The sequence below is a fragment of the Sus scrofa genome, chromosome 2 (assembly GCF_000003025.6).
Source record: "Sus scrofa isolate TJ Tabasco breed Duroc chromosome 2, Sscrofa11.1, whole genome shotgun sequence".
Taxonomy (NCBI): Eukaryota; Metazoa; Chordata; class Mammalia; order Artiodactyla; family Suidae; genus Sus; species Sus scrofa.
In genome coordinates, this window is record NC_010444.4 from 51,204,508 (window position 1) to 51,305,932 (window position 101,425).

The window sequence follows — 101,425 nt, forward strand, 5'->3', positions numbered from 1 at the left end:
GAGAGCCACTGCTTGAAGCCAAGAACTGCCTGGGGCTTCCTCCTGCTCATATTCATCCTCAGGACAGGGGCAAGAACTGACCCTGGACCCCCAACCTTCCATCCATTGCAGGGCATAGCTCAGGTGTGCAAGACTTGGCAGGAGTTAGCTGTCTCTAAATGTATGGTCAGCCAAATCCTATCACTACATTCATCCTGGTACCATGCTCAAAACCTTGGGATGGGGATGGGGTTGCCCTGTTTTCAGGAGCCCCCCACCTACTTTTCCAGGCAAGACAGGGAGTTCCCCCAGGACAAGCAAGGCATCCTGCTGGTAAGAGCCTCACATTGTCCCTCCATGGCTATTGCCTAGATCCACCCTCATGGTATGCAAGATATGTGGAGCTGCATGGGCCTCTTAAAACTGAGGTTGTAGGAGCCAGGGGAAGAAGGGATGGCTTTCTCAAGGCCCTACCTTCACCTCTTCAAGCCAGGATCAGGATCCTTGCTCCTCTCTTCCATGCCCCTGACCCAACTACTACCACCATCTCAGCCCTGCCTGATATCTAGCCAGACCCACAGGGAGGGAGAAAGCTGAGGAGGTGGGGGAGGTTGAGGGATAGACGGGGACAGGTCGGGGGATGGGAGGAGATTGTGCTGGAGGTGAGGACAGGAGGTTTAGCCCCCACCCTCTCAAAGGTCAGGCCCAGCACAGCCACTCTGCAAGGGCCATTTGCTGGAATGGAGGGGGCTGGGGGTAAACAAGATCCTCATAACTGGGAGGGCTATGCCTACTGGGAGCAGAGGGAGGGAAGCCCAATTCAGCTGGCTCCATGGCTAGATATCAGGGCCATACGGTGTCCTTGAGAACAAAGGAAGGAAGGGCCACCCTCTGCAGCAGAGACACAGCTGGCTGGATAGGGGACCAGGACAGAGTTGTGCAGACACAGCATGGGGCTGTGATAGAGTATGGGGAGCTGCCTGGTAGATGCAGTGGGAACTCATCAAGGGAGGGAGGTAGAAGAGAGGAAGCATAATGATGGGAGGCTATGGCTTCATCCCTCAAGAGAAGACCTGGAAGAACACCTCCCGGCCACACTGGTCTTTACTCAAGGCTGCAAGCCATTGAAGATACAGCCAGATGAGGCCCAGCAAGACTAAGGGACTGGAGACAGACCCAGGTCTCTGAACTCCCAAGGCCTCTACCTTCACACCCTCAGCTTCCCAGGCTGGCACACCAACATCCTGCCCCAAGCCTATGGCCTTATTGGCTTGGGGCTTACTGTTTCCCTACCAGGCCCACTTCAGGCCAGGTCACCCACTGTTTAGGGGCTGTAGCTGACCACCAGGGATTCTCAACTTAGGTCCCAAGGGGTCAGCTGGGGCCAGATGGGCTTCAAACAGACACCCTATAAAGAGAGAGCCAGTGATTAATCCCATAGGACAGTGTTTGAGGCTAGAATACAGATGGCCAATCTCACCAACAGTATGAGTCACCAGCAGAAAGGACCCCAAGCCCACACAGCCCACTAGGCAATAGAGCCAGATTAGATGCTCCACAGAGGGGTCAGGCCCTAGAGATGGGGGGTGACAGGTGCCTTCATCAAGCAGTCTATGGGACACATCCACAGTGAACAGACAGCACAAAAGGCTCAATGTTAGGATCTGGGCAGAAGTTCTGGTATGAGCTTTCCACGAGGAGGCACCAGGCCCCCCCATTCCCCATCGCCCTGACTCCAGAACAGAGAGAGGCAGAACTCCTCCAGAAGAAGCCCATCGGCCAATGGTAAATGGCCCTGGTAAATGGGTGAAAGGAGCTAGCAAGAGCCTGTGTGAATAAGGAAGAAAAACCTCTACTCTCTGCTGGTCAGAAGCAAGCCCAGTCCCTCTAGGAGCCTCAGTTTCCCTCCAGTGCAAGAGGAATCGGGATAAGGGGGCTCACTGGGGCCTCTGTTCCTGCCTTTTGCTGATGTGAAATGTTCCATCTGGAGCATCTCTGGAGCCCAGCTGGCCCCCCCTCACCTGCCAAGATCGTCATGTCCCCATGAACCCTGGCCCAGCCCCCCAGCCCCTCTGCCCTTTACCCTCAACTTAGAGGGAGAGCAGAGCACAGGGTAGTCTGCCTGGGCCTCAGAAGCCACCTCTCCAGGGAGTTTACAGCCCCTCCCGCCAGCCCTGAAGAAGGAGGAAATGGGCCTGGTAGGCCTGTTCACAGGTAGTTGAGACAGGAGAGGAATAACCATATTAAAGGCCCGGAGGTAGTGGGGCCTCACCCCACCAGGGCCCCCCTTGGCCCAGCCCCCTGCAAATCTCACACTCCTGGGGCAGCAGCTTTGAAGTGCTGGAGGGGGTGTGGTCAGCCCCCTCCTCCTGGGGCCCCCACTGGCCCTCCCCCCTTTCTCAGATACTTCCACTTTCTAGGTACTGGGCCTTCAGTTTCCACCCTTCAGGGATGCTCTGAACCACCCCATCCCCCAACCTCTGTTCTGGGCCAGAATCTTCAGAGCTGGGACCCCCAAAGCAACAGGTGCAGAACCAGCTCTAGGTCACCAGGCCTGGTAGAGACGGCTAAGCACTCCCAGCAAGGTTTCCTGGTCCTGCACAGTGATGGACTGGGTGGGCTTCAAGTCTCCACTAGCCAGGACTTTGCCCTATTCTGGGGGTCTGGTCTGATGGACATAACATAGCTTATCCTGGGGTCTGGCCTGATGGCCTGGGGTGGTCCCACTCCCTCAGCTCTCCCCTTTAGGGGCCCCCTCCCCCATAGGTCCCTGGTCCTTCCCAAGCCACTTGGCCCTCTTGCCTGCCACTCATTTCCCTGTTGGAACCCTGTGTCCATTCATGAAACCCTCTGGTCAGGACACCCAAGGACAGGGCATCCTGGAAGTCAGCAGCTTCCCCTCCAGGAGCCCCTTGGCCTCATGGCTTGAGCAGGAACAGGGTAACTTACCCACCCACACTGCCCTCCAGCTCCAGTCCAGCCTCAGTCTGGACAGTGGATGACCTCCCAGGGTGATATCCAAGGCCTGGAGGAATGGGATGTGCCCCTGCCATCCACATGGATGGGAGTGCTGCCAGCCCTTCCGTTCACAGGTACTGATAGGTACACCGAGAACTACTAGATGAGGCCTCGCTCCCTTGTGTGAGTTCATGAAGGCAAGACCACCCCATTTCCTCTCTCCCTGTCCCACAATAAGGTGGGGGGGTGGGGGGAGGGAGGGCAGCTAACAAAGGACATTCCACCTGCCCCACCCCCCACCCCCTGGTGATCCTGGCCCCAGAGACTTGAGTGATGGCCCCTTTTGCTACCTTCTGAGTCATCTGGGAGGGCTTCCAAGAAGAGGTGAACACAGGGTACAGTTTCTTTGGCTCTGACGTCCTTAGTTTGGGCCCTTTAGGCATCCCATACTTCTGAGAGGTCTGTCCCTACAGATGCCAGGACAATGCAGGGTGCCCAGGGCACTGGGGAAGCCCTGGGGAGGGCCCCAGCCTTGGAGCCGCCACCGGCCTGGCCTGGCAGCTGGGACAGGAGCTAGTCAGAAGGTGCTAATTGATATTTAGATCCAGCCTGGCTCCTCAATCACGTCTTTCTCTCCCTCTCTCTCTTTTTTATTTGAGTCTCTGGAGCACACAGTAAACAGTCATTTGGCTCTCAGGGCCCTGCAAATTGGTGTTTATGGTGTAAGGACCAGGACTCGTCCACCCAAACACAGCCGGCTGGGAGGGAGGCGCTGGGCTGGTAGGGATGGCACCCCCTCTTACCCATGGAGGCCCAGCTCTGGGAGGGCCTTCCCTCGACTCTCAGGGGGAGACAGACCTGCTCCCCACAACTTGTGATGCCCGAAGCCTGGCCTGAGGCAAGAAGCCAGCTGGTTCACCCACCAGCAATGGGCCAGCACTGGCCAGAATCCTGTGGGTGAGGTGCTTGTGTGATTGGAAGTGGTCAATACTTGAGGCACTGCAGTTAATCCAGGAGGGCTTCTAGGAAGAAATGAGTTTCTGTGGCAGAGAGTACCCTCCAAAAGGAGCCCAGAAGGTTTACCAGTGCCCTCAGACTCCCCAGGGCTCTGTGTCCAACCACAGCTCCTGCTCAAGCTCCTCCAAGGCTTCTATCTCTAATGTCCTCCAAGTCCCGATTGCAGGTATCAGGACTCTCTGCAAACACCCTCCCCTCCCAACCCCAGCAGCCATCTGCAGAACCAAAGACAGGAATGTAGGGAGGCCCAGGTATTAATACCAGAGGGTGAATGGTGGAATTCCAAGACAGCAGTGGGGAGGTCTTAGGGAAGAAGGGGACTTCCCCACCTGTCTGCCCCTTGCCTGACAACTGGACTGCAGAGAGGCGGGCAGGCCCAAGCAGAACCTCCAGCAGGGCTCAACAGCACCCCCAGTCTCCTTAGCTTCTTCCGCTGCCTACAGGTTAAAAGGGTTCATTCCACCTCACCTGGCTTACCCAGCCTGTCAGCCTGCAAACTACAGAGATGCAAAGCCAGGAGCCCTGGGTAAGGCTGTTTGATGTTTAGATTTTGGAAGAAGCCCCAGGAGTTCCTATTGTGGCTCAGTGGGTTAAGAATCCAACTAGTATCCGTGAGGATGCAGGTTCAATCCCTGCCCTTGTCTAGTGGATCAAGTATCCTGCATTGCTATGAGCTGTGGTGTAGGCCACAGATGTGGCTCAGATCTAGCATTGCTGTGTCTGTGTGTAGTCAGCTGCAGCTCTAATTTGACCCCTAGCCTGGGGACTTCCTTAAGCTGCAGATATGGCCCTAAAAAAGCAGAAAAGAAAGAAAAGAAAAAATAGGTTTTTGGAAGAAGCCCCATAGATGACATGTGCTTCTTCCCCAAGTGTGCTTTTAGTTCCTAGCTCTGGGCTAGAAAATAGAAACCTCAGGAGCAAAGGACATGGGTCACACATCCCCAAGGCAGCACCCTCTTCTGCTGAAGAGTCTTCCATGGTTCCCCAGTGCCCAGAGGTTGGAGTTGGAGTGCCTCAGCCTGCACCCTCTCACATACTGGTCCTACTCTGAACTAAAGGGGGATCTCTAATCCATCGATGGGGAAACAAACCTGGGCAAGACATGACTTGCCTAAGGGCACTAGCATGTTTGTCAGGGCAGCATTAAGAAAGCTGAGACCTCACACCATATTTTCTTGTCCACCTGCAGTTCACTCTCACCTTCCTTCACCTTTGTCCCTATCCCTCCAGTCTCAGACATCCCCTGGCCTCTGTTGTAGCCTTCTCACCACCACATAACCTTTGATGATTCCTGTATCACTGTTCCCTGAGTGCCCTGGGAGGTCAGTGCCAGCTGCACCTCAGGAGCTCATGCAACACAGAGAAGAAGCTGTATATGAGTTACATGTGTATGAGGGGCCCTGGTGCCAAGCTATAGGGCCTCTGCAGGGGCCCTGACCAGTCCCAAGGACTCAGCTCTCTTCCCAGTTCCAGACTCAGCTCCTAATAGATCAACCCTCCATAGCTCTAGCCTTTGGGCAGGCCAATCTCAGTCAATCAAATTAGCACTCCCAGAATGCTTCAGAGGAATGTCCCCTTATCTGAGAGTAGATTTGGGAGTAGTTGGGACACTTGCAATGGGCCACCCCTACAATGTGTGGCCTCGCTATCATGTAGTGAAGCTGGGGAGTCCTCACGTGCATGCCCACCATGGAGCCTCACCCCAGCTCCCACATCAGTGTTTCTAGGAGGCACCATGAGGAAGTGTCCCGGGTCTCAGGATGACAACACAGCAGCTGGTTACACTGCAAACAGGGAAACTAAAGCTGAGAGAAGCAGGCCAGCTTTTTAGGGTCAATAGCATATTGAGGATAAGTGGGATCCATACACTGGGAAAGCCCACCGGGAAAGGGCTGTATCCAGTCCAGGAGGCTCCAGCTGGGCAAATGCCAGGTAGGACAGGTGATTTCTAGTATAGGATCAGGGTCAGCCTGAAGTCAGGGGTCAGCCTGGTAGTCAGAGACAGGGCTAGAGCAGGATGGAAGGTCAGCCTTACCTTTGCCTGTCTCCAGAGGGTTGATCTATGTGGATGTGCCCCATGGTGTTGGGGATGGGTGGCCTCATCTAGGCTCCTGGACATCCCTGCAGGTGCAGCATCAGCTCCTGGCCACCAACCCATGCCTGAGTGCCTCATATCTAAACTACCCACCAAGCAGAACACCCATTGGGCCATCAGGGAGCTATCCTGGCACTGCCCAGTGAACCACAGCTCTGCCACCACTTATTTGACAACTATTCCTGAGGGATATGGAGGTTGGAGAGTTCTAGCCCCCTAGATGGGGGTGGGGCTCAGACTCACAGCTGATGTGGGAAAGTTGGTGGGGCTCGCACTCAGCATCTGCCCAACTGGACTCTGAGGACAATGAGACCTCTTCTGGGAGACAGCTCACCACAGGGTAGCCTCTGCTTCCCTCTGAACAACAGGGGTATAGCTCAGCTACAGGATGGCTGTGAGGATAACAGATAGTGGGGACTCAGGTGGGGGTGCTGCAGGTAGGGACAATGCAGATGAAGAGGATGCTGCAAGTGAGAATGATGCAGGTGGAAAAGAGAGGATACAGGTGGGGAGAATACAGTTGAAGACACTTCTGGTGTGGATTCTGCAGGTGGGGAACAATACAAGAGAACAGAGTACAGGTAGAATTGCACACAGAACAGGTGGGAGATCTCAGGCTAAGAAACACTCACAGGTGGTTCAGACCCGCTCCTGCCTCTCTCTGTCACACAGCCTACCCTGCAGTGGACAAAAAGAGAGGAGTTTTTTTTCTGACGCCAGATTTAGTCCCTCTTCTGAGCTGACCTTTAACAGTGAGCTGAGTCAGTCCAGGATCACAGCTCCTGAATCTCAGTCCAGTGCTGATATATGAAGTGGGACAGGCCGCCATCCACTCTGATGTGCTCCCTCACCTAGCAGGTTCAGGAGCAGGTGTGACTACTTCCTGTTCCCCCTGTCGAGGGGCATGGGGTCCTGGAGCAGGCCCCTGGGTTGAAGGGCATGAAGACATGCTTGAGCCCTGGAATAGGACCAGGGGTCTCTCCAGGGCTCCTTCTGAAGCTCTCCAGGGACAGCTCGAACTTAGCTTGGCCCAACATGCTGGCAGGCAGCAGGACCAGCCCAGCCAATACCCAACCCAGAGAAGCCCCCGGCATGGCCAGCAATCTCCAGTTCTGGGTCTGTTCCAGTGTCAGGTGTTCTTTTCAGATTTTCCTTGCCCGGTTAATGAGGAATAATTTCTCTCCAGGACCAGAAGCAACGCTGGGCTTCCTCACACCACCCAGCTTGCCTTCTCAGGTTCCCCCAGCCCTCAGCCTGGTTCTGCTGGGACCTCTACGCCTGGACTCTGCATGTGGCCCTAATGCCCAGGCTCTGGGAAGGCAGGCAGCTCTCCGTCTGGGCTGAGGCGTGACACTCTGGTCTTCTCTCTTCCTATCTATGGCAGAACAAGACTTGCTTTGTCAGGGACTCAGCCTTCCTTGATTTGTCTATGTCTCCCTCTTTATGGCCAGGCCTGGGGAAATGAGGCTTTGAAGGTTCAGATCACAGATACTGATGTCCCTGGTTTCTCATCTGGTAGGTGTCTCACCTGGTGGGCCTCTGCCTACCTGTTAGCCTTCCTTATGGGGCACCCATCCATCTGAACACATCTGAGGAGCTGGGTGCCCTCTAGGGTGGCCCTGGCCTCTCCCTCACAGACAGTTCTAACAGGGGGTGGTAGGAGGTGGCAGCCTGCTTAGGAAGAGGATTGAGACACCTCCTAAGAAAGGGGCTCCCCAACTGGGCTTGCAAGTGGAAGGTGGAGTGCTGAAAAGGGCAGGGCCAGCCCACCATGACCTGGGAGCCAGAAGCAGCACCCAGTCCCCATGCTGGAGTCAGGACCTGGTGACCCTAGAGCCAGTTTGCCTTCACTTGGTGGGGACAGCAGCCACTTCAGATCCTCAGGCTTCCTGAGAGATTTTCACAGTCTTGGAGAGACCAGAGCAGGGAGCATGGACCCCACAGTGGAGGGCAGTCCTCTGGGGTATGAGGCAGGTTGCACGCAGCCGGCCAGGCCCTGGCAGCAGATGCTTGGACGCTGCAATGCCTTTAGCTAGGCTTTAGCTCGGCCACTCTGAAGGGCCCCAATTAAGTGGAGAATGTGATGGCAGAGTGGGGTCAGACAGAAGGATGGGTTTTAATTAAAGAACAGAGGGTTCCCAGGAAGGACAGCGGTGGCCTGTGCAGGAGCGCCCCCATCTGACCACCTTTGCCCCAGTCTTGCTCCAAAGGGTGATGCCACACCTCAGACTGCAAGAGTGAGCACTGCCTGCCCTTGGCGAAGGAGAACACTGCATGACCCCCACAGGGCCTATGACCTTGCATCCAATCTGTGTGGCCCAAGATCAGGCAGGTCCTCTCTGAGCCACTGTTCCCTGCTGGCTGCTGCCCTGCTCTCTCTCTCATCATCTGCACTAGAATAATCAACAAGCATTTAGTGAACGTCTATGGTGTGTCCATTCACAAAGGCCCTGCTGAGTGGCAGGGAATAAGCAAAAATGATGAAACAAATAAACATGTTAAAATATGTTCATGTGCAATGAGGAGAGTGGAGCGAGGGGCTGAGAGAAGCAGGGTAGACTGTTTTAGATGGGGAGGGTGCAGAGGAGCACAGGCCCTGAGAGGGAGGAGAGAGGGAGCAAACTCTCCTGGAAGGGGACAGGATCCTGGGCACAGATGAGTGGCTTGATGCCTGAGAACTAAAATGAGAGGGTGTGTGAGGCAGAAGGCTGTGGGGTATTGGGGGCTTTCAGCTTCACTCAGGGGGCAGGGGCTACATGGGGCTCCTGAGTAGGGCTACTTGCTAGGTGCCAGGAACCAGAGTGCCTGATCCCCTAGGACCTAGATCCTACTCTTCTTGTTGTCCAGGTTCCATAGTCTTGCTCAATATGATGGCAAGCAAAACATTCACGAGTCCTTAAGAGATGCTGTGAATCCTGACTCCTGCTTTGGAGGATGGTCCACACCCTGGCCTGGGCCTGGGGCCAGCTTGGGGAGGCAGTGGCAGATGGACTTATGAGTCCTGTCCCTCAGCTGCCTGTCTTTCCTCAGAGCAGTTTTGCAATAACTGCAGCTGCAGGGCTGATGTTCTCCATATCTGGCTTCCTCCAGACACAGAGCTTTGGAGCAATGAGCAATGAAATCAGGGTGAGGGGGTGTCCTCCAGTGTCAGTTGGGCTGCCTCCAGTCCTTCCCCTGGTCCTGCCAGGGGCTGCAAAAGCAGGGGGCACCCAAGAGGAGACTGGTCTGACCCCAAAAGCAAGAACCACTACAAGGTGTGGCAGCCACAGCAGCCAGCTTGGGTAGACTAGGTGGCCACTTACAAGAAGTTTACTACCCTCAGGCCGATGTGTGCAGACATCACCTGGACAGGCAGGTGAAAGGACAGAGGGATGTCCAAGGGGCCCCCATCCTTCCAGCCCCAGGAACCAGCTTGCATGAGGCCCTGGGGAGGCAGAGAAAAGTCTACAAATGTGGTAGTTAAAACAATAGGAATTTGTCCTCTCTCAGGTTTGGAGGCCAGAAGTCTGAGATCAAGGTATGGGCAAGGTGTGTTCCCTCCAGAGACTTTAGGGGAAGACTCTTCCTGCTTCTTCCAGCCCCTGGTGCCCCAGGCATTCTTTGGCTTGTGGCTGCATCACCCCAATCTCTGCCTCTGATGTCACATGTCCATCTCCCCTGTGTCTGTGTCTCAAATCTCCCTTTCTCTCTCTCTCTCTCTCTCTTTTTTTTTTTTTTTTTTTGGTTTTTAGGGCTGCAGCAGCAGCATATGTTTTCAAGGCTAGGGGTCTAATCAGAGCTACAGCTGCTGGTCTATACCACAGCCACGGCCACGGCCACACCAGATCCGAGCCTCGTCTGTGACCTACACCACAGCTCACGGCAACGCTGGATCCCTAACCCACTGAGCAAGGCCAGGGATCAAACCCACAACCTCATGGTTCCTAGTCGGATTCTTTTCCACCTCGCCACAACGGGAACTCCCTTTCTTTCTCTTCTAACGACACTTGTCATTGGACTGATCCAGAGCCATCTCATGTCAAAATCCTTAACTAATTACAACTGCAAAGGCACCATTTCCAGACAAGATCCCATTCTGAGGTTCTGGGCAGATGTGAATTTGGGGATACACAATTCAATTGCCTGCAAAGCCTAGGGGGCTAAAACCCAGGCATTGCTGCTATCTGGCTGCACCTCATGCAAGACTTCATGCTAGTACATGTCACCAACATGTCCCTAGGTCCTAGCCCCCAAGAACCAAGAGATGGCACATAAAAGAACTGTCTTTTTTTTTTTTTTTTTTTTTTTTTTTGCCGTGCCTGCAGCATGCTGAATACCTGCACAACAGCAGTGACAATGCTGTATCCTTAACCCACTGAACCACAAGGGAATACCCTTAGGATTGTCATTTTAAGTCAGTGAAGATTGCAGAACTTGTTACCAGGCCACAGAATATGGGGGGACCAACTTTTACTTTTCCAGCGTTTTTAGAACCCTGAATTTCTTAGATGTCTCCCAGCTCAGGTGGGGTCTCTCCCTCCTGCTGTCCTCTGTCTGGGGGCTGAAAAGGAGGGGAAAGGCCCCCAGAGAGGGGCATAGACACCAGCCCCTTCAAACCTGGGAGTGAGTCCTAAGAGAAGAGCTTGGTCCAGGTGCATCCTAAGGCTCCACCCCCACCTCACATTCTGTGTTTCCCCCAACCCAAGACTCATGAGAGGCCCAACCTCTCGTTCCTTCCTGATCCACCACTTTGCTGGGTGCCATGGCGCCACACCCTGGTCAGCCTGGTCCTGGTGGCCTCCTCCTGCTGGCAGCCTGGCCTCCAGCCCCTCCCCAGCCACACTGCACGGACCATCAGGGAAAGCCCCTGAGTCACTGGGACTCCTCCTGTGCCTCAAATTCCAGCCCAGACTTCTCTGTTAGCCCGGCTGCCCTGCAGCCTGCCCTTACCACATTCCCAAGTAGAATCTTTCTCCTACTCCTACTGGCCTTATCCAGAGGCTAGAGTGGGGAGACTACACAGGCACAGGGACCTCCTGAACATGCTGATGAAGCCTCTGGATCCCTTCTCAGAACAAGGTTTCACTACTACCTAGAATAAATGATGCACCGTTACAAAAGAAACAGATCCAGCTGTTAAAAGATTTAAGACTTTTCTGGCTTGTGACTTCAGGAGTAACAGTTTCTATTACCTTGACAGGGGCAATGGCTTTGCATATGTACTAAGTATGGTTAGAACTTTCCAGGCTGCAAATTTCCAGCGTGCCCTTCTGACTTTGTTTACCTGTATAAGGCCAGAAGACATGGAAATGAAGCATCACACAAGAGGAGGCATGGGATGTAGTACTGTCACATATGTCAGCCTTAGTTACCAGCCCTGGAGATGACAGGGGTGGCTGCAGGGTGACAACTTCTGTAATTTCAGTTGAGCAGGGAGCAGAAACAAGATTTCACAGTTCCTGCAACAGCTATAACAAAACATGAAAATGTCTTGAGGTTTATGTTGCTGACAAGATCATAGATCCAGCATATACTGCTCTTTGGGAATGTCACCTAACTCAAAATGGGAGGAAATGCTAAATGTCAGCCAGAGGGTCCTAAAACCAAAGATATGCTCTTTGGCACCCTTATAGGAGACCCACTAAATGGGGTCCCTATAATTGCCTTACTTGCTGTCTGCCCAGGCATGGAGTGAAGCCAAGAACCAGGCGAGAAACATTTTGCCCAGTGGAGCTGGCATTCTGGGGAGTACCACAGTGCTCAGGAGAGCTGAGGGGAGCATGCAGGAACCACCCATTCCCAGATAGTGTCCCAGGCAGAGAGAGAAAGGTCTTTGTTGGGAATGGTCCTGGCTTGTCCTGGGAATGGGAAGGAGCCCTGTAAGTTAGGCTGGGGTGAGGGGGCTATACTGGGGATACAGGGAAGGGAGGGGCCTGCATGATTGGGAAACTGAGGCAGGAACAGATCCTTACATTGCCCCTTGACTGCTGTGTGGCGCTGGGCCAGCCCATCCCCATGCCCACCACAGGCTTCCTACATGACCTAGCTGGCCCCAGACTCTAGCCCAGGCCCAGGACAAGGGGCAGAGCTGCCCAGGGGTGGGGTGGGAAAATGGGCATGAGCATGGAGGCTGTGCAGGCCTCCGCCCAGGACCCATACCATCAGAACAGCTGTAATAATTCCTGCAGCCTGTACCAGGAGGGACATACAGGAGGGTAGGCTTGGAGGCTGGGCCTAGAGAAGAAGAGATCTGAGTTGAGCATAGGGAAGTGTGTGGGCTCTCTCCACATCCTACTCCTGTCTGGACAGAAACCTGTCTCAGGGCCCCCTCTAGGCTCCGGGGGTCTATAGAGGCCAGCCCAACAGAGCGAGGATCAGGTGGGGGAGTGCGGGTAGAAATAGGGCCCCCATTCTTCACTACCATCCGAGGAAGTCTTCAAGAAGATAAAGTTTTGCAGTAGTTTCTGGATGTTGAGTGCCTTAACCAAGTAGTGAGCTCCCCATCACCGGATGAGTCCAAAATAATATTGCAGCTTGCAGATGCACTGAATCGCCAGTGTCCCCAGAGGCAAAGTGGGACAGGGGGAAGAATGACAGGCATGCTGGCAACAATCCTAGCTATGGGACCTTGGGTGGGCTTGCAACCTCTCTGACCACCAACAGTCTGGCACAAATGCTGCTCACCTCATAGGCGCCGCACACAGAAGCTGCATGAAGTACCTTCCAGGCCGGGGATCCTGGATTGGGTAAACATCCCTATGCCTCTTCCCTCCCGTCTCTGCCTTTGCTCTCCCATATCCTTCTGTCCCTCTGGCCACCTTCCCCAGAAGGCTTTCTGGTACACATCCTTGTGTCTGACCTTGTCTTGGACTCAGGAACCTTCCAGAGGGGAGGAACTTGACCCCAGACCCCAGTCAGGCTTCCATTCTTGGTCAGGCTGAAGTGAGGTCTGGTATGGGGGCTTTAAGCCTGACGCAATGGAGGCGGCTAATGCTGGCAGCCAATGCTGGCAGGCCCTCTAGGCGGCTCACATCGCCCCCTCCTGGCCAAAGCTGGGTAGACACCCTGCTCAGTTCGTCCCTAGCATATCCATTCTCAGAACCCCGGGGAAGAAGGTCCTGGAGGTACTGGCTCCCTTAGATGGGCACCAGGGGCTCATTCTCCCTAGGTAACTGCTTTGCACTTCCCAACTCCCTAACAGGTCTCCTGCCGGGGCAGGGCCCATTCCTGCAATGTGCCCACCCTGGGCCCCCATACCTCCTTTTCCCAAGGTGTGAAGCAAACCAGAACAGAATTAGGATGAAGGTAAATTCTATTAGCTGGGATCCATCTATCTTTTAAACTGTACATGTAGGAGTTCCTGTCGCAGCTCAGTGGTAACAAACCCAACTAGTATCCATGAGGACGTGGGTTCAATCCCTAGCCTCGATCAGTGGGTTAAAGATCCAGCATTGCCCTGAGCTGTGGTGTAGGTCACAGGTGCGGCTCAGATCCTGAGTTGCTGTGGCTGTGGCATAGATTGGCAGCTACAGCTCCAATTAGACCCCTAGACTGGGAACTTCCACATGCATGGGGTGCAGCCCTAAAAAAAAATAATAAACTGTATGTGTATCTTTCACTTGCTCCTTCCTGTCTATATTTTTACATTTTATTTATTTATTTATTTATTTAATTTATCTTTTTAGGGCCGCACCCGTGGCATATGGAGGTTCCCAGGCTAGGGGTCCAATCTGAGACGTAGTCACTGGCCTACACCACAGCCACAGCAACGCCAGATCTGAGTCACATCTGCGATCTACACCACAGGTTATGGCCGGATCCTTAACCCACTGAGTGAGGCCAGGAATCAAACTCATAACCTCGTGGTTCCTAGTCGGGTTCGTTTCCGTTGTGCCACGATGGGAACTCCCATTTTTTTTATTTTAAAGGAAGATCCAGAGGACAAAATAATCATTTGCAGACATCTATCTGTGGGTCAGTTTTCTGGGGGTAGACAGCCAGCACCATCGGAAGGTTCTGTGCCATTTTCCGGAGATGCAAACCCATGAGGGGCACTTTGAGCATTTTCGGTGTTTACAGCATTGGAAGGGTGAAGGTGGGGAGCAAAGACTGAGGTGCAGAACACAGGCTAGTTCTTCAGCAGGTGGTAAGGTGTGGTGGAGCCAGGAGTCTGGCTCACAGGGCCAAAGGCCCTTAGCCTCTCAGAAGAAGAGGTGACCAATGTTTGGGACAGGAGGGCTGCCACACAATACCTGAAGGCTCTTCTCTGCCAGCAGGCCCTAGCATAGGGCCCAGGTAATGGCTTTGCTCCGTGCCCTCCACAACATGCACAGTATTGGGTAAAGAGTCTCCCAATGCCTCTTGATTGGAGTACCCTTCACAGCAGCAGGAGGGTGGTGGGTGAGTGAGCTCAAGTACCACAGAGGCAAGGGGATGCCGGGGACGGTATGGGACCCGGGTTCTGTGGAAGGCTACAGTAGGGACCACAGTCAGGCTCTGAGCCTGGACAACGTGGAGAGGGGCAGCGACAGGCCTCATCTCCCTTCTGATCAGCCCAGGGAGGCTTCCTAGAGGAGGGAGCTCCCCTGTCACCTGGACCTAGCCGCAGCGGCCACCCCAGGTCTGTTCCCTGCCTAGTTTTGGCTCCCTGCTCAGCTGTGCTACTAGATGCCCTCCTTCTTCATTTGATCTTGCGTCTGCTTCCCCACGTCAGCTCCTCCCGCGAGCAGAGGGCTGCGTAGGTCACTGCGGTCACCAGGACTGAAGCTGGGGAGGAAAGCTGGCACCCGGTTGCTGCTGTCCCGGTCGCACAGGGCCCACTGGGGCCTCAGTCTCCACATCTGTGAAATGGGTATTTGTGCTCAACCCCGTGCAGACAACAGCTAAATCCGCAGAAGCACAACCTGACTCTTCTGAAGCGGGGAGGTGGGCGGTGGGAGGCGGAGGCGGAGGCGGGGGCGGGGGGGTGGTGGAAAGCAGGGTACGCGCAAGCGCAGTAGTGAGCCTGGCGATGTTCCCCTGGCCCCGCGCCTGCCTGCGGTTTGTCCCCGCCTCTGGCCGGGAGTTTGCGCGTGCGCGCCGGGCGGGAAGTGGGCGGGACCGCCCCGTTCCCCAGCGTCCCCCGCGGCAGCAGGCACTGACGTGGCTGCCGTCAGAGCCGCCATCTTGTGGGAGCGAAACCAACGCCTGCCTCTGACCAGCAGCAGCGCTGCGGCCGTCGAGGGTGAGGCTGGGCAGGGGCCGAGGCGGGGGCGAGGGCCAAGGTGAGGTCTGGCGTGAGTCTGGGCCGGGGCAGTGGGGGCCGAGGCCGGGGTTGAGGTGAGGCCGGACCGGGTTAGGGCCGAGGTGAGGCCAGGCCAGGGGTCGAGGCGGGGAGCCGAGGCCGGGCGGGGGGCCAGGGTCTAATAGAGGCCGGGGCGAGGCGAGACGGGGCGAGGCAGAGGATTGAGTCCAGATTGGGACCCGAGGCCGGGCGGGTGGGTGCGGAGCGCCGAGCCAGGGGTCGAGGCTGGGATGGGGGTCTAGTCGGGGCCGAGCCGGGTCGGAGGCCGTGTCGAGATTGGGGCGGGGGTCAGTCGTGCCGCCGGCTCACTCCTCAAGGCCCCCAGAGCAGTCAGGGCGGACGCCCGAAGTACGGCCCGCAACGCAGGCTCTCCAGGAAGCCGTGCTTCCTGCTCCGCCTGCGAGACCTCCTGCCTTAGATTCGTTAGGACCAGGAAACTGAGGCCGGCGGCCCGGGACGCGGCCAAGGTCACACGATGGCCCGGGTTTGAGCCCAGTTCCTCTTTGCTCTGGGGACGGGGCCGGTGAGGCGGGGCGGGACCCGGGTTCCTGGGCGGGTGCTCTGGGCCGGGGGTCTGAGTGCGAGCGCTTGTGGCCCCAGGAAGCCCCCAGATGTACGCGCTGGCCGTGTAGGGCCCCTTTATCCAAGCTTGGTGTGCAACCCTGGAATTGCTTACTGGGTTTCTTTGACATGGATAAGAACATTCTTCTGAGCTGGTGAATTTTTAACCTGCCTCTAGAAAGACCTGTCCGGGGTTGATGGCGGCCTCCCTAGCAGAGCGCTCTAAAGGTTTCTTGTTGCCCAGTGCAAGCGGAGGGAGTAAAATGGTAGCTTTGTTAATAAGACTTGGCAATTAATTAGAAAGTACTTAAAATATTAATCAACTAAGCACTTCTGAGCTTCTCAGAACACCAAGTTGCTTTTTTTAAAATGAATCAAGCAAAATTGCACAAGAAGTCATTGGCAGGAGATGTAGGATGTAATTGGTGTTGGAGTGGTCAGCACTAGTTCTTGTTTCAGAACAAGTGCTCAGCATTTTTTTTTTCCTGCTAGCTGTTTGCGTGGTTGCTCCTTCTTTTCTGACTGTGTGTGTGTCTAAAGGAGTATGAGATGCCATGGCGCATGCTGTGTGTGGTGTCCTTAAGGGTTTTCAGCAGCCGTCTTGAGTAGCCAAAACTGTAAGAACTTTGAATGCCTGGTGTTGCTAGCTAGGTCCAAAATTAAGAGGAATTGAATGTGTGTATGTGTATATCACAAATCTGGCCACTTTGAGTGTGCTGTCTTCTTCTCAAAGGTTTTCTCTGGTTAATGAGTGGAACATAGTGTGCCTTTTCAGTCGGAATGCTCTGTTGAAGATAAATCCATGTGGCCTGGGCATTAGAAACCTATTTCCCATGAGCGCTAACTTCTGATACAGGTATTCAAAGTTGCTACTTCAGAAAAATTTAAGATAGTTGGTTTGGATAATAGCTGACTCACACGCTGTCTGCTCATCGCTACAAGAAAGTTAGTAGAAAGCAAAAACTGGTTCTGTGCTCCTCACAGTTCTGGTTTTTAAATCATGTGGCCTAGCTATTTGCTTTGCCTCTTGCACAATGTGAAGAGGACATTCAGACCAGCTAAGCCACCTCTACCAAAGAACAGACAGGCTTCAAACTACAATAAGGTGCGTCTTGACTTTTTACTTTAGTAAAATTCAGTGTGGACTATCAGCTACTGAGGTGATCCCAGAATCAAATGGCCGTAGGAATAAACCTAACAAAGGGGAAAAACCTTCATGTAAGTTCATAAATGGTGTATTAGCTTGGTTTGAGAGAGTTGAATCAATTTTCTTCAGATTCTTCAAATTGAATGTTGCTTTGCTATGTGAATTTAAATCTGTTCTTCTTGATCATAGGTCAGGCTCACCAATCGTTTCTGCAGCCTTCCTGAGGGTTATGATCAGTTGCTGAACTGGTGTTCAGATCCAGCTAGTCTGTGCTTGCCATACCATTTATGACTGTCTCTGTGCATGTTGTCCCATACATACCCTTTGAGCTTCCAACCTTTGTAGAATTAGAATGAAGGAAATAAAATGCACATCTGTCAGAGGTGGTTGGGAAAGAAATGTGAAAGATTCTTTTCAGTTGGGATCTTAAATAGGAACTTAGCTCTTTTGCCATCCCTCTACTCCTCATTGTTGTGGATGGTGCTGGAGATATCCTCCTAGCACGATCTGAAGTGAAGTGGTCTTTTGGAAACATTTTGACCTAATAGTGGGTTGGGTGTAACCTTTCTATTGGCAAGTAAAGGGGGGCTTGGGAATGTGTGAGAATGTGTGTGTGGGGGGGGTGATTTCAGAGTAATTAAGTGTGAGCCAGGTTGAAGGGAGAGGTGCTTCATCAGGGTCTTATCCTCTTATGATTGCTATAAATAAATTCTTTAAAGTATGGTTGTACTGTATCTGTTACCGCTATACAGCTGTATTGTTATTCTGGAAGGTAGTTCAGCATTCTTGGATGTATCAGATGGCCTGATTAGCTGGAAAAAAATGTGGCAAAATTTAGTACCAAAACATCAAAGCTCCTTATTCCTAGAAGAGTCTGTTAGTCCCTCACCCAGTCCTTTCACCCCATTTTCTTCATGTGGGTGGAAAGGAATAGTGTAGCTGCATGTTGCAAGGCCTAACCTCTATATTCCTAACAAATCCATGTTTCCTTGTTTTTGCACACATTGAAGACAAGAGCTTGGCAGCCTATCATTGAAGAGTGGGATTGTCTCTGACTAAAAGGAAGAGACAGAAAAAAGCATACAAGGCAGGCACATTTTACAGACATAGTAATTGGGAGTGGTTCTGGAGGAGGCAAACATTTTTACACACCTAAGGCCACAGGGGTCACTGTTAGTACACAACATAAATGAATAGAAGCCCTTGTTGTGATCCATGTACATTTTCAGAAATTAGAAATGTATAGTACATGTTAGAAACATTAATGTTTAATCAGAATTTAGTAAGTTAAGTTCCTCAGAGGGATGCCTATAAGCCAGAAAAGTTTGCTTCCAAAGAGCAAGTCATATGTAAAATAGCTAAAAACATCTTTCAGTTTGTATTGGGCATCCCACCCACATATTACAATGCTGTATGTGGGAGCCAAACAGAAAGCTTAAACGGAAAGCTTAGTTCTAGGTCTCTGAGATCCTGGTAGTTTTTAACGTGAAGTTTTTTAAGTATCTAGTCAGTTTGACTTAGGGGAAAATGGGCAAGAAAACAATTTCAGGCTTTTGTCTAGACTCACTTGTGAAGAGTAGGAATGAAGGCAAAGTTAGATGTGCCAGCATTTTGATCACAGGATTCAGAATAAAGGGTGTCTTTAAAATACTGCCGTTGGAGTTCCTTGGTAGCCTAGTAGATAAGGGTGCAGTGTTGTCACTGCTGTGGCTCAAGTCATTGGTACAGGACAGGTCCTGTCCCTAGCTTAGGAACTTTTATATGCTGTAGGCACAGGTGCCCCCCCCCCCCCCGCCATTGCTGTTCACAGTGCATTTTCCTATCATCTGTAGATGAGCATGCAGTTGCTAACTGATTGAATTAATTATTACTTTATATTTAAAATAACTATATTTTTTTTGTTAGTTTTAGCATTTCTCTTCCATCAAAGTGATATGAGACCTTGCAAATTCCTGAGGAGATCAGTGAAAATCTATTCTTTGTCACTAGTCGCAGGTACCTGAGGGCAGGTTTAGGAAGCAGATTATGTGCACATTCCTCCTGTGGTATTGAACATTTGCTGAGATGCACATTTGCCCTGAGTAGTTAACTGTATCTCTATAACCCAGATTTCCCCCTCACTGGAATGTTAAAGGAATGTTCAGATTCCACCACACTCATGTACACTTTTAAACTAGTATGAAATTCATTGTTGACTTTAGTTTTTTTTTTTTTTTTTCTGGCAAACTAATTTTTAGGAAACGAATGTGTAAATGTGTATGATTAATCTTTTTACTTTTTAATTCTTAAGGCCCTGATAAATGTTCTTTTATGATTCTTCTCTCCGTGACAGTGAATCCCTTGTGTGCCCAAAGAGGTGGCCAGTGGAGAAAGGTAGAGATAGGAAGATGGGTGAGTTCTGGGCAGAAGAGGCTCCGCTGGCAGAGTATAAGGCAACAGGACACAGAAAAAGAAGTGGACCCTGAGTACCTATCTGGAGGCTTGGGAGAAGGTGCCATTTGAGCAGAGATATAAAGGAGTGTGGGGTCCTATAGGTCTTTGGGAGAAACAGGAAGCTTCTCCCAGGCAGGGGAGCAGTAGGTACAAAGGCCCTTAGGTGGGAGTGCACTTAGTGGTTTTGGAGACTTGCCAGGAGCAGAGGAGGAGAGAAAAGCCAATTGGTCCTTGGAGTAGTAGCTCCATGGAAAGGGTATATTGGGAATTTGTGGGAGAATCTTAGACTCTGTCAAACGAGGCGGTCCTGGTATTTAGTACATTTAGTAGCAAGAATTAATTCTTTTTATGTCTTTCATATAGGTGAAAAAAATCTGTTTATGTCTTACACGTAATTCTCTTTCTGTTCATGTACAGAGTCAACTTTGGGATTGGTGTGTGTATGGCTTTAATTTCTGGATTTTCCAGGAATAAGACTGCCTTACAAAATGAAAGGTGATTGTATTTTGTTCTTTGCAGAACCTTACCAAGAATTTTTCTCTGTTTCCAGGGAGTGGGGTGGGGGATGGATTGAGACTCCTTCAGGGACACCACAGGCCCTGAGTATCAGATGGCAGTGCATTTGTGGCAGTCTGTCACTGTTTTTCATTTCCCTGTTAAATTATTTGGGGCAGCATGGGTTTTTTGTCTGATATATATGTTGGTTCGCTTCCCTGGCCTCGCTCAGTGGGTTATGAATCTGGTGTTGGTGTGAGCTATGGTGCAGGATCCAGATGCAGCTCGGATCCTGCATTGCTGTGGCTGGTGCTATAGTTCAGATTGGACCCCAGCCTGGGAACCTCCATGTGCCATGGATGTGGTCCCCCCCCAAAAAAAAAAAAAAAGATTAAAATTAACATCCCATGGCATTTCTTATCACCACCTCTATGATCCAGAAAGGGAGCTATTTTCTGTTAGAGAAGTTCTCACAAGAACTTCTTCCTGGGCAATACCAGCTTCTTGGAGAGTGAGGCAGAGGGCATTCCAAGTGCTCTAAGTTGGTGCACCTCTCATGCTCCTATCAAGGGTTGCAAGAAGGGCAGGTCTAGCAGGGGGCTTGCTTCAGCATTTGGGGGATCTAACAGAGGCTCCCAGCTATTGCTGCACTTTAGTTTTCTGAGTCCTCCAGGAAGCCCATGTCAGAAAAAGAGATGGGGCTGGAGTTTTTAAATTTTGTTTTCAAAGTGAAAGTTCCTACAGGCAGAAATCAAGTTTTGGAGATTAGTTTAATCACTCACAAAGTCCCCTTGTGCTGAAAAACCCTGCAACTCTTGAGAAGTTTGAGGAAGAAGAACTGGGCACTGGCAGCTCATGGTTAGTCACAGTTCCCTTTTTCTTCAAGGGTGTGTGGAAAGGGATCTCAGTAACCCTGACTTCTCCAGAGCCCCACCCTGGTGCAGGGAGAGGGTCCTATGCAGGTGGCCTCTTTGAGAAGACACAAGAACAGAAACCACAGACTTCAGCACATTTGTGGTAATCACATAATTGAAGTGGAGTGATTAAAAACAAACTAATGTTATTTACTTCACAGCAGGAATCAGAATCCCGAATCACCTTTCCCTTCCTTGTTCTCACTACTAGAATTGAAACATGGGGCTCTTATTTGACAGGCGTGCATGCCCTTTCTGTCAAGGATCATGGGGGTTGAGACTTCAGTAGATGGAGTTGTGTGAATGTGTGAGTTTCTGCAGCTGAAGCTTCTAGCTGCATTGAGAGGACTGACTATAACTGCGGATCAGCCTTTGGCATTGCTTGGTTCAGAAGCCTCTATGAACTAATTTTACCATTGAGGTGAGGTGGAAGGGTAAACACTGTTGTTCCGCTTCAGTTTCACCATCTGTCAGTTGGATTCACTGAGTATTGTTGAGCTTTTTGTGCTTAGAGCTGTTCTTATCACACAGCTACTCTTATACAACTTCGGTGACTGTTAGCCCCATGGTGTGTTGAAGGTGCACTGGGAAAAATAAGGGGGAAAGACACCCACCCTCACCCCCACCCTCTGTGGAAGGTGGCATCTGAGCTTTGCTTCAGAGGTTGTATTAAGGGCTCATTGGGCATGGCATGAATCAGTGTGAGAGGAGACTGGGAGCACACCCGAGGTTGGAACATGGGCCTGAGCATCTTGTTGAGGAGTTCCAAACCAGTGATCCTCATCCACTGGATTGGATTGAAACACAATTCTAATTGACTTCCAAAGGACCACTGATGTGCAGAATTAGTAAGCAGGGAGTTCCTGTCATGGCACAACGGAAATGAATCTGACTATGAACCATGAGGTTGCAGGTTTGATCCCTGGCCTCGATCAGTGGGTTAGGGATCCAGCATTGCCATGAGCTGTGGTGTAGGTTGCAGACATGTTTCTGATCTGGCATTGCCGGCAGCTGTAGCTCCATTAGACCCCTAGCCTGGGAACCTCCACATGCCTCGCAGGTGTGGCCCTAGAAAAGACAGACAAAAAATAAAATAAAATAAAATAAAATCTAACACTAACCAGAACCCAAAAACCACTGTGAACCCTAACACAAAAACTAAGCCGTAAAAAAAAAAAAATTAGTAAGCATTTGGTGGCAGGACACTTTTCTGGGTGTCTGGGTGGTTTAGAGTTCCCCGTAGTTTCTCAAATCCTGCTATGATACCTTTCAATCTAAATTACTTTAATTTCCTTCATTTTCATCTTAATTTGTTATACATTTTAATGTTGTAAGGTCAATACATATTTGTGGTTTTGGTCTTTTGATTTTTACCCCACTCAGTAACAACTTCTTTAGACTTAACTCGTTTGGAGTCAGATAGAGGGTGTATGTGCCCTTAATGCCACATTGGAAGTGCTCATCAGGGTCCAGGGCGCTGACCATTCCACAGTAAGGGGCCCAGGCACCCACCACCAGGTCTGTAGGACCAAGCTATTCTATCACTGCTGCCCTATCCACAGCTAGTATACTCAGAGATCCTGCACAGCTGCAAGAGGCCAGAAAAAGGCCTTGTGCCCAGAGACAAATCTGAGAGAAAATACCAATGAGCAGCCAGTTTTGCCACCAAGATGAATGTACAGATCTGTGAGAGATGCTCCTGATGCAGCATCCCAGTGAGGCCTCAGCTTGTGGGTATCATCAGCCACTTGTTGGAGGCCATGTGACTTTTGGGTTCATAGGTCCTACATGGATATTGCTTTCATTTGGGCTGGCCAGTCTGGTTATATGCTCCCATCGTAGATTTCAGGGCAATGTAAGTGTGTTGGTAATGTGCTTTGAGGGCAGTTATGTTAAAAATAGTAAATAAAACCTTTAAGACTATGAATAAGGGAGAATTAGAAAACATAAGTAAATACGTTCATCAGTTAAATGCTTTGGTTTTTGTGGTTAGTGGTAAGTAGGGTTAATTGCAGTCATTTTCCACATTTGCCTTGTGGTTGGTGTGCTTGTTCCATTAGACAGTAGACAGTGGCTCTTGGGTGTTCATGTTCGTATAGACCAAGAGCTAGATTCATTAGATTCGTGAATGAACCTGATTTCTTATTGTTATTTTAAGGATTTCACCTTGAATCTTAAGCTGACAAAGAGTGATCTAAATTGAAATCGACTGGTTGGGTTGCTCCTCCTAAGAATCATACTTGACAGGAAATTTTGGGATGCAACTTGCAGGTTAAGGACCAGCCTTCAGCCTTCCATTGTTAGCATACTGGCCTCCGGGTTTCTGGCTGGCTTCTGGGTTTCTGGCACTCAGCCTCCTTCCTTGGGGGTAGGTGTGTGGGATTGCTGCAAAGAGGGCAGGTCTAATACCTAATTGATTCCTGCAAAACATCCTGAAAGTTTTGTTGTAAAAAAAAACAAAAAAAGTCTCTTACTGGAACTCACCTTTAGATGCAGACCAGAATTACACAGTTCTAGAATGTTTTTGCATGTTCTTTCGTTTATTCTTTTTCTTTGTATTGAAAGTTCAGAGTCAGGGTAAGTGAAATGGGTAAAGTTGGTCAAAAGGTGCAAACCTCTGGTCATAAGATAAATAAATCCTGGAATGTAAGGTACAGTATGGTGACTGTAGTTCACCATTTGTATTGTATATTTGAAAGTTGCTAAGAGAGTAAATCTTAAAAAATTTTTGCAGGGGAAAAAGGGGTGACTGTGTGAGGTGATGGGAGTTATTTTTGTGGTGATCTGTTCACAGTATATACACATATCAAATCATTATGTTGTACATCTGAAAATAATAGTGTGTATGTCAGTTATATTAGAATAAAACTGAAGGGAAAAAAGTTCAATCAACTTAATCACATCCTTCGAGTGTCTCAGGCGGAATATTCTTCCTTCTGAGGATGTTACTATCTTCATCACAGTCGTGTTAGGCCCGTAAGGTGTATCTATCACTAGTATTGGCACGTTTAATTTTCTTCTTAAACTAATTTTCATAAAATGGTGACAAAATGTAATGCTGTACTCAATTGCTCAATTACAGAAAAATGTCAGCTACAGAAATGAAATGTTGGACTAATAGGATAATGACTTAAGGCTGTATTTAATCTGATGTGCTCAAGTCCCAGGTTGATGTACAGAAAGCAGTTTGTAGCAGATTACAGTATGCAATATTACCTATTAAAGTGCAGGACACCCCCCCTTTAAAATTAAATCCTATACATGTCATTAATTAGGCTTCTTAGTGGTTGATAATCTAAGCACATATGTGACTGCTAGAAGAATGGATTAAATCTTTAAAGAAAATGTTTTATAATGTATATCAATTCCTCAGGAAAATATTCACTTTGTTAATTTTTCTTAAATTAGATACTAAAACTGACATTAGGAACCATAGAGCTATATACATTTTACTCTATGTACCTTACACCTCAATAAACTTGACTTTTATAAAAAGCAAAGAGAACAAAAGTTCTGATGTCACCTAACTCTTCATTTGAGTGGGGGATTCATCTCTGTGATCCCTTATTTACAGAGGGAACAGAGCAGCCCACCACGTCTAAAGCGGAGAATAGAATCCACACTCTTGTTTTTTGCCTCCATGTTTTGCTTCCCAAGCCATGCTCTAGATTAGTGATTTCTTCTTCCTAATGATTCCCAGCAGTTTGGGTCATCTTGATATCTATCGTTACAGAGATTCTGTTAAATAAACCAGCTCTAACAGTTTCACAAAATGCGACAAACTTTCCTTCTGCCTGAGGCAAGCTGCACAACTCTGAATGTAGGGTAGGGCTCTTCCTTGCTTATTCCTTAGTCCTTTGAGGCTTGTTAGGAGGTGCAGCAGATATAGGTAGAAGTTATGGGTACATTTATTTCTCTTCAACAGCTAAACCAGTCACTCCGGATTCATTTACTGGAGTGGAACGGTTGTAAACTCAAGTTTTTTCCTCCCTGCACTGGCTTTCTGAGGGAGGCCCTTTGTTGGCCTTGGCCTGTAGCCTAGTAGATCTTTGCCAACCAGTTGTGTCCTGTTTTTTGCTGTAATGTTGAAATGCCACCCTGTCATTGTTTCTGGTCCTAACAAGAAAAAGAAAAAACTGTTTTTTGGGGAGTTTTTTGTCTTTTTTAGGGCCACACCCATGGCATATGGAGGTTCCCAGGCTAGGGGTCTAATCGGAGCTACAGCTGCTGGCCTATACCACAGCCACAGCAGCTCCAGATCCTAGCCGTGTCTGCAACCTATACCACAGCTCATGGCAATGCCAGATCCCAAACCCACTGAGTGAGGCCAGGGATCGAACCTACAACCTCATGGTTCCTATTGGATTCGTTAACCACTGAGCCACAACAGGAACTCCAAAACAAAATGTTCTTTTTTTTTTTTTTTTTTTTTTTTTGGTCTTTTCTAGGGCCGCACCCACAGCATATGGAGGTTCCCAGGCTAGGGGTCTTATCCAGCCGCAGTCACCTGCCTACACCAGGGCCACAGCAGTGCCAGATCCGAGCCGTGTCTGCAACCTACACCACAGCTCATGGCAGCACTGGATCCATAACCCAGTGAGTGAGGCCAGGTATTGAACGCAACCTCATGGTTCCTAGTCAGATTCGTTAACCACTGAACCACAACGGGAACTCCGAAAAAAAAAAACTTTTCTAAAGGGACTGCATCTGCTCAGGAAAGAGACATGCTGTTGTTACTTTTACATCTTTTCACGCACAAAGGTGGGCTCAAACAAGGGCTCTTTTGAGAAAGTCAGTGTCTTCACAGCTAACAGATACTCACGATTAGTACAGTGAACTGGAAAAACAGGTTTTGACCTGAGTGGGAGGGATCCTGGTGGAGGAAAGGGTGAAATACTAAATAGGCCTAGGCTGGGTGTCCTGCAAGTTACAACCTGTGCAGAGAGGCCAGGAAACAACTCTGGTGGTCACTGTTGAACATTTTTACTGTGACAAATTCTGTGTTAGGTCAGGAGCCACCAGGGTCCCTGGACCAGGTGCGGGGCAGGTATAGATTTCCTGTATAGTGGGAGAGACCAAGTGTTATGTGTAGCATCTTAAACCCTAGAGTTCATACTCATCCCCGTCCAGGTTCAGCCACCAAATGTGTGGCCCACTCCCTCTTTGGGGCTCCAGGACTTGGACAAGTTTAAAAAACATGTGTGGAGGGCAAGGACCACGTTGGTAACCAGACTGCAGGGCCAAGACAGGCCAGGGACAGTGAGTGGGCAAACACATTGGGCTCTGAGGGAACTGCCAAGAGCATGACAGGAGGAGGAGGAGGTTCTTGGACTGCTCAGTGTCACGGCTGTGACTTGACTGTATTCTGAGACTGACGTGCATGTCGTTGGTCTGCTTTCAGGCCCATTTTCCTAGAATGTTCCAATAGTTTCACATTGGGATTGGGGAGAATACTGATAACTTTTTCATCCCATAGGCCCAGGTTTTGTGTCAATTTGTACACAAAGTATAAATAGCAGTCTTCCATCCTGCCTCCATAGCGCCTTCTCTGCCTTGTTCTAAATGAGCATACTAATACTGTTTCTCTCTGTGTCAGCTTTGGACAGTGAGGGTTGGCCCTTGAGACCACAAACAAGTTCTGGCCTTAGCTTCCCAATACCCAGCAGTGACAGTCACAGTATCATGACTGAATAAATATTGTTCACTGCTGAGTCACGTGACTGGCTTATGTTTTCTCTCAGGAAATCTTAAAATGACTTCCTTTTTTTCATTTTCATCCTTGGCTTTTTCGGTGTACCTGTCATTGGTTTTCCCCAGTTCCCCTAGAATTGCCAAACCCCACGTTTAAACCAGTATAGGTACACATTCCTCTTTTCCTAAAACAGCTCCTTCTGGCTTCAGCTTGGGCCGGTTGCTGTGCAGTCCTGCCGCTGTATCTCCCTGTTGCTTTGGTGGGGGGCTCTGCATGCCTGTGGCAACCTCTAGAAGGCTGCATATGTGATGCCTTGCACTTTTGACCCCTTGGTTCTGCTTGACACTGAATTTTGCTTTGGCTGATACAGAATTATAGGTTGAAAACACTGCTAATGTTTCTCTTGGGGGAGCAGTTTTAGGTTCACCACATAATTAAGAGAAAGGCACAGAGATTTCTGATAAACGCATAGCCTTCCTTACTATCAGCATCCCTCAGTGGAGCAGTGCATTTGTTACAGTTGATGAACCTACATTAACACATCATCCAGAGCCCACAGTTTGTTTACATTAAATTTCACTCTTGGTATTGTGCATTCTGTAGGTTTGGAAAAGTGTATTAATGACATTTCTACCGTTGCAGTATCATACAGAATAGTTTCACTGCCCTAAAAATCATTTTGTATTCTTTGTAACCCTGCAAAACCACCGAAAAGATCTTTTTACTATCTCCACCGTTTTGCCTTTTCCAGAATGTCACATAGTTGGAATCATACAGTGTATAGTATTCTTAGATTGGCTTCTTTTCACTTAATAATGCACATTTAGGCTCCTCTGTGTCTTTTCATGTCTTGATAGCTCTTTTAACTATTGAATAATATTCTGTTGTTTGCATCTACTCATCTACTGAAGGACTTTGTGGTTGCTTCCAAGTTGTGGCAATTATGAATAAAACTTTTGTAAACATCAGTGTTGCAGGTGTCTGTGAATATTAGTTTTCAGATCCATTGGGTAAATACCAAGGAGTGTGGTTGCTGAATTATATGGTTAGAGTATGTTTTGTGAAAAACCTCCACACTGTTTTCCTATTGGCTGTACTAGTTTTGCATTCCCACTAGCAATGAGGAAGAATTCCATTGTTCTGCATCCTTGCCATTGCCAGGTTGTGTTGTGGATTTTGGCCTTTGGTCATACTAATAGGTGTGCAGTAGTAGTTCATTATTTTAATTTGCATTTTCCTGGGGACTTATGATGAGCATCTTTAATATGTTTTTTGTTTGTTTGTTTGTTTGTTTTGTCTTTTTAGCTACTTCTTGGGCTGCTCCAGCGGCATATGGAGGTTCCCAGGCTAGGGGTCGAAATCAGAGCTGTAGCCACCGGCCTACGCCAGAGCCACAGCAACACAGGATCCGAGCCGCGTCTGCAACCTGCACCATAGCTCACGGCAACGCCGGATCGTTAACCCACTGAGCAAGGGCAGGGACCGAACCCGCAACCTCATGGTTCCTAGTCGGATTCGTTAACCACTGCGCCACGATGGGAACTCCCAATATCTTTGATCCATTTTAAAAAATGTTTTTCTGGCCACGCCTACAGCATGTGGAAGTTCCCAGACCAGGGATCAAACCTGAGCCATAGCAGTAACCAGAGCCACAATGGTGACAACACTAGATCCTTAACATGCTGAACCACGAGGGAACTCTCCCTTTTTAATTTAATATAAAGTTGTTATTGTTGAGTTTTAAGTGGTCTTTGTATATTTTAGATGATAGTCCTTTATCAGATGTATATCTTGGAGATAATTTCTCCTAGTCAGGTTTTGTCTCTCACAGAGAAGAATTTTATAATTTTAATGAAGTCTAGCTTATCAGTTATTTCTTTCTTGGGATCCTGTCTTTGGTGTTGTTATCTACCATGTCCAAGTTAGATGTTGGTTTAAATTGCTCCTAGTTTCCTCTTTTTAAAATTGTGTGTTTCACTTAGGCTGTGAAATCTGCCATGTCTCTGTATCCTAATGCCCTGTTATTTGTGGGCATCAGATCCCCTCATCATGTTGATACTGAGCCTGTGTGTGTGTGTGGGGGGGGGGTGTTATGGGTTTTGTTTTTATTGTTTTTTCTTTTTAAATAGTATATTTTCTGTTTTGCTTCTCTTAAGATTTCTGTCTGTTTCAGTCATTTCCATTAGGGTCTTCTTAAAGGGAGTTAGGAGCTGTTTGGGGGCCTCCAGATGCAAGAATCCATAGGTCCTTGGTTTGAGGCCTCCAGGTCTCATGAGCAGGTCCACCTGGGCACTGTGCCTCCCTGTTGACTTCACTGTATCCCTCTGCACTGTATCCCACTGCACCCCATGCCTTCTGCCTGGATAGTAGAATCAGAGCTCCTGGTTTACTTACTCCAAAAAGGTCCCACTTGGTCAGATTTAGATCTCACCAAAATTTGTTGTCTTCCCACCCTCCACACCCCCAACACTTCTCTCTGTCCTTTTGAGTCAGTCATCACTTTTCTTTATTGGTAGTGATTTTAGGAGTAAGTTGAGATAAATGTGTGAGTTCAGTTCCTTCTGTCCTCCATAATTTATCATCCTCTATGTTTAGGAAAATTGGCTGGCTGCAACAAAGGAAGTATATATTAAAGATCTTTTTTTAAGTTTTCATTTTATATATAGGTAGTATTCAAAATCGAAAAGAAAAAAGTATCAAGTGCACTGAAGCCTGCTGGAAGGGGCTCTACTGGGCACACTTAGACCCACTGGGGTGGTTGTTCTGATCCACTGAATAAACTAGAATGCATGAGTTCATGCCATATCAGTACACAAAGAAGGGAATGGTGGTTCCTTGCAGTAGAATACTAACAGCTTTGAGAATGACTAAATAGAAAATCACCGTTTTGACAGTTTTCATAGCAGTAATTCAGCCAGGAAATGTCAGAGTGCTGAAACTAGAGGGTGGAAGTTGGATGAGGAGCAGGACATGTACATAGTCACCCAGTCCTCACTGATGACTAGGCAAAAAGTATCTTACAGTGGAGACTTGGCAAACTTAAGTGGAGATCTGGCAACTCCACCTGAGCCTGTCATCAGAGGTGACATGGAACAGTGGGGATCTGGGGCACACCCCCCAGGTGGAGTACAGTGGTGCATGCCTGGTTACCCCAGCAACATCCATCCAAAGCCCAAAGACTGGGAGCTCATGGTTACTTCCAGGGATGGGGGATTAGGAATGTAGGGCAAAGCCCCTTCCTAGCCTTGACAGTGGCTTCCATCCACCAACACCCTCTCAGTGATCCACGTGCAAGTAGCTCCCTACCTGCTTGGAACAAGTTCTCTGGTTCATTTGGTTTTCTGTCAACACTCACACAGAGTTCTTTACAGTTGAAAGCTACCACAGTGTGGCTTCACTTAGATGCTAAAAATCCAGATTCCTTAGCTTTCAGCATTTGAACTTTCTCCCTTCTTGTTTGCAACTAAAACTGTTAAAGAGTGAAAGTGCTGAATGTGGAGGGGCCAGGCCTAGGCAGCCTTGGTGCCCTGGGGACATTTCAGGATGGGAGATCTCCTCTTCCCATGAGCAGCACTCTCCCACAAATGACAAATTACGGTCACTTGTGCCTTCCTGCAGATCTGGGTGTCTGGGGCTGGCTGGGCTCTGACCTTGTGTCCTAGCCAGCTTGATGGTATCCCAGTGTTTCTGCTCTACTGGGTAAGGAAAGCCTGGGAGGAACATGTTCTTGTGTGAGCATGTTGCTACACGGAATAGGCCTTCTCTCAAGGATAGCACTGACCATAGCTTTCGGCAAAGTTTCCCCTGACAGGCTCTCCAGGACCGTTGCTGTGAGTTCACCTTTGGACTGCATGCCTTCATGTGCTACCCTAGAGCCCAAGTGTTTTCACCCCCTGGTCCTACCTGCAGGATGTGCTAAGCTCTCAGCATGTTAATAAAGGTTGGCTTTTGGTCTCTGCCATGGGCCCTTCTAGCTCCTTGTGCTTTGGTCATCTTAACATGGACTGTGTTTCACTGAGACTTGGGGCAGTTGGGAGGAATGGTAGGACCTGGCAGTGGTTGTTTCTGGCTCCTTGAAGAGCTCTGTTAGATGGTGGAGAATCTAGCATTCATTTGAAAGCCACACCTCTTCATGCATGTTGGACATTACCTCCCACAGTGGCAGGTTGAAGGTCTTAAAGGTAAGTTGCCCTGTGACCTTGGGCATCATTTCCGGAGATAATGGCAGCAGCTGTTTCAAATTCCGGTCATCCTTATTCTAAGATTCCCATACTCTCCGTTCTAAGGGTAATTTGGGGGCTCAAGAAGCAGGTGGACGGGTTTGTCTTGTTTGGAAACCAGGTTATTTATCGGCTTATGCCTTGAGTTTCCAGGAGAGATAGCAGAGCCTCTGTCTGCCTGTGGGTGAGTGGGTAGGGGTGGTCTCTCAAGCTGCTCCTGTTCTGCTGACCCTGGGCAGCACAGAAAGAGACCCAGGGGCTTCTTGTTTCGACAGGTTTCTCTGGCCAGTGTTGCTCCCACCAGTCTACAGCATGGGGAATATCTTTGCAAACCTCTTCAAGGGCCTTTTTGGCAAGAAAGAAATGCGCATTCTCATGGTGGGTCTAGATGCTGCGGGAAAGACCACCATCCTGTACAAACTGAAGCTGGGTGAAATCGTGACCACCATTCCCACTATAGGTGAGGAGGCCGGGCCTCGGAGGCTAAGGGGTAGCAGTGGCTCTAGGGAGATGCTCACCTTGGGTCTTACTCCTCCAGGCTTCAACGTGGAAACCGTGGAGTACAAGAACATCAGCTTCACCGTGTGGGACGTGGGCGGCCAGGACAAGATCCGGCCACTGTGGCGCCACTACTTCCAGAACACGCAGGGTGAGGGTGGAACCCAGTTGTACCCCTCAAGGAGGGCCATGGCCTGTAGGAGAGGTCGGGGATGTCCTCGGTGCCTACACTAATGCTCACTCCTCCCTTTGCAGGTCTCATCTTTGTGGTAGATAGTAATGACAGAGAGCGTGTGAATGAGGCCCGAGAGGAGCTCATGAGGATGCTGGCAGAAGACGAGCTCAGGGACGCTGTTCTGCTTGTGTTTGCTAACAAACAGGTATGCATGACTGAGCTACCCTGTTGCTGGGTGGTGGGCACATGTCAGGTGGTTGGCCTCTCAGGTCTGAGGGTCTGATGAGGGAGTAACAGGACGGGTGGAAAGGGTTCCATGCAGTTTCCTTGACCCATGCCTATTGTGCTGCCTCTCCCACCAGGACCTTCCCAATGCCATGAATGCAGCCGAGATCACCGACAAGCTGGGCCTACACTCTCTGCGCCACAGGAACTGGTACATTCAGGCCACCTGTGCCACCAGTGGTGATGGGCTCTATGAGGGACTGGACTGGCTGTCCAATCAGCTCCGGAACCAGAAGTGAGCTGTACACCTCTCTCCTCCCCTCTCACTCCCTCTTCTACCCTTGCTTTACTCTCATGTGGCAAACGTGCCCCTGTGGTGTGAGTGCCAGAAGCTGTCTCCATGGTCAGTCACAGTGTGCTTCACCATGCTGTAAATGTGCAGACGCAGCCTGCAACTGGGTTTTTATTTAATGTAAATAGTTTTTGTTTCCAATGAGGCAGTTTCTGGTACTCCTATGCAATATTACTCAGCTTTTTTTATTGTAAAAAGAAAATCAACCCACTGTTTAGTACTGAGAAAGGATTTTAGGCACACGGGTCCTCTAGAAGTCACGTGTCAGACAGGCCCAATCCTCCTCCTCTGGGCTTTAGATCTGTGTTGAGATCCATTTTGGTGGTTGGTTTTTAACCCAAACTCAGTGCATTTTTTAAAAATAGTTACAAATACAAGATAAGGAGAACACTTGAACACACAGAAGGGAGAAATGTGCCTAGTGTAGGTTCTGCAGTAATCACCTGAGTCCAGTCCACTGGTGGTCTGTTTCCCATTGGGAACATGAAATGAAATGGAGCAGAACCAGCCATGATCCATTCTGCATGGTCACAATAGGATCCCTCTGATTGGCTCTGTCTTGGGTCATCCCACACCCCATTGCGTTTTTGCTTGTATTTGTGCTCACATGGCCGCCCAGGAGATGGACTGGAGCTGCAGCCACTGCTCCCAGACCCCTTGGAGGAACCCCAGCCTTTTCTTGAGTCAACATGGGCACCTTGGTTGGAACACTCTGGCTGGAGCGGGAGCCCTGCAGTCCCCTTGCTTGCCTGCTCCGGGCTCTCTGGGGTCTCACCAGCAGGAGCATGGGTGGTCATCCTAGAGCCCCAGCCCCTTGGAGCCCCTGTCTACATGTGCTTTCACGCCCTTAGCCTGCAGGGGTCAGATTTGCCATCGAAAATGATAACCTCTACTTTTTTCTTTTGTATTTTGATAAACACTGAAGAAGCTGGAGCTGTTAAACTTTATCTTGGGGAAAACCTCAGAACTGGTTTATTTGGTGTCGTGGAACCTCTTACTGCTTTCAATACACGATTAGTAATCAACTGTTTTGTATACTTGTTTTCAGTTTTCATTTCGACAAACAAGCACTGTAATTACAGCTATTAGAATAAAATCTCTTAACTATTTCGTGGCTCTCCCATGTTTGGGTGCTCCTGATTGACAGCCTGACTCCTAAGAGGTGGGCAGGGACAGCAGCTTGGTCTTCACCTAGGGAGGCCAGCATTGCCCTGACCTGTTCCATTCCCTTTCTGTCCACTCCTTCCCATCTTCATTTCCCTGTGGCCAGGTGTGGGTATGTCCCAGTGCCCTTGTGGTGACTTCCTCATTGCCTCATTGTTGGCAGTCCAGCCCTTGGTCCCAGTCTTTGCAATGCCAGCTTCTAAGGGACAGCAGGGTCACCACATGGGGTATGCCCAAGAGGCTAGGGCCAGGGGTGGTTTATGGAGGAGGCCCTTCACCCTTCCTAAGTGCCCCCGGCCACATTCCCATGTTGCTACTACAATGATTGTGCCTGGCTAGGTGCTTTGTGCCATAGACCCCCTCCCTCTTGACCTGGAGCCCTTCTTGGCACACTGGGTGGGGCAATTGGCAGGCCAAAGCCCAGGTGTCCTTCCCCCAGGAGGCAGGCCACCTAGATAATAGTCTGACAGGTTGAAAACCAGTTGTCCGTTCTGAAGACAGAATTCCCTCATTTCTTTTAAAATCAGAAATAAGAATCTCATAATAATGACTCCAGCCTGGGTTTTGTCTTTATTCTATTGTGTCTATAAAATGTTTTCATTTTTTTCTGTGGACAGCCTGGTTGTATGCACCTCCCAGCCAGGGGGAGGGAGCCCAGTGCCTTTGCAGCAGACACATGGAGGTAGGTAGGACAGTCAGTGGTTAGGAAGTCCCTTAGTGACCTGGGGAGACAAGCATGGCCTCAGGTACAAGTCCAAGTCCACCTCTTCATGATCTAAGTGCCCAGCTCAGGTTGCCCCTCCTAGCATGCTCACCCCTCTGCAGCTGAGCCCCTTTGACCCGTGTGGCCTCCTTCTGGCCACACATGACCCAGGGCTCTTGGTCAATATGAGACTCCGAGATGCTGACCACCAAAAGGACAGTGCCCTTCCCAGTGGGATCACAGGTAGCCTTGCTAGAACCCAAGAGATCACATCTTCACACATCACTTTTTTTTTTTTTTTTTTGTCTTTTTTTTTTTTTGCTATCTCTTTGGGCCGCTCCTGCAGCATATGGAGGTTCCCAGGCTAGGGGTCGAATCCGGAGTTGTAGCCACTGGCCTAAGCCAGAGCCACAGCAACGCGGGATCCAAACCGCATCTGCAACCTACACCACAGCTCACGGCAACGCCAGATCGTTAACCCACTGAGCAAGGGCAGGGACCGAACCCGCAACCTCATGGTTCCTAGTTGGATTTGTTAACCACTGCGCCACGACGGGAACTCCCACACATCACTTTCTATTATGACATATGATAGCAACCTTCCCTTTAGTATGAAACACTTTCCACTTAAAATAAGTTTATTTACGTACAAAGAGTGAGTCAATACAAAGAAAAATAAAAGCAGCCGTAGTAGGCCACAGTTAAGCCTCTTTCGAGGCCTGGGGTGATCCCCATAGGCTAGCCCTTCAGATCTCTGGATCTCAGTTGCTGTCCTGCCGGCGCTTCCTCTTGCAACAAGGCGAGGAGTTGGGATCATGCCTAGGGAGACCGGGGGACACCTGGCTTGAGGGCCCCTGCCTGCCCAGTACTCCCCGCCTCTTTACCCCCAGGCAGCTGCACCTACTGGATGGAAGAAGGGGACAGTGAGGAATGTGACCCCCTCCCATGCTCCTTTTCTTTCTTTCTCTTCTCTTTCTTGTGTTTTTTCTTCTTTTTCTTCTCTTTCTTGCTCTTCCTGTGGCTCTCAGGGCTGCAAGGGGACACAAAGTGCCAGTGCCTCTGGGGCTTTGGAATCTAGCCAGGGATGGGGCTGCTGCAGTAGCCACTAACCATGTGTAGCCATTTCAACCTGAAGTCACTAAGGGCAACTCCTCAGTACCACCTGTAGCCAGCAACTACCACGGTCGGGGGCACAGACCCTTACTTGCATTCCAATCGTGGCAGAAAATCTGACGATCTCATGGCCCCTTTCCAACCCTCCCACTGCGATTTTCCCCACTCCCACTCCACCCTGCACTCTTGGGGCCAAATTGTGATCCCCTCCTGTGCCACTCACACCCCTCGCTGGGCAGCTAAAGCAACGGGAAGGGGAAGTGGTTCACCACCCCACCCGCCCCAGACCCCGGAAAGTGACTCATGTCTGAACATTCTCTTGGGCCCCTGATCCCACTGAGGAGTCAGGGGGCAAGTGGAACCGCCCCAGGGCTCACAACCTCCAGCGGCTCCCCCCCAAAAAAAGGCTGGAGCTAGGAATTTTACTGTCTGGTGGAGCAAACAACATGCAGAGCGAACCGAGTTCTGTGTCCTAGTAGCACGGGTAGGGTCCACTTATCCAGCCCTTACCCTGGCTCCACCTTCTCCTCTGACCGAGGCTTCCTCTTGGCCGAAGCCAGGGAGACCCCTGGCCGACTGCTCTCCACGCGGTGGTGCTGCCAAGAAAAGCCACTCTGGGGGTGTGCGGGCCTGAGAACCATCCAGAAAGCCAGTAGGGTCCCTTCGAGGGGAGACGATTTGCCCCACGGCTTTCAACAGGAAGGGACACTCATCCCCACCCCCACCCCAACATGGGATAACCAGGATGTCGGGAGGAATTACCGTGAACACCGAAAGCCCCAGTTTAGCGGCCTCTTTGTCTTCCCGTGACAGCGCCACTCGCCCTGCAGAGCCACTGCGGGGACGCGGGTGGGGACCCCCCCCCACAGTGAGACACCCTCTCCCGACAGCGAGGACCACCCCATCCCCACCCGTAGGCCTCCCTAGAGAAGTGATGAGTTCAGACGACCCATAACGGCTTCCACCTGGGCGGCTGACAGCGCCGAACCCCGGGGAATTGCACCCTCGCGATTTCTGGGGTCCCCGAGGACCACCTCCCCAGCCCCGCACCTGGAGCTGCCCAGGCCCAGGAGCCGGTCCACTCCCTTCTCGGGGTCACTTCCTTCCCGCTTACAGACTTCGACAAAGTCCTGTGGGTGGGGGGGAGTGCAAGCGCTCACCACAGCGTGGGGTCTGCCCCCCCGCCCCATCCCGCCCCCGTCCTCCAAGAGGGCCCACCTCTCACCTCCTTGCTCAGGCCCGTGGGCTGCTTCCTTACGTTCTTGTAGCCTCTGCGGGGGCCGCGCGTGAGCTTCAGAGAGTGGCGGGCCTCTCCTCGGCCCGCGCCCCCGCCCCCGCCCAGCCCCGGTCTCCGCCCTACCCCCAACCAGGAGGTAATTCCCCCCCGCCCCCAAGCTCCCGAGGCTCACTCACAACGCTGCCATAAGCGCTTCCTGCTCCGCCTGCCTCACGGCCTCCAGCTCCTGTTCCCGGCTCAACCCCGCGCCGTGCGCCCGGCCCTTGGCGTACCAGGTGAGGTCACGGCCCTTCTGCCAGCGGCCCACCGGGGCCATCAGCGAGTTGCCTGCGGGATACCGAGCGCCGAGTCCTCGGTACGGCGCTGCAGGTTGGCGTACCTCCAGCCCGAGAGACACCCCCGCCGCCACCCTGGGTCCCGGCACCCCGCTCACCCAGGTAGTTCTCCCTCTGTTTGTCAGTCTTCACATCCTCCCAGCTAAACTGATCCTGCCCACCGCGCACTCCACCCCGGCTGGAGCCGAACATGGTGCCGGCTTCCCGCTACCCAGGCCCCACCGGCCCCCGTTTCCACCCCGCGTCGCACGCAGTGACGTCATGCGCGCTTGCACCGCCCCCGCCTGCCTCTAACGCCTGCGCACTGCTGTGGCCCTGGCCAAAGTCGGAGGCTGCGGCAGATACCGCCGCATTATTGGAAGCCACTGTCGTGGGTCACAGGTAATGAAAGGGACTAGTATCCATGAGGCCATGGGTTTGATCCTTGGACCGGATCTGTGGGTTAAGGATCCGGTGTGGCCATGAGCTGCTCGCAGAACCGGCTCGGATCTGGTGTGGGTGAGGCTGTGGCTGTGGCATAGACCCGGCAGCTGCAGCTCCTGCTAGACGCCTAGCCTGGGAACTTCCGTATGCTGTGGGTCCGGCCCTAAAAAATAAATTCGAGTCACGTTGTGTGGGTGACACCCCCGAGTCATCGTTGCTAGTGTGTGCTGTTTCTGGCCCTGTGCTGGGGAGAGGGGTAGGCACTGGGGGAGACTATGTCTGAAACTGTTTCCCTACTATAGCTTCCCTACCTTATAAACCGGGAGCCACCAAGGTCAGGTTGCACCTGCACTGGCCTGTTCTCCACCCTTGGGGATACCAGCTGTGTGGCTCCCAAAAAAGTATGGAAGCACACCTCATTGCACTCATACCTCAAAGAGCACAGAAAATGCCTCAGTCACCCTCAAGGTGTTCACTGGCAGACGATCCTCATTCAACAGTTTTGGTCTTTGCTGCTCAGTATCTATAGTAAGCTAGTTGTTGGGCAAGGGTGTTCGGTTTGTCATCACTGCAGACCAGAATAGATTCAGTCATAAGAGGTCCTAATGAGCAGAGAGGAGTGCCACTCCATTGGCCAACTCCTACTGAACTGAAACCATAAGATGAATGTACTGAGGAATTTACACGGTGCCACACATGTTATCTGTATCCCTTCAGTACTGGTCCTCTCACAAGACATGGCCCTCCTGCAGGTTGCTCAGTGAGTTCATCTGATAATGGGGGGGGGGGGTGAGGTCTTTCACCTTGCTCTCCCTCACCTGCCTCACTGCTTAAGGGCGTTCTTGAGCAAAGATGAGGAGGTCAGCAGGGCCTGGAAGTGCATAGCCACACATTGCTGGGATGGATTGGGGTGGGAGGATGTCCCTGTGCAGCCGCACAGAATGGTGAGTGGACCAGAAGGGGTCAGGAGTGGGGGAGGTTCATCTCCCACAGGCTGTTGGCTCCTACCTACTGGGTCAGGCCCAGAACACCTTCCCCACCATATACTATGACTGAACTTCAGGTATATAAGAAAGAGCCTGACAGCCAAATTCCAGTCCCCACCATCTACCATGACTGGAACTCAGGTTTATGGGAAAGAGCCTGACAGCCAAATTCCTATAATCAAACCCCAGGAGCTCCAGGCCTGGGCCAGGTCAGCTGCCTTAAAAAGGCTGGAAATTGCCCCTTCAGGTTTTACAGAAAGGCAGCAGTCAATTGGAAGGCCTAACAGATTGCAGCTGCAACGCACCCCACCATCATCCCACTACCCCGGAGTTAACAAAGGAGGATGGCCCCAACCCTTGGCCCCTTTGATGCAGAGCATGACGGTAGGGCTGTGGGAACCCTGGCGAGGGGCAAAGTAGGCCAGCTATAGGCATGGGGCCGATGTCCTTGGATCCCAGACACCCTGCTCCTCTCACCCATTCTTGGAGGTCACTGTGTTCCCCCAAGAGTCCTGCTGCCCTGAGGCTGAAGGCAGTGCTAGGACCAAGGGGGCTCTAGGACCCAGAGGGGCAGACTCAGCAGTAGCTAGGCTTACCTGCAGGAAAAGGACCACCCATGACTTTGGTAATGTTGAAGGCTCACATGCCTTTGGGCCTCATCCTAAAACCATAACGTGACCTGACTTTAAGCCCTGTAGTCAGTTCAGTTGCAGAGGGACCCTCTAGGCTGAGGCACATGAAAAGGGAAGACAAGAAGGAGACAGCTTCATGAACACATGATTTAAGAAGATTCCTCTTTCCCCTTCACAGCATCTCAGGCCAGCACCTCTTCCAGGCACCATCACTTTTTGGTCCAAAACCGCTTGTACTGTTCCACATCAAAGTCATCACTCAGCTCTGGCTCTTCTTTCTTCTCTTTGAACTTGGCCTCTCGTTTCCTGAATCGAGCTCGTCTTTCCTCTGGGGACAGGGAGTCCAGGTCCACGGGCATCTGAAGGGAAGAAGGGGTGTGTACATGGCTCAGGTGAAGGGAGCCAGGATGCGCTTCTGGGTTTCCACCTTGTTTACCACACAGTTTAGGTGTTTTATGTTCTATTGCGTTTTCTCTTACTTCAAAGCTTTCATTTTTTTTTTTTTTTAAAGAAAACCTTTTTCTGTTTGTTTTCCCAAGGCCTGATAGTTTTTCAAACACAGAGCTCACTATTGCTTTTTTTCTTTTTTGGTCTTTTTGGGGCTACATCCGCGGCGGCATATGAAGGTTCCCAGGCTAGGGGTCCAATCGGAGCCTAGCCACGGGCCTATACCACAGCCACAGCAACACCACATCCAAGTAGTGTCTGTGACCTACACCATAGCTCACAGCAAGGTCGGATCCTTAATCCACAGAGCAAGGCCAGGGATCAAACCTGCATCCTCGTGGATGCTTGCTGGGTTCATTAATCACTGAGCTGCGACAGGAAATCCCTTGCTTTTTTATCTTGGTGCATGTGGAATGAGCTCCAGGTCACCCTCCTCCCTCTCCTCAAACAATTCTGGTCCATGACTGCCCTCCCTCCCCTGTCCATCGAAGTTGAGTTCAGAACCCATGAGTCCCTGGAGGAGCAGTTTCTACAGGCTCGGTCTGCCGGGACCCACACTACAGGGACTGTGAGGGAAAGAAGCTTACTGTGAGCATCCTTCGAGGCTCCCGGTAGCGAATGTGGATGGTGGAACCATCCTGCTTGACCAGGAGCACAGGATAGAGGCGTGCGTAGGTCTGCCGGTGCAAGCGAGTGAGCAAGGCTCTGTTGCAGTCAGCCCGCCAAGAGGATGTATACAGGTGGCGGCAGCTCTCAGGGGCAGCCCCTGTCACCACACGCTGCCACAGCAGGCTGCAGAAATACATGGTCAGCGGCTAGTGCTGGGACCAGAACAACAGCAACCCTTACCAGGGCAGGACGTGATCAGACCAGCTCCACCCCACATCCAGGAAGAGACTGCAGAGGTGAGCCCATAAGGCTCTCAGATGGGACCTTGGTGGGTATCTCTGGTGAGGCCTGGTCCCATGCTAGGGGGCTGGACTATATCATCATGTGGGAAGCTGACTTCCAGGGGACTGCAAATCTGGTGCTGTAGACTGAACATCTATGTCTATCACCCCCACCTTTAACATGCTGAAGCCCAAACCCCCGGTGAGATGGTGTCAAGGGGTGGGACTCTGGATGATGATGAGGATTAGATGAGGTAATGAGGGTGGGGTCCCCACTATAGGACTGTTACCCTTATAAGAGAAAGAGAACAGAGAGCAAACTCTCTCCTTCCTATAAGGAGAGACAGCCACCTGTGAACCAAGAAGGTGGTTTCAACGGAACCCTGCTGACACCCTAATATCAGACCTCCAGCTTTCAGAACTGAGAAATAAGCTACCTGGTCTGTGGCATTCTGCTACAGACAGCCCAAGACACCTGGTCTGCTTGGCTTCTGAATGTGGTGGGCACTCAGGCCTCCTGCACACAGCAAAGCATATGCTCCAAGGTGACAGGAAAGAGCTAGGCCCTATACACGCCTTACTCTACCCAACCATGTGAGCCTACATTTGTCTCACCCACTCAGGACCTTGATACCCTGTCCCAGCCTCCCCCCTCCCCCTTAAAAAAGTCCCTTCCAGCCTGGTTTTCATGCAAACTTTAATTCAGAACTCCAGGCTTTGCCTCAGTCCATCCCACTCCCCCCACAGGTTTGAGGAAGAAAGTGTTTGAATGAGTGCCAGAACTTCCTGGAACTGTCAGGTCCTCTAGAAGTGGTCCTCTTCTCCTGGCATTTTTTCCAACACTCACAGTGGACAGGCACCCTGGATACTTTGCCACGTGCCCTCTCACAACTCTTTCACTGCATGGGCAGTCACATCAGATCCCCATTTCAATTCCAATTAGATTCCCCTGCTCTGCAGGTAGTGGTTCTAAAAACCTGATATTCACACCACTTCAGTAGCTCCCACCATGCTTTCAGGACTTCTCTCTGCACAAAGCAGCCAGCATGAGCACATAGGCCATGCTCAGCCACAGTATGGCAACCTCAGCCTTGGTTGTGGTTCCCACCACCCCCTGTACTTCTCGGCTGACACCTCAGGCTGAGAAGCCATCTCCTCCACTAGTCTGATGGCCTAGGGCAAGAACTCTATCTTATTTGCTATAAAGTCCCAGACCTTAGCTGAGTGCTCAGTAAATTTTAGCAAATGAATCAAATTCCTGCCTTCAGACATGCAAGACTAGAGAAAGGAGATGCCAGTGCCAGAAGAACCTGCAGTTAGGTGGGCATAGCCTGCTAAGCATAGTCATTCCAGAGAACTTGGGGTTGGTGAGTATTTTCCCACCATAACAGTAGTCACAGTTCCAACATGAACCTTTCCCAGCACAAGGGCCCTCCAGGAAATGTTGCAACGAGTCCCTTCCCTAAATTCATACTAACCCACAGCTTTAAGTGCCACAGCCCTCTCCCTAGATTCCACAGAAAAACTCAAAACTTGTATTTGTTCTCTCCTCTGGCAATACTTCTCATTTGGGGAAGGCCAGGGAGAGAGAGGAACAGGCAGACAGGGAGGTAGTTGTGGCGGTAAGGGACTCAGAGCCAAGCTATGCAGCAGGCTCTGATTAGGAGTGCCCACCATCATAACTGTTCCATTCTAGGTACTCGCCAGTCACTTCCACTCCTCCCTCAACCCTCAATATGTATTTGTATGTATACTTCACATAAACATACTGGTTCTGGAGGCTTTACTGAGGACAGCCTAAGGGTCTTGAGTTGGCATTCTTTGTGTGGCCCCATTATGGCAGTCCCAAGAGGCCTGGAAGTCCATGCTTACCGAAGCAGGCTGCCCTTGGCTGCCATTCCTCCTGAGAGCCCCTGCAGCAGGTGAAGCCCCAGGGTCAGTCACACGGCCAGTGGGATGACCTGCTAGGCAAGGAAATAAGAGATCTTTCTAAAAGGCATGCTTTTTCTTTTTTTTTTGTTTTTTGTTTTTTGTTGTTGTTGTTGCTATTTCTTGGGCCGCTCCCGCGGCATATGGAGGTTCCCAGGCCAGGAGTTGAATCGGAGCTGTAGCCACCAGCCTATGCCAGAGCCACAGCAACGCGGGATCCGAGCCGCGTCTGCAACCTACACCACAGCTCTGGGCAACGCCGGATCGTTAACCCAATGAGCAAGGGCAGGGACCGAACCCGCAACCTCATGGTTCCTAGTCGGATTCGTTAACCACTGCGCCACGACGGGAACTCCAAGGCATGCTTTTTCATAGAATTGATCCTTACCCAATTCCAGACAGGAACAAAAAGCAGTTTCTGACAGATATTACAAGATCAGTGCCAGTCTCTCCCAATATCCTATCAGGTTTTCAGCCTTGAAATTGGCAACAGAATCAAATGGAAGATTTCTGATCTGCAGATGACCCAGTCCTACTCCCAAAGACTCTGACTCAATCTGCAGCAGGGCCCGGGCCCATTCTGGTAGGTTGCTGAGTCGGGGAAGCCATTCTGAAGATGTAATGCAACGTAAATGGTGAAGACTAGCTTTTACCATGTTTTCCAAGGTCATTTCATTTCACAAAATCCAACGAGATAAGGATTATAAAAGGGGAGCTCAAGCTTGCTAAGCTTGGGTTTCCGCGGTGACAAACCAGTTGTTTCAAAGGCCTCACCACTGAGATCGTGGACATGAAGACCCAGAAAAGAATCCTCCCGGCCAAGATAGGCAAGCTTGCCTGGCTATACCTTGTCAGGGCAGGGCATCTGCAGGCCTCTCTCCGCCTTAAGAAGTGATTTGGCAGGCAAATGAAATGCTATAAACATCTCAAAAAATGCCCGCTCATCCTCTCGCCCTCGCGTTCCCGAGGCTCATGGCGGGGCCCAGACCCTCCCTTGGAGGAAGACATCCAAGCCCACGTGACACCGACTTGCCACTCTCACCGGCTCCGAGGCGGCCTCGAGGACCAGCGGCCTGGCTACCACTGACGAATCAGGTGCGGGACTGACCGAAGCCGGGGACACCCGCACTGCACACCAAGCTTCCAGTCCTCGTGCGGCTCCGCCGCGAAGTGACTCGCAGCGCCGACTTACGGCCTTGAGAGGCGGGGCGAGACCAGCGCCGCTCTGACTTACGGCTGGCCGAGGCGCATCCGGCGCCCCGCTGACGTATTTTGATGGAAGGCGAGGGGCGGGAGCGGCGCGGCGCTGTGACGTATGTTCCCGCAGGCGGCAGCTGCGGCCCCTGATGCTGCGGCGCCCGCTGGCCGGGCTGGCGGCTGCAGCCCTGGGCCGGGCCACCTCGGACGGTGAGTGGCGGCCCCTCACAGCGGGCAGAGGTCTGGGCGCTTGCAAGCCCCGCGAGGGTTTTCCTGGGGTGTCGGGCCCCGGGCTGGCGTTTCGCGGTCCGAATCCGCCGCGGAGAGGGGGGGAACACAGCAGCTCACGTGTGAGTCGCCCCCCCGCCCCCGCGCCTGCTGAGCGCCAGTGCCGTGGACCTTCCTCAGGGACTCATAGCTGTGCTCGTGCATTGTTATTCACCAGCCACCCGAACTGCCCTCGGCTTCCCTCAGGGTTGCAGCGCTCCATCCTAGAGCGAGCGAGCAAGGCAGGAGACACGGTCTTCAGGGAGCGCATCTTTTTATGGGGGCAGATTTACTCCTTTTAAAGGGCTTCCCTTTATTTTCAAGTTGTATTCTGTGTGTTAGAGTTGCTTTTGGTAGTTATTATTTTTATTTACACAAATTAAAAGCTGGTTCCTCTGTCAGTCCTCAAAATGTAGGAAGAAATTCTTCTGGCACGGGAAGCTCCAGACAGTTTGTAAAACCCCCGCAGCCTCAGGACTTCTTGCTGGAAGCCATTGTGCAGGATGCGGAGGGGCGGAGAGGGGAAGCAACCTGACCCCCCTCCCCAAGGTGGGCCACACAGCAGAACAGAATACCCTGGGAGATAAGGGTTTTGAAGGCCTTGAGGTGACTCTTGGTATGGCACAGTCCCCGAAGTTCCGACTCTCTCACCTGGCTTTTGGAAATGTGTGGTCTACCTTGAGTTAAAGGGGAGCAGCAGAAACAGTTGGGAAATTCTCCAGATAGTCCAGCTCTGGTGCTGTGTTCCCTTCCCACCGCATATTGCAAACCCGGGGTGGGGGTTTGGGGAGATTCTGGGTAGGCAGAACTGATTGCTTCAAGGACTCCCAGCCAGGAGGGCCCCCAAGACTGCTGCAGGTTCCTGGCCTGCCCCACTGCTGGACATTGCAGTTATGAGTACTCCATACAGGAGCAGGTTGTTGGCCTTCCTGACTCCTGGGCATGGTAGTTGGGGTTCATTTTTCCTCAGGACAAGACACCCCAAGTGTAGGTTATTGGAGCTCCCCATCTGCAATTCTTAGACATTGTCTTGGGAGCTGTGAGAGAGAGTGAGCCTCCTTCATCCAAGTGCTGGTTTGGGGAGGAGCATTGAGGTGTGCCTCACCTGTTTCAATAGGGGTCGGGGAGGTGGAAGCTGAGGTGGTGATTGGCCAATGTAGGATGGAGCCTACGGGGACAGGAGAAGGGAGGCTGTGATGTGCTTCTCATGGTCAGCCTTGCGTGAGCCCCCTGTCAGTGCCCCTTGACATCATACTTTCCCAAATGTGGGTTTTCTGGACTTTTCTGTCACTCTTAGACTTTCTATACCGTGAATACCTTCACTTTCACCCCAGGAGAGATCTAGGGTGGGTGTGGCTTCCTGTCTTATCACTGACAAGCTGAATTTCCTGCCACGTGAGCCCTACTCTGCCCTCTTGTAAGAATTGTACACACTTTCATACACCAGGCCAGCTCACCATCCGGGTTGGTGCACACCTGTGATAGATGCAGTTTGCCTGAGCTTTCTTTTAGATTCTAGGAGTACTTTGATCCAGCCTTTGATCTTCATCTAGAACTGGTAAGATCAACGGTTTCTTTGGGTAGCAGATTCTAGGAGTTTTAAGCTGCACCCAGCCTTTTTTTAAAAAAAACTCCTAGACTGTTAATCTCAACCTTTCATGTCACATTTAGCATAGCCCAAGAAACATATTCAAAGGATTTGAGGAAGAGCAGAAAGAAAGCGGGTATTATGGTGTGGTTGGGGGGTGGCGAATGACCCCCCCCAGTCCCCAAGGAGGAACAGGAAGCATAGAGGGTGAGCTCTGGGGGGGGGGGCACTGGTATAGAAACAGGGCTCTAGCTCCTGGCTGAACCTGTGTACCTGGCCTTTGTTTCCCCTGGTCCCTCTCTGACCTTGTGTGTACTAAGACTCAATTCCCCCTGGGTCCCTCTCTGATCCTGTGTGTTCCAGGTTTTGGTTTTTCCTGGACCCTGGCTGACCCTAGGTGTGCCTGGCCTGATCACCCTTCTATGAGAGTGAACCTTGCCCCACTCAGAAGGGCTTGGACTTCTTGCTCCATGGTTTATTGGACCCCTTTCTTTCTCGTGATCCTTCTGCCTTCTCGTGGGGCTGGAGCTGAGGATTTCATGTAGGACTGAATCCCAGTTCTTCTCTTTAATGGAAAGACACCCAGATGCAACTGTGTAATGCCCTGACAGGCCTTGAGTCCTTCACAGTGTGGCATCTTGCCAACACTTCTGAGGGCCAAGCTTTTCAGGGAAGGCATGATCTCACCTCAATGAGGGGAGAGGAAGCGAGGAGGAAATCAGTGGCTGCTTTGTGGCTGTCCCATTTCTAGTCAGGTTCTTGAAGGTTACGTGACTTCTTAAGGTCACTGGGCCAGGGCATGTCCCACACGCGGAGTACTTGGGGCCACGGCCAGGTTGGTTCTTCTTGTTTGTGGGGATGGGGCATGACCAGCCATCCTGACCCAGATCCCTTCATGTATCATGGCTTGTGTTTTACAAGGGGGCTGGTGGGATTTGACTTTCCTTTTTCTGTGTCCTCAGAGGGTTGCACCTATTCTCAGTTTCTCATGGAGGAGTGGGGAGGGAAGCGGGTGGTGGCTATGCCCAGCCCTTGGAACAGGGTGAGAAGGCAGGTGGAAGCAGGAAGGACAGCAGGAAATGCTTCTTGAGGCAAGCCTCCCAAGGCTGCCTGGAGAGCTCCTCCTGAATGGTCCCAGCAGAGAGCATTCCAGGATGTACAGCCTTACACCAGCGACTCCTACAGAAATTACATCCCAGATCTTTATTGCTGTCCTTGTGAATCTTTCAGTTTCTTGCTAGGAAGCTGGAGTTTGGAATTGTGTATGAGTTAAGGAATAGAAGATATAGAATATTTCTAGCTGGAGAGCTGTCCCCTAAGACATGACCCTGCTCACCTGTGCATTCTGATCAGTTCTGCCAGGTCCAACTCAGGGGTGTCTGGCTGGAACACTTGATCATGACAAAGAGGCCTAGAGCTCTGTCCTGAGCTGAGTGTTCTCCTGTCAAAGGTGGCTTTAGTGAGCACTCTATCACTGTGGTTACTGGATGGAACCCAGTACCCAGCAAATCCCCAGGTGCCTTCTGCAGGGCTAGGCCACTCCAATGTTGTGCTTGCACTTCGGGCCCTTGCACTAAGAGGGGCCAACCTCAGGGAAGGAACTCCCCTCTGTGGGGCCCACAGAGGAAGGACCTTGCATGGATGCACAAATGTGCTTGGCCAGGCCCAAGGCAGCTGGATCCCACCTAGCTCAAGGCATCACTGCCTGGCAGGTGTCCCCTCCACATGTCATCAGTAGTGTAACTTTGAGGGAGGGCAAAATAGATGGCCAGTACTGGGTAGGCCTGGGGTCTGGGCTTGAGGGGCAGGTTGGGGCTCAGGAGGACACTCTGTGAGGAGTAGGCTGGAAGGGTGTGGTGATTCTTTGGACCCAGGCAGGGAGTAAACTTTGCAACCATCAGCCAGCCCTAATGCATGCATACACACCTGCTGCTCACTGCCAGTGGTTGTTGGGAGGTCGAAGTGGAATGCAGGTTCCCGTACCCCTGCCCCCATGGTTCCTGACATGGGATAGAAAACCAGGTGGAAACAAGTTTTGAGGTAAGATGGTAATTAAGACTTGTATACAGCATGCCCCATGAGGATGTCAGGCTTTGGGACTTCCTTGTGTGGTTTTTGGTCCTGATTGAAGATATGTCTTTCCGGAGTTCCCATTGGGGCACAGCAGAAACGAATCCGATTAGGAACCATGAGGTTGTGGGTTCAATCCCCGGCTTCGCTCAGTGGGTTAAGAATCTGGCATTGTCCTGAGCTGTGGTATAGTCCGCAGACATGGCTCGGATCTGTCATTGATGTGGCCGTGGCGTAGGCTGGCAGCTGCAGCTCCGATTAGACCCCTAGCCTGGGAACCTCCGTATGCCACGGATGCGGCCTTCAAAAGATGAAAGAGAAAAAATAAAATAAAATTAAATTAAATTAAAAAATAAAATTTATTTTTTTAAAAAAAGTATGTCTTTCCTGTGTAGGTTTGCAGTGTCTCACTGTTAGAGCTTATAACTTTGACACCTGGCCATGACTGCAAGCATGGGGAACAGGGCAGGTCAAGTCCATGCAGCCTCTGGGTCTTGCTGGTAGGTTTACACTTGGGGGCTTTGTGGTGCCCACAGGAGTGTGGGAGGTGAGAGTGGGATACCTTACTTGAGTTGGGTACATGGCCATGGAGCAGAACATTTCTGAGGGGCTTCGTGGTCAGTCAGAATGAGTCCTACCCTCCCTGAAGATGGATGCCCCAAATTGGGTCTTGAAGGAGCCAGCTGCATCCAGTTAGTTGAGGGTTCATTGCTGTGAGCAAGGCCCAGGTAGGCTTTCTGGTCCGTTTCTGTGAGCATTGCCATGTGTCCACTTGGTATTGCCCCTGCCCTAGAGAACCAAATTTTTGTGGCACCAACATGCTGCAGGGTCCTGGGAAGACATAGCTGTTGAACAGCCACAACTGCCCCCACATGCAGGGTGGGGAAGGACATGTGTGCAGTAATGACTAGGCACAGTCCAGAGGCCAGGCAATGTGATGGGTGACCCCACGTGGGGGCCCCCAGTATCTCCTCTCTTCTCTTGTGTCCCTCTACCCCCACATAGCTCTCCCTCCATCCTGGTCATTCATTGTCTAGAAAATCAGGACGGACCTAGGGGAATGGGCTAGGCTGCTCATGGAATGTCCATTCTGCAAAGGAAGGGACTTTGTGAGGGGCAGCAGTGAGGCAAAGATGAGACCTCCCTGTGCACCAGGCCATAGAGGCGGGAGGGCACTGCACTTTGCTGGGCAGACAACAGCAGTGGGCTTGGAGTCAGATACACATGTGGGCAAGTGTGTGGTGGCACGTATGTCTGGGTAGGAAAGTCAGGACCAGAAAAGAACAGGGAGTCTTGTGGGACTTGCTAGATAAAAACATATACTATTAGGAAACTTGGAAGTATACTAATTAGGAGTCTTGTGGGACTTGCTAGATAAAAACATATACTACTAGTAGGAAACTTGGAAGAGGCAAAGGAGCTAGGAACTGGTCATTTAAGAGATGGCAGCATCAATGAGCTCCTCTGGGTCCCTTTCTCTTATCTCTCTTCAGCAGGGGAAAGATGTCTGTTTCCTAAATCCTTCTCCAGGGCTTTTGCATATGGTGTGATGGTCCCAGAATAGCGGTGCTTTAGCCAGATTACTCTGGTTGGCCTACATTGCAGATTAGGAAAGCAGTGCCCACCTGGGGCCCTGCTGGAGAGCTGCCCTGGGCTAGAGGACTGGGTGGCCTCAAGCAGAGTGGCCTGTCCTTCCTGGGCCTTACCGCCAGTCTTTTGGGCACCAGCTGCTCCTTGGGGACCTCCAAACCTTACCAGGTAGCCCACAAACAGAGCCCTACAGGGGTAAGCCAGCTCACCTCATGCCTTCCCAAGGTCCCCCTCTGGGGTGGTGCCTACCTCCCAGCCCCCTAGCTCAGTGCCTGCCTCCATTCCTGATTCCCATCCTCTGAGGCTCCTAGGGTGAGGAATAGCCTTTTCCCTCTGCTGAGCGGGTGGTGCTGGCTGCAGTGGGAGGGATTTAGTGCTCAGAGGGTGGGGAGCAGGCAAAGATTACCTCTCCTCCCAGCTTATCCAGAGCAGCCCCAAGCTGAGGACAGAGGCTGCACCCCACCCAGAAGGTAAGTCCTGTGTAGGGGTACTGGGGTGGTCCAGTGAGCACAGAGCAGGCTAAGCTGATGCCCCCAGAGCTCCTCCCCTGTTCCTCTCAATGTTCTCACCTGTGGCAGGTGTCTGAGCCCTGTACTGCTTTCCTACTGGCTTCATGAAATTTAGATGTCAGAGAAAGGAGTCAGAAAGCTGTAGTCCCTGGGTGATGACCCCTAACTTTTCAATAGAAGTTCCCAGAATAGGGCTTGGGTTCCACTGACCTTGACCTAGGGTACCTCTGAGGCATGGTGCCAAGGAGACCCAGGAACGGGGACCCAGACATGCCCCTCCCAGGAGCCGAAGTCCAGGCTCCCTGAGGGGTGAGGTAGGAGTGGACAGCTGAGGCCACCTGTTTGTGGTCAGTGCATGCCAGGTAGTACACCCCAAAGGGAAGCACAGCCGGGGTCTGAGCATGGCACTTGAGTGATTGCCCACAGCTCTGCCCAGTTTCTAGTGTGAATTCACTTGGGGCAGGGAGGGAGGGCACTATAGCACTGTAGAGAGCAAGGACCTACTAATATTTGCCCCCCCCCCCAAACACACAGGGATGTCAGGACCAAGACCTGTTGTCCTGAGCGGACCCTCAGGGGCTGGGAAGAGCACCCTGCTGAAGAAACTCCTTCAGGAACATAGCAGCATCTTCGGCTTCAGCGTGTCCCGTGAGGCCCCAGGGAGGTTGGGGAGGGTCTCAGGGATACTGGGGCTGGGGACCCTTGCTGGCATGCCCTGGAGCTCCCCACATAGAGAGTTGACCCCACACTGCTGACCCTGACATGGAGCCCCACCCCCACCATCTCCAGATGGGCTGAGCCAAGGCCCTGGGGATGGGACTTGTGGGGCTTCAGGTGTTCCAAGTAAGTCACAGCTTTTTGTTCCTAGACACTACAAGAGATCCGAGACCAGGAGAAGAGAACGGCAAAGGTGAGCTTGGCCAGCCAGCCTCAGAGCCCTCCCCCTATCAGAGTGATGCATGAGACTGCATGAATCCCTCCTCCAGAGTGGGTGGGCCTAATTAGGAACTAAGCATCAAGATGCGTGCTTGTGCTCAATGTCCACATGAGAGCCTGAGTTGGGGCTCTGATCCCAGCACGAGGCAGCTGAGAGGCACCTTTCCTCAGCATGTGTGCTGCCCTCCATGCTGTGTGGCCAAGTTCATAGCCATGTACCATTAGGGTTCTCCTGTCATCACAAGCATTTTCCTTAGTAGGGCTTTTGTGCCTGCCTGACTTCATAGCATGAAAGTCATCCCAGCCTCCCCTTTCAGAGCCAACAGTCTTCATTTCTCCCAACTTCCCCTGCTGATGCTGGGAGTCTCCAGTCTCCCTGTGCCAGCCTACCCTGCTGACTCCAGTGATCTCCAGTCCCTCCTCTGTTTCCTCAGACATCTCCCAGCCCAGTGGCCTGAGCTGCCTTCGTTGTAATTGAACAGACAGGATTATGAGGAAAGAAACAGGTTCTGGCTGTTCTTGGTCCCCAAGCACCCTGGTAGCCTGGCTGTGAGACTACTCAGGCAGCTCCTGCTCTTGGTCCCCAAGTGCCCTGGTAGCCTGGCTGTGAGAATACTCAGGCAGCTCCTCATCCTTTGCAGACTACTACTTTGTGACCAGGGAGGTGATGCAGCGGGACATTGCTGCTGGAGACTTCATCGAGCATGCTGAGTTCTCAGGGAACTTGTATGGGACCAGGTGGGCCATGCTTAGGGCCCTCCCTCCAGTTCTCTTAGGGAGCTAGAGTGGGTACCCCAGGAAGGGGGTCTCCCCATAACTGGGCCCCAGGTAGGGGTGTGTTCTCTTTATGGTCTATCTGGACAGTTGGGGCAAAGGACCCAGCCCCCCAGGGGTCAAAATGAGGTAGCACTCAGGGCTTTCCAGGCCACACACTCCCACCCCCCACCCCCAGCTCAGTCCTGCCTGGGTTTACCTGGCCAGGCTTCTATGGCAACGGTGAGTCATACAAGGGGCTGTTAAGTGGTGAGGACTCAGGAGACCTGGGTTTCATAGGTCTACAGGTTGCACTGTGGGCCACTTCCCTCCGACCAGTGGGACAGGCTGGGAGGATCCCTGGTACAACAGTGGCTGCCACCTAACCCCTTTCTTCAGCTACCAGCTCGGTCTTTGCAGGCTCCTCTCACCTGGCTTTCAAGCTTGGGAGTGTCTTGACACATCTGGGCCCAGGCACACCTCTGTGCACAGCTGGTCCTTGAGCCACCTGGCTAGGTGAGGCAGGGACCCTGTGCTCTGCCCCAGATGCAGATAGGAACAATATGGGCCCCGGAAGGTGTTTGGCCACTGCTGGGACACGAAATGTGGGGCAGTCCCTCCAGTTGAAGAGAAGCGCATGGTACATGGTGACCCCAGGGTGAGGGTAAAGGTGGCCAGGGGATGAGGAAGCCCCAGGGTGTGTTGCCTAGTGCTGTGGGGTCCAGGCCAGGGCGTCTTTCCCCCAGCAGGGCCCCAGCATGGAAGACTTGGGAGGGTGGTCACCATCACTAGCCCTAGGACACGATCCAGGGGAATGATGCCAGAAGCTTCTTCTGGAGACATGATTGGTGGGTGAGACTGATTGAGGTGATAGAGTGGTATGGGACCTGGGGGCAGGTGCCAGGAGGAGAGGCCCAGGGCCAGGGTCTGAAGGTGCTCCTCTGTAACACCACCATAAGACCAGCAGAGGGCCCCCGCGTGCAAGAGTTGCTTAGGGATTGCTTCCAGAAAAAGGGAGTAGATGCTAAAAAAGGGTTAGGGTGAGCACCTTTGGGCACCCCCAGTCAAGCCCAGAGCAGGGGATGGGCCATGATAGACCCACAGAGGTTCTTTAAGGCCACTGGGGCTGCTAGGGCCTGAGGAGTCCCCAACTAAGCAGCCTCCTCCCACCCCATCATCCCCCAGCAAAGCAGCTGTGCGGGCCGTGCAGGCCATGAACCGCATCTGTGTGCTGGATGTGGACCTGCAGGGTGTGCGCAACATCAAGAAGACTGACCTGCAGCCCATCTACATCTTCGTGCAGCCACCCTCACTGGATGTCCTGGTGGGGACCTAGGGAGGAGGGTGGAGGTTGGGGGCAGCCTCAGAGCCTATGACCTTCTGACCTTCACACTTCATTTCAGGAGCAGCGGTTGCGGCAGCGGAACACAGAGACAGAGGAGAGCCTGGCTAAGCGTCTGGCTGCCGCCAAGGCTGACATGGAAAGTAGTGAGTGTGGCCACCTACCACCTGGTGTCCCCTGGACCATCTTCAACCCCCAGAGTAGACCAGTCCCACCCACAAAGGGGTAGAGGAGGGCTTGAGCTGTCACCTAGGCCATGATCCCCTTGAAGGGTCCCCAAACACCCTCCCCCAGCCACATCACCAGAGCCTCCACTGACCCTACCCCCACCCTCAGGCAAGGAGCCCGGCTTGTTTGACCTGATCATCATCAACGACAGTCTGGACAAGGCCTACTGGGCCCTGAAGGAGGCGCTCTCTGAGGTGGGCTGGGGGTGGGGCTAGGGCTTCAGACCTTTGGCAATGGGGAAAGCAGGCTGGGACAGGTGATATGGTGGCCCCAGGTCCTGTGCAAGACCTGTTCCTTTACCCAGCCATTCTTCTCTCTCTGGCAGGAAATAAAGAAGGCTCAAGCAACGGGTCACTCCTGAGGAGCCCCACTGGCTAAATCCTCCCAGGAGGGGCTTAGGGTCTGGCACCCACCCCCCATGGGCCACGGTTTCCCAGCAGTGGCTCTGCTCACCTCAGCCAGAACCCAGGAATTGGGCTGCTGCCCATCTTCCCTTGCTCCCCCACCATGGTTGGAGGACCTTGTCTCTCACCCCTACCCCCATGCCCATTTCTAGGCTCCTTCCCCCACCCCACCCCTTTCCCCCAAATAAAGAACTATTGGTTTAGAGTGTCCTTGAACCCATGGATCATGGCCCTGGGAAGGTGGGGCTGCATAATACATCCCACCACCACTCTAGACCCCCACTTTTGGCAGCTGTACCCTAATTGACCAACTCTAGGAGGGCTTTGGGTAGCAGAATTCATTCCACACCTGCTGTTCTGGGTTGTCAGCCCCCAGCAAAGGCTGCTCCCAAGCTGCATGTTACTTCCCCAGGGAAGACTACAGATGATGGATGCCTTCATCTGCAGGGCTTGTGCACTGCCCACTGAGCCTGGCTGGCTCTAATGTTCGTGGAGAGGCCAACCTAGGGAGGATACCTGGGGGCCTCTTTTGGGGTTCCAGGCTCTCCAGAGTCTCAGAAGTCACCCCCAAAAGCTGTGAGTCTCAAGTAGGGCAGCTGAGGTATACTAGGGGCAGGAAGCGCTTGCTGAGCCCTGGTCCATGCCCAGGCCACACTCCTGCTGTAGAAGTGGTGAATACAGTCCTGGAGAAGGCAGGGAGCCTAGGTAGAAATAGAAAAGATGGGCTCCATCCAAAAGCCTAGAGACAATGGAGGGCAGGTGAGATGTGGGCCTGGATGCTGGACAGAGGGGTACTGGGCTGCCTCCTGATCTGCTATACAGCTCGGGAGAGGCCAATTCCCTCTCTGGGATCAGTCCAGCCCAGGGACAATCAGGGATTCAGGCCCCAAGCCTCGGAGGGAACAATAGAGCCCTTGAAGGCCCTCCCCCCGCATTGTGCTTGGTGGCGAGAGGTGGCCCTGGGTCGGGCCCTGGGCTTAGCTGGCTGAATACCCTCAGGAGAACCGGTGTCCAGCCAGACAGCAGGTGGAAGGGCTCAGAAGGACTTGTTTCCTGGCCTGGAAAAGGTAGGGTGCCACCAAGGGTAACGGTGTAGGGTGCCTTTTGGGGCTGAGCAGCACCCACCATACTCTGGGCCCAAGGTCTCAGGAGCCTGGACTCAGCTCTCTTGAAACAGCTGACCCAGGAGACAAGTGCTGGGTCTGGCTGGATAGTCCTTCATTTTGGGGGTCTCTCCTCAGGCCCACTGCCCTCTGGGTGGTGGTTCTTGTGCAACAAGACTCAAGGGTAGGAGGAGGTAGAGGTAGAAGTCTGTCCACCCCAGCCAAAAAGGCTGCTGAGGCCAGCTGATGAGCAAGGAGGGAAGTGGAGTGGGCCTGGAGCAGCTGGGACCCCTCAGGCCATGTGGGACTGGCCAGCCCCTGCCAGCGAGGCAGCTGCAGTGTATCCAGAGGTTGGGGCCTTGAGCTGTTTAGCCCTGGGGGGGAGGCTGGGGAGCCCCACCCCTTCCACATGGGCTGACAGGCTCTGGTTGGTACATTTGCCTGCTGTCTACACTGCTGGTCTGGCCTTTGTGTGGCCAGGGGCATCTTTCCTTAGATCCTTGTGGGTGCTTGCTAGGTCCTGGGTCCTGGAGGTTAGAGAGCAGAACAGACTCCTGTCCTCCAGGAGCGGCCCCCATTGCGCCACAGATGTGAGTGAGTCTGGATGGGGATTGCATGCAGCGGGGCTGGGGAGGGGGCTGGGCAGGGGGCCCAAAAAAGTGCACCACAACTGGAGGGCAGCAGTTGGTCCTTTGTTGCACTCAGCTGTTGGGGGAACAGGTGGACACAGCAGGTATGCAGGGCAGAGAAAGTGACGCTGCCACACTCAGGCAACGGCACAAGCTGCTGCAGCTTTTATCATGAGGCTTTGGGACAGCATTGGGGTGGAGGACTTAGGAGGGGTCAAGACTGTGAGCACCCTTTGGGGTCCGAGAGGCATAGCGTCCTGCCCTCTGCCAGCAATGCCTGAGGAGGTCCCAGAGGGGGCACGAAGCTGGGGAAAAGGTCTTGGTTTGGCCTCACGCCTTTACTCCTCCAAACACCAAACCCAGGGCTCTGTGGCTCAGGGCTTCTTGCTGAGGCTGTGCCACCACGATTCACTCCCTAGGCCTGGCCCCACCGCACCCTCCACCCCTGCAGGAGGGCCCTTACTTCCCAGTTTCCAGGCTGGAATGAAGCCGAGAGGGGGCCCTGTTTCTTCAACACATCCAAAGCACCAGGTGCCATGGAAAGTAGTTACCAGACTAGCCACCTTCACTTCCAGGGGCCCTGGGGGGGAGCAGGGGCCTCCCACCTCAGGTTTACACCCACCCTCCCCAGAGCTCCCAGGCAGGATCCCATTCCCTCAAACATCAGTCATTCCTCTTGTATTTGCTGAGCACTTATGTGATTGGGGGTGGGCACTGAGCATGCAGTGGGGGACCTTATCCTCCTGGATATGGAGGGAGTGTCCCAGAGGAAGGGCTTTGGAGGGGCCCAAGGCAGGAAGGAGTGTATGTGTTTGCACTTCAGTGTAAGGATGAAGTGGATGGGTCTGCAAACGTGTGTAAGTGTGTCTGTGTTTGTCCGAGTGTGGGAAGGAGTGCGTTCAGGCATGGATGAGGCTGGTTCTGAAGTGGGCAGGAGCAGGTCAAGAAGTTCTGAAAATGGGAATTTTGTTCACAGACACCTGAACTCCCTGGGACCCAATCCCACCTTGTGCAGCCTGCAGGAGGGGAAATGGGGGTAAAGGACTGGAAGGGGAACCTGGCCACTATCTGGTGTCTACACTGCGTAGGAGGCCATGGTGTACACTGGAGTTGCCTGGGGCAGATGGATGTGACAGAGGGTCCCCAAGCCCCACCAGGGTGGTGGCAAGGCAAAATGCATACCTCTCATTAGCCAGGGGGTCCAGGCAGAACACAACCGGGCATCCAGGAAGGGAGGGACATGGAAAATGACCCTATAGGACCACTGCAGAGCTGACAAGGGGGAGACCTTGTGGGCATCCTGCGGCTAGACTGTGAGGGAGGTCAAGGTCTCGGGGACACTGGAGTTGAGCACTGGGGCCTGAAGAGGGCAAGTGCTGCAGCCCCGCGCTCTGAGTAAGACTATCCCCCACAGGCCAATTTGGTTGATGGATAGGCTAGAAGCAGGAGGGAGACCTTAGCCTGGGAGCCAGGGAGGTAGGTGGGGTGAAGGAGCAAGGCTGGTTAAGCTAAGGCAATCTCCTGGAGCTGAGTTTGCCTGGGGCTACTTGTGGGTGCTCACATTTAGAGGAGGGACCACCCAGTGCCAGGCCACCTACAGGAGTCCTTGAGTCCTCAGGAAAGGGAAGAGGCTGCCTGAGATGCCTGCTTAATGAGCTAAGCACGCTAGGGCAGTGGGAGTGCAGCCCAACAGCCCCACCTCAGCTGAAGGAAGTCCACCCACCCTGAGAAGGGGCACATGGGAGGAAGCCAGGCCAGGGATGGGAAGGAAATAGCTGGGCAGGCCCTGGCCTGACCATATACACAGGAGAAGGCACTGGGCCATCTCTGGTTCTTAGCCTCAGACCATCCCCCCAGGATCTTTGTTCAGAGCCAAGGCTGAAAGGGGCTTGATGAGGGGAGAGCCCAGCTGCTCACCCCAGCACAGGTCATACTGAAGCCCACAGTGTTTGCCTACCACCCTTCGCCCAATGGGGTGATTCCTAGGACAAGTCTCAGTGAAGATGACCCTAGCCCCTGACATGGGAAGACCCCATGTGTGCCCTGCCACTACCCAGTCACCCCTCCCCCAGCCCCACACCCTTTAGTAACCGCTTCCAGGCCTGCCCCCTCCAAGACCTTGACACCCAAGGGCACCTGGGCCCTTCCCCCAAACCTCATCCTGGATCCCACTTGAATGGCCCCTACTCACACTTGCTCTAACATGTAGCTTTGGGTGAGATTCCCTTTGAACAAAGTACTCTGCAAATGCCAGGGCCTTGTTCTCTGAGAGGCCAGTGCCCCCTTATGCACATCCCCTCATCTGCTGGACCAGCCAAGGGCTAAGGCCCCCACTGGCCTTTACTTCCCACTGCCCTATCTCTGTGTTGGGGTCATTCTTGCACCCCACAGCCTCTGGACAGGTCACAAACCAAAAGTCCCTGCTCCATGCTTGAAGCCTCCAGACACAGAGCAATATGTTCCAGAGGGAACAAGAGAGGGAGAGGGAACTTGGAGTGATAGGATAGGAAGCCATTTTAAAGTTTTTATTTCACAATACCTGTGGTTTACATAAGCAATGAGATCCTGGTTTCCATAAGCACTGGAAACCATATCTAGTCACTTATGAAAGAGCATAATGGAGGATAATGTGAGAAAAAGGATGTATGTATGAATGTGTGACCGAGTCACTTCACTGTACAGTAGAAAACTGTCAGAACACTATAAACCAGCTATAATGGAAAAAATAATCATTAAAAAAAAAAAAAACAATACCTGTGGTTTACCGGGGAGAGTCGATTGCCCCACATCCAGTTCCCCTGTGGCATGCTTGTCACAATCAGTGCACTAATATTGATATGTTGCAGTTAACAAAGGCCCACTCTTCCCTCAGATTCCTCACTTTTCACCTATGTCCTTTTGCATTCCTGGATCCCCTGGAGGGACAGTGACTGTCCTCATGTCACCTTGGCCCCTCTTAGGGGTGACTCCCTCAGACTTCCCTTGTTTATGATGCCCTTGGCATTTTGAGAGTCAGGTGGTTTGTAAAAACCTTGGAACTTGTCTCAAGGTGCCTCATGATTGTCTGGAGTGAAGATTTGGGAAGAAGCCCTTTCCTCTCATCTTGGCTTGTCACTTAAGGTGGGAAACTCGGCCAGTTGACTGTTTTGTCAGGTTTCACCCCCCCACCCACCCTTTGCCATGCTTTCTGGAAGAACACTCTCCTAAAGGTCACACTGGCTACATGAATTATATAGAATTCCTTTCTCCCCCATTTAGCTAGTTATTCTATCGCTTTATCAGTAGGGACTCATATACTTTTTACCTTGGGCTATAATCTATAAAGCAATCTATAATAGTACTTTACCTACTCTATTGCCTAAATTGATCCTTCTTCAGACACAAGGAGCTCCTCTCAGCTCCTGTGTTACGTCCCTTTGACATGTCTTCGTCAGTGAGTGTGTGTGATACACGTGCATGTGTTAGCACTTCCTCTCTGGCTCCATGCGGGTTTCCTGCTGCTGCCCTTGAACCAGTTTTTCTCCCACAAGCCCAGGTCTTTTTATTGGAGAATGGGATGAAGATGTGTTTGTTGCTATGGGGCTTTTTGTTTGCCATTTAGGCCCTTTCAGCTGACAGGCAAGGGGCCGCAGCCCTGTATAAATGCATGTGTCTGTAACATTCTCTGGGAAACCATCTGTCCTACTGAGCTGAGTTCAGATGTGCATCTCCATCGTTAACTTATGACTACGTGGGATACTCCAGCCCCCTCCTCTTGCTTGCCTATAACACCTGCATAGTGAGAACCTGGGTCTGAGTGGAGGGGAGCAGAGAGGAGCGGTGGTTTGGCCTCAGAATCAATCTAGTGGAGGGACTGGATGAAGGGAGGGACCCTTATCATGGAGGGGATAGGGTGGGCATGAGGGCAGAGCAAGGCACACCTGGCAAGGAACAGAAGCCCCAGCAGGGGTGGGTTCTGCCTGTGAGGGAGCAGGATGGGGGTGCTGATACACTGGGACTTGGTGAAGTTGGCATTTTACTCCAAAGTTGGGGCTGGGGCAGTCTCAGTCTCTTCCTAAGGTGCCTGGCTGAAGTGAGGCAGGCCCAGGGAGTGGAAAGGCCCACCAGGGTGAGTTCAGGGTTTTTGCTGATGAAGTGAAGGGGGTGCTTAGCAGAGAGCCGTCCTCAGCAAGCTCACCTGAGATGGAAGTCACTTTGGAGGGGGATTTCGAGGTCTGTTCTTCTGGGGGTTGCTGTACCTGCTGGCATCCATGTGCCAGTGTGGAGGTGGCAGTTAGCACTAGAGGTCTGGATTTGGGGGATCCCCATGAATGGCACTCAGATGAGGGCCAAACCCTTGACTAACTCAAGGAGGCATGCACAAGGAGGGGATCTTAAGACCAGCTCTAGCATGGCACTGGGCAGACCCTGCCCTGGGGTGTGAGGGATGGCACTTTGCCTTGCTGGGGTGGCCTGGGTGCAGTCAGATCCCCCCCAGATGAAATGTGTGAAGAAAACAGGTTGCAAGCCCTGCACACTGTGAGCTGAGGGGGATAGCCTGAGCAGCAGGAAGGGGGAGGAGAAACCCTCCTCTCATCCTTCCCCCAGTGCCAGTGGGAGAGCTCAGGCAACCTCTGGCTGTGAGACAGAGGTTCTGGCTCTTTACACTATGGGAATCAGTAAAAACTACACTAAGTCTTTCCCACCAAGATCTAGTTGTTGTTAAGATTGCCCTTTTCCCTCCACCCATCCCACCCATTTCTCCACTGAGTCCATCTTGGAGGGGAGAGAAATGGAGGGCTGCTCTGCTGTCCCTTTTCTGGGTTCTTATGCGGTGGAACCATAGGCCTTAGCTTCCTGTGATGTGGCACTGTGGAGATCAGGGATGGGGACAGGTCCTGGAAGAGAGCTGAGGATGTAGCTGAGAATGAACAGCCAGCCAGGACATCAGGACTCTCACGCTCATCTCTCCTTGAGGCAGAGGGATATGAAAGATGGCATTGTGCCATTCTGTGTACCTGTGAATGTGTGTGCATGTGCATGAGTGCATGTGTGTGTGTACACATGTATGTAACTATGTGTCTGAGTGAATGTATGTGTGTGTGCATTTGTGAGCATTTGCACATGTGTGGCTCTGAGAGGTGTGCTGCACACAGATGCGAGGAAATAGGGTCACTTCCCCAGGAACCCTGGCTGCACCCTCTTCCTCCCCTCTCCACCCCCTACCCCCTCCCACCTCCCCCCCCCAGAAGCCCCAGCTGCATAAAGAGGGCCTGGAGCCCTCAATGCCCCTGCCATTCCATCCCACACCTGCCCATACTGCTTCCCAAGCCTGTTCCAGAAGGAGGGGCCCCAAAGCATCAGGTACTGGTGTTAGCTATGGAGGAGGGAGGATGGGCTTTGGGAGGCTTGCAGCCCCCTTCCTAGAGACACGAGGTTAAAGGGGAGTGTGTGGTCCTGCCCACAGAGCGCCTTCTAGGCACTGGCTCACTCAAGCGTAGCTTCTCCAGAAGGAGCACTGGCCTGGGTTGTAGCAAGGGGCCATGTGGCTGTCTCTGAGTGTCACAGGTGCCTTTGTGGTTGTGTATATGCCTTATGGTGTCTGTGGCCCTCACTGGACATGGTGAGGACTGGAGAGACGTCTAGGCTCATCCTACCCCTCAGTTAGGATGTGCAGAGGATACAGGAGTGCTGGGACAAGAGGGAGGAGCAACCTGGAGGGTAGCCCCTTAGCCCCTGGTACAGCAGGACCTGCAAGGGGACTGCAAAGAAGAATGGCAGTGGTCTTTTGTGAAGGCAAAGGGACCAGAGCCCCTATTGAGGGTATAGAGGAAGGGGAGGTAGAGGGACTTTCTGCTGGGAAGCCTGGAACTGAGGGGGCTGGGGGCTACAGGGGAAGGGGGCCGACAGGGCCACTGGATCTGAGGACTCATAGGGCTGAGGGTTGATGGGCCTCCAGGGAGTAGGAGGCTGGGGGCTAGGGCCACTGGGATGAGGGTCTTGGGGAACTGTGGGCTGATGGGGGACTGGAGTGTCTGAAGAGCTAGGGGGACAGGCTGGAGTCTAAGCCCCTGGTAGGGCCCCTGCCATGCTGGAAACAGGACTCCATGGGACCCTCTCCAGTGACCTAGGTGCTATAAAGTGGGAGCAGACATCTAAGCTGAGGCAGAGAAGCCTCTAGACTAAGTGGGGTAGGTCTCAGTTTCCTATGAAGGCAGCTCCAACAAATGGACTCCTTGTGGCTCTCAGGACCTGGGGTAGGGTCCCCAGGAGCTGGGGGAGGGGTGTACCTTGCACAGGGCTAGCCTGTCCTAGAGGCTGGAGGGCAGGAAGGACTGGCACACTCCAAGCCTCAGGGACCTGGGGACAGGTGTTGTGGGGGAGTCAGGGGGTGTGTTCAGCCTGAGCAAGGCAACATGTCCTCTGTCCTTGAAGGGTCTGTCTTCTGCCAGCAGAGGCTAGGGCCTCTCTCTGTCCATCATGGCAGGGTCAGGACCTGGGCTGAGGGCAGTGCACCTGGAGGGGCTGCTCTTTCCCTGGAAGGTGGTGTGTTCACCGCAGGGGTCCTGGCTCCAGCTACCTCCATCGCCCTGCCTCCCCACCAGGGATGAACCCCTCACAGCCCATGGATCCCTCCCTCCCCACCCCATGCCCAATGCCCCTTGCCCCTGGTTGAGCTCCTGCTGGTGGCCTGCAGGTCTCGCCCCCCGCCCCTATGACCAACATGAGCTGGAGCTTCCTGACGCGGCTGCTGGAAGAGATCCACAACCACTCCACGTTCGTGGGTAAGGTGTGGCTCACGGTGCTGGTGGTCTTCCGCATCGTGCTCACGGCCGTGGGCGGTGAGTCCATCTACTCTGACGAGCAGACCAAATTCACATGCAACACGCGGCAGCCCGGCTGTGACAACGTCTGCTACGATGCCTTCGCACCCTTGTCCCACGTGCGCTTCTGGGTTTTCCAGATTGTGGTCATCTCCACGCCCTCCGTCATGTACCTGGGTTATGCAGTGCACCGCCTGGCCCGCGCCTCGCAGGATGAACGCCGCCGTGCTTCTCGCCGCCGCCCAGGCCGTCACCCGCCCCGCGCACCCCTGCCGTTGCCTCCCCCACCCCACCCCGGCTGGCCGGAGCCCGCCGACCTGGGAGAAGAGGAACCCATGCTGGGCCTGGGTGAAGAGGACGAGGAGCCGGGAGTGGCTGAGGGCCTGGGCGAGGATGATGCGGCTGAAGATGCGGGTGTAGCCAAGGGCCCTGGAGGGGACACAAAGGCGGCGGGGACCCTGGGCCCTGCAGGGCAGCACGACGGGCGTCGGCGCATCCAGCGCGAGGGCCTGATGCGTGTGTACGTTGCCCAGCTGGTGGCGCGGGCCGCCTTTGAGGTGGCCTTCTTAGTGGGCCAATACCTGCTGTACGGCTTCGAGGTGCGGCCCTTCTTCCCGTGCAGCCGTCAGCCCTGCCCACACGTAGTCGACTGCTTCGTCTCGCGTCCCACGGAGAAAACGATCTTCTTGCTGGTCATGTACGTGGTCAGCTGCCTCTGCCTGTTGCTCAACCTCTGTGAGATGGCGCACCTGGGCCTAGGCAGCGCGCAGGACGCAGTGCGCAGCCGCCGTCCCCTTCCCACAGCTCCCGGGCCTGGCCCCGCGCCTCGCCAGCCTCCTTGCGCACTCCCCGCCGCACCCTCTGGCCTAGCCTGCCCGCCAGACTACAGCCTCGTGGTGCGCGCGGCTGAGCGGGCACGCGCCCACGACCAGGACCTGGCCAGCCTGGCGCTGCAGGCACTGCAAGACCGGCGCGCGCTTGGGGACCTGGACAGCCCACCTGGCCCTGGGCACCCAGTGACCGCCCAGGGGGGGCCCCCAAGGGCCGGCGCCCCTGCATCCGGGTCGGGTAGTGCCACGTCGGGAGGCACAGCTGGAGGCCAGGGCCGGTTGGGCACCAAACCCAGGGTGGGCTCAGAGAAAGGCAGTGCGAGCAGCAGCAGGGAGGGTAAGACCACAGTTTGGATCTGAGGCCCTGCCCTGTCTGCTCGTGCCCCCCCCCCCCACATCAGATCACCAAGGAGGGAGGCTCTGGAGGAAGGCTGGGGGCTGGACCCATTAAAGTGCAGAAGGCACCCTACTCTCCTCCTCAGTTGGCTGCCTCACCCAGTGGAGGGTATCAGCTGGCTCTGCATCACTGCCCCTCTCTGCCTGAATACCATCTCTGTCCAGGGTAGGATGGGGAAGGCAGGCCTAGAACCAAGAAGAGTCCCAGGCTCTGATCCATGTACCCTGATGTGTGGGTGGGAATGTGTCTGGGGCATGGTCCCCACTCCCAGAGCCACCCTGCTGGTCACCTCAGGGCAAGATGCCTGATAAGGCAGGAGCTCCACCCCCTCTTTCCCTGCAGCAGTCCCTGTGTGACTGACTGGCTAGGGAGTACCTGGCCTGGGTGTTGGGGAGTATGATGCTTGTCACCACTCCTTACCCAGCAAATGGGGCTCCTTTCCTAGCACCCACACTCCCCTTGCCCACATTCTGCTTCTTGCAGAGCTGGAGGCAATGCCAGATCTTCCTTGTGCAGAAGGGAAAACAGAGACCAGGGTAGGTAGAGGCCCCTGCACCCAGCCCTGACTTGCACCACCTCCTGCCTCACCCCCACTAGACCCCATAGCATGAGCTGCCTTGAATGACAGGTGGGCCTGCATCCTGCTTCCTGTTCCCTGCCTACACAGATCTGGGGTGAGGTCCTGGATGCGCCTGGGGTAAATGGGACTATGCCTTCCTCTGGGACATACTTGAAGTTCTGAAAGAACATTACACCCCCCTTCCCTGCTACTTGGACCAACAGGAGGTGGTCAGGGGCTGTGTCTTTGACCATGCTGGGGAAAGGGACTCTGAGGCTCCCACCACAGCCTCTCTGCCTTATAACCTCCTCTCCAATTAAGACACAGTCTCCAAAACAAAGGCAGTAAAATAAAACTAACTTTTGTTTACAACCATGTGTGCATATGTGTGAATGTGTGCACATGCATGTGTGTGCTTGTGTATATATGCGTGCATGTGGTGTATGCAAACATGTGCGGGTATGCATACATCTATGTGTGTATGTGTCCACTGCTGGGCTCTGGGAACACATGGCTCAGCTCTAGGATGGCTGGGAGAGGAAACCACTCTGAAGGGATGAGCCAGGAAGCAAGGCCCAGGTTGAGCCCCTGTAGCTCCTTGGAGACACTCGGGTGCCATTCTGTGCCAGGCAACAGGCTCAGCCTAGAGAGACGAGGCACAGCTGAGCCCACAGATGGCAAGAACAAAGAACATGGCCAAGCCTATATGCTTAGACTCCAAAGAGCTCAAAGCATAGAGGGGGCAGTTCTGTCTTAAATCCAGCATTATACAGATGCTGGCTAGAGCCTACAATGGTAGCTTTGGTAAGGAGCAGAGGTGAGCACAGTAGGGGAAAAAGCTGCTGCCAGCAAGGAGCTACCCAGTCTAGACTTCAGTGTCCCCAGCTGTTTCCCAGCCTCCCTCAGGCCCAAGGTAGACCCTGACAGCCTCTCCCAAACTGCAAACCCTCTCTCCTTGGGGCCCCAGGGCCAAGCGCCAAGGCTGAGTAAACTGCAACCCAGACTGCCTCTGCTCAGATGCCAAATGGAGGCTGAGTCCTTTTCCTTTGTAGGGTCTGACTGGCTGATCCCATGTTCCAGGCAAGTCCCACCCCTAGGCAAGCCCCAGACCAAGGTGAACCCTGCCCTCAGGTAACCCTGACCCCCACAAAGTCCTGGATATCAATGCTGGAGGTAGAGCCTCAGAGGGAAAGCCAGTTCAGATCCAGAACAGGGACTTACCACCCACCACTCCAAGAGAGGAGAGTACATGCAACTGGGAGCTCTGGATTGGGGCTGTGCTGCTGGCAGTGTCATCATGAGGAAGACTGACCACCCAGTCTGTGGTGGGAAAGAGGCTGTCCAGCCATGCCTGGCTCCCATCAGTGTGACTGAGCACAGTGAGCAAGCAGAGCTGATGGAGGACATCTGCAAGGCACCACTGTTGGCTGACACCCTTGCTGCAGCCCCTCCAGTCTCCCTGACCCAGCATGTCCCTATTGTCTTTCTCCTTCAGCCAGATGTCCTCTCAGTGGAGGCCTTGGAGTACATCAGGACAACAGGGAGACAACCAGACATCCCAGGCTGGGCATAGTGGGAAACTTTAGGATCCAGAATTGCTCTAGTGGCTGGAGAGGAAGCCACTGGTAATGAAGGCAGGTGTCCATTCCCAGAAGGGCGCAGGAGGTTGGTCTTAATCTTGAAGGTCAGTGCCACCACATTGTGGAGCCATGAGGCAGCCTTGATGGTGAAAGTCCCACAAAGTGTGGGAGGTAGGGCATCGGCCCTCAGCATCTGCCTGAGAAATAGCCTTGAAGCTAGCAGACAGAGAGACCTTGGGTAGGTTTGTGTTTGGGGAAGAACATTCTGGATTTCACTGTGACAGTGTCCACGGGAAGGCTCCTGCCAGCTGCAGAGAGAGAGTGCTTTAGGTCAAGCTCAAGGGGTCAAGACCTCATTCTCTGGACCCTTTTGAACACAGCAACATCAGGATCACACCTTCTCTAATCTGGCCTGGGCCCCTGGTATAGCTGCAGCTTGAGAGTGTCTGGTGGGTCTGGCTCAAAGATTTCCCCACTCACCGACCTGGAGGTCCATGCTGGGGTCTCTTGATGTGGTTTGGACCTCCTTATAGCATGGCAGCCCAAGAGGACCCAGGAAAGGTCAACTGACTACAATCAGCCCAGAAGTCACATCACTTCACATCACAGTCGTCAAGACCTATAGGATCCCACTTAATGAATCAGTGAAACATTTTAAGGTCATGTGGGATAGAGTCTCTACAGGCCTTAGTCTGCTACCCCCATCCCCAACATACATGTGAAGCCCTTCAGATCTTCTACCTCCCACCACAGAGGGACATGAGGTCTCAGGGCCTCTACAGCCACTGCCCCCTTCTTTTACCACAGTCCCAATACCAGTCCGTAATTCACCCCACACCATGTAGCCTGTCTAGTTTCTCTTATCTCAGTCCCCCAACTCCTAACTGGTTTAGATAAAATTTGAGGCAGTTGGGTCAAGGGATGACTCTGCCCCGGGGCTTCTGGGGAAATCTGTTTGTTGTGTATCTGAGATAAGGAAGTCAATGTGGGTCAGGCTGTGAGTCTTGTGTGCAGAAGTTTGGTCCAACACCAATCTTGATGTGGTGAATGTATGTTTTTAGATGAGATTAACATTGGAAATATATGGACTTTGATAAGGCAGACCATCCTCCCTAGTGGGGCTCGTCCTCATCGAATCAAGTGATGGCTTTAATGCCATCTTAAGAGTAAAGACTGAGGTTTCCAAAGAAGAAGCAATTCTGCCTCCAGACTGCCGTGATGATTAAAATTATCTGTCAGCTTGACTGGGCCCTGGGGTGCCTAGAGCAAGCATGATTCTGGGTGATCTGTGAGGATGATTCTAGATGAGATTCACACAGAGTTTGCACACTGAGTAAAGGAAATGGCCCTCCTCAGTGTGGGTGGGCCTCACCCAATCGGGTGAGGGCCTTAGTGGAATAAAAATGTGGAGTAAGAGAGAATTCTTCCTGCCTGACAGCTTGAGTTGGCACATTGGTCTTCTGTCCTCAGACTCAGGCTGGAACTACACCACTGGCTCTCCCAAGTCTCTAGCTTGTAAGATGGCACACTTTGGGACTTCTCAGCCTCCATGATTGAGTGAGCCAATTTCTTATAATAAATATCTTCCTCTGTGTATATTGAATTGTTTCTGTTTCTCTGGAGAATTCCAACTAATACACAGCCCATCAACCAAAGCTTGTTAAAAGAGCATCCCGGCTCTGAGGAATGTTGAAATAGAGGCTCTATACTAGAAGATATCTCAGTTAGCTTGGCCTCTGTAACAAATACCACAGACTAGGGGCTAAAACAACAGACATTTTCACAGTCCTGGAAGCTGGAAGTCTGAGACCAAAATGTCTGCACATATGGCCTCTCTCTTTTGGCATGTAGATCGCTGTCTTCTCCTGTGATATGGTCTGTGTCTTCATCTCTTATAAGGATACCAGTCCTAATGGATTAGGGCCCACCTTAGTGACCTCATTTTACCTTAATCACCTCTTTGAATACCCCATCTCCAAATACAGCCTGGTTCTGAGTTCCCTGGGCATTAGGGCTGTAAAATGTGGGAATTCTTGCGTGGCCCAAAGGGATTGGTGGCATCCCTGCAGCACCAGGATGCAGGTTCAATCCCTGGCCTTACCCAGTGGGTTAAAGGATCCAGTATTGCTGTAGCTTCGGCATAGGTCACAACTGTGGCTCAGATCTGATCCCTGGCTTGGGAACTCTATATGCCACAAGTTGGTCAAAAAAGGAAAAAAAAAATGTGAATTTGGGGGTGGTGGTGAATTGCAGCCCATGTTAGAAGATAGATGCCCAACTAAAAGCTCAGTCACCACAGGAGAAGGTGCCTCTAAGGCATAGGCCTCTTGTCTCAGGAACTTAGGGGCCTGGGTGCACCACTAGGGTCCTGTATATTTTGTGAGCTTTCAATGGTGGTAACTTAGGATTTGTGTCATGTCTTCCCAACTGATGTCACTGGCCACCCTGGACCAGGGGAGCCAAACTCTGTGTCATACATGTTACTACCTCTAACACCAATTTCTTAATGTTTTGCACCATCATAACCATGGTCTCATGCCTGAACCCCAAAACCCTAAAGGGGTGTCCATCTCCCATCTAAGATGCTCCAGTCTGTTAACTCTCAAAGGTGACACCAACCACTAAACCTGGCAGTTAATGCTCACTTAGCTACTTAAAAAACCCTGGAGGGCCATGAGAATGGAGCGCTGAACTGGGGTACAAAGCTGTCCCCCATCTTCTGTGCTCTAGGACAGGCTGGTGGGCTCAGCCCAGGCCTCCCCGCTTCACTGCCTTGTGGGGTCCTTGGGCTGTGTGGGGCCCACCTAGGTCTGTAAGGGGCAGGGCTGGGCCAGGGGAGTGACTGGAGTAGGATCAGACAAAATAGCCTTGTCTCATTCTCATCCGTTTCCACGACTGGAGCCAACTCACCGGCTGTTCAGGGATATCGTGGAAGGCTGCAGGGAGGGTGGTTGCCACAACCCTCCCAGAATGGGGAAAGCTTCCTTCTTCTGACTTTGGGAAGGGAGGAGGCCACGAGAAGAGAATAACAGGAAACAACCCCGGGCCTGGCAGCAGCTGGGAAACATGGCCTGGGACCCCCACGCCCGCTGATTTTCCAGCTCTCAGATTCCCACCCCTCCTGACAGTTCCAGAGCCCGTGGCCTCAGAGGGAAGAGACTGCACATAGGATCCACAAGCAACCTATGCCCCCAGCTGGACCTAGGCCAAGGAATGGGGTCCTCTGAGAGCATCCTGACGTCAGTCCACAGTTCCCTCCACCCAGACCTGTGAGCATGAGACGTGGTAGGGAGGGGACCTAGGAAGGAACAGTAGCCAGGTTGTGTCCACATGCGGGAGTCCTCTGTCAGACTGGCCAGGCTGGTGCAGAGATTGGGAAGGCTTCCTAGAGGAGGGAACCTGGAGCAGCGCTGGTTGGCAGACTCTTGGGATGGTGGAAGATGCTGCCTGCTCTATTCATGGAGGCAGCCACCAGCTGACTGTGGCTCTGGACATTTCAGGGTGGCCCAGGAAATAAGCAGTTAAAATTTCATTTGATTCATTTGAGTTAATTTGCACTTAAATAGCCCCAGGTGGCAGTAGTGGCCTTGCTGGACAATGGCCAAGAGGGCTGGGCTTGGCACTGGATTTGGGGAGGTTGGGTAAGGTTTAAGGTGGGCCTGCTGGCTTTTCCTGCAGGCTGTGCTGGTGGGAAGCAGGTTCCTCTGCTGGCTGATGGATGGACTGACAGGAAGTTGGAGGAATGCATCCGCCCACCCCATGTTGTCCTTGTGTGGTTTCCTCCCTGCCTTCACAGGGTTGGCAGGGAGGTGCTGGGTCACCCTCTGCACACAGGCCCAACAGAGGAAGACCTTCTCCATGAAAGGCTAGTGAAGCTGCATTCCAGGCCTGGCTGGTCAGCCTGGGGTTGGGGGAGCAGTGGAGGGGTGGAAGACCCGAGGGAACTCCACTGGGCCACTCTATGGCCCATTCATGCAATCAGCCCTGGCTTCCCAGGCCTGGCTGAGAAGTATCTGGGCCCTCACAGGATTTGGGTAGCACAGGCTTGAGGAGGGTTTGGAAGGGCAAATATGAGCTAGACAAGCAGAGGAGGGGTGAGGAGCTTGAGCAGAGGTATGGGTGGCTGGAGGACAATTGGGTAAGGCTGGACTGAGGTGCTCAGATAGGCCATTTATACAGAGATCTTCCTGGACTTGTTTCTTCAACCAGTATTACCTGTGTTTTGATGTGTGCTGGGCCCCGGGGATGGTAGAAGGTTGCTGCATAGAGACCAGAGACCCCTACTGCTGGATCTCCAGACCATAACCATGACAAATAAGCAGTGTTCACAGTGTGAAGAAGGGAGGGCTGAGGAGTCTACTCTTTTATTACATCTGTAGGTTACAAATTTCAAATAGAAAGTTGGAGAAATGCATACATAGGTGGTCAGAGAGGCTTTACTGGGGGGTGGCATCAGGGCCCAATCTTTTTTTTTTTTTTTTTTTGTCTTTTTAGGGCCTGAGGCATATGGAGTTTCCCAGGCTAGGAAACAGCAATGCCAGATCCAAGCTGTGTCTGTGACCTATATCACAGCTCACGGCAACACCGGATCCTTTAACCCACTGTGTGAGGCCAGGGATCGAAACTGCATCTTCATGGATGCTAGTCAGATTCGTTTCTGCTGAGCCATGATAGGAACTCCTGGGCCCAATCTTGAGAAGGTGGTTGGGGGTGGGTCTTCTGGGGTTGGGAACATGGGGAGGCAGGCCAGGAGATAGCAAAAAACCAACTCTAATGAGATGGGAGGAGAGTGTGGGGCTGAGTTCAGTGGGGTGGCAGGTCCAGGTGACACATGGGAATGCTAGAGGTGTGGAGGCCAACACCAGGTTGTGTGCTGGGCATGGGACAGGATGGGGTGCCAGGCACTGAAGCCATAGGGCACTGAGGAGATGTGGTCACACCTGTACATGCAGTTTGAGTTATTAGACATGAAAGGAGTGCCGAAGAGGCCATGGGGTCTGGAATTTGGGGCAAACGCATGGACTGAACATCAACTTGGAGCTGTTGGCATGTGGCTAGTATGGAAAGTTATATAGCTGGATGAAGCTGGTGAGAGTGAGGGGAGATAGAACAGGGGCCCAAGGACATCCCTGGAGCCCCACAGTATTGCCTAGCACAACCTCACCCCTTGTTGTTCTTGTGCAGCACTGTGGAGAAAGGCCTCTCTCAGCCCTAGATCTTGGACTTCTGGCCTCTGGAACTGTGAGAAATAAATGTCTGATGATTAAGCCACTCAATGTATGGGATTTGTCAAGAAGCTCAAACTAATACACTTAGGAAAATAGTTTGGAGGTTCCACAAAAAAAAAAATTAAACATAGAATCACCATATGACACAGCAATTCCACATCTGGATGTATACCTGTGGTATTATGACTTTCACCCTTATTCCTGGCACAGAGCTCCTAAAGCCATTGGAATTTCTTAAGGGATAAGAGTGATATATATATATATATATATATATATATATATTTTTTTTTTTTTTTTTTGGTTTGTTTTTTGGCTGTACCTGAGGCACATGGAAGTTCCTAGGCCAGGGATCAAATCTGAGCCTCAGATGTGACCTATGCCACAGCTTCAGCAATACTGGATCCTTAACTCACTGCACTGGGCCAGAGATTGAACCCGAGCTGCCACAGAGACAATGCCAGATCCTTAAACTGCTATGCCATAGTGGGAACTCCAATATTCTTTTTTTAAAAAAATATATTTTGTCCCGATATTCTTAGCAAGCCCTGGTCAACAAGTTTATGTTAATGAAGTGATTTTGGAAAGCCCCTAAGGATGGGAGCTAGTTGGCAGGGGAACCAACCCTGTGATTAGAGGGTTAGAACTTTCAGTCCCACCCTGACCTCAGAGGAGTGAAGTTGAATCAGTAACCAATGGCCAATGATTTAATCAATTGTGCTTCAATAATGAAGTCTCCATGAAAACCCTAAAGGACTGGATTTGGAGAGCTTCTTGGTTGTGGAACACACGGCAATTTGGGGAGAGTGGTGCCCATGGGGCATAAAGTTCCATGTCTTTTCCAACATATCTTGCCCTATGCATCTCTTCCATCTGGCTGTTCCTGAGTTATATCCTTTTTATAATAAATCAGTAATCTAGTATGTAAAATATTTCTGATTTCTGTGAACCACTCTAGAAAATTAATTGAACCCAAGGAGAGGGCTATTGGAACCTTTGCTCTATAGCTGGTTGGTCAGAAGAAAGGAAACAACCTGGACTTTGGCATCTGAAGATTGTGTGTGTGTGTGTGTGTGTGTACACACGCAGTCTTACAGGACCTGATGCTATTTCCTGGTATAAATGGTTCATAATTGAGTTAAAAATGTAAGACACTCAGCTGGTGTTGGAGAACTGTATGGTGTGGGGAACTCCCCCCCTACATTTTAGTGATCAGAAGTGTCAGAAGTGAGAGCATAGGATATACAGGTGTGTATTTTACACAATAACCAAAGGAGCTGAAAGCATAGTTGCACATCCCTGTTCATTGTAGCATTATTCACAATAGCCAAGGGTGGAAACAATACAATGTCCATCAATCGGTGAATGGATAATCCAATGTGGTATATACATAGAGTAGAATATTCAGCCTTAAGGAGGCTGACATATAATATACCACGGAGGAACCTGGAAGCCATTAGTCACAAAAAGGCAAACACTTCATGATTCCACTTCTATTAATTTCCTATAAGAGTCAGGTTCACAAAGAGTAGAATGGAGTTCCCAGGGGCTGGGGAAGGAGACAGGGATCAGCGTTTGATTAAGGTGGAGTTTCCGTTTGGAAAGATGAGAAAGTTCTGCAGGGTGGAGAAGGCTGCAAAACAGTGTGAATGCGCTTAATGCCCCTGAAATGTGCACTTAAAAATGGTTAGGATGGTAGGGTTTAGGTCATGGGCTCCCCGCTACAATAAAGCAAGCAGAAACTGCTCTAAAAACCGAGGCGCAGAGGGCCAGCCCAGGAGTGTAAGGGTGACCGACAGCCCAAGACCTCTCTCCGCCACACGCTCCGCCCACCCTCACCCGGGCCACTCTTGCAAGTGCCCCCAGCCCCGCCTCTAAGGGCGGCAGAGGCTCCAGCCCGCGCACGCCTGCGCACGCCCCGCCCCATGCCCCCCCACCCGCGTGCGCTCCACTCGTCCGCCTACAGCAGGTACTGTGGCGCCTGCCCGCGCCGCCGCACGGAGCCCCTTCCCGCCGCCTCGCTCCTCCCCAAGATGGCGGCTGCGGCGCTGCTCCGGGGCGCGGCTTCAGGGCGCAGCGGCCTAGCCTGGCACTGGAGGCTGCGCGCGGCCCCGAGGCGCCGCCTGGCTCAAGGTTCCTGCTCTCAGAGTGGTGACCCCGCGGGCGGTACGGCCTGGGCCTACTTCCTGCTGGGCGAGCGCGCCCTGGTACGCGTGCGCGGGCCGGACTCGGCGCCCTTTCTCCTGGGTCTGCTGACCAATGAGTTGCCGCTTCCGGGTCCCGCTTCGGCCGTGGCGCGCGCGGGCTACGCCCACTTTCTTAACGTCCAGGGACGCACACTCTATGACGTCATTCTCTACGGGTGAGCGCAGGGTGTGGCAGGGTGTGGCAGGGACTGCGCAGGCTCCAGTGCCGGCGTGGAGGTGGGGAGTGGGATCACCCAGAGCGGCCGGGAGAAGACTTAGGGGATGGGCTCCTATGGAGGGCTCCCAGGGTTGGGGTCTGTACGGAGGAGGGGCGGGGCACCTAGGCCCAGGATGGTCATTCAGGAGAGGATCTGCAGGGCAGGGCGTCCAGAGGAGGGACACCTGGGAGCTTTTGCAAACGGTGGGCCATAGTGGGCCCCCACAGGGGAGGTCACCTGAGGATGGGAGGGGCGCCCAGGGCAGGGTATTTGGGAACCCGCATACAGGGACAGGGCTGCCATAGGTGGGCCAGAGCCAGCACCCAGGGATGGGCCCGTGACTCACCCATGGGAAGATCTGCGTGACTTTGCATGTGGCCTCTGCTCCTGCTCAGACCCACTGCACGGAAAAGGGGTCGCGGCACCTGTAGGAAGCCGCCTTGCACCACTGGCTTCCGCTATTACTTTCTGAGTCCTCCAGCGCACATACATTTCTCTCAGAAATCTCTCTTTAGTGATATCAGTGTTTGGTGTTTTACATCAGTCTGTGCTGATGTTATCATGACTGTGCCATGATGGTCAACAGGACAAGCCAAGTCAGTGGCCTTGTCCTTTGCTGTGTAGAGCTTTCTGTTTTCACTTGCTTAGCTTTCTCAGGCTTGGTACCTCTAAAATCTCTCATGCAATTGCAGGCTGTTGATTCCCTCTGAGGCTGTCCTGGAAACTCCCATGTCTGTTCTATTTGTGGGTCCTCATCTGCATCTTCCTCAGTATACTCCTGCCTTCTGGAGGAGTATGTAGTTTAGTGGCTTGTTGAGAGATAAGATACTTCAGGTGGACCTTTGACTCCTTCACATGGTTTTACCTGATGTCTTAGCTGGGTGTAGAACTCTAGGCTGAAAATCATCTCTGAATTTTATGAAGCCCTGATCTGTCTTGCTGCTGCTGGCACTGCTTTCCATTGTGTGTGATGACTTTTTCTCTAGGAGCTCTTGAGGGCTCTTTTTCATCCTTATGTCTTGAAGTGTCATGGTCATGTGATGTATTTGGGGTCTTCTTTCATGTCCTGTTGCTGGGCACTTGGTGGACTCTGTGACTCTGGAACAGGGGTCAGTAAAGTATGACCCTTGGACAGATTCACCTTACTTGCTCCCTGTTTTCATAATGAAATTCGATTGGAATGCTGCGTGCCCATTTGTTTGTAACTGTGTGGTTACTTTTGCCTTTTAATGGCAAAAGTATAATTAATACTATAATAATTGTGGTAGAAACTGTGTGGCCTCAAACCTAAAGTATTTACTATCTGGTCCTGTACAGAAAATGTTTGTGATCCCTGTTCTGTGTCCCCTGATTCAGAGATACCATTGTCATTATCTCCTTTATGTAATTATCTTCCCAGTAGTTGCTTTAATCTCTTTTAGAAACTGCATTCTTGAGCCCCCTGTGTCAGTAATTTTCACTTGCCCCTATTCTGGTAATTTCACTTTTTAATTTATCAGTGTTGTAATGATGCTTTGGTCCCCAAATATCCTTCTTTAGGCCTCTAGTCTGTCTTTACATCTTTCTCCCTTTGCTTTTTTTTTTTTTTTTTTGCTTTTTAGGGCTGCACTTGCGGCATTTGGAGGTTCCCAGGCTACGGGTCCAATCAGAGCTACAGCTGCTGGCCACAGCCACAACTGGAACAACGCAGGATCCGAGCTGCTTCTGCGACCTACGCCACAGCTCACAGCAATGCCAGATCCTTAACCCACTGAGCGAGGACAGGGATCGAACCCGCAACCTCATGATTCCTAGTTAGATTTGTTTCTGCTGCGCCATGATGGGAACTCCTGCATTCTTGTTATAATGAATTTATATCCTCATAAGTCACTCTGCAGTGTAAAATAATATTTTTTATTTCTAGAGCTTTTTCCTCTTCCTGCTTTGCCTCTGGTCTAGAGTGTCTTTCTTGTTACTAGTTCTGTGCTTGGTGGCTCTTTCCAGATATTGTGTGTGCCCTGATTTGCCCTATATAGGAGTTTGTTAATTCCTGTTAATTTCTCTGTTAATTCCTGATAATAGGTTATCACTGTGTCACTTACCGTCTGTGTGCTGAGGAAATTGGGGAGCACTGTGATGACACTCGCTGACCCTGGTCGCTCTTCTGAGATTCCAACTCAAAGTCCTTTGTGGGGAGTGCTGCCCTAAGTAGTGGAGTGGGGTCTTCATTCCATCAGAGAGAGACAACCTGAGTTACTGGCCTCACTTCTGAACAGTTAGAAGAGGGAGAAGGTGATAACACTCCTTCAGATGGCTGTTCTCGGGCTTGAAGGCTTGATAAGCAACATTCACATTCCTTTCTCCCAGTTCTGCTCTGTGGAGTGGGGCATGGGGTGCCGAGCCCACTGGCCTTGCCCCCTGTTCCAATGCCTCTGTTTTGTCCTAACGCCTACTATTAGTTCATGAGCTGTCCTCCTTCCCCTCCTGGTTGCCACTGGCCTTTACATCTGATCTCACTGAAGTCTGCTCTCTGGGGAGAGGGCCATGCTGGCAATGGGGTACCTCGCCTGGGGCCTGGGGTCTTCCTGCTTACTCTCTGCGTGACATTTTCTCTCTCTGGAATTTTTTTTTTTTTTCTTTTTTTTCGTTTTTTGCTTTTTAGGGCTGCACCCAAGGCATATGAAGGTTCCCAGGCTAGGGTCCAATCAGAGCTATAGCTGCTGGCCTACAGCCACAGCAATTCCAGATCTGCGACCTACACCACAGCTCACGGCAATGCTGGATCCTTAGCCCACTTAGGGAGGCCAGGGATCAAACCCGAGACCTCATTGTTATTAATCAGATTTGTTTCCGCTGAACTACTACCACAACAGGAATTCTGAATTTTTTGTTTAAATTATGCTTCTAGTTTCCCATACTTGAGTTGTTCTTCCTCATTGTACCCTATTTTTCTCTCCTGGATGTAGTACCATCTCTCGGACAAAGCTATATATATACATACATATATACATATACATATGTACATACATACACACATACATACCGCAGCATGAGAAAGTTCCCAGGCCAGGGATCGAACCTGCACCACACAGCAGCTACAAGAGCCACAGTGGTGAAAACACAGGAACCTTAATCTGCTAAGCCATCAGAGAACTCCCAGCTTTTTGTTTTTAAAGTGGAGTATTTACGGAGTTCCCTGGTAGCACAGTGGTTAAGGATCCTGCATCACTTCTGTGGTTTGGATTGCTGCTGTAGCACAGGTTCAGCCCCTGGCCCAGGAACTTCTGCATGTCATGGGTGTGGCCAAAAAGGAAAAAAAAAAATGTGCAAAGTAGACTTTTTTTTTTGTCTTTTTAGGGCCGCACCCACAGCATATGGATATTTCCAGGCTAGGGATCGAATTGGAGCTATAGCTGCCAGCCCACGCCATAGCCACAGCAACTTGGGATCCGAGCTGAGTCTGCAAGCTACACCACAGCTCACAGCAGTGCAGGATCCTTAACCCACGGAGCGAGGCCTGGAATTGAACTTGGCATCCTCATGGATACTAGTCAGATTTGTTTACACTGAGCCATAACAGGAACTCCTAAAGTCAACTTTTAAGAGTAATTTTAGGTTTATAGCACAATTGAAGGGAAGGTACAGGGATTTCTTATATTCTCTGCATGTACACATTCAGTCTCCTTCCTTATCAACATCCAAAGTACTAGATTACTAACAATTGATAAGCACATTGACACCAGTGTTACCCAAAGTCCTTAGTTTTACATTATGGTTCACTCTTGGTGCTGTGCAATCTATGGGTTTGGACAAACATATAATAACGTGTATGTGCCATTATATTATCATATAGAATATTTTCATGGCCCCTAAATATCGTCTGTGCTCTACTTATTCCTCCTGACTTCACAACCACTGAAAGCGTCTTTTTGGATATGGAACTGTCTCCACAGTTTCACTTTTTTCAGAATGTCACATAGTTGGAATCATCGAGCTTTCTTTCATTTAGTAATAGGCATTTAAGTTTCCTCCATGTCTTTTCATGGCTTGATGGCTCATTTCTTTTTAGTATTGAATAATAATTTGTTGTATGTACCACAGTTTATGTATCCATTCACGTACTGAAGGACATTGTGGCTGCTTTCAGATTTTGGCAATCATGGGTAAAGCTGCTATAAACATCTGTATGCAGGTTTCTATGTGGACGTTTTCAGCTTCTTTAGGGAAATACTAGGGAGTGTCATTTTTGGATTGTACGTAAAAATGTGTGTAGTTTTATAAGAAACCACCAAACTATATTCCAAAGTAGCCGTACCATTTTGCATTCCCTCCAGCAGTGTATAAAGACTTTCTGTTGCTCCACATCCTCAGTATTCTGGATTTTGGTCATTCTAATAAGTGCATAATGGTAACTCTTTTTTTTTTTTTTTTTTTTGTCTCTTTAGGGCTGCACCCATGGTGTACAGAGGTTCCCAGGCTAGGGATCCAGTTGGAGCTGTAGCCACCAGCCTATGCCAGAGCCACAGCAATGCTGGATCTAAGCCGTGTCTGTGACCTACACCACAGCTCATGGCAACATAGGATCCTTAACCCACTGAGCAAGGCCAGGCATCAAATCCACATCCTCATGGATGCTAGTTGGGTTTGTTAACCGCTCAGCCATGACGGGAAATCCACTCATTGGTTTTTTTTTTTTTTTTTTTTTTTTTTTGTCTTTTTGCCATTTCTTGGGCCGCTCTCTCGGCATATGGAGGTTCCCAGGCTAGGGGTCGAATTGGAGCTGTAGCCACCGGCCTACGCCAGAGCCACAGCAACGCAGGATCCGAGCTGCGTCTGCGACCTACACCACAGCTCACGGCAACGCCGGATCGTTCACCCACTGAGCAAGGGTGGGAATCAAACCTGCAACCTCATGGTTCCTAGTCGGATTCGTTAACTACTGCGCCACGATGGGAACTCCCTCATTTTCTTTTTAATTTGCTTTTCCCTTATGACATATGACGTGGAGCATCTTTTCATATGCTGTTTGGGGAGGTGTCTCTTCAGGTCTTTGGCCCATTTTTAATCAGGTTGTTTGTTGAGTTTTAAGTAGTTTTGTGTATTTTGAATGATGATCCTTTGTCAGATGTGACTTTTTAAACCTTTTCTCCCAGTCTGTGGGTGGTTTGACTCCTTATCCTCTCAGATGAGGCTTTGTGTTTTAAAGGTCTTTCCTTATTCTGACCTTACCCTTTGTCTTCATGAGGAAGGCCTTGCCCAAGTGCTTTCTGCTGAGCTGTGACATGCTCACAGTTTTGGTCCTGGCCTGCTCTTTCTTTTGTGAGACACAGTTATGTTTCTTCCAGTTTCTGGGCAGTGTCTCTGGGGGCCATCCCACTGGGGGTTGCCTGGTGAGGATTTGGATGATCCACCATGCCCCCTTTTCTCTCCATGCCTGGTTCTCCATGCTGAGTTTGACTCAGCCAGTTCCTGGTCTATGTGTGCCCCAGCAGAGAGAGGGTGGGGAGTGGAACTGGTACACCTCTGCCCAGAACCTTGCTACTCCTGTGCAGACCCCACTCAGCCCCATTTAACCCACATCTCTCCTGCCTTCCTGCTGTGGCCCTGCTCTGTAGGCTCCTGGAGTGAGGTCCCTGTGGGGGTGGTGGGTATCCAGGTGGCAGCTGGCAGGTACTCTGTGGGTGTTGGGCTTCTGGAGAAGGGCACTCTGGGTGTTCTTTTTGAGGGGTTAGGTGGCTTTGACCCACCGTTTTTGGGTTTTCACACAGCCTGTGCCCTAGGCAGGAAGGTGGGTGAGGATGGATGCCTAGGCTTGCACATGCTGTATCCAGGTCCTGCCTGCCACGCCAGCTGGTGAGGCTGCAGCTGCCCCTCAACTTTCTTTCTGCTGCCATAGTTGTGCCCCTAGGAGGGGCTGTGGGGTTTAGCAAATAAAATTGCAGGATGCTCAGGTAAATCTCAGACAGGAATGACTTTTTGGGGGGTGACCTATGCAGTGTTTGGGAAATATTTACACCGAAGACATTGTTCACTGTTTATCTGAAATTCAGATTTGACTGGGCATTCTGTTTTTGTCTGGCAGCCCTACCCTGGGGCACTTTGTAATATCTGGGGATATTTGTGGTTGTCATTCAGGTGTGAATCCTTCTGGCATCTAGTGGGCTGGGCTTGAGGGTACTCTTAGCAGCCAGCAGTGCCCAGGACAGCCCCACAGAAAGTTTCTGGGCCCAAACGTTGGCCATGCTGGCCAAGAAATCTGCCTTGGGCATAGGCTCATCCTACCTCCCCACTTCTGCTAACCTGTCCCCTTTTACTTAGCTGTAGCAGGGGCAGCAGGCAGTCTGCTTTGGGGTGATGGGGAACAGGAGTGCATTGTAGCTTCGTTGGTCCTGGGGGTGGGGCTGAAGGGCACACGGCCATTTGCACAGGTAGCTCAGAAAGGGTCTGAGCCTCAAACCTGGCCCTGCCCCACCCAACCCATCTTGAACCCATGGAACATTAGTCCCATGAGTAAGATAGGGGTATCAGCCTGGGCCTCTCTACCCTGGTGGTCCCTTCACCAGCCCTGCTCGGCCTTCCCCTGGCTTGATCTCCTCCCTCTGAGGTTTGCTCTCCCCTACAAGCTCATGTTCTGCCCACCCATGCCCAATATCTCCTCTTGCCAGTATTTCATACTATGTCTGCTTCCTTTATCAGAGATTTAAAAAATAAAAATATACCTGCACACAGTTAAAAGAACCTACTAATATTAAAAGGCTTGTGATGAAAACTGACTGAGTCTTGCTTCCCTTCTCACCTGCATGGACTCATCTTCTTCACCAACAGCTCCTTTTTCTTTTTAACTTTCTATTTGGGGATAATTATAGATTTACAGGAGGCCACACACAAAAAATAAATGAACATGGAGGTCCCATGCTCCCATCACCCAGTCCCTGCAATGGCAACATCTTGCCTCTTGTAGTCCAAGGTCACAATCAGGACAGACATGGGCCGGCCACAGGGCGCACTCAGTTTATTCCAGATTCCCACATGCTCACATGCATGAAGCTCTGTAGTTTGATCATGTGCGGAACTGTGTAACCTCAAGACAGAGCTCTTCCATTACCACCAGGCTCCCTTCTACCCTTTGGGCACACCTTCTCACCCCCTCAGCCCCATAGCAACTTGCCTCCTCACTCTCCATGATTGTGTTGTTTCAGGAATATGGTACAAACAGTTTGCTCTTTTTTTTTTTTTAATTTTATTGGAATATCGGTGACTTCCAAAGTTGTGTTAATTTCAGGCATACAACAAAGTAAATCAGTTATACATATATGCATTCCTTTTCAGATTCTTTTCACATATAGGTTATTATAGATTTCCCTGTGCTATATAATAGGTTCTTGTTACCTGTCTATTTTATATATAATAAAGTGTGTATATATCAATCCCAACTCCCTCATTTATCCTCCCCACCCTGTTTCCCTTTTGGTAAACATAAGTTTGTTTTGAAATCTTTGAGTCTAGAGTCTTTTGAGATTGAGTTTCATTCACCTCAGTGCCCTTCAGATTTGTCAGTAGTTTGTTCCTTTTCCCTGCTGAGTTATTTTCCACTGAGGGAATATACCACAGTTTGTTTAAACCATTCACCCACTGAAGGACCTTTTGGTTTTATTTCTTGGCTGTTAAGAATGAAACTTACTAACATTCAGGTTTTATGAACACTTGGGGTATTTCCTGGGGTGAATGCCAAGGAATGCAATGGCTGGGTCATGTGATTGCTGCATGTTTAGTTTTATGAAGAACTGCAAACCGTTTTCCAGAACACTTGTTCCATTTACATTCCCACCAGAAGACTGAATGAACAAGCTTTTTCTCTGCATCCTTGCCCCCTTGGGTGTTTTTATTTTGGCCTTTCTGGTAGAGGTCATGGTGATTTTAATTTGCCTTTGCCTTGTTGTAAGTGACTTTGAACATCTTTCCATGTAGTTATCTGCAGTAGTACCTTTGAACTCTGGGCAGCACTTACCTTTTCCTGCCTGGGAAGGGCATTGGGGGCATAGCTGATGGGTTCTAGGAGAGTGGCCTGGGGTACCAGCTGGAAAGGGTGCCTTTCCTCTGTGTGTTGTTCATAAGGGCCCCACCATCATCTGGTCACCACACTGGAATACAGGGTCATTCCAGTGGGTGTGGGCTGCCTGGAGTGTGGTTAGGATGGTTCTGGGGTCCTGATCAGGTTGCAGGGCCTCTCTACGGGAAGTGCAAAGTGGGCATGGGCAGGGTGTGGCCCTACCAGGCATCTCGCCTGCCTCAACTGGATGCTGACCTCACAGCTCTTCCTGCCAGCCCATACCCTTCCTGAAATCCACTGTGTGCCCTGCCTTAGAACCTTTGGCTTCCCAGTGGCTTCTCAGGGCTGGAGGAAGCAAATCCTGGACCTCAGTGTGGTTGTCTGTGCCTTTCTGCCTCACTTTGAGCACCAGACACCACTGTGGCCCCAGGGCCTCAGTTCCCACCTGTCAGGCTAAGGCCTTTCCTCCACTGGCCAGACTGCTCCCTGGGTGGAAAGGAGCAGTGGCCATGAGGTCTCCAGCGAGTGCTGTGCTGTCCAGCAATACCAGGTGGTCCGGGCACTCCTGCATTTGGAAGGCACAGCTGTGCCTGACCATGGCCCTTCCCACAGTGTGTCCTGCCCACCTCCTATGTAACTCCACCTCTCTCTGCAGGCTTCCTGAGCACTCCGATGAGCAGCCTACCTTCCTCCTGGAGTGTGACAGCTCAGTGCTGGATGCGCTGCAGAGGCACCTGGTGCTGCACAGGATCCGGCGGAAAGTCACGGTGGAGCCATGCCCTGAGCTACGTGTGTGGGCTGTGCTGCCCTGTGCCCCTGAGGAGGCTGGCAGGTCTGTGCCCCTGCAGGAGAAGGCCCAGTGCACCACCATCCTCACCCGTGATCCCCGGACTGCCCGCATGGGCTGGCGGCTTCTCTCCCAGGATGAGGGCTCTGCCCTGGTGCCCGGGGGCCGACCTGGGGACCTCCAGGATTATCACCGACACCGGTACCAGCAAGGTGTGGACACAGGGATGGCCCTAGGGAAGGATCAGGGATAGGAGGGTGATGCTGGATGGGGGTGGTGGGTCAGGGTGGGATGGGAAGGGACAGGATGGGCATGACACAGAGCCTTGGGGAAACTGTGGCGGGTCTAGGCACTGGAAGAAGGGAGACTGGGGGTCTGGGGTCAGGGGTAGGTTCTTCTCCTCTAGTGAGTAGTGTTGAGGGCCAGACCAAGGTGCTCACTTGGGGACCAGAGTAGGAGGCTGGAGTGGGGACCTGGAAGGTGGGAAGGGACCAAGAAGAGGAGTCTTGGGAGGGGACTCAGAGGATTCTGGGGGGCAGATGGTGGGGCACCTACAGGCCAATACCCTCAGCCACCCTTGGTTGAGCCCCCAGCTCTGGAGGGCACCTCAGGTCTCATTAAGCCTTTCCCTACCCCTGCAGGTGTTCCCGAAGGGGTCCACGACCTGCCCCCAGGAGTGGCCCTACCTCTGGAGTCCAACCTGGCCTTCATGAATGGCATCAGCTTCACCAAGGGTTGCTACATTGGCCAGGAACTGACGGCCCGCACCCACCATACAGGTGTCATCCGAAAACGCCTCTTCCCAGTACAGCTCTCAGGCCGCCTCCCTGTGGGCAGCATTGCTCCTGGCACCTCTGTGCTCACTGAGTCCGGGCAGGCAGCTGGCAAGTATAGGGCAGGCCTGGGGGATGTGGGGCTGGCTCTGTTGCGGACTGAGAAAATCAAGGGTCCTCTCCACATCAGAACCTCTGAGAGTGGCCTGGTAGCTCTAACTGCATCTGTGCCAGACTGGTGGCCCACAGCCACCAAGTAGCCCTAGGTGTTCCTGCACTCCTGCACAGGGCCTCTGTCCATGTGCACTCTGTAAGCTGGCCTCCACTTCCCAGGGTGACCCAGTTGAACAGACACATTTTGGAGGGTCCCAAGTGTATATGGGCTTCCCAGGGCTGTAGGCATGGAGGGGCAAGCTACTGCAACCCAGGTGTCTTCAGCCCATCGTGCTTCCTATGGAGGGTTCAAAGCATGGGAGTCCCTCCACCCTGGAGGCTCTGTGGCTGAAGCATCTGGAGCCCCAGCTTCCATCAGACCCTGGATGAGATTCCAGACCATATAGGTCTGGAGGTTGTTCATCCATCAGCCAAAGAGTGGATGACTAGGATGCCTCTGGCCTGCTCACACCCCTCTGAGCCTGCTTAGGTGGGCCTGGGAAAGAGGCATCTCAGTGTCCGAGGGGCTCAAGAGGTGAGTGGGCTCTGGGAATTGTCTTACTGTGTTGGCTTGAGGGCATGTCTCAGGGTGGGAATCTTGTGGGGCCAGGTGGCGTGATGTCTGCCAGTGGAGGCACATGCACCACTCAACCCTCCTGAGTCCTCCCACGTGTACCTCTGTGTTCAAGAGCACCAGCTGGGGGAGCCCCAATACAATTTCATGCCAGGGTAGCAGATCACTTCTGGCTCTATGGTGGCATTGGCAGCCCCCACTTAATTCCTGTAGCCCTCATGAGCCTGGGGTGGAGTTAGGTGCACGACAGGACCCAGGGTGCAGAGAGGAGCCTCTGCTTGGTTTACTTGCTACTGTTTTCTGATGTAGTCATGTCTTCACATTAAGGGGATGACTCTCTTACCACCTTTAAAACCACTGACTTTTGTTTTCCCTCAGCAATGTGAATCTCCTAGTTATCGGGTGTCCCAACCCGATGCTCCAAAGTGGCTATTAAAGTGTGACCACAATCGGCCCACGTGGAACTCTTGTTTCATTTTGAGTAGAAGGTACTGGGACTTGGTTTGGGGTAGACTAGATACATTGAGATGCTCTCTCCCTCAAACACCTGAGCACACGAGGTAAGGTATTTTAGCAGAGTTCCTGGTTTGCTGGACTGACAAGAAGGGAAGAGGCTTCAGAGGTCTCTTCCAGTGGATCAGTGAGGGAGTGCTGCTGGGTCCAGAGCAGATCTAGCCTGGTGACTCTGAGCTGTGTGTTCTGCAGACCCAGGGCAACAGACAGATAGGCCTGTCCCTGTGAAGTGTCCAAGTGGTGCTCACAGAGCTGGTATGGGAGGATTGAGTGACAAAGGAGCCATCCTGGTGTCGGGGGTAGCTGCAGTATCCCCCCAAGGTCCTGTAGCCACGTATATCTAGGAGACTCCAGGAGGAGGTGGGGAGCTGCTGGGCACCTGAGGGGAAGAGGAGGCATGGAGGGACTGGAAAATTGAAGGTGATGGGGACATAAGGGGGCCATGAGCACTTGGCCAGCCTGATGAGGGGAAGCTCCCCCTCGGGTAAGGAAACAGCCAGGCAGTTCTAACCCTTTCTTGTTCCTTAAAACTGAGAGCAGGTTGTCAGGCTGGGTGGGCAGCACTGTTCTGAGGTACATCTTCTGGGGTGAACAAATTAAGAATGGAGGACATCCTCTGGGCAGGAATGGCATAGTTATAAATAAAGGACACAGGAGTCCCTGTACTAATGGTGCTGCCGGTATCTGTGCTGCAGATTAAAAACACCCAGGGTTTCTCACCGCCTGTGGACCCCCAAAGTCAAGAGCCACTCGTATCTCTGGGCAATGGTGTTTGTAGGATATCAGTCTTTTGGCACAAGCATGAGCATCTGTGCCAACATGTGACCTGATGTGGGAGCTGTAAGTAAATGAGAAAGGAGGTGGGCCATCATGTTTTAAGGGCGGGCAGCTTCTGAGTGTGTGAAATGCTGCCTTGTAGATCAGATGTCCTATAAATGTCTTCAGCATTCTTCAGGTAACAGATCTTAAAATATTTGGTTCACATCCAAGAAATACACATCCCGTGTTCTACTTTGGTGTTTTTAAAAGGAGGCTGCCATACCACAAAAGTACTTCCTTTCTTGAGCAAACCAAGTCAGTTTTCACAGAAACCCTGGTTTTTGCAGAAAGCTATTTTAGGAGGTCTAAAGCCAGCTGTCTAGTGCACATGACCCAGAGGGCATCAGTCAGTATTTAATGGTTTTTTTTTTGTTGTTGTTGTTGTTGTTGTTTTTTTTTTGGATGTGCCTACAGCATGTGGAAGTTCCCAGGCCAAGGACTGAACTTGCACCACAGGAGTGACAATGCCATGTCCTTAGCCCACTAGGCCACCAGGGAACTCCTAGTCATTTTTAATTTTTACATTTGCTTTCAATTTCATGAATACTGATTTCTGTGAGAACTGGTGCAGATGCTCGGAAAGCTCTTTGCTGGTTTTCCCATCTACTTTAGCTGTTTTGTAAGAAGTATAAAGTTCTGAAGACTAGCTGTCATAGTTTAAAAAAAAGTAGCCGTGGGTAGTAGTATTTCTAGAAGCCTGGCAAATGCAAGTGTAATAAACCTCTTTTTGGAAATCCTTGTTCAGCTTAAGTTTTACAGATGAGTTCTCAGGAATATATCTTGTTAAAAACCATAAAACTGAGAAACACTTTTATAACTCCCAAGGAAACAAGAGTCAGCAGAAAAATAGTAACCCACAAATTTCAGATATTGGGGTTACCAGACGTAGAGTATAAACTTAGCATATTTAGTTTATTTAAAGAAATAAGGCATTTAATTATTAGTAAGAAGCAAGAGACTATAAACATGATCAGGAAGATTTTTAAAAGATCAAAAGAAAAGTAGAAATAAAAATACATTTTTTAAAAAGTTTATAGGTATGAGTTCCTGTCGTGGCTCAGTGGTTAATGAATCTGACTAGCATCCATGAGGACGCAGGTTAAATCCCTGGCCTCAGTGGGTTAAGGATCTGCCATTGCCGTGAGCTGTGGTGTAGGTTGCAGACACGGCTCAGATCCCGAGTTGCTGTGGCTGTGGTGTAGGCAGCAAGCTACAGCTCCGATTCTACCCCTAGCCTGGGAACTTCCATATATCCTGGGTGTGTCCCTAAGAAGACAAAACAAACAAACAAACCAACAAACAAAAACCTTAAAAAAAGTTTATAGATATACTTTCTGAAGAACTGAGAAATGTGAAAGAGATCAAGACTAGAGAAGAGAGAAGATTTAATATAATAACATGTTGATCTAAGTGAAATTACAGGAGAGAAAAGGACATGGGGCAGAGAAAAGAAATAACGCTGTTAATTTCCCAGAATTGATGGAAGTTGTCCCTTCTTAGGCTTAGGAAGCCCAGTGGCTCTGTAGCTCTACCTTGTCTCATCCTAGTTTAAGTCCAGAACCCCAAACACAGGGAAGCTTTTTTTTTTAGGGTTGTACCTGTGGTGGAATTGGAGCTGCAGCTTCTGGCCTATGCCCCAGCCACAGCAACACTGGATCTGAGCTGCGTCTGTGACCTATACCACAGCTCACAGCAACACTGGATCCTTAACTGACTGAGTGAGGTCAGGGATTGAACCCATGTCCTCATGGATACTAGTCAGGTTCATTACTGCTGAGCCACAACGGGAACTCCAGGGAAGTTCTTAAAAGTAGGCCAAGAGAAAATCTTTTTTAATATTTGGGAGTTCCCTGATCGCCTAGTGGTTAAGGATCTGGCATTGTCACTGTGGTGGTGTAGGTTTGATCCCTGGCCTGGGAACTTCTGCATGGCATGGGTGCAGCCAAAAAAAAATTTGGTTTCTCAGAAGTAGTGGAAGCCAGAAGGAAAGTAAGTATCTTCAGTGTACTGAGAGAAAAATAACTATCAGCCTGAAATTGTATACCTAAAATTGTCATTCAAGAATGAGATGAAATAAGATATTTTCATTTGTGATATTTATTTTTTATTTTGTTTTATTTTGACCACACTTGAAGCATGCGGAAATTCTGGGGCCAGGGATTGAACCACCACCACAGCTGCAACCAGAGCCACAGTGGTTAACAACTGTGCCACCTACAGAACTCCTATATTATGATTTTTTTAGTAAAAAATATGTATTTGGTTTTGTCCCTAATCCTGGCACAGAGCTCCTAAAACTGTTGGAATTTCCTAAGTGATGAGAGTGATAGAAGTGTATTGATATTCACAGCAAGCCCCTGTCAGGCACACCAGAGTTTATGCTAATGAGATAACTTTTAACCCCTAAGTATGGGGCTGGCTGCTAGGGGAATCCACAAGGTGATTAGAGGGTTACAACTTTAAATATCATTCCCTGACCTCTGGGAAGAGGAGAGGGGCTGTATGTTGAATCTGTCACCAGAGGAAAATGATTTAATAATACCTCTATAATGAAGCCTGTATGATAGTTGAAAAAGTATGGGGTTTGGAGTATCCAGGTAGGTGAATACCTGGAGATTTGGGGAGAGTGGCAGTGAAGCCCATGTCCGTTCCCACATACATTTCCCTATGCATCTCTTCTGAGTCCTGAGTTATATCCTTTTATTGTAAACCCGTAATGTAGTAAGTAAAATATTTCTTTGAGTCCTGTGAGCAACTCTAGCAAATTAATTGAACCCAAGGAGGGTCGTGGAAACTTATCTATAGCCAGTTGGTAAGGAGCACAGAAGACAACCTGGACTTGCAATTGGTGTCTGAAGTGATGGTAGGGACAGCCTGGGGGAATGAGCCCTTAACCTGTGGGCTCTGATGCTACCCCGAGGTAGATAGTGTAAGCATTGGGTTGAACCTTGGGATACCTAGGTAGTGTTGGAGAATTGTCTTGTGTGGGGAGAGAACCTACACACCGGAATTGGGTGCAGAATTATACAGACAAACAAAAAGTTTAGAATTTAAAAATTCTAAAGGATGACTCTGGGCAGAAAGTAAGTCCCCTAGAAGAAATTCCATAAGGGAAAATATGAAATGCAAGATTGGAATGAATGGGGGGTAAATATATGGATAAATCTAAACTGCTGACTGTAAATGTGATGTTTATAATGCCTAATTGGGGAGTGAGTTTATGCTAATGTGGTGGCTCAGGCTGGGCCCCTAGATAGCCTCAGAATGGGGCCAGCCACCATGAAGACCATGTGTTGAGTATGTGAACTTTCAGTCCATCCCAACCTCCAGGGAGGGAGGGAGGGGGTCTGGAGATTGAGCTCTATAGTCTGGAACAGGGAGGATTTGATAGACTTCCAAGTTGGTGAGCAAGAGGAGGTGTTGGAAGGGTGGCGCTTGGAGAGGTTGTGGGTGCTTCATATGTCGAACCCCCATGCCTTGCTCTACATATCTCTTCCATATGGCTGTTCCTGATATATTTGGAACTCAGGTCCCGGTAATAAACTGGTAAACATGAAAAATGTTTCCTGACTTCTGTGAGTCATTCTAGCAAATTATAGGATCTGAGGAGGGAGTCATGGGAACCCCTGAATTTGTAGCCAAGTTGGACAGAAGTGTTGGTGGCCTAGGCTCCCCATGGCAAGTGGCATCTGAAGGGGGCAGTCTTGTGGGCTGAGAACCTGCAGGGTCTGACACTAACTCAGGAACTTAGTGCCAGAATTGAGTTGAGGAGTTCCCACTGTGGCACAGTGGGCTAAGGATCTGGCATTTTCTCTGAGACAATGTGGGTTCAATCCCTGGCCCTGCGCAGCTGGCTGAGGATCTGGCATTGCTGCAGCTGTGGCATGGGTTGCAACTGCACTCAGATCCCATCCCTGGCCTGGAAACTTGCACATACCGTGGGTTCAGCCAAACAAGGGGAAAAAAAAAAAAAAGAATTGAGTTGAATTGGTGGACATCTGGCTGGAGTCAGAGAATTGGAGAGTTGGTTGATGCTGGAGAAGACACCACTTATTTGATGTCAAGAGGAAAAAACCCACAGAATTCCCTCTCATTAATTAGCAAATCAAGTCAACAAAAGTCAGTAAAGGCAAGATGATAATAACAGTATCAGTAAGCTTGATGTAAAGCATCTATCAACGATTGCACTCAGTGAAGAAGAGAACACATTCCTATCAAAAACACATAGAACATCTATGAAAATTTACTTTGTTTTTGGCCATAAAGTTTCCACATCTTTCAAATAATTGGTTTCGTAGACTGATGACAATTCTATTTAAAAAGATTACAGTAATAAAAAAGATAACTAAAAATCCTTCATCACTTGGAAGAAAGTTACATCTAAATACCTTATGGGTCAAAGGAAAAAAGTCATCACAGATTATCATCTAATTAGAAATAAAATGACAGTGAAAATACAACAAAATTTGGCTATGGCTGTACATGTATTAAGGATATTCATAGTTTTAGTCACATTTGAAAAGAAAAAGAACAAAAATTAAACAGCTATAACTGATTTAAGAAGTTAGCAAAAATAACATAATAGACTCAAAGAAAGTAGAAAGAAGGAAATAAGTAAAAAACTGAAAAGCAGAGGGGCAACAAAACCAAGTATTTTGAATCAACAGGGCAATGGGAGTGGGAAGAGGACTCTGGGGGCTGCAAAGGGGGCAGGGTTTGCACTCTCCCCCTGCCCAGCCTTTCTGGAAAACCCATCTTCCCACCCAACTGCTGTGTTTCTTCTCCATGCTTCCTTTCCCAGCCAATGCTGCAGGTAATTTGATTTTCCAAAAGCTCTCATTTAAAAATATATACTTCGTCCTTCCAGGTTTATTTCTCTGTAATTGAGGTCATTCCGTGTATAATATGTCAGTTTCATATCCTATATTCCCCCCCCCCCACATTTCATGAGCACTTACCCCTCTGTCATCACCATGGGTGTTTTTTTGTGGCTTCCAGTAGTTGGATATTGCTTGGTTCACCCTGACAAACATGCAGTATGTTTTCTTTGTTCTTTTTTCTCTTTTCCAGCTATGATAATTAAATTTTTTTTTATTAAAGCGTAGTTGATTTACAGTGTTGTGGGCTATGCTAATGTTTTGATACATACCTTCCAGATAAGTCTTGTGGGATGATTTCCTCTTGACTCTTTGCCTGCATTTCAGGTTTTGTGGTTCACCATGGGCATGGGGCAGGGGTTCTGACTCCCTAGTGGGTGGCACTCAGCCAGTTGTGCTGTATTCTTTACTTGACGCTGCTTCCAGGAGTATTTATAAATGAATTTGAGAAAAATTATCAAATGGAAAAGCTGAGACTGAATGGGATGGAGACCGCATTTTGAGAGGCTGGTACTGAGAGCTTGTGCCTGGAGGCTTGTGGATGCTGACTTCCATTATGTTTAGATATGCTTTCTCCAAAATTTAGTAATGAAAAAAAAATCTAACACAGAAAGTGAGAGTTTTTCCGTAAACACCCCTTGGTCATGCACAGTTTGTGATGAGCTTCTGTGCTTTTTCCTTTGGGATATCAGTTCCCCTTCCCTTCCCCTGCACCCCAGCCTGCCTTCTTTCCCTCCCTCCCTCCTTCCTTCCTCCCTCTCTCCCTCCCTTCTTTCCTTCCTTTCGCCACACCCGAGCCATTTGGAAGTTCCAAGGCTAGGGGTCGAATTGGAGCTGTAGCCACCGGCCTATGCCATAGCACTGCAGGATCCAAGCTGCATCTGTGACCTACGCTGCAGCTCACGTCAACACCGGATCCTTAACCTAATGAGCAAGGCCAGGGAACAAACCCACATCCTCATGGGTTTGTTACCACAGAGCCACAATGGGAACCCCCCACCGCCCCCTTTTTTTTGAACCCGACCTTTCTTAATTTTGGATGCATTTCCAAGTAGGTTGGCAGACCTCCGCTGCACTCATCCCTGATGTTTTCAACAATGTTGTTTTTCTTTCTTTTTTTCCCTTCAGAGGAAAACTAAGCATACAGTGAGATGCACAAATCCTGCTGCTCATAAAACACAGCTGTAGTAGCTCTCTCTTGCCCCTTTCCAGTCAGGCCCTGCACCACAGAACCTGCTCTTAAAGCTTCATGTTAGTGCAGTCACACAGTGCTGCGCTTTCAAGGGAGGCTTTTTTTTTTTTTTTTTTTTTTTTTTTTTTTGTCTTTTTGCCATTTCTTGGGCCGCTCCCGCAGCATATGGAGGTTCCCAGACTAGGGGTCTAATCAGAGCTGTAGCTGCCAGCCTACGCCAGAGCCACAGCAACGCGGGATCCAAGCTGCGTCTGCAACCTACACCACAGCTCACGGCAATGCCGGATCGTCAACCCACTGAGCAAGGGCAGGGATTGAACCCGCAACCTCATGGTTCCTAGTCGGATTCGTTAACCACTGCGCCACGACGGGAACTCTGAGGCTTTGTTTTCAGCACATTTTTGAGCCTCCCTCACAATGTATATGTCTCTGGTATAGTCCTTTTATTGCTGGGTAGTGCTGGTTGAGTGGACAGACCACAGTTAGCTTCTCTATCTCCTATCGAGGGACCCCTAGCATGTTTGCAGTTTGGGCTGTTATGAGGAAAGCAGCAGTGAGCATACAAACAATAGCTGGACCATCTGTAAAAATAGAACTCTGACCTACAACCTTTGGCCAGAGGAAACCAACCCACCATCTCCAGTAGCCAGTTCAGGAAACCATCCTGCTGTAAGTCAGACTTACAGGCTGTCAGCCTGCTATCTCTAGGAACATTCTAGGCAGCCAAACAATAACCTCTATAATTGGCAATCAGCCCCAAACCATAGGACTTGATCAATAACTGGTGCTTCCTTATTAATCCCATTTCCAACTTGGAATCAACCAGAGGAAGCCAAATATGCTCCCTGACCAGTTCCAAAGTACACCCCACTTATAGTCAGCCTCTCCAGTTCCCCAGGCCATGGCCTCTAGGACCCCGGGGACTTCCCTTTTGGTACTGGGAAGCTCTGCCACCCCTGACTACTCCTGACTACCCCTGACTGCCTTGCCTCAGTTATCTCTGAGCAGATAGCCTTTGCCCTTTTTCTTCTCTGGCAGTCTCCATTTCCATACTCAAACAAGCCTTGTGTGAACACAGGCTTTCAGCTCATCAAATCAGTACCTGGGGGTGGGCTTGTGGGGCCACAGTGGAAAGAAGCTTGAGTATAAGGAGCTGCCTGCATTCTCCCACAGTGACTGGTCCATTTTTTACACCTACCGGCAACTAGTCCATGCCAACTTTTGGTACTATTAATCTTTCTAATTTCCATTTGGAGATTGGGTGTTTACATTCCAAATATCTTCCCCCCCCCTTTGGCTTTTGTCTTTTTAGGGCTGTACCCACGGCATATGGAAGTTCCCAGACTAGGGGTCTAATCGGAGCTATTGTCACCGGCCTACGCCAGAGTCACAGCAACGTCAGATCCAAGCCTCGTCTGTGACCTGTACTACAGCTCATGGCAATGCCAGATCCTTAACCCACTGAGCGAGGACAAGGATCAAACCCTCAACCTCATGGTTCCTATGTGGATTCTTTTCCGCTGTGGGAACTCCTGTATTTCAAATATCTTGAGCAGATGCCTGGCTGTGCTGACGGGGAGCAGAAGGAGTATTCCACTCCTCAACCACCACTCTGCACCCACTCTCTGTGATCTGGGCACCAACTCAGTATCCTTGTCTTCAACCTCTTTGCAAATCATACTGATTTTGTTTGGTCACATTAGTGTTTGTGGGAAAAATGAATTATTTCTGAATAAATTTTATGCCACAGATCTCTCAAAATTAGAAGTTTATCAGGGAAGTATTGGTAGCAGGGACACTGTTGATGAAAAATCTGGAGACTTCTGAGTTCTAGTATACATTTCATTCACTCATTCATTTCACCATTTATCCACTCACTCAACCAATTATTGAGTGCCCACCGACCTTGAAAGTAAAATACAAAGTATACTGGATTACCATAGTTCTACGGTGAAGAATGAAGCAGAGAATGGAACAGGGTGTGTGTGGAGATGGGGTGAATTGGGGGATGGGCTGTCTGTGGTGGATACCAGGTAGTTGTGTGGGGGGATGGGGCGTGTGCAGAAGTGGGGTGTATTGTGGGGACTGGGCTTGTGTGAGATTGGGGCACGTGTGGCGACTAGGTGCATGTGGGGGATAGAGCAAGGTCAGGATAATTGGAGGGATGGGGCACATGTAAGGTAAGGGTACATGCAGAGACTGGGCACACTGGGGAACAGGACAGGGTAGGGTGCATGGGGAGGATGGAGAACATTAGGCGGACTGGGCGCATGAGGGGCAGAGGTCAGGCGAGTATATGTGAGGAGTGTGTCTAGACAGGACACAGTGAGTAAAGAACTTGAGCAAAGAACATCAGAATATCCTTCAAACAAGAGAGGCTAGTGTGGCTTGGGGCAGGGTTGGGAGAGGCCACATTGGGCAGAGCCTATGAGGGGGGGCCTGGCACTGTCCTGGAGCAGAGTGGGAGTTGAGGGTGAGTCCCTGCCTGGGAGTGAGGGGTGAGGGGGTGCCAATAGAGTAGATAGAACTGGGTTTATCTTAAAGTACATGGGGCTTGGAATTGGGGGGCACTGCAGCAGCTTTCCTCATGGGGGCAGGGGACAGTTGATTGTTCAGCAGGAGTGTGTGTGGGGGTGGCCTGGAGGTCCTGAGCACAGAGGAGGTGCCCCTGAGAGGCTGCAGACCAATGCAGAGGAGCACTGGGGGACAGGGCTGCTTGCAGACACCTGGTCCAGGGCTTGAATTTGTGCAGCCTCTCCTCACTTGCCTGTGATACCCCATCACCTTATGCTGGGCTGCTTTGCTTAATGGGCATTTTCACCAAGATCATTGCAGTTGTACAATACAGAGAGGTACCAGTACCCTTTACCCTGTTCCTCCCCATGGTATCCTTTAGCGAAAATGTGCTACAGTATCACACCAGATGATTCTGATATCATCTACTGGCCTTATTCAGACCTTACCATTTTCTCTGTGCTCATTTGTGTACATGTGTTGAGTTCTGTGCAGGTTTTTTTCTTTTCTTTTTTTATGGCTGTGTGTGTGGCATATGGAATTTACCAGGCTAGGGGTTGAAATTAGAGCTGCAGCTGCCAGGCTATACCGCAGCCACAGCCACAGCCAGATCTGAGCCTCATCTGTGACTTACACTGCAGTTCGTGGCATTGGTGGATCCTTAATCCACTGAGTGAGGGCAGGGATTGAACCAGTATCTTCATGGATACTAACTGGATTTTTAACCTGCTGAGCCACTATGGGAACTCCAAAGATTTCATTGTTTTTTTTTTTTTTTTCTTTTTAGGGCCACACCTGCGGCATAAGTTCCCAGGCTAGAGGTCGAATCAGAGCTGCAGGTGCCAGCCTACACCACAGCCACAGCAGCATGGGTTCTGAACCGCATCTGCAGCCTATGCCACAGCTTGTGGCAATGCTCGATCCTTAACCTACTTAGTGAGGCCAGGGATCGAACCTGTATCCTCATGGATTCTATTTGGGTTGTTAACCTGCTGAGCCAAAAGGGGAACTCCGAGTTCTGTAATTTTATCATTTGGGGAGATTATTGTGTCTCTGCTAGTGTCAACAGAACATCTCCATTCCACAGGATCCTATTGGCCTTTTATAGCCACACCCATGTTGGCCTATCTCTATCCCCTGGCCACCACCAAGCTGTCTTACATTTCTAAAATTCTGTAATTTTACAAATGTTACATAAATGAAATCACAGTAACCTCCATATGTTGGCTTTTGCCACTCAGCTTAATGCCTGGAGATATGTCCAGGTTGCTGCTATGTCAACAGTGGATTCCCTTTTGTGGCTTAGTTCAGTTCTGTGGTATGGACTACCACAGCCTGTTCAACCATTCACCTGTTCAAGGACATTTGCATTATCTTCAATTTAGAGTGGTTACAAATAAAACTGCTATCACATTCATATACAGGTTTCATGTGAGCACAAGTTTTATTTCTCTGGGATAAATACCCAAGAGAGCAATAGCTGGACCACGTATTTGTTTCATGTTTATTTTTATAAGGAACAGCAAACTCTTCCAGAGAAGCTGTGTTATTTTACACTCCTACCAGCAACATATGAGAAATCTAGTTTCTTTACATCCTTGTCAGCATTTAGTGTTTTTACTCTTTTTAACTTTGACCATTTTGACAGGTGTACAGGGGTGTGTCATGATGATTTTACTTTGAATCTCCTTGATGGTCAATGGTGTTGAACCTCTTTTCATGTGCGTATTTGCTACCTAAATATCCTCTTTTCAAAAAAATTTTGTCATAGTTTGTTTACAATGTTCTGTCAACTTTTGCTGCACAGCAAAGTGACCCAGTTATACATTCATATACATTCTTTTGCTCACATTATCCTCCATCATGTTCCATCACAAGTGATTGGATATAGTTCCCTGTGAAGGATCTCATTGCATATCCACTCCAAATGCAATAGTTTGCATCAACTAACCCCAAAATCCCAGTCTATCCCTCCCCCTCCCCCTTGTCAACAGCAAGTCTAATCTCCATGTCCATGAGTTTGTTTCTTTTCTGTAGATAGGTTCATTTGTGTCATATATTAGATTCCAGATATAAGTGATATCATGTGGACTTTGTTTTTCTCTTTCTGACTTACTTCACTTAGTATGAGAGTCTCTAGTTTCATCCATGTTGCTGCAAATGGCATTATTTTTTCTTTTTTATGGCTGAGTAGTATTCCATGGTGTATATGTACCACATCTTCTTAATCCATTATTCCATCAATGGACATGTAAGTTATTTCCCTGTCTTGGCTATTGTGAATAATGATGAAATGAACATATGGGTGCGTGTATCTTTTTGGCTGAAAGTTTTGTCTGGATATATGCCCAAGAGTGGGATTGCTGGGTCATGTGGTAGTTCTATATTTAGTTTTATGAGAAACCTCCATACTCATTTCCGTAATGGTTGTATCAGTTTACATTCCCGCCAGTGGTATAGGAGGGTCCCTTTTTTAAAATATCCTCTCCAGCATTGTTATTTGTAGACTTACTAATGATAGCCATTCTGCCCAGTGGGAGGTGGTACCTCATTGTAGTTTTGATTACATTTCTCTAATGATTAATGATGTTGAGCATTTTTTCATATGCCTGTTGCCCATTTGTTTGTCTTCTTTAGAAAAATGTCTCTTTAGGTCTTCTGCCCATTTTTCAATTGGGTTGTTTTCTGTTAAGTATATGAATTGTTTGTATATTTTGGAGATTAAGGGCTTGTCAAATATTTTCTCCCATTCCATAGGTTGTCTTTTTTTTAATGGTTTGCAAATATTTCCTCCCATTCCATAGGTTGCAGGTATTTTTTCCCATTCCATAGGTTGCCTTTTTTTTTTTTTTATGGTTTCCTTTGCTGCACAAAAGCTTGTGAGTTTGTCTAGGTTCCATTGGTTTATTTTTGTTTCTATTTCTTTTGCTTTGGGAGTCTGATGTAAGAAAACATTTATATTGATGATGTCGGATAATGTTTTGCCTATGTTCTCTTCTAGGAGTTTTATGGTGTCTTCTCTCATTTTTAAGTCTTTAAGCATTTTGAATTTATTTTTGTGCGTGGTGTGAAAGTATGTTCTAGTTTCATTGACTTTCGTGCAGCTGTCTGGTTTTCCCAGCACAACTTGCTGAAAAGACTGTCTTTTCCCCATTTTTTATTCTTGCCTCCTTTGTCAAAGATTAATTGACCACAGGTGTCTGGGCTTTATCTGGGTTCTTTATTCTGTTCCTTTGGTCTGTATGTCTGCTTTGTACCAGTACTACACTGTCTTGCTCACTGTGTAGCTCTTTAATATTGTCTGAAGTCTGGGAGAGTTATACCTCCTGCTTGGTTTTTTCCCTCAAGATTGCTTTGGCAATTCTGGGTCTTTTATGGTTCCATATAATTTTTTGGATTGTTTGTTCTAGTTTTATGAAAAATGTCATGGGTAATTTGATGGGGATTATACTGAATCTGTAGATTGCTTTGGGTAATAAGGCCATTTTAACAATATTAATTATTCTAATTCAGGAACATGGAATATCTTTCTGTTTCTTTAATCCTTTTTAATTTCCTTGATTAATGTTTTATAGTTCTCAGCATATAAGTCTTTCATCTTCTTGGTCAGGTTTATTCTGAGGTATTTAATTTTTGGGATGTGATTTTATTTTTAAAATTAAAAAAAATTTTGGTATTTTTTGTCTTTTTAGGGCCACCCTGTGGCATATGGAGGTTCCCAGGCTAGGGGTCTAATCGGAGCTGTTGCTGCCGGCCCATGCCAGAGCCACAGCAATGCCAGATCTGAGTCGCATCTGTGACCTACACCACAGCTCACAGCAATGCCAGATCCTTAACCTATTGAGTGAGGACAGGGATTGAACCTGAAACCTCATAGTTCCTAGTTGATTCGTTTCTGCTGCACCACGACTGGAAAACCTGGGGCAAGATTTTTAAAGGTATTGTATTTTTATATTTCTTTTCTAATATTTCATTGTTAGTATACAGAAATGCCACCAAATTTCTGAATGTTAAACTTGTATCTTGCTAGTTGGCTGAATTCGTTGATCAGTTTGAGCAGTTTTTGTGTGGAGTCCTTAGGGTTTTCCCTAAGAAATGTCTATTTTTGATTGGGTTGTTTGTTTTTATGATATTGAGCTGCAGGAGGTGTTTGTATATTTTGGAGATTAATCCCTTGTCAGTCGCTTCATTTGCAAATATTTTCTCCCATTCTATGGATTGTCTTGTCACTTTGTTTATGGTTTCCTTTGCTGTGCACAAACTTATGTTTAACTAGATCCCATATGTTTATTTTTGTTTTTATTTTCATTACTATAGGAGGTAGATCTGAGGAGATTTTGCTGTGGTTTATGTAAGAGAGTGTTTTGCCTGTGTTTTCCTCTGAGAGTTTTATAGTATCTAGTCTTATATTTGGGTCTTTAATCCATTTTGAGTTTATTTTTGTGTGTGGTGTTAGAGAATGTTTTTTTTACAATGCCAGGTCTGAGGTGTGAATGCGACCTACACCACAGCTCACAGCAACACTGGATCCTTAACCCACTGAGAAATGCCAGAGATTGTACCTGCATCCTCATGGATACTGGTTATCTTCGTCACTGCTGAGCTACAATGGGAACTCATTAGAGAGTGTTCTAATTTCTTTTGCATGTAGCTGTCCAGTTTTCCCAGCACCACTTATTGAAGAGACTGTCTTTTCTCCACTGTATATTCTTACCTCCATTATGGTAGATTAGTTGATCATGGGTGTGTGGGTTTATTGCTGGGCATTCTATTCTGTTCCACTGATCTGTGTTTCTGTTTTTGTGCCAGTACCATACTGTTTTGATGACTGTAACTTTGTAGTAGAGTCTGAACTCAGGGAGTCTGATTCCTCCAGCTCCATTTTTTAGTTTCTTAGGATTGCTTTGACTTGTGCTTTATTTTATTTTATTTTATGTGGAAATTCCCAGGTCAGGGGTCAAATTGGAGCTACAGCTGCTGGCTTACACCACAGCCACAGCAATATGTGATCCAAGTCACGTCTGCAACTTACACCACAGCTCACGGCAATGCCGGATCTTTAACCCACTGAGTGAGACCAGAGATGGAATCCGCATCCTCATGGATCCTAGTCTGGTTTGTTAACCACTGAGCCATGAAGGGAACGCCCTTTATATATATATATATATATATTTTTTTTTTTTAATTTTACTTTAGGTTAAAAAAAGATATTACACAAAACATTTCATCATCTCTAGAATTACAGATTAAGCAAATGAAACAGGAATTAATGTATGTTTCAGCCCCTTTCTTGTGCTCTTACAGTCTGCTCTTCTGGACGGAACTCATGAGCTGTAGTACTTGAGGAGATTCTCATCTGCATGTTTTAGGAATTTCTTATCTGCTATCTTCACCTCCCATCCAGGTGCAAGATCAAAGAAAATCTGCCTTGGGTCCTTTTAAGTACTGAGCATTTCGAAGAGTTCATCTTTAGTGATATCAGGTAAAATAGAACCATGGTTCTTGGTGAGCTCAGGAAATTTGGCAGGATCTGACAAATACCCGTGATTCTTTGCATCAGTGTAATATGGTTCCATTGCCTTGGGGGAAAACATTCACTTTGGGATGGGTTGTCCACGGAGAAAGAATGGAATAGGTTTGCACAGAATTTCCAGGCTTCTCGGATCATAGAAGACCATTGTGACAATACCCCCATTCTTCCTGATCGCAGCAATGGCCAGCTCTGAAGCCAGCTGTACTTCAATATTATCTTTAGCCTCAAAGGTGCCAGTACCCTCCTCTACCAGCTGGATTCCATAATTGCTTTTAAATGGCTGAATGGTCACACCTCTCCCATTGGCAAGCTGGGTCGATAGGTTGTGAAGGATCAGTTCAACAAAAGTCAATAAGCTAACTGCAAACTACTGAGACTCAAAGGCTGATACTGGTGTTGGAAGCTATCTCTTTCATTAAACCCGTATGTTGGGATTCGAAGGTGAAATGGAGTCTTGCCTCCCTCAAAGCCCAATCAGGGCTGGGTTCCTCTCTGCCGGTCTCCTTTGTGGCCTCTGCCACATTTTCTACCTCTTCTCTTGACCTCTTGGTTGTCTTTCTGGTTCTCCTGAGCCTGGATTGGCTTCAGGTTGGCCGGGCTGACACAGGGCAGGGCCTTCAGCAGGTCCAGAGCCTGGGGCTCAGTGCCCTGCACTGGGCTGGTCATGGCCCCCAAGATGAGAAGCAACCAGTGCTGTTTCTTTAGATTCCTTGGGAGCTTTTTGTCCTCAGAATTACTTCAACTCCTAAAAACTTTCCCACAGACTCCGAAGAGCTTTAGTTCCTGTGTGATAAAACCATTGATATAAAAACAGAAAGTTTTAACTGCTTATTATTATTATTATTTATTTTTTTGGGGGGGGTCTTTTTTGGTCTTTTTCTAGGGCCACACCTGTGGCATATGGAGGTTCCCAGGCTAGGGGTCCAATTGGAGCTGTAGTCGCCAGCCTATGCCAGAGCCATAGCAACGTGGGATCCAAGCCATGTCTGCGACCTACACCACAGCTCACAGCAATGTAGGAGCCTTAACCCGCTGATCGAGGCCAGGGATCTAACCTGCAACCTCCTGATTCCTAGTCGGATTCGTTAACCACTGAGCCATGACAGGAACTCCTTAACAGTTTATTATTAATTCATTTAAAATAATAACACACCCATTATATGTTAATATAAGTAACATTTCGTTAATGAAAAAAACAGCATTTCTAAAGTCAACAACAAACAAAACGTAGGGACAAGAGTGGCATTTGTTAGTGTGCAAATCTCTTTAACATCCAGCTTCATGTAGGATAGCTGAGTTCTCTGCTCTGGGACAATGCCATGCCTGTGAGAGAGTACGAATAAAAGAGGCAAAAGGCATCTCAACATCAGCATGGAACATGCCCATATTGCTAGGTCTGTGGGTCTCAGGGACCCAGAGGGTGGTGGGACCACACTTTGAGAACCATGGAATTGAAACATTTCTGCCTTGATCACTTTGTTATATTTGAGCTTTTATTAAGACTTCATTGAAAGAACAACTCTGAAGACAGGTTGAAAATTGCAGGATGACAGGGTAAGCATGAACTCCAGGCTTGGCACTCACTGCTGCAATGAGGCTACTAGTGTGCTCAGCCCAGATGGGCCGCCCAGGCTTGGCCTCCTGCACAGCACCCTCTGGGGACTCTTTCTCCTGTTGTTACAGACTTTCTTTGTTCTTGTGAGCCAGGCTGCAAGCCATCCTCAACTGCTCAGAGTTAGGACACAAAACATCAATTTAGGCACCTCTGGGCCTTCCCCTCTCTTTGAGCCTACTAGCGTCTCTGGCTGACTGAGTTCTCCAGGTTTCTGCTGGCATATGTGCCTGCTGGGTCCTCTTGCTTTGTCATGCCTGGCTCTCTCTACCCGGGTTGCATAGCCTGCAAGCTCTCCTTGGTGGAGTCCAGTGTTGAGGTCAACCTCATTGGCTTTGCTTTCCTCTTTTAAAATGTATATTATTATTTTTTTAACTGCAAAGGGGGTGTGTGCCTGTTTAATACAATTTAATTGGCACAGAAGCACACAGAGTGTAAAGCCTGTGTCCTCCTTTCCACTCTCCTGAAAATCACCCCAATCAGCTGTCTGTGCTCACTTCAGACAGGTCTGTCCTCTTATAGCCATAAACATATTTATAGGTTTGTGTGCACACGTAGTGTTTTGTGTTGTGTGCTTTTCCAAGCTTAAATGGGATTGTGTCCTCCATGGTCTGCAACTCACATTTCTACATTGGGTCCATGATGGTTAATTTTATGTGTCAACTCGATTAGCCAATTAATTAGAGAGTCCAAACATTTGGCCCAACATGATTCTGGGAGTGTCTGTAAGGGTGTTTCTGGATGAGGTTAACATTGATTTGGTAGACTGTATAAAGCAAATGTCCCTTTCCGGTGTGGGTTGGCCTCGTCCAATCAGTTGAAGACCTGAATCAAACAAACAGGTATAAGAAGAAGGGACTCTTCTTATCTGACCATTTGACCTGGGAAATCTTCTGTCCTTGGACTTGGACTGGAACATTGACTCTCCTGGGTCTCCAGTTTGATGAATCAGATGCATATATATGTGCGTGTTGGTTTGTCTTTTGAGAGAACCCTAATACTGGTGTCTTCCTATGTTAAAGGATAAGGACATTTTGCATTCTTTCTGTGACTGCACCTTGCCTTCATCAGGTGGGTCCTACAATTTATTGATTCTCCTCCTGGAGATTGAGTTTGTTGCTGCCATGTACCACCTTGAAATCCTTGTATCAGTATTTTACCACATATGTGTAAGAATTCCTGAAATCACACATGTGGCAGGTATCATTTCTGAAGTTTGTTTTTGGTATACTTTTTGGTGACCTTTGTGAATTTTAATGTGGTCAAATTAACTATTTTCCTTTTAGGATTCTATTGTCTTGTGTCTTTCTTTTTTCTTTCTTTCTTTTTTTTTTTTTTTTTTTTTTTTTGGTCTTTTGTCTTTTTAGGGCTGCATCCACAGCATATGGAGTTTCAGGCTAGGGGTCGAATTGGAGCTATAACTGCTGACCTGAGCCACAGCCATAGCAACTCGGGATCCAAGCCACATCTGTGACCTACACAACAGCTCATGGCAACGTCAGATCCTTAACCCACTGAGCAAGGCCAGGGATTGAACTTCCATCTTCATGGATACTAGTCGGGTTCATAAACCCCTGAGCCATGATGGGAACTCCTGTCTTGTGTCTTGTTTAAGAAACTTTTGCATATATATGTTCTCAATTTTTTTCTGAAAGATTTTATGTTGGTTTTTTTTGGGGGGGGGGCGCACAGGGATCATGCCCATGGCATGTGCAAATTCCCAGGTCAGGAATCAAACCCATGCCACGGCAGT

At 50.4% G+C, this 101,425-nt stretch overlaps 6 protein-coding genes and 1 pseudogene across 28 annotated transcripts; 4 read left to right on the plus strand and 3 right to left on the minus strand.

Moving 5' to 3' along the window:
- ARF1 (ADP ribosylation factor 1) lies at positions 15,090-33,133 on the plus strand. 8 transcript variants are annotated; one of them, XM_021077234.1, is made up of 6 exons: positions 15,169-15,251; positions 19,870-19,947; positions 31,049-31,233; positions 31,312-31,422; positions 31,527-31,651; positions 31,809-33,133. In XM_021077234.1, the coding sequence occupies exons 2-6, from the start codon at positions 19,895-19,897 to the stop codon at positions 31,968-31,970; spliced, it is 636 nt and encodes a 211-aa protein (XP_020932893.1). In that variant the 5' UTR covers positions 15,169-15,251; positions 19,870-19,894; the 3' UTR covers positions 31,971-33,133.
- On the minus strand, positions 34,411-36,837 carry C2H1orf35 (chromosome 2 open reading frame, human C1orf35). 4 transcript variants are annotated; one of them, XM_013994579.2, is made up of 8 exons: positions 36,674-36,837; positions 36,417-36,567; positions 36,229-36,274; positions 36,054-36,133; positions 35,766-35,838; positions 35,514-35,664; positions 34,795-34,920; positions 34,411-34,709 (listed from the first exon to the last, which is right to left on the minus strand). In XM_013994579.2, the coding sequence occupies exons 1-8, from the start codon at positions 36,765-36,767 to the stop codon at positions 34,426-34,428; spliced, it is 1,005 nt and encodes a 334-aa protein (XP_013850033.1). In that variant the 5' UTR covers positions 36,768-36,837; the 3' UTR covers positions 34,411-34,425. The 4 variants fall into 4 exon arrangements, with proteins under 4 accessions (XP_013850033.1, XP_013850034.1, XP_013850035.1 ...); NM_001244890.1 differs by having other exon boundaries at positions 34,514-34,709; positions 35,514-35,599; positions 36,674-36,818; XM_013994580.2 differs by lacking the exon at positions 36,229-36,274 and having other exon boundaries at positions 35,514-35,599; positions 36,674-36,836.
- On the minus strand, positions 38,750-43,119 carry MRPL55 (mitochondrial ribosomal protein L55). 7 transcript variants are annotated; one of them, XM_005661148.1, is made up of 4 exons: positions 42,925-43,119; positions 41,826-41,917; positions 39,651-39,855; positions 38,750-38,975 (listed from the first exon to the last, which is right to left on the minus strand). In XM_005661148.1, the coding sequence occupies exons 2-4, from the start codon at positions 41,849-41,851 to the stop codon at positions 38,826-38,828; spliced, it is 381 nt and encodes a 126-aa protein (XP_005661205.1). In that variant the 5' UTR covers positions 41,852-41,917; positions 42,925-43,119; the 3' UTR covers positions 38,750-38,825.
- GUK1 (guanylate kinase 1) lies at positions 43,158-52,974 on the plus strand. Of its 5 annotated transcripts, none has more exons than XM_003123613.4 (8): positions 43,158-43,289; positions 49,638-49,751; positions 49,972-50,013; positions 50,681-50,777; positions 51,978-52,116; positions 52,196-52,280; positions 52,471-52,556; positions 52,688-52,974. In XM_003123613.4, the coding sequence occupies exons 1-8, from the start codon at positions 43,229-43,231 to the stop codon at positions 52,721-52,723; spliced, it is 660 nt and encodes a 219-aa protein (XP_003123661.1). In that variant the 5' UTR covers positions 43,158-43,228; the 3' UTR covers positions 52,724-52,974. The 5 variants fall into 5 exon arrangements, with proteins under 5 accessions (XP_003123661.1, XP_005661211.1, XP_020939002.1 ...); XM_021083343.1 differs by lacking the exon at positions 43,158-43,289 and adding an exon at positions 43,318-44,904; XM_021083342.1 differs by lacking the exon at positions 43,158-43,289 and adding an exon at positions 47,400-49,064.
- GJC2 (gap junction protein gamma 2) lies at positions 53,116-63,462 on the plus strand. 3 transcript variants are annotated; one of them, XM_005661145.3, is made up of 2 exons: positions 53,116-53,833; positions 61,175-63,462. In XM_005661145.3, the coding sequence occupies exon 2, from the start codon at positions 61,193-61,195 to the stop codon at positions 62,489-62,491; it is 1,299 nt and encodes a 432-aa protein (XP_005661202.1). In that variant the 5' UTR covers positions 53,116-53,833; positions 61,175-61,192; the 3' UTR covers positions 62,492-63,462. The 3 variants fall into 3 exon arrangements, with proteins under 3 accessions (XP_005661202.1, XP_005661200.1, XP_005661203.1); XM_005661143.3 differs by lacking the exon at positions 53,116-53,833 and adding an exon at positions 53,840-54,459; XM_005661146.3 differs by lacking the exon at positions 53,116-53,833 and adding an exon at positions 59,753-59,841.
- IBA57 (IBA57 homolog, iron-sulfur cluster assembly) lies at positions 71,845-83,065 on the plus strand. Its single transcript, NM_001244830.1, is given in 3 exon segments — positions 71,845-72,254; positions 80,981-81,324; positions 81,754-83,065. Coding segments are annotated over 3 exon segments (1,065 nt in total). The 5' UTR covers positions 71,845-71,925; the 3' UTR covers positions 82,146-83,065.
- Positions 97,852-98,965, minus strand: LOC100513340 (annotated as a pseudogene).

Coding starts and splice junctions, on each gene's coding strand:
- ARF1 (XM_021077234.1), top strand. CDS start 19,895: ATGGCTTTAATTTCTGGATTTTCCAGGAATAAGACTGCCTTACAAAAT. Junction 19,948..31,048: donor ACTGCCTTACAAAATGAAAG/GTGATTGTATTT, acceptor TTGTTTCGACAG/GTTTCTCTGGCCAGTGTTGC. Junction 31,652..31,808: donor TTGTGTTTGCTAACAAACAG/GTATGCATGACT, acceptor CTCTCCCACCAG/GACCTTCCCAATGCCATGAA.
- C2H1orf35 (XM_013994579.2), bottom strand. CDS start 36,767: ATGTTCGGCTCCAGCCGGGGTGGAGTGCGCGGTGGGCAGGATCAGTTT. Junction 36,568..36,673: donor ACAGAGGGAGAACTACCTGG/GTGAGCGGGGTG, acceptor GGTATCCCGCAG/GCAACTCGCTGATGGCCCCG. Junction 35,839..36,053: donor CTGGGCCTGGGCAGCTCCAG/GTGCGGGGCTGG, acceptor GCGTCCCCGCAG/TGGCTCTGCAGGGCGAGTGG.
- MRPL55 (XM_005661148.1), bottom strand. CDS start 41,851: ATGGCAGCCAAGGGCAGCCTGCTTCG. Junction 39,856..41,825: donor GCCAAGGGCAGCCTGCTTCG/GTAAGCATGGAC, acceptor GTATTTCTGCAG/CCTGCTGTGGCAGCGTGTGG. Junction 38,976..39,650: donor AGCCTCGAAGGATGCTCACA/GTAAGCTTCTTT, acceptor TCTTCCCTTCAG/ATGCCCGTGGACCTGGACTC.
- GUK1 (XM_003123613.4), top strand. CDS start 43,229: ATGCTGCGGCGCCCGCTGGCCGGGCTGGCGGCTGCAGCCCTGGGCCGG. Junction 50,014..50,680: donor AGGAGAAGAGAACGGCAAAG/GTGAGCTTGGCC, acceptor CATCCTTTGCAG/ACTACTACTTTGTGACCAGG. Junction 52,117..52,195: donor CACCCTCACTGGATGTCCTG/GTGGGGACCTAG, acceptor ACTTCATTTCAG/GAGCAGCGGTTGCGGCAGCG.
- GJC2 (XM_005661143.3), top strand. CDS start 54,169: ATGTGGGACTGGCCAGCCCCTGCCAGCGAGGCAGCTGCAGTGTATCCA. Junction 54,460..61,174: donor GCCCCCATTGCGCCACAGAT/GTGAGTGAGTCT, acceptor GGTGGCCTGCAG/GTCTCGCCCCCCGCCCCTAT.